Below are 139614 nucleotides of genomic sequence, written 5' to 3'. Positions count from 1 at the left end.
CCCCCAAAAGCCGGGTTTCACCCCAAACCTGAGGACCACGACATCGCACCATCCCTGCCACCGCCGGGAAAACGAACACGGGATGCTGTGTGCAGCAGGAAAGCACCCAGAAAATACCACTGGCTTCACGGAGCTGCTTTTGGTTTATTCACAGGCTTCCAAGAGAGAAGTTCGCGGTGGGTTTGAGTCAGTGCTGGGATGGAGCAAAATTCAACCCACAGCAGCAAAATCGCATCCCTGGACCCAGCCCCTCCTCATCCCGAGTGGATTAACCCCCTCTCCCTCCACCTGGGAGGTGCAGCACCCCGGGGACACGATGCTGCCAGCAAGGAGGGGGAGATCCTCCTTGCCCAGGGAATTTTCCTCTCTTTCCCCTTGACGGAGGATTTTTAAATGCGGCATCAGCGCTGTCTATTAGCCAGGCTTGCTCGGGCTGGGAAATGTGAGTCTCATCGATTTCACAGCAGCCAAACTCACGGACACCAGGCGTGCCCGGGGGACGAGCATCTCCTCGGGCACAGCCTGCCCTGGATTAATGATTTCTGCCAAAAACCAGAGGCTGTGGAGCCCTCCCTCGCTGCGCACAGCCCAGCCCGGCTTTGTCTTCTCCTGGTGGTACTTTTTTCCCATCATTACCAGTGCAATTTTATCGATGACCGTATTGCTGGCTATTTAATTATTCCCTTTTAATCCCTTCAAGCAGATGAGACATAAAAGCAAAGGCCATTAGTGACTCTGGAGCGGCATTAGCCTGGCGGGCAGAGCGAATCCCAGCCTGGATTGTGCCGCCCACCCACCACCCCTGTGCTGGACAACCGTGTGGGAAGAGATATGCCAGAGGGAACAGTGCTTTAAATAGACAACAAAGTGGGAAAAACAAGGAGGAAGGTGCCAAGGATGCCCCAGGGCCTGTTTCCACCCTCCCCAGAGCACCCCAGCCCGCAGTCACAGGCACTCCTTGCAAGAAGCAGACAAAGGCTGAGCATCCTCAGTGGGATTTTCTGGCCAGCCCATATTCACAGCACCCAAACCCTGCTGTCGTGAGGCTGTCACCCCCAGCACCCCGCAGGGGTGCCTGCCGTGTTCCTGCTAAGTTTCAGCTGACAAGCTCTGTTGGAAGGAAAGCAAAAGACATTTACTTCTTTTTTTAGACCTGAACGGAGAAGTTGTACAATTTCAGCGTATAAATAATTGAAGGGCTAATGTGATCTCAAACTGAGCACTTATTAAATGGAAACGTCCCTGTTGACAGATGAATTCCTGTAAATTTTCTTTGGTTGAGCTCAGATGCCCATTTTGTGCTTCGAAGCAGATGAGGTCACCCTGGCTGGACAGCACACGCTGTGCCTGGCAGGGACCTGGGCCTTTGGAAAGGAAAAAGGGATAGTAACAATAATAGTTGTAATAAAGGACTGAGATTTTACAGGCTGCAGGATGGTGCATTCAGCTCAGTGCACACATTTACTCTCCCCCTTCCTCAAAGACCCAAAGAGGGTTTCCTGGGATGTCCCCAGGCAGCTGGAGATGTCCCTGGCCGAGTCCCCGTGTGTCACCCCAGGGACCACGGTGCCTGCAGTGTGGGAGGGATGGAGGGGAAGGTCAGGACCCCTCCCAGACGGGCAGCACAGAGCTGCCCCCAGCGTGCCATCACCTCCCCCCATGCTGCCGCTGTGTTTGTGTTCTGCCTTCCTTCAATTATAATTAATAGCGGCTCATTATCAGGAGGGGACCGTTTATAAGATTCAATTAGAAGCCATTTATTTTAATGCTTTTGAACACAAAATGAGTTTGATCTCAGGAAACATTTCATTAGCATAATCTTCCCATAACAAGATCATCTCCTGAGCTTGACATATTTACACGCCGGCAGCAGGCGCAGGGACGGTGGGCGAGCGGCCCTTGGAGCGGTCAGCAGGGCACGGCCAGCACCCTGCAGCACCTCCCAGTGCTCAGGGAATGGCATCCTCAGGGAATGGCATCCTCAGGGAATGGCATCCTCAGGGAATGGCTCTGAATTTTGTGGGAGTTCAGCTCTCCCCACCCGTGGCTCTTGGAGCTCACCCCAGCGCAGCCAGAGGTGCCACAAAGGCAGCTCTGAGCCACCAGCAACGCTTTGCCCTTGGCCAAACCCAACCCAGGGGCTGATGGCAGTGCTCCCACTGACCCCTGCAGCTGGAACCCAGCCTGCTCCAGCAAACAGCTCTCAGCAAAGCTGTGCCATGGCACAGAGAAGGGAATGAGATCATTTTATTTGACTGTTCAGCTTAGGAAATTTAGTCATGAAGCAGGAATGAAAACTTGTGTCTACTCCAAGTCAAAATGCTCAATACAGCATGGCCATTTTTTTCCCCAGGGATAATCATCTCTGATTTGTTGCCCATATGGAAGATGTATTGGTTTTCCATACACCGGATGAGTTATACATTTCATAAGCTAAGCTGTCCATATATTCAAAGTAATATGATATTGTTCACTTACACTTAAGCTGCATAGCACACCACCACGTATTTTGGGTATAAAACTATGCCATGAACATATTATTAAATGCTTGGTCTTTATCAGAGCCCTGTCTGGAGCTATGGCCTTCCAGAGAACGATGCTCACGGTGTTCTGCCACATCAGCTGCAAAACAGCCAGATCAAACACCCCGAGCCTGCCTCAAGCACCAAGCTCTGGCAGTGCCTGTCCCTGGGGGCACAGTTTTGTCTCAGGGCACAGGGATATGGGGCTGCAGAGTGCAGGAAAGCCGTGCTTTGTTAGATGCAGAAGGAGGAGGATCTGCCTGACCCCAGGCTCAGACCCTTTCCCAGGCCTGGTGTTACCTCCCTGTTTAATGCAGGGGCAGGCACGTCACAAACAGACAGAAACTGAGGTCCCCAGATCATTGCAAATGGACAAAGGGTATAAAAAGAATATAATTATTATTATTAGAGCACTGGCACAGGACAGGAGGCAGAGGCAGTGCCTGCACTGCTGGCCCCTCTGCTGCCCAGCTCGGGCACTGGGCACGAAGCCAAACACTCCCTTCCCAGGATCGCGCTTTAAAGCTGCCTAAAACACCGGGAAATAACTTCTCCTCCAAAGAAATCTCTGGTGTCACAGCTCCAGATTATCTGCTAGTGCAGGAGGCAGTGCTCAAATATTTTAAATGTATGGGCCATACGTTCTGGGAAATATAACATACACAGCGAAAAAAAACATTGCCTCCCATATGGGCTTGGAGAAGCTGCGGATTACAGCGCGCCGAGCCAGATGGCCAATAACTCAATGCAGCTGAACAGAAATCTCTGGGCCAAATTCATCCCCACCACAAGCACCCTGAGCCCAAAAGGCTTACGACATTGCTCAGCTCCTCGCTAGGTGGGAGTTATCTGCCTGTGGCTGTGACAGCTGGAATCAGGGATCTGCAGCTGTTCTTCCCACCCTGGTATGGGTCTGTTCCCCCTCCCAGGGGTGCTGGAGCTCCCCTGGTTCTCTCACTCCCAGGCTGGGAATGGGAAAGTTTGGGGGAATTAGACAATAGGTTCAGAAACACTTCATGGCACCGAAGCATTTCGTACCCACCCTTTGGGCTGTCCCTTACTGGGGCGTTGGGTAGCTGGGATTTGGGGCTGACTGCATCACGTCACCCCCTCCTCGGTGCTGTGCCTCCAGCTCCGTGCTGCTGGACACCCCCCTGCACTCTGTCACTTTTCTCTAATGCTTTAGTCAGGATAAATGAACAGAAAAATCTATTTTTGTGCTTAATTTGCCGCAGAGCTTGGGCGGTGAACAATCCCTGAGCAGCCCTTGCAATGCCCACACCAGACCCACCCAGCCCCTGCCTGCTGGTGGTGCAGGGCTGCGGTGGGACCTGGGCAGTTCTGGCATGGCCAGGTCACCAAAACTGCTCCCTGAAAGTCCCAATTGTGCCCAAAAAACCTGGAGGGGCAAAGGAGCTCCTGCAGCCATGGGAGCAGCAGGCACCCCTGACAGCACCCACAGTGGAATAAAGCAGCACGCAGAGATGGAAACCCATGACCTTTCCCAAAAGGCGATTAAAACACTCCTTGATCCCACACCAGGTGTTACACTGTTGAATAACTGGCTCGGGAAGGAGCAAAAGCTGGAGCTCCCTGGGGCTGCCAAGGCCGCTGGGACAGGCTGAGCCTCTCTCCACCTTCCCAGCCCTGGTTTTTCCCCGGAGCGCCCGGCGTGCCGCATCCTGCCGTGACTCGCCCACCAGCCTCCCTCCCCGTGGAAGCAGCAATCCTGCTCCTCTCCCTCTGCTCCCCCTGGGTTACTGTCCTTATGAATCATTAGTCTGCAGCAGGGACACCAGATGCGCTCAAGATGAGTCATTTGAAGGAGGTGAAAGGAAAACCAGGCCTGCCCCATATTGAAACTCCCTGCAACAATAAAAGGACGGTGGACAGAAATCACTCTGTTTTGACTACAGTAATCAAGGAGGGGAGCAAGGGATTTTAGGGGGTTTTTTGGGAGTCCCACAAAGATCCCTGCAATCCTGGAGAAGGGGAGAGGGGATGAGCCCCTTGGTGCTCAGAGCTGTGCCAGCACAGGGCCCTGAGGATCCCAGCCTGGCAGTGCTGGCCACCACCATGGCTCTGCCAGCTCATCCTGAACTGTTCACATTCCTCCCCCAGCCTCCAGGCTGCCTGCAGTGCTCCTCTCAGGAGGAACCTCTTCCATCTCTGAGGAGCTGGGGCTGTTTTTTCCCTGCTCAAGGAGCTTTTGCAGCAGTCACAAGGAAAGCAGAGGATGGGACAGGCCTGGATTAGGGGCTCCAAAGTGATGAGGACAAAACCATCCTTGCTAAAGGGTAAAATCCCTCCTCCAGCTAACAAAAGCACTAAGTGGGAGCGATCTGCCTGTCCCAGACCCCAGAGCTGAGCAGACTGTGGGGCACTGCTGTTTGCACCCTCAGTAAACACCAAAGCCCTGCAGCCCTTGCCTGACTCCTGCAAGGAAAACTCTGGGAGCAGAGCCATTGCCAGCCTGCAGGGTGCCAGCATTTGTGTGTACCCAGTCTCCTACATGGGTAAGACAGAAAGGAAGAGGATTTTGAGCAGCAGAGAGAGGTACAGAGAGCTCTGAAATCCCTCTGGCTTCACTTCACCAAGGTCTATGTTTAACCAAGCCAGCTCCCTCCCTGCCAAATGCAAACATGATCCTCGGAGGAATAACAGAGCAAAGAATTTGGATGAAGAAGCTTTAAAAAAAAAAAAAAAAAAGGAAAAAAAAAAGAAAAAGGAAAGAAAAAGGAAGACATCCAATAAATACTTAAGGGAACAACTGAGGAATAGATTTCCAAAAATTCAGAAGCATGAGGGGTTGCTCTTAGGGGAAAGCCAGTTTGAGCACTTCCAGGAGCTGCTGTTCCAGAACTGTGCTGGTGCTCCCTGGGATGTCCCTGCCTGCCCCAGCAGCCTCCCATGCCCAGGAGGTTTGGCTTTATTTCTGACCATCCCCAGAGGTTACCCACCCACAGAAAAGTCAGAAACCACCTCAGGACATGTGCAGTGGTTAAAAAACCACTCAATCCATCTTGAAGAAATCTGGAGGTCCTTCACCATGTGGTCCTACCCTCCAGGCTGAGCAAACCACCAGAAATCCCCTGGTGCCCCTGTGGGATGGCCCAAGGCGAGTGCAAGCCCCTGGGGACAGCAGATAAGCCAGACTTAATTACCTCTCCATCTTCCTTTCTTAATTTTCCTCCCGGTCTGGTCCTGCTCCCCGTGGCAGTGGGATGTGGTGGTGCCCTGCTGATCACACCAGGGCCTTTGGAGCACCAACATCCACCCCCCAGGCTCATCCTCCATCCCCCCTGCTCCCACCACTGACAGAGACAGATGGACAGCAGCCTGGGGGGCTGAGCAAACGGGAGAGGCCGAGGCAAAGGGGGTCTGCCCTCGCTTCTATTTGCCTGGCAGTGGGGTCACACTGGGGGTTTGGGGCATTAACTCCGCACCAGGCCTGACTCTCTGGTGCCATCCAAGGTCCCCCCACAGCCCAGCATCCTCACTAAAGCCTCTGGAGCACGTGCATTACATCAATCACGCCGCTGCAGGATTGATTTAGCTGCGTGGTCCTGCGAGTGGAGCATTAACATCCTCTTAGAGGAAGGGGAAAAGCCTCTCCTTCCCCAGGCCAGGACGGATGGAGGAGCTGGGGAGAGGCAGCTCCGTGCCTGCTCCCTTTGGCAGGGCCAGCACTCGGGAGGATGGGAAGGGAAGTTTGTTGTCAAGACAGCTCCCTCCAGGTTCCTGGGTTTTCCAGATGGTTTGGCTGTCTGGGGATGCCTCTTGATGCCTTTCACAGAGCAGGCCCTCCCTGAAATATGGGAAACGGGAACTAATGCTCAAGTCAAAAAACAGATTGCAGGACACTGAGAACACAGATGTGTCAAGAAATCGAAGAGTGGCTTTTCCCCTTCGTCACTCTGGTTGTGGGACTCTTTATAGCCAGAATATTAATGTAAAACAAACCTTTCCCAAAACATCTGAGGTTCCCAAAACATCTGAGGTCAAGAGCTGCTTTCTGCAGCGGAAATTGCTAATTCAATGCAGGGTAGACCTATGTCCACAGGAAATGGGAGTCTGGAGGAAAACCAGGGAATTCCTGGGGAAGGCATCCCTGGATGAGCAGGGACCTGCAAAGGGATGTACTGCAGATGGTTGTCATCAGTCCCTTCCAACTGAACTCCCTTACCCTATTCTGCCCTGCTTCATCTGTCACCCCTGCAGCCACGAGTCCTCACAGGGACCTTATTTCACACCCCCAGCCCTTGGAAAATCTCCATTTCCTCGAGTTGTTTCCAGGGAGACTCTGCCACTCCAGCAGCAGCCCAGCAGGGAGGAGAAGGCACGCTCACTGCCTGCTTTAAACAAGAAAATCCATACATGGTAGGAAAGTTTGTAAAAGGCAGAATCATTTCGATCTCAGATAGACTCAGCACGTGATGGAAAGAATTTCCCTGTTGGCAGGGCAGGAGAATCAATTTAAGGTGTTTACACAATGCAAAGCTCACAGTGTATAATTATCATTTTATAGTCAATCAATTGTAATTCTGATCCAGAGCACAGCACAGGAAAATTAGCATTCAGGAGCACCTTTGATAAATTAGCGAGGATTACGGAGTCTGTGTTTGCAGAGATTTTGGCCTGGCACTAAGGGAGGATTTAAAAATGGCAAAGTTTTTGCCTCTGCAGCTGAATACACATGGGACTGAGGAATTTAAAGCTGTTTAGTTCTGGAAGAGAAGTAGGATTAAAGCTATGGAGAGGGCAGGGATCTATTCTGTATTTGATTAGGAGTTTTATGATGCAAAGAAGCTTTAGGGAACGCTTCAACTCTCCGTGCACAGGATTATACACATCACTGTATTAATTATTAGTATTAGAATAACACCTAAAAACCCCAGCAGCTTGCAGAGCCCTCCTGTTCCATATATTCTGTGTTTGAGCCAAGCCCAGCTGAAGCGACCCAGGATCTGAACTGATCCCTGGGGTAAATTACCTTGAATCACCCCAGTGCAGCCACAAATCTTTCCCAAAGGAAACCTCAGACAGGAGTTGATGAGCGTTTCCAAAAAAAGACCTTCCCTACAGACCTGACATCATCATCCTTCGCCCAGATTCCTGCAGCAGGTCCTGAGAGGGAATGCAGCATTCCTCCCTGCCCAAGTACCACTTAGCAAAAAGCCAGAGCATCCTCAGCAGGGGGGGAAAGGCAAAGCCCCAAAAGGTTTGGTGGGTCTGGAATCAGTCAGTGCTCGGTGACAGGGAAGGTGAGACAGACCTGGTGCAGATGGAGAGATGCTCCCAGGACCCCAGCGCTGCCTGCCTGCCTCACCAGATCTCAGGGATGAAATCACTCCCAGAAAACAGCAGAAAATCAATCCTGTGGAAAGAGATGTTTTTCCTGCCAGGGGAATGGCTGGCCCAGCTCACAGACTGCACATGGAAAAACAGTTTCCAAAACTGCTGAACTGCTGAAGCCGAGGGCTGGGGTGGCTCCTGGCAGGAGATGCCCAGGAACTGGCAACACCCCTCACACCCACTGCTCATCCACCTGCCCCTCCAAGCCTTTTCTTTGGGAAAAAGAGGGATTTGGAAGCCCCTGATCCCAGAGGAGCCAGGAAGTTACCAGGATTTCCTGGTCTGTCCCATCACAGGCCTTTTCCAAAAGAGCCTTTAAGCAGCACAATTAATAAAAATTGATGGGGAGGAGATAAAAACCCAGCAGCAAAAGGGGCCCAAGCAGCAGCTGGGAGCAGGGACTGTGTGACCAACACTCCCTGAGCAGCTCCATGCTTGGGGAAGCCTCTGGAGCCGGGATGCAGGGGAGGGAAGCTGCTCTGTATGCACGACCCACCCTTCATCTGCACCGGCTTTATCATGGTAATAGCGAGAGCCCAGTCTGGTGGCAATAATCTCCTCATTCTCTGCCATTTCCTCACGGGGGTAAAGATCATGGAGCATTAACACAACGGATGTGCACTTTGAACCAGAAGCTGTTCCCTGGGCTATAAATCAGTGCCTGCCACTGCAGCACAATAGCTCTGAAATTAATTACCCTGTCCTTTGCCAAAGGGAAATGCAGGCACCGGCAGGAACACAGCCCTGGGACAGCCCTGGGGTGCCTGGAGCCACAGTTTTGGCTACACATCTCCCTTGAAACCTCTCCGGCCATCTGATGTACCTGGCATGGTCTGGCCTGCTCCCTCCTCATCCCCAAGATGCTGCTGGAGCTTCAGGAGAGCAATAAAAATACCAGATTGGGCCACGGAGCCCAGGCATTCATCTTGGGGTAAATCCCAGGGGTTTTGTCCCTGTGCTGATCCAATCAGCTCTCCCAGACAAATCTGCTTTCCACAGGTTTGGGGATGGTCTGCAGTGTACAGGCCAGACTTACAGGGGGTGCAGACGTAAGGAACAAGCTGAGAGCCAAGAAGGGCAGAGAAGGAATGTGTTCTTTTTATTAAAACCTACAAAACACAAGACATTTCTAGCATTGCTCAGATTAAAGAGCCATCCACTCCTTTTACACCTTTCCCATTGTTTCTCAGAGGCAAAGGGAACAGGGAAGACTCACCAGATCTGAGATCTGGGTGTCTCTCAGCTCCCAATGACAGCAGGGCATCACCAGATCTGAGATCTGGGTGTCTCTCAGTTCTCAATGACAGCAGGACATCACCAGATCTGAGATCTGGGTGTCTCTCAGCTCCCAATGACAGCAGGACATCACCAGATCTGAGATCTGGGTGTCTCTCAGCTCCCAATGACAGCAGGACATCACCAGATCTGAGATCTGGGTGTCTCTCAGTTCTCAATGACAGCAGGACATCACCAGATCTGAGATCTGGGTGTCTCTCAGTTCTCAATGACAGCAGGACATCGTTTCCCCTGAGTTTGCCCCTCCACATTCTGTCTGGGGTGACAGAAAGCCTCCCACCACCATGGGATGGATTCCCCACACGTTTTCCCCTCTGACCCTTCTGGCTGAAGCTCTCTGCCAGCAGACACCCCCCAAATGACACACAGAGCCCCTGACCAGGGGGCACCTGCCAAACCCCATGCCCAGGAGCCCGAGGTGCTGCCGTGGATGTGCCAGCAGCAGGAGGTGGGAGAGGTGCCCAGCAGGAATTTGGCTGTGTGGAGCGGGGTTACCCTTGGGCTGCTCTCCCTCCACACCTCCTGCTGTCCCACGAGATGCTATTTATGAGAAACACAAACCTGCTTTCCCTTCCCCACAGCCAAGAAGGTCACATCAAGCGAGCGGTGAAGATTTCCAGCTCGAACAGACTGTTCGGGGGTTGTTTGCAGTAAATTTTCTGGTTGGTTTGTTGTTTTTCGGGGTTTTTTTTTTTACATCTTAAGAACTGGCACAGCAGAGCCTGTACACAAGACCTTGTCTCACATGAGACACAAGAAAGAAAAACGCAGTTGGTGCCCAGTCCATTCAGAGCATCTCCTGCCTGGCTTCCAGATCCTTTGAGCCACGGCAAACTCTCGCCCCAGCTCTTCCCACCTCGGCCTCAGTGCCAGGCTGGCAGTGCCACGTGTCCATCTGCACATCCCAGCAGGATGGCTGATCCTCCAGGACAGCAGCAGTGAGCAGGAGCCCAAAGCATCGCTGCTTTTGGGGGCCGGAACGGCAACATTTCTGTGAAAATGAGACCTAAAAACATCGGTGCTAATGGAAGGGAGAGGTTGTACAGCACAAATAAAAATAGGATCCAAGTGATGCAGAGTGAAATGGCAGCATCCATCAGCTCTGAGAAGTTTGCTTGCAAAGCAGAGGCTCTGGCTGTGAGTTTCACCAGCATCACAAAAGGGAAAAGGGGAATCACAGCACTTTTTCAGCCTGGCTTCCTCCCTGTCTGTGCCAAAAGGTGTAAAAGGGCAAAGAAAGATGAACCAACCAACCAAAAACACAGGTCAAAATGAAGCAAGTCCATTTATTGAGGAGATATTTGCATTTCAGAAAAGAAAACTAAAAGTATTCCAAAGGAGTACTGCATCTCCACTGCAGATTAATGAATAATACCCTGCATCCCTTTGCACCTGGATGAAACCTTGTTGGGCAATTTGGAACCACCAAGAAAAAAAAGTTTCCTTGGAAAATTAGAATAGGAAAGATGGAAAAGCCTGAGAATTCACCATGGCACAACCTGCCAGGACATGCCAGCACCAGCTCCTCCATCAAAACACATTTTCAGGGCAACTCCCCCAGAAAAAACCTCTCTCCCTATCATTTGCTATCACAGCATTAATTATTTCTATACTCCATAATTGGGACAGAACCCAAAGCATTTTGGACTCTTGCAGGAGAATCTCTAATAGCTGTTTATAGCTGATCTGGTGGAGTGAAAATAAAACCCCTGCGCTCAGCAAGGCGAGGAACATCTCGCCTCTCCCTTGCCATTTTTAGCTCCCCGAAGGTACACAGAGCCTGGGGAAGGGCCCACTCGTCATCCCTGGAGCAGCTGATCCTGCTGGAAGAGAGGAAGACAAAGCCCTACCAGTCCCTGGGGACCGTGGATGTTTAGCAGAGCATCTTCACCAAAAAAGACCTTTTGTTTAAACTAAACTTTGTTTTCTTTTTGCTCCAGGTCATCCTTTAGTGACCTGAGCTGATGTGGCCACTTTATGAATCGCTTTTTTTACTCTGAGGGTAAATGAGAGCCAAAAGGAAGAATCCTCTCTCACCACTGAGCTGCTCTCAAGGATGGTTCCAGGTCCCTGCCAGCTTGAGGTGTTCTATGGTTCTAGACGAGTTCTTGCTGCTGGAAACATTTTTGGGGCCCAGAGGAGCTGTTGCTTCCCAAAGTCCTGTCTCCCTCCCAGGTGGCACATCCAGGCTGGATTATCCCTGTGGACACCCCGTTCTGCACCTCAGAGCAGCTCCCAGACAGCCACAGCAGCAAAAGCACATTTTTAATTAAGTGATTTTGGCTGAAGTTTTTATAACCGAAAGGCCCCAGAACAAGAACAAAAGCTTCCTTTCAGGCAAAATAAATGTTTGATGAGGTATTTAATCAAAACCAGCCCAACTTTGAGGGGAGGGAAAAGGAAGTGTGCCAAGAGGGTGTATTGCTGCATTTTGGAGGACAGTAGGTCTCCCTGCTCAGGTCACTCAGGACAACATTCCCCTGTCTGTCCTGCAACTCCCACCCCTAAACAAGGGAGAAATGATCAAAACCTGGGCTCTCCTCACATCTCCACAGGAGAGCCAGAGCTGGTCCCAGGGAGGTCCCCACCAGCCCCTCACCTTCCCAATCCACGGCTGCTCCTTCCAAGTGCCAGCTGAGCAGATGAAAGTGACTGTGCTCAGAGGGACCTCACACCTCTTCAGCCACTGGAGAGGATGCTCTGAGCCCCTTATCCTCTTCAGCAAGTGACCCTTGCAAGCATCACCTCTCATCCTGCCCTCCCAAAACCCTGTATCAAAAACCTGCCTTGAATACATATATATATAACTATATATTACAATTTTTTTCTTCTAATAATAAAACATTTAGTTCTAGGTCACTAAGCAGAGGAGATGGAAGATGAGGGAGAGCTGCTCTGATCTCTTTTGCAGCTTTTTATAGAGGAATGTTCTGCTTAACTGCCTTGCTGAAAAAAATAACCTGCCCAGAGTAGAAATGGGGACTGGCCCTGAGCCAAGGCTGCCCAAGCTGCTGCTATCATCAGCTCTGGGGCTCACTGGTAGCCAAAGGTAAGTAATAATTTACAGGACTGGTGTAAAAGCCCGTTTTCCCTGGCTGGAAGAGCTGGATATTCACAGGAGAGCTGAGCCAGCCCCAGAACCATCCATCAGGGGCAGAGCCTGAGAGAGGAGATGGGGAGGGGGGAGCCCAGCTCCAGCTGGGGGGAGCCTGGACCCGCATCCTCCTCAGAGACACCAGAGCCAGCTCAGCCCTTCCCCAGCCCCAGTGCCCCGGGTCCATCCCAAAAACCAGCCCAGCTCCCCAAGGACACAACCCATCCCTTCTCACATCCGTTTCTAAGGTGGTAAAAGAGCTCCAGGATCACCAAGCCCATCACTAAACCATAACCCTAAGCACACACCTGTATGGCTTTGGAACACTTCCAGGGCTGGGCACCTTGCTTTGCTCCAAGTCTCAGTGTTATTTTGGGAATAACTCCGGAGGAATAAAGGGAAAGGGAGTACAAAGCCACTATTGGTATTTGGCTGGAGTAAACAGAATATGAATTTAAACTACTGGAAGTTCATACACCCCTATAGCAATATGCTATAAAGCTTTACACACATCAATTTAGGAAAAAAAGCAGTTTGCTTATTTTTTATTCAGCATTATGAACCAATAAGAGAGCAAAACCCAAGTCATTACTGAAAAGCCGGCGCTCACGTAAGCCTCACAGAAAATGTCTGTCTCGTGGCTTGATAGCCATAACAAAAATGATTAATAATCTGCTGCAGACACTTATAATTGCAATAGCTTCCTCTTGTGAATTTAAATAGCTTTCTTGAATTACTGCCTTTGACATAATCAATAAAGCTGAGTTATTGCTTTATCAGCCAGGTCTCTATGGCAGGGGAGAACCAGAAACCCAGGGAGACAAAATCCCTCCAAAAATTCAAAGCCAGGGGGTTTGTCCCCAGCAGGGCTGGGCCACTGTGAGCCCCTCCAGGATTATTTCTGTCCCTTTAAACAGGCCTGACAGCGAGCTGGAGACAGAATGGGGACCCACGGCAGCCCAGCAGCAAATATTTAATGACTACTTGTAAACCCAACAACATGTTTAACTTTTCTCATTCCCTATAAAAGGGCTCTTATTCAGCCTGAGAGGACTCTGAAGTTAAATTCAGGGTCTTGTGACATTCCAGGGTGTCAGGGGGACACGAGGAGGGTTTCCAGGCCAGGATTTCCATCCTCTCAATGTGGAATATGGTGTGTGTATGTCCCAGGGTAACCCATGCCAGCAGCACAGGGATGTGACTTTTCCCTGTCCCCTAAATTAAACTTTTCACCATAGCCAGCAGTAAGGACAAACAGCATGTTTTCACATTTCAGATAAAACCCAGAAATTTATAGATTTTTAAAAAAAATATTTATATTTTTTATATTTAATATTATATTTTTATAAATAGATTTCATATTTATAACAGTATATTATATATTAATATCGATATTATATATTCATATTTATTTTATTTATATATGATTGTATATTTCAATATATATGAAATATATATGTATTTTTATATTATATATTTATATATATACATCATTATATTTTCTATATAATTATAACTTTATTATATTCTAATTATAATATATATTATATTTACATTTTTATTATATGCATAAATTTATAGATTTTTTTTCCCCCCTCTCCTCTGAAGAAAATAATAATATTTCTTTCTAACAGGCACGAAAAAAAAAGCAAGAACTCTTTCCAAGCTCTCAGGAAACTGCACTGATTTGGCAAAACCCTGCTTACATTCAATACCCTTCCACAAGAGCTTCAAAGACTGAAGGAAAGCATTCCAAAGCCATCAGCTAAAGAACTTTGTGGCCAGAGCAGGAAGTCCCAAGGAGCTGCTGGAGTGGTCCAGCCCAGCCCCAGCTGCTCCCCTGCCTGCAGAGCCTCAGGGTGGCTTTGAGCAGCACCAAAGCTCCCCAGAGATGCTCTGGGGACAGATCTGCTGGGAAAGGAGCCCAAAAACCAGCTAAAAATAATCCCCCTGAGGTCAGCAGTGTCTTGGGGAGCGAGTGGAGTCGCAGAAGAGAGAGGTTTCCGTTTGTGAGGCCAAGCTAAATGTTGATTTTTTTATTAAATTGGGTGTTTTTTTTAGAGCTCTTATCTCTTTTCTTGACTGGGGATGGAAACAATCACGTTGGTGAGAGCCCAGTTTCAAACTTGGCTCCCCACCGCAGGCAGATAATGCATTGACAAGATTTTCTTGGTCATATAAAGGAGTTTTGCTTGTTTTCAAATTCATGCCTATGATAGATTCTTAGAAGGGCAAAATATTTCCTTTTAATAAAAGCTGCATCATATTAACATTAAACCACTTTTCTATGAGAATCCCCTGCTAGATCTGCCCAGAAAGCAAAAGAAAACACCCCCAAAATTAGGGGAAAAAAAAAAATTCCCCTGAGGTTAAGAAGGACTTCCCATAACTCACTGTGAGTCTCTGCCCTAATGGAGATGGATGAGCCACAGGTGGGGCTGCTCTGAGAAAATCACATTTTTCATTTTGATAGCACCTTTTAACAGGAGCTCTCAAAGTGCTTGAAAATCCTTTAGTGCTGCTTCCCAGGCGTGGGGCATGGATGGAAATTCCCCCTGAGAGAGTGGATGGAGGAAAACCTTTGGGTTTTGTTTTCCCCTCTGCAGCAGAACCCAGCCTGATGCCACGACAGCCTCGTGGGTGCAGGACAGGAGCTCACACCACGCTCTAACATCAGCATCCTGGACCAGTTTATTCCCCATGAATAAAGAAATCCCCAGGCTTTCCTGGGATCAAAAAAAAAAATACATAAAAAAAATAAATTTAAAATAAAAAAATCTCTACTGTTTTGCTTCATCTCTGCTCTCAGCACCGTGGAAGAGCCAGCACAACAAATATTTCCCACAGGATCATTTCTTTCTGAACAGATAAATGAACAAAATCTTGTTAAATTGAAGACCAGAGACAAGTATAAAGTGGGATTTTCCTGTCTAGGAAAAAAAAAAAAATAAAATGTTCCTTTTTCTTGACTAACCAAAGTGTGCAGCATCTTTTCTTGTCACCTTAATTCCCCAGTGTTGGGAAAAGCTTTGCACAGCAGGAGAGCACCCACCACGCTCCCCATCACATCTCTGGGGTGGGAAAAAGGGATTAACACACGGCATCAAATCCCAGTTTTAGTGGAAACCTTTCTTTAATTTAATCAGCACCACGGATATTACACTGGCGACACGTTAAGCCAATATACAGGCACGGCTCTGCTGGGGAATTGGGATGATTGAAAAGCAGGGGGGATGCAGTGGAATTGCTCGAGGAGAGGCCCAGCAGCTCTGTCTGGGTTTTGCAGCCCTGTGCCCACAGAAGGGACACGAGGATAAATTTAGGAGCATCATTTTGGGGAGAAGCGGATTCATTCTCTCACAGGTGACACAAAGATGGGGCATAAAAGAGTCACCAAATGCCAAATCCTGTGAGCTTTTGGCTCCATCAGGGGTGGGCATCATAGAATAGTTTGGAGTGGAAGGGGTCTTAAAGCTCATCCAGTCCCACCCCATCCATGGCAGGGACACCTTCCACTATCCCAACTTCTCCAAGCCCCATCCATCCTGGCCTTGGGCACTGCCAGGGATCCAGGGGCAGCCCCAGCTGCTCTGGGCACCTGTGCCAGGGCCTGCCCACCCTCTGAATAGGGAATTTCTTCTTAACATCTAATATAAATCTTCCCTTTTAATTTAAAACCACTCCCCATTACCCACCCATATATAAAATTGCTCTCCCTGTTTCTTACACGCAAATACCGAGAGGAGATGACCAGGCTTCAAAGCTGCCAAACCCCAAACACAGGCTTGGTTTGGTGAACACGACTGCCTGTGCCTCAAAGCAGCTCCTGCATTCCCAACACAGCCTCAGGAAATCTTGGGAAATTAGGAAAAATAAAAGAACCTCTCACAGCAGTATTGGCAGGTTCCTGCAGAAGGTGAGGTTCCTGCACCAACACCACAGCTATGACACCCTCCTCAAGGGCTAAATCAGAGATAAAGCTCCCATCCCCAGCCCAAATGATTGATGATGGCAAGGGAAGGCACAGCATCTGGGAAAAGGGAGAAAAGCAACCTGAAAATCCCTGGGAACGGGAGATGCTGTCTCAGAGGTGCTGTGCAGAGCCCGTGCCAGGCTGGATCCTGCTGGATCACCCCAGCTGGGAGCTTGAGCTGCTCCTCAGCCCCCTCATCCTGCTCCTGGTGTCCCCAGGGAGAGCTGCCCCTCTCCTTGGCCTCCTGGCACCAGCAGCCTCCCCTCTCTTCCTCCCCCCACACTGTACCTTGAGGGATTGTGTGTTTCCATTTCCACAGTAAAATGATTTAAAAAGCAGAGGGGCCAGCTCCTGCTCTCAACTGCACAAAGGAAATTCCTGTCTGTCTCTCTGGGGCTTTGCTTTATCCGTGCATCCGTACTGGAGCTGCTCCCACCACCACCTTTTAATCGTTTTTGACTCTTACTTCCTCCAGCTCCTCCTTCAATCACCAAATTTCATGATTTCCTGAGAGCAACAGCAACAAACAATCAAAAAAAATCTATTAATGCTGAAAAGAAACCTCTTTTGGGGCTGCAGCTACAGGACTCAGTGACACAGAGCAGCAGTGGGAGAGCCAGCAGAGCTCCTGGCCCAGGGAAAAAACCCTTTTGAGTCCTGGGCACATTGGCCAAAAATTGTAACCACAGAACTCGGAGAATGCCGTGAATTCTGTGGAAAGCAGGATTGGAGCAGCGATGATTTGTGCATCAGCCTGGATCCAGCTGGTGCTGCTCTGGGGTGGAGCCTGCAGCTGTGCCAGAGCCATGAAGGATGTTAAAATGATTGGTGCTGGTTTAAGTGATCCCTGCCTGCCTTTGAGCAGTGTGGTGTAAATAGGGGTAATTGGCTCTTTGGGGGAGTTTTTGCTCTGAATTCCTAAGAAAAACAACTGCCTCGGCATCCCACACGAGGTAAGGGTGTAAATAATCCTGAATGCACACTGGAGCATCCCAGGGACCACCAGGCACAGCCCCAGGGTTAAAGGTTTCTCTGAATAAGGGAAAAGCTTATGAAGGGGAAAGGAACTTGTGGGCTTTTAGGCACAGATCCAACAAAGGTGTGGTAAGGTGCAGACTGAAGCAGGAGCCCTCCAGCCTCACCCCCCCTCTCCCTTATCCAAATGGAGGGAAAAAACAGCGGTGAGAAGATTCCAGTGAGCTGGATTAGAGGATACCTCTGACCTCAGGCATTCCCCTAATAAAGACATCAGCTGAGGATGAGGGAGGAAGGCAGGGGCTGAGGCCAGGCCCTGGGGATGGTTAAGGAAACATTAGCGAGGGCTGGAAAAGCTCCAAGCGTGGCTCTGGATGGAAAATCTGGAGGTTGACACGTTAGGTTTGCTGTCGCTGCTTCACGCGCCTCCTGCTGCAATGCCATCATCTCTGGAACATTCCCATCTCCCAGGCTGCATCACACGTGTGCCAGGCAGGAACATTTTAAACAGCCCTGGCACCCAGGGGCAATCATACACGGAATTACGGGTGGAGGAAACGCGTGGAAGTGACGACCCACGGAGCGCTCGGCAGAGCCCAGCGCCAAAACGTTTCAAGGAGATACAAGCTGCAGGAAAGGGCTTTTTGTAGGGTAAGAGTTATCCTCTAAAACATCAGCACACATGGACAGGCAGGCAGAGCTCCCTGGGCAGCCCCTTTCCTGGGGCTGTCACCTCACAAGCTCCTCTCCGTTTATTAACGCTTAGAGACGTTTTTGCTCAAAGTTTTTATGCTCCCTTTAGTAGCAAAAATCTTAATGAAGGTCTGCAGGGTTTAACTGTGTGCCTCAGGAGGTGCTGCTGGGGCTGAGGCCTTTGTTTCACATCCCCCATGCCCCCTCTGTACCCACACAGGACCATCACGGGCTGTCACAGCTCCCAGCAGTCACCCAGGGGCTCTCTGCTCTCACAAACACACGTGGAAATCCTGGAAACAGCCAAAGGCCAGCCCTTTGGCTTCTGGGGACCCAACAGCTCAGTGCCCCTCTGGCTCAACCCCGACTCAGAGCCAGGAGACTTAAGGGGATGCCCAAAAAAGCAGCGTTTGGAAGGTGAGGTTCATTTTCTTAAACCTCCAATGATCCCAAGGCCTTTACCACAGCTTGGTGCCCTGAATACATCCTGGGGAAGAGGCACTTGCAGCCCGTGGAGGAGCTCTTGGAGAGCACATGGAGTGTCCCAGAGCTCCTGTCACCTGGCCAGGTGTGGGGGAAAGGAGAAGCAGCCTCTGCCTGGTGACTGCCATGGACACAACTGCAATGGGAGCAGCTCCTCCAGCAAATAGCCACAGAAGCCGGGCCACGCAATCAAAGGAACCCACTTAAAGGCAGCATCTCGTAAAACTGAGCTTCTTGACAAGAGCCAGTTTCTGTTTCTTGGCTCTTGCACTGAGCTTGTGAGGACACTGAAGATATCACCTGCTATATTAAGCATGATATGCAGCTTAATGGCCAGAACTCACATTTCTAGCCTTCAGCTGCCTCACCCCACCCATGCTCCCAGCTCTTAAATAATTTGCTCCCTTTAATGTCTTTATGTGAACAGGTTTTCAGGCATGACAGAAATCCACCGTGAGCAAGGAAAAGGAGACAGGGTGAACAGACACCTCTTCCCCAGGAAAACCTTGTTTGCAGGTCAAGATAAACAGGCACCACACAAACAAAGAGCCAAGTGATGAATCCCTGGCTTCCCACAGCTTTGGGATCTGCCCTGCTGCGAGGACAGGACTGGGGCCAGGCCCCTGACACCCCAAATCCACGCCAGTGCTGGGGAGCACATTAACCCTCTGCAGAAACACAGCTCTCGTGATACACCAAAAACCAGGCAAAAACCAAAAATAACAGCATGAAAAGCTTTTTGATTCCCTGGGAAAAGGAAGATCCAGAACGGCAGCCTCCCACCCTGTCCCAGGAGGGTGGGGAGCAGCCCCTGCCAGGGCTTACACCAATTAATGGGGAGTAGAAATACAAATTGTTTAAGCAGCAGCCGAGGTGCCGAGGGACAGGAGCGCCGTCCATCTCCCCCCAGCAGCTTCAGGCTGACAAGAGCTTAATTGCAGCTGGGGGGAGAGAGGAGCCCTGCATCCCCCGAGGCATCTTCCCCAGCTGCTTATTGAATAATCTGCCAGAGTCAGGCACGTTCCCAGGCCTAGGAATCACCTCTTCATTAAGGGGAGGGAAAGCAAGAGCTTTCCCAGCTCCCCAGCAGGGCTCCCACCAAAGCCCCTCACCTGAGCCAAGCCATGCAGAACATTTTCTCTCTCTCAGAGCATCTCTCAGCATTTCCCCATGGTGGAAATGAGCCAAGAGCATCAGTGCCACGTCCCACCAAGCATTTGGCTACATTGGGTCATCCCCCAAGATCTCTGGAAGCGCTCAGTGCTGGGTTGGACGGGGCTTTGAGCATCCTGGTCTAGTGGGTGCCATCCCTGCCCGTGGCAGGAGGTTGGAACTCGGTCTTTAGGGTCCAGAGCCACCCAGAGAATTTGGATTCCATGATCCCAGCCCTGCTCCCATTACCACAGGCATCCCCCCATTGCAGCTGCCACCCCCTGCACAGACAAGGAGGTGAAAGCAAGGGAATTAAGCCGTGCAAGATCCATTAGTGATTTACCAGGGGGAAGGAAAGGACTGCAGATAAACCTTAATGATATAAATGTAACCTATAATTAACAGTTAACATGCAGGGAAGATAGCCCTCAGATGGAGCCGTTGCTACCAAGGAGAAACGTGGTCATTTATATTCCATGTGGGTCCAGGAGCAGGCGAGGAAGCTCCCACACACACTGCCAGCACTTGCATGTGTAAATAACGGCTCCTTCAAATGAGGGAAAGAATTTACAGCAAACAACATTCTGTGTGCTTGCTCAAGTATCTTATGTTTAAATAATAGGAGCTAAGTGATGCATTTCTGCTCAGGCACTAATCACTTCCAGGGGCCCTCAGCTCCGTTAGGGAAATTGCCTTCTTCAATCATTTAGGACCATCTATGGCTTCTCTGGACCCAGAGCTGTTCATTATTTGCCTCAGTGCTTTTATTCATGCACAGATTTTTGGGGAGAAAAATCAGAACTGGGGATTTAAGAGCCCATGTGTGGGTTGCAGCCAGCCTGACAGCTCTGAGCATTCCCTGCCACAAGGCTGGGAGGGAGCAGACCCAGAGGAGACCCCATTCCCACCTCGTGTCACCCACCCCGAGCCCGGGCAGCACCACAGGGACTGTCAGGGTGGGCAGTGAGGGCTGCCCAGAGCAGAAATAAAGAGCAGAGCAGTTTCCAGCAAGCATCTCTCTCCCCTACAAGCACACTCAGAGATTCCCTTGCCAACCTAAACATTATTTTAACTCCAAAACCGAGCCCGTCATCCACAGCACGGCTGGAGACCTGCAGGTTTTTATAACCAAAGCTGGAAAACAAAAGGCCAACGCTTTGTTTTAATGCATCACAGCTTTGGCCCAAGCAGGTAGGAGAGGGAAATCCTTCCCCCAGGGCCCTGTGGATCACAGGAGGTGGCAGGTCCTGGAGCTACACCAGCCAGGGGTGGAGAGGACATGTAACCCATGCTATTAAGGCTGTTGTGCTTTTCCAAGTGCTAAAATTTCAAGCAGGCATTAAATATCTTATTGAGACTATCAGCACATACAATTTGTGGTCATTAAATGCATTTCCTTTATGTTTCCCTGAGGCTAGAACAAACCTTATTTTCAGCTCATTTGCAAGAAAACTCTCTGAAGACTATCATTTACCTGCTACCAACACCATAAATCTTTAAAATTAGTTACTTAACTGTTTGCTAATGACCATAGATGCGTTCACTAATACAGCTACTTTTCAATTAGCTCACAAGAAGAAATTCGAGCAGGGAGGAATGCTTGGATTTTTTTTTTTAAAATGTAGGTTAATGCTATCCCAAGATAACTGAGCACTCCAAACCCACAGTTTGGGGACAGTAACCCCATCCATAGCTGGATTCAGGCTCATTTCAGCATCCAGGGCTGGCAGCACACCCAGCTACACCAGAGCAGCAAACAACCCAATGGATGAAGGATGAAGCAGGATATCCCCACCATGGGCTGGCAGGTGGGAATGCAAACATCAGCTCGGGCCAGCAGCAGGAGGACACAGAGAGAGGCAATGGCACCAACAGAGAACCCCTGAGCTGTGCTCTCCCTGCATCCCTGCAGCATCCCCTCCCCTTCCCCCACTCCCTCCAGAGCTGGCTACACATTGCTACGCTCCCCTCCTGCACAGGGCAACGGTTCTGCCTGAATTCCCACATTTATTCTTAATTACCTCATGAAGAAGTCAGATATATTGACTGCCACCTGTTCAATACATAATTCATGTGCTAGGAGAAGCAATTTCCAAAAGTTCACCTTGCTGGATCCTTCCAGGGGAAGGGAAGGCAGGTTTTTTTTTCCTGGGTGTCAGCAATCACATGCTGTTAGCAGAGATGGATCCCTGCACGTGCTACAGGGGCAGTGGATTTCCAATCACTGCTGCAAAACACGGGGGCTACAAATATTGGCACTCGGAGGCATTTTGCAAGGCAGACATTTTAATTTAAATCGATGAGTTATTGATTCATTTTTCATGCGGGAAGGAGAGCTCAGTGTGTATTTCTGCCACTCCATCTGTACTTCTGATGACCTCAGGCATACAGTATAAACCTGATGTAAAATATTTCCTTTCCTAATAGGGAAGCTTTTATGGCCTTGGACCTGAGTGAGCAGAAAGTCATCTGGGAAAGGATGCCTGACTAGGAAACCATGGCAAGGAAGGTAATTAATGTTTAGCACATACTCTCAAATTAGCCTATCCCTGAATAGGAAGGAAATGAATCACGAGCTGAACTTTTATATAGCCTCAGGGTCTTCCCAGACACTTACAAAATTTCCTGGTGTACAGGAGCTGATAAAGGGCTCAGATCCCCACACCTACAGGCTTGGGAAGGAGAAGAATGAAGCCAGGGGAGGGAGACCCGTCTGCTTTTTGGAAGCTGCCCCATGCCCAGGGTTTGCTATAGGAACAGGGATTTTTTTAGGGGAGTATCTTCATTAGGAAGCTCAGGGACCACAAGGAAAGCTGGCTTTTGAGCTGTGACACCGGAGAGCACAATCCCTCTGCAATTAAAAACATTCCTGAGGTGTTATTGATCCTGGACTCTTCCTGCAGGGAACCAACCCCACACCCAGCAGGAGCACTGCCATGCTCAGCTGCACAGGGCAGGATGGGGAGCTGGCACCTTTCCCTGGCAATGCAGACAGGGAGAGAACTGTGGATACAACACTCTCTGCCTGCAGCAGGAACACTGCCCGGCTTCTGCAGGTAAAAACATCCCTTTTCCAGCCATTCCTCTCTGTTCTGAGGTGATTCCCCAGCAGTGGCTCTTTTGTCTCCCATAAGTTCAAGCTCTCCAGCCCTAAAGCCATCACCCAACTGTAATGTCACAGGGGGTGAGGATGGCCAGCCAAGGAACAATTAACCACAGTCACCAAAGACCTTGTCTGACTGACATCTCTCTCAGAAATCTGCAAATGCAATGAAAATAACAGAAGTGCAGCCTCACTGTGGAATGAGCTCTGAGGGGAAGTGGTTTTCCACAGATTTCCATGAGATACCAGCAGGTCTTCGCCCGGTCTGCGTAATTGCATTCTTTGAAGTCTGGCTCATAAACCAGCAACAACAAAAATCACTTTCATGTCTCTAATAAAGCAGAACTATAAAACCATGAGGCAGCTTCCAAGGAAAGCTGACCTGTGCGAGTCAGGACACGGGCTGGGATCGGGACTGCGTGGCTGGGGCTGAGGGGATGAGAGAGCAGCAGCCAAAACAAGCCTGAGTGGAGGGGCTGTGCTGGGGCCACACGAGCCCTGCCCCGAGGGATGTGCCACAGAAATCTCTGCAATGCCCCTTTTGAGAAACACTGTTGTTTAGCCCCAAAAGCGGCCCCCACATCCCACCTTTGGCTGTGAGGTGGGAAAAGCTGTGTGTGAATCAGCAGCCTCCTCCTGCCTGGTACCACAGCCCACAGCTGGGTCCTGGGGACCTCCAGCAGGAGCTGGGGACTCAGGATCAGCCCCTTCTGCTGCACCAGAGGGGTCTGAGCCAGGACAGCAGCCCAAGTGCCTTCTGCCCTCTCTCTGTGCCAGCCTTTGGGGACAGATTTGCTTTCCCCAAGTGCCCAGCAGCACCTCAGCACCCTCTGCAAGAACAAGCTGCCACCACTGTGACGAGCAAAGCTGAATATTCTCTGTTCCTGGGGGCTCAGCATCCCAGAGCCAGCCCCCTCGCACCATCCAGGAGTGCCCAGGCACCACAGTGCCCCTTGTTCACCCCCAAATCCTTTCTCCACAGAGAGGAATAAGGTCTGGGGAAACATTTTCCCCAGCTGCCTGATGAGAGATGCCAACAGCGCAGTCCTGAAAGAATCCCTAATGCAAAATCTTCTGCAAGAGCACACGGGCACAGGGAGCTGCTGCGCTCAGGCAGCCTCAGCCAGGTGTTAATCAGGGCTTTTTGGGGATGGAGATGTCGCATCAAGGGCAGTTTTTCTCCCCAGCACTACGGCAGAGCAGCAAACAGACACCAAGAGGTTTTTGCAGGTGAAAGGAAGAGCTACCAAACATTACCTGGGTAATCATTTCTGGGATGTTTGCAGAAGAAACCCTTCTGGTAATATTAAATGATAAATTATATGCCAATAAGTGCCTCAGCAGCGATCAGAAGGCATTTCAGAGACGAGCAGGAGATGGGGCCAGTCCTGACAGTGACAAATTGGAAGTGCCGGCAGACACACCGCCCTTCCCAACGAGACGGTGAGGAAATGCCATGTGTCAGCATTTACAAATGAAACCTGCCGCAGACACCGCCGGGGCACACAGCAAATCCTCTGAGTCACTCGGGTTCACAGGCGGCTCTCTCCGAAATTAGGCTGACTATGGGCTCGTTTGCAGAGGGAAATGCAAACGCCACATTTGTCATGCACCAGTGTCCCCAGCTGGCAGCAGGGCTCTGCTTTTAACCCTCTGCTCTCCTCTCCACAGAGCTTCCCAAGGGATCTGCTCTGGGAAACGCATCCTGACCGAGACCCTGAGGATTCCATGCTAAAGGACATTAAAAGATTTAGTGCTAAAAGAGGCATTTCAAGCCCAAAGCCCAGAACACTGCTCACACTGAAAGATGGTGAAGGATCAGCCCCAGGTCCCATCCCTGACAAAAAACAGGAGCACATCTCACTGCAGGCTCACTGTGGGAAACCTCAGGATTGTGGTTAGGCAAGGAAGAGCAAGAAGAGGATCCAAGCTGTGCCGCTGTCAGGGACAAAGGCTGCTCCAAAGACACCTGCACTTGCCAGCAGAGCAGAAGGACCTTGGCAGAGCCCGCAGAGTGCTCCAGAAGCAGAGCTACCTCGCCAGAACACGGATTCCGGAGCGAACAATGGCTCTTTGTACGGCTAAAGCACACCAGATGGCTGCTGGAGTGAGGATCCAAGTTTAAGGATGCACAAAGCCGCTGGAGAGGAGGAGCAGGGATGAGGAGCAGAGCAAGCCCAGGCTCAGCCAGAGCTCCGGGAGCCACAAGGAGCGAGGGCTGCGGAGATAACGGGGTGTAACATCCCCACCCTGCCCTGCACGGAAGCTCCCACACCTACAAACACATTCCAAGCCCCAAAAGTGGTCTCCAAAGAGACCCAGGCCAGAAGCAGGGCTGATTTACCAGGCTCCACAGGGGAACACCCCTCTCGTGTCCCACAAAAGCGGGGTGTAGGAGGAGTAAACAGGAGAAGAAGCAGCAAAGGCTGGTGCCTGGTGTGCTGCGAGGAAAACCCTGTCCCAGAGAAGTGCCCTGGGTGTGCTACCCCCTGCAATGCGTACAGCAAGGGGGAACCGTGCCAAAGCCAGCTGCCCAAAGGGAGGAGAGCACCAAGCTGTGAGTCAGAGGAAGAGATTTTGCCTATAGATGGTAGAAGCGCAGCAGAGAGCTGTGAAGGGGCAGATGGGAGTGGAAAAGGCCACAACCAGCAGATGAGGCGATGGAAGGAGCCACGAAACCAGAGCTGTAATGCAGGACGAGCCTGGGAGCTGGGCTGGAGATCTCTGCATTATGCAAGGCAGTAAAAGTACACCAGCCCAGCCAAACCCTGCATTCTGCAGCGCTGCTGTCATCGTCCCAGCAGGCTCCATAAACCACGGAGCGGCAGAGGGAAGGCACGGGCGGATGATGTGAGTAGTGGAAAACCAACAAGAAGTTATAACCAACCAAATTCATGAATAAAACGAGCCCAAAGCCAAAGCGAGTGGTTCCTACCAGGGAAAAACTAAAATTTGTGCCCGCAGCTGTTAAAAGCCAGGGAGATCAGCCCTCAGGTTGCCAGGGCATCGCTGGGAGGGATGGAGCATCCTCTGAGCACAAGTTTGTGCTGGAAAATGTGAAAGTGCAGCATCAGCTCTGAAGAGGGGTGGGTTGAACCCTCTGGGGACACCTGGCACCGAATGGAAGGGAAAACACACAGGAGGAGAGAACCAGCCTCTCCAAGCACAGCGACAGAACAGAAACACACTGTTTTCAACCTAAAAACAGGGGCAGAGCTCTGGGTCAGGGCACAGGAGCATCCCCAGCAGTGGGGTCTGGAGCACAGCCAGCCCCTGGCACCCAGCTGAGCTCACCCAAAGCAGCATCCCAGGAGCTCCACGCTTCCCTCAGCTGCCAAAAACCACACACGAGTTCACACCCTCAGCTGCTCCCAGCCTCCAAGGACAGCAGCACACCTGCTCCTTTCTGATAAGCCCCAAGCTGTTGTAAGCCACAAAACGCTGCTTTTCCTGGGAATCTGCACCATTTATCCCTCCCATCCGTGCTCCCTGCCCACAGCACGGAGCTGGAGCACCGAGGGTCCCCCACTGCTGGGATTGTCATGGGGCAACACAATAAATCTCCTGCAAACCCCTGATTTCCGCCTGTGCCTCACTTTCCACCCCCCAAATCATGCTGTGGCTTTTGCCAAGCTGGACTGTTAGGACAGAGGGGAAAAAAACCCTTCTGGGGATTTATTTCTTGACCCAAAGTGATCCCCTTTGGAGGAGGCCTTCCATGCCAAGTCCTAACTAAAAAAAAAATAAAATAAAATAAAACCACATTCATTAGTCAGCTCACTTGGCTGCATCTGTAATAAGAATGTAATAAACTTTCCATATGTCTCTGATAAACTAGACAGCTTAAGTTATGAGCAGGAAAAGGCATCAATTTTTAAAATGTCAAAATTTGCCATGAGACTTGGGCCAAGCACTTGTTCCTAACGAGATGGTGGAAAGAGTCAGATCCAAGCTTAGAGACAAAGGAGCTGGGGGAGGCCACGCCAGCTCAGCACTCCTGGCTCCTTTTAAAGCCCTTGTTTTCCACAGCAATGCCCATGGTGAGCTCCTTCCCCTGGTGCTGTCCCGAAGCAGGGGGTGTCCCCATCTCAGCAGGGATGGGAGGCACTGCTGGCCCTGCCAGCCCTCAGCAGCTCGGGGATGGAGGGTGCCCCCAGCACAGACACCCCTCTGCTGGGCAGGGGGATTGATGAAGAGACTTTGCATGCCCAGAGTGGGACTGTACACTTTGCCCTCCAGCCCCAGGGATTTGGTGCATTTCCAGTGAGACAATGACCCTTCAGGGTCATTACCCTGAGCTCAGCTCTGACGGAACCCAGCAGCCTGTACCAAACTCCTCTGGAAAAGGGTCTCGAGGAGTTCTCATACTCCTGGGTTTGACCCAAACTTCCTCTGCTGGTCAGAGTCACACACAGCCGCTCTGGGAGACTGTCCCCTGCCACATTCCTGACGCTGAGCCCTGTGGAGGAGCTGCTTGAGGGATGGGGACAAACCTTCAGTTTATCCCCTGAGGTCAAACCCCGGTTTGACCCACCATGGACAGCAGCACAAGGGACACAGTGGGACCGTGGGGTTTGTCTGTCACTCCAGGGTCCCCAGCCCCATTCAAGCTCTGGGATGGCAGCAGCAGGATGACAGCAGGCCGGGGCTGATCCAAAAATATTTTGCAACCTGTCCTCCTTGCAGGTGGGCACCGAGCTGGCCCTCACCCGGGGGTGAGGCTGAGCAAACCTCAGAGAGTGATGGTCTTTCAGCACTTTAATTACAAAGCAGTAGGCGAGAACAGCCTGCCTGATGTTCAGCAGGAAATTGAACTGCACCAACACAGCAGACATATTCCTGCACGGCTCCCCTAGCAACTCCGGGAAACTTTCCAAATTCCTGCACCATTAACATTTAAGGAATCGTCTCTGAACTCTGCTAGTTAAACAGCGAGGAGAAACAAGAGTCTGTAAATGGATTTGTTCGGTGTAGGTCAGTTACTGAAGGGGCTGTTTAAATCAGGGCTTGCTGCTTCACACTGACAGCAAAGGGCTGCCTCAAAGCACTTCATCACTTTAGGTTTTCCACCTATTCCTTTACTCTTTGCCCACTCAGGCCATGGCAGTGTCTCCTGGCCGTGCCCTCCCTCTGCACAGAGCCAAGGTGAGGGGACACAGAGCCTCAGCCGGGAGCAGCTGCTGCTCGTGCCCACCCTGAGCCCACAGAGAACCCACCAGGGCGAGCTGCCGGTCACATCCCAAACTCCTGGGGGCTCAGTGCCGAAGGGAAGGGGCTGCAGTGCCTGGTGGGGTGGCAGGAGCAGCCCTCATTCCCAGCACACATCCAAAATCACCGCCCGGCCCTGCCCGGGCTCCCCCTCACGCTGCAGCAGGAGACACCTCGATGCTGTGGGCAGGAAAATAACGCTGTGATTGATTTCCCCACGCACTGCAGCAGCTTGACATCTTCATTGGTGCCTGCAGCAGGCACAGCCCTTGGCACAGGAGCAGCTCTGCACACGCAGACCCTGACAGGCTCCTTCCGAGGCCAGCACAAGGTGCTGAGGCTGCCCTGAGCATCCCTCACTTGGCTTGAGTCAGTTCCTGCCTCAGTCACCATCTGGCCGTGCTGCAGGAGCTCCTTATGCTCCTTATCCCCCTGGGCAGCTACAGGGCAGGGCTTTCCCCTTCTGCCATTCCCCAGTGCCCACCTCACATCCGAGTTTAGCCTGTGCCCCCTCTCTGAGGGTGAGTAGGTGATAGAAATTGTTCCTCTGCAAACATCTGGAGCTCCCTGGCCTCAGAGTTTAACAGCCAGCCCAGAAGATGCAGTTTCTTTCTTCTTTTCATTAACCTGCCCAATGCTACACAAGTGTAATGATAGTTATAAGCTCCTGATTCAGTGCCCTCAGTCCCAGACAAAGAACTGGTTCTGCCTCCACCACCCTGTTGCAAATGCATAGATTTGGGGTTCTCAATTGAAGATTTTAATTTAATTTTTTTTTTTTTCTAAGGCTGGGTCTGTCCTGGTGCAAGCTGCTGGGCAGCACAATCCAGCCACGCTCCAAACCATTCCACCTCTTAAAAGAGAGAGTTTTCCATGGCCCCTGCCCCTTCCTACAGGCAGCAAATGAGAGAAAACAGTAAAAATCAGACAGAAATGTGCCCCTGAGCTGCCAGCAGGATGCACTGGCCCTGCCCAGCTCAGCTGAGGTGGTCAGACACATCTGGGAGTCATTGCAAGGGAGCAGCTCCTGCGCTCTGCAGGGACACTGGGACCACCCAGAGCTTCAAAAGGCAGAATTTGCACCCAAAAATCCACCTGCATCCCAGTCCCTGTCCTGAGCCAAGCTGCTGATGGCCTCTCAGTACAGAATGCTGCACTGAAGGATTCACAGCACCAGTGAATTGAGCAAATTGCTCGTTTGGACACAGCCTGCTTCCACAGGGCTCAGATCCCTTCAGAGTACTGCAATGAGCCCACGATTTCAAAGTACATAATTTTTAAGTTTACAGTAAGTTTAAGAGTGTATAATGAGTCAAAATCACCTCCAATTAGCTCTTCTGGGACCACCCCGTGTACAAAAGGGTTTTGCTCCAGCCTAATGGCTCTGCCTCCCCTGCCAAGGGCACAGAATTGTGGAGAGTGTGTTGGCAGAGGGGACTGTCCCCTCCCAGACCTGGCTGTGCTCCTGCCAACAGGAGACACCAGCACTGCCTCACAAAAACAGATTTGGCATTTGGAGACAGCACAAAGCACTCGTGTTCCTCTGCAGCCCAAATGTTTGCTGGATGTGTAATTCTCTCCGCTGACAAATCCAGCAGGAGAAAAAATAAAAAAAAATTAAAAAAAAAAAAATCCTGAAAGAGTTTATGCACACCCTCCCGGGACTTTGCTTCAAGTCTAATTGCCACTTACACGTATCCAGTTTCAAGTGCTGACCTCACAGTTTCTCCCAATGCAAACGGAGGATGGGAGAGCAGCAGGAATTGCAGCGGGTGCTCTGCAGACAGCAGAGGCTTCCCCAGCCCTTTGTGGGTGCCAGGGATGGGGCTGAGGCTGCCCCAGCCCCTGCTGAAGGATCTGGGTCCACAAACACTCCCCATGTGTCTGAGGGGGTTGTGTTTATACTCAGCAGTACTTCAATGAGTGCACAAAGCTGCCCCATGTTCAAAAGGGGATCCCCAAACCCTCTAAAGCCGTGTGAAACTGGCTCCGAGATGAGCCCTGCGTGGTAAATGAACAAGCAGCAAGCCCCAAAACACAGCCTGGCCAGGCAGAGCCAGCCCACACACAGCCCTGCTCACCTTTGGAAGGGAAAATGCCACTCCCTGATGCTCACTGAGCCAGCCCAGCACTCCTGGATTCACTGGTATCTATTCCAACAAGCCCAAATGCCCCTGGTCACTGCAGCTGGCAGGAGAGCCCATGGCTCAGCAGCCCTGGCTCTCAGGCACGATGATGCACTGGCATCAGTCACCAGGCACAGGAGAAATAAAAGCACTGGAATATTGTTGTTCCAGGATTAATGCCTCTTGCTGTGAAAACAAACGTCCCAGACTTGCCTCAGCATTCATTTGTGATAAATTATTTGGCTTCACCTTGACGCTCCTGTGGCAGCGGGAGACCATTATCCTGAGACAATGTTTTATTCTATTGACATTATCTCTTAATTATAATGTGAGGGATATCAAAGAGAGCAGGAGCCCACCAATTCCTCAGACAGTTTCTGCAGTTTCTCCTGTCAGGATATCTGGGAGAGGTTTATTATTTCAATGATCTGCTGGAGTCCAGCCTGCAGAGGGGACCCTGACCCACCTCTGTTACAGACAGGGAAGCTGTGCCCCTTCACACCACCCCAAAATATACATTTTTATCCAGAAGCAAGACACTGCAGGTCTAGTTTCTTTCTTTTTTTTTTAAATTTCCAGAAGCAGAGAGCTTTTCAGAAAGACAGAAAGGTCGCTTGCATATTTTAAACTGAGATTTTTAGCAAGATTCAAAAGGGATTTGGCATTTACTATACGTCACTTAACATTCAGATGCAATTTTTGGAAGGGATCACAAACCTTATGCTTCAGGCATCCTGCCAGTTGCTAACTGCTGGCAGGAGGCTGACGAGGTGAGTTATGTGCTCACCTGTGCTATTTTGGGGTTATTCTTCCCCCACGAGCAGGCACAGCCCAGACACCCAGAGCTCAGCCCGTGCCCCAGGGGCTGGGCTGTCAGCGACTCTGATTGGCATTAATTGTTCAAAAGACTTTGTTTTGCAAAACCCTCGTTGAATAAACGAGAAGGTGGGGAACCAAAGCACTGCCTCCCATCCCTGAACCACAGCGAGCATCCCCTGCTCCTGCCTGAGAGCCCTGCAGAGCACACAAAAAATTACAACTAACCCAGCAAACAGCATTTTTAATATTTAAACCGAGCTCAATTGATTAACTCTCAAGAAAAAGCAGCAGGGTGGTTTGCAGCAGGATGAGGTTTCTCTCCAGCAGGCAGGTGGGCTGGAAAAATCACCTGGGCCACGTTCATGGAGCAGGAGGATGAGGCTGATGGTGACATCTTCATCCACAGCCATCCTTGAGTGCCCCAGCCTCGGGCAGAGCCATCAGCGGTGCCAAGAGGGGCAGGGAGGGGCTGAGGGCAGGTGAGGACAGCCGCAGGTAACCCGGGCTCCACCGGGGACAGAGCCTGCCCCAGCCCCGCAGCAGCTGGAAACCAGAGAGGGAAGCTCTCCACAGGGAGCATGTGTTGATTTGTTTCACGATTTCCATTAATTACCAGGTAAATGAGATCCCTGCACACTCCTTGGGCACCTCGCCTCATCTGTTTGGGCTTTGACAGCTGCTGGAGCAGTAAGGATGTTTTCATCACAGCGCATCCTCTCCTCGCTCTGACCTCCAGAATCATCCCATCTGCTTTATTTCAGCATCCTCCCCTGGAATTTGTTCTCAGCAGCTAAAAATCCATCCCAGTGCTGTCACTGAGCCCCTGAGGCTTCAATTAGCAGGGGAAAAGGACCTTGGAGCCCAGAGGCTGGCTGCAGTTTTTGGGAAAATGACACCCAGATTGCTGAATTTGGGGCCTGGCACAGGCTGAGCTACTGTACACAAGGAACCAAGCAGATCAATCGCTGGTGCCTTCAGCTTTCCCCGTGAAACCTTTCCTGGAAAGCCAATTAACAGCACCTAGTGCCTGCTCGGCTGCTCTTAATTTGTAATTAAAGTCAGGCCACAGCTGAGCAATAGCAACCTTTGAGGGGAGGCGATGGGGAAGCGAATAATCTTTGATTTATTACAAGGGAGAGAGCCATAGCCTGGCTGCAAGAGGGACTTGTGAAATCACACAGGTTCAATGGTTTAAAGCCCTATTGACCAGCAGGGGCTGGGGGGAGGCACAGATCCTTCTCTGTCCCAGGAAATTCCAGGGATTGAAAGCAAACTGAGCAGGGAGTGCAGAAGATGCCACAGGGCAGCCCCAGCTGATGGGTGGCTCAGGGAGGTTCTGGGGGACACAAGCAGGGCTGAGCTGGGAGCACCCAGGAGACACCAAACGCATCCCCAAACTCCCCTAGGGAGCTGCCCCTCGAGGTGAGCATCCTGCTCCAGTCCCACATGGAAACACGTGGGGGGACCAGGCAAATTCCCACCCCGTGGTGGTCCCAAGCCAGCAAGCTGCAGCTCTGATTTAACCAGGATGATTTTTCTGGGGCAGGGGGAGGTTTTGGATCCCATGAAGGGGTGGACCACACTCTCACCCCGCTCATTTACAGCCTGTGACATGCCCCAGTGATTTACAGGCACGAAGAGGGCCTGCAGCCCACTGGGCTTTCAAGGATTACTTAACACAGGATGAAGTAGATCAAATGCAAATGGGTGGATGGTATGTGAACCACTCCAGCCAGGCAGGGCTGCTAAGCCCTCTGGTTTCTTTCACAAGGCTTTGAAATGGGGAAATGTAGCTTCAGATAATTTATTTGCTAGGGGCACTGAGGAGGGCAGGGAAGTATTTATGAGCTGAAGAAAATCCACGAGGTATGTCTCCAGGGCTGCACCCGCCAGGACGCCGAGTGCTGCAGGTGGGGAGGGGGAATCTGATCCCTGCCCTCAGCTCTGGCTGCCAGGGAGAGGGGTCACCTCCTCCAGAGCCCCCAAACTATTCCCTATTCCCATCAGGGCATGCAAATTAACCTCATAAACAGAGCATCTTCTGGAGAGGGGGGAAGCACCACCATGAGCTGTCTGGCAGCTCTGCAGGCAGGCAGGCACTGCCCCTTGGTCTCTGGGGGCAGAGAAGCTGTTTGGTCACCCACAGGGCACCCCTCAGGATGCTCAGCACATCTGGACCTGGGGCAACCCTGCCAGGAGGGAGGGGACTGAGTTAGCAGCACCAGAAATCGCTGTTTGCTAAAGCAGTGCTCAAAAAAAAACCCCTAATCCCCATTTATTTGTGTCACTGGAGATGGTTTTACTGCTTCTCAAGGCACCCAGAGCTCTGGAAACACAGTGCTCCCAAGGGAGACAGGGAGAGGGGCTCAGTGTCAGAGCTGGGGACACTTAATGCAGATAAGAACCTGGAAAACACCAACTTCCAGCCCCGGATGTTCCCATGGATCTGCTCTGCTCCAGTTACTACAAAAATGGCCCCAAGCCAGAGACTTACTTGGAAAAGCAGAGGAAGCCTGCAGCAAGGGGGAGAGGGTAATTCCTTGAAATGCTGTCTTTGGGGATGGATCTGCAGTTGCTGGAAATTCCTTCCCTGGAAGCTCAGCTGCAAAGCTCAGCTCTGGGCACCAGGAGAAGCCTCCTGTCTGCAGCACTGGCTGCTGAGGGGCAGCTTCCTACAGGAACCAGCATCAAATCTGAAGCCAGCTCATATCTGGGAAAATTAGGAACTTACAAAAGGAGGAAAATAATAAACTTTTTTAAAAAATAAATTCCTCTAAAATAGCATTCTGTGCCTCTGTCCTACCACCCAGGAACCACAGGCTGAGGGATCAAACCTTGCTCCTCAAGGGACTGATAGTACCATTTGGTATCAATTTTCCATCTGACTGCTCCTTTTTAGGAATTGTTTCTCTTGCTCCAGAAAACTCCTGTTCCCAGGGAGCCACCAAACACAGGGAGCACAGATCTGAGGGGGCTGCACATCACCCCTCTGAGCCCCACAGGCCTGGATTTCAGGGGGAAATCCCTGCTGCACACATGCCTGTGGATGCACACAGCACGGGGAAGGGAAACAGGGACCCCACGTGGGGCTGTGCTCTGGTTTAACCCAACAGAGCCGAGGTTTGGCACATCACAGCCGTGAGAAGGTGGCACAAGGGTGATCGAGGCCCACAGCAGCAGCAAGGACGGAGCACCCCAAAGCGATGCTCTGCACGATGGGCTGAGCCTGTGGCTCTCACTGCCAGGACACAGACGCACCTCAGTAAAAACAACAGCTCACAGCAAGAAGAACAGAGGGTTTTGTTTCCCATTTTGAAGGGCAGGAGGATTTCTGGCAGCCCTGGGTGGCGGAGCTTGTGCACAGACAGGTTTATTCCCAGAAATGGCCCAGCCCTCACTCTGGTGACTGGCAAGGCAATAAAATCGAGCTCCTGTGTCCTCAGGAGCAGGAGGTGGAAGGACATTTAGTCTCACTCCTCCAGTGAGGCATTAAGCACCACAAAGTTTAGCACCAACATCCAACACACCCCCGAGGCTTCACTGCAGAGCCTGCACTTGCTCTCTGCCACAATCACACACCCGCTGTGGGACTGCACACACATTTCCACACCCAGGGCAGGGCTGCTGGGCACTGCCCGTGCCAGCACTGCAGCACCCTGAGAAAGGGACTGAACCAGCACAGAGCCTGGGGAGCAGGGCCCAGGCTGAGCCCCGAGGTGCACACAGGAGGGTGATGGGTTTAAGCTATGTGTACCCACCCCAAGTCCTGCCCAAGCCAGGATCAAACCAAACCAGCACAGAGCACAGACAAACCCTGCAGTGCCCAGGCACAGCCCAGGCTCTCCTCCAAAGCCACATCAGCTGCTTGTCTTCCCTCCAGCTATTTTCTTCCAGACAAGAAATATTTCATTGTGGCCAAATACAAGAGAAACCGGGTACCACAAGTCACTCTACCTCCTCCAAACATCTCTTGCCTGGATTTTGGGTCCTGCAGTCCCACACTGCAGGGACACAAAGCTTCCAGGAAGAAAAACACTTGCCCATCAAACACCACCATACCACCCCTGTAACTGCAGCAGCTTCACATTGCTCTGTTTGGTTCTTAGGAGTTTTTTTTAAGCAACAAGAACCAAAGCTCTGCCCCAAGAGACACATCTGCCCAAAACCACCCCAGCACCAACCTTGGTCATTGCTGGAGGAGCCTTGCATGCAGGGGAACCAGAGCCACCGCTCAGGAAGGGAGCTGGATGGGACGAGGAGAAGCAAACACACACCAGAGCAGAGCCTTGCTGGAACAAAAAGCACAACCTTCTCTGCCCAAGAGGGTTTTAGCCCAGCACAGCTAATGATGAACACCTGGGAGCAATGAGGCACAGGTGAAGGGGATAACACAGAGATTGCTCCTGGTGTAGGAGGGTCTGAACCGCCTCCTCACCCCTGCAGCCCCACAGGATGGCCAGCCTGGGGGTGTTTTAGGAAAGGGAGGTAGAGGTGGATACAGGGAATGGGAAAAGCCCCTGTGCTGCATTTATAAAAACAACCTGCCCCAGTGTGGATGGACAGGGCTGTGTTATCTCTTTTCTCTCTTTTCCAGAGGAGACAGTGGAGTCTCTGTCACATCGAGGGGGAAGTGGACACCAAGCCCTGCCAGTGCCCCCTGGTAATGAAGCACCTCGTGGATGGAGATGACTCGTGCGTTTCCCATGGCTGTGCCAGGTGAAAGGCGGCTCCCACAGTAAATCGAGGTTGTTGCAATGATAACTGAGCCTGTGGGGCCAATTAAAATCCTTGGGAGGGGGTGAATGATTTCAACCTGGCCTGGCACAAGGGAGGGAGGCTGTAGCACCAGGGGCGCTCGGGCTGTGACAGCCCTGAACGCCTTGTACAAAGGGAATTGGCAAGGGAGAGTGAGTCAGGGCCAGGGGAGGACTCGGGGTTGTGAGAAGCATTTTAAAATGAGCTGGAAAATTCACAAGCAGCCGACAAGGTGACTGAAGTACAGGGGGAAAGCAAGCGGAGCGCTGCGTGTGGATGGACGGACACACGGCGGGGGCTCGGGCCAGGGATCAGTGCCGAACATCTCTGACTGTGCCCTGCTGCCCTCTGTCCCCAGGATCAGAGCCCTGTCCCTCTCCCCAGCATCAGAGCCTTGTCCCCAGGATCAGAGGCCTGTCCCCCAGGAGCTGATCCCTGTCCCTCTGTCCCCAGGATCAGAGCTCTGTCCCCAGGATCTGAGCCCCTGTCCCTCTGTCCCCAGGACCAGAGCCCCTGTCCCTCTGCCCTCCAGTATCAGAGCCTCTGTCCCCTCTGTTCCTCTGTCCCCCTGGGGCTCTCTGTCGCTTCTATTCCTCTGTCCCCCTGCTCTGTCCCCCTGCTCTGTCCCCCTGCTCTGTCCCCCTGCTCTGTCCCCCTGCTCTGTCCCCCTGCTCTGTCCCCCCTGTCCCCCTGTCCCGCCGTGTCCGCAGCCCCACAGCGCCCTCGGGCGGTGTCGGTGCCGCACTGCAGCCCGGGGCGCTCCCGCTCGCGTTCCCGGCAGAGACGGCCGCGGATCCCCGGCCAGCCCCGTGCTCAGAGCTGCGCTCCCGCTTTCGCTTCTGCTCGCTCGGCCGGCTGCAGTCAGCACCGCAATGTCGATAAAGCCGCTCGCAGGGAGCCCACGCGTGCTTCCTGACACCAGAACCTGCAAGACTCACTCCAAGTGTGCAGGGGAGTTCAGCCCCTGGACCGAAGTGCCACCTCTCCCTGCTGTGACCTGGGCTCTGTCACTGCTGTTTCCACGCTCAGGCAGCCTGGGACATGGCCAGCAAGGCATGCACTGGCCCAAGAACCATTGGGTTTGGGTGCTGTGCCCTTCCTGCCCGGTAAGAGGAATGGAGGTGTAAGAGAAGAGTGTTGCTTAGTCACAGGGCTGTCTGGACAAAGGTTTCCAGACCCCATGAGTATCCATGTCACACACAGTGCAACAAGTCCTCTGCTCCAAGCCAGAGCAGAGATTCTCTGTCCCATCCTTGCCAGATGCTCCAGCACCGGCCTCTTTGGTTTTCCCAAGCTCCTGGATGGAATTGGGCAAGGCAGGTGTGATAGACAACTACAGACTAGTAATTTTCCAAAAATATTCCTGGGCTTTGGGGTTCCTTCCCACGGAAGTGTGACCCAAGACCACCCACCCCCAGGTGCCATCCAGCCCCAACACACCACTTCAGAAATCTGCAATACTTTAATCAAATTCTGCTTAAGGCCATCGTTACTTTCATGTTTGCACACATCCCTCCTCAAAAGCACAAATATCTTCATTAACACAAGGACAGGGTCAAGCCTCCCCCTTCCTGTGGTCAGGCAGTGTGACCAGAGCCACTGATGGCCTCCCAGTGCCAATGGCCATGGCCAGAAGAGCTGATCCTCTGGCTGAGCAGGGACAACTGCCAGGAGCTGAGTGACAGCTCAGATGTGCCACCGAGCTCCTGCCAAGGCTCCCCTTGTCACCTCCAGCCAGGAGAGATCAGGTAACAGGGCTGTGAGCTGGAATCGCTGTGGAGCACAAGGTCACAGCACAGAACTGGGGCTTTAAAAGTCACCAATACTCTCCAACGCATGCAAAGGCTGGAGCAACCCCAGGCAGGCTCCAGCTACTGTGGGAAGAGACATCACTGAAGTGACAGCACCCAGAAATGATTTGCAGTGTAGTCCAGTTACATCAAGTGGCAATAAAACTGTGAGTGGCTCCAGGACAGCGTGCCCCATTTGGTGAAATGAACAGTGGCTTTTAAAAAGATCACTAAATCCCATCACTGCTACCTATACAAACCTCATTTATTTTAAAGGCTCTCATTAAAGTGCCTTTTATCCCTAGCAATAGGCAGTTTAAATTGCAAATAACTTCTCAGATCAGTCAGCAACCATCTTCATTCCACCGGAGAGAAGGGCTGTGGCTCAGGCAGGCCCTTGGGGACAAGAGTTGAGGTTTCTGGATGAGCAGGAATGCTGAGCAGCAGGATTATCCCATGGCTTTGCCGTGCTGTGCAGGCTCTCTGCCGAGCTGTCCAGGGCTTCACCTTCCAGAGAGCTCTGGGGATCCGAAGCAGGTGTCACCTGCAGCGTGGCTGTGTCCCAGTGGGCAGCGTGTCCCAGTGGGAAATGAGTCCCAGTGGGAAATGAGTCCCAGTGGGAAGCATGTCCCAGTGCAGGGCGAGGCTCAGGCCATGACACCATCCTGGCTCAGGGTGTCGGTGTCATGCAGGAGCGGCGTGGTCTCGGAGGAGAGAGGCTTGCTCTGCGTGGCGAGGGGCCGGGGGCTCTTCTCCGCGGTGCTTCTCTGCAGGGGAGGGACAGAGGTCACAGCCTGGCCACACCAGCGGTGCCACCACGTCCCCACCCCGGGCATGCCCACCCCAAGCCTCTCTCAGCTGCCAAGGGCCCTTTTCTTAAATGGAAGATTTTTGTACCTCCTTTTTGTACCTCTCGCCCCACCAAAAGGAGATAATTCCCATTCCTGCACCCGTGACACCACCCAAACATCCAGCCTGAGGAGCGGTGTGGAGGAGCTGTGGGACAGTGCACAGCATCCCAGATGGAAGGGAGAGGGACAGGAGGGCTTGGAGACCCCCAGGCACCAGCTGCAGCACACACAGGCAGCACTCATTCCTGGGATAACGCTAGGTGCAGCCTCTGGGGAAGGATGGAAGCTGGTGCCCCCTGGCTCCAATACAGCTCCTCCTCGCCTGAACTCTTACACTGACACCTACAAAACAGGTTCACCACCCTCAAAGTTGAGCAGGAGCCAGATATGCCTTCAAACAGACCACGTGGGCCCTGACCCTAACTGATGCAAGCACCTCAGGAGGAAGCAGCAGGTGACAGGAGCGGGTCCCTTTCTGCTGCTGGGGACAGAGACACCAACCTGCCCCTCACCCAAAGCCTTCTGCTCACTGGGGACGTGGACTGGGGTGTGGTGGAGGAACAGTGAGGCTTGTCTAAGCCTTGGACTGTTGCCCATTGCTGCTCCAGTGTGGGCACCAGTGACACCAGCAGGAACACCTGGAGACTCTTTGGGCATGGTGGTATTTGGGTGAAGTTTGGACTTGAAGATCTTGGAGGAATTTTCAGCCTTAATGTGTTTATGATTCTAAAAGTGTCTACAGGCCTCAGGTGAGAAGATAAAGTCAGGACAAAAAAGGATGGTTAATATTCAAAGGACACCTCCTCCAAGTTCAAGAACAGTCCACCCTAACAAGCATCCCAAGCCAGGAAAAAAATGCCAGCAGGGCAACACGGATGAACCAGGAGCTCCAAACACAAATGCAGAAAGGAGATGTATGGAAGGTGGGAGCAGGGACATGTAACCTGGCAGGAACACAGGGAAACTCTCCCAGCATGCAGGGATGAAGACAGGAAAGCCAAAACCCAGCTGGAACTGCATCCAGCCAAGGATGTCAGAGACAAGAAAGGCTTCTCTAAGTACCCAGGTGACAAAAGAAAGAAGAGGGAACCATGAGGGCCTGGGGCTGAATGAGGCAGGGGACCCCAGAAACCAGGGAAAATCCAGAGCAAGGAAGATGCACCCTTGGTGGAAGAGGATGAGGTCAGAGAATACTTAAGGAACCTAGACATGCACAAATCCACAGACCAAGATGGGATGAGTGGGCTCATGTCACAGCAAGGCCATTCCCTGTTGTCTTTGACCAGTCCTGGCCCAAAGACTGAAGGAAAGCAAATGTTACTTCGATCTTGAAAAAAGATCAAGGAGGAAGACCTCAGGAGCTACAGACCAGTCAGTCTCCCTTCATCCTGGAGAAAGTGATGCAGCAGCACTTCCAGGCACATGAAGGACAATTAAATCATCAAGTGCAGACCCTGGGCTTCATCAAGGGGAAACTGTGCTTGATCACTGATGATGAAATGACTGGCTTGGTAGATCAGGGGAGAACAGTGCATGTTGTCCACCTGGACTCCAGGCTTTTGATGCCACCTCCCCTGAAAACCTTACAGGGAAGCTGATGAAGTAGGGACTGGATGAGCAGGCAGTGAGGGGGACTGAAAACTGGCTGAACAGCCAGGCCCAGAGTTGGGCTGGAGGCCAGTAACCATCAGTGTACACCAGGGGTCAATATGGGTCCAGGCCTGTTAAACATCTTTATTAATGAGCTGCAAAAACTGGGGGAGTGGCTGGTACACCAGAGGGACCTCAGCAGGCTGAGGAAGGGACTGGAAGGACCTCATGAGGTTCAACAAGAGGATGTGCAAGGTCTTTCACTCAGGATGAACAACCCCACACACCAGTGCACACTAAAGGTCACCCAGCTCTGCAGCAGATTGGCAGAAAGGGACTTCAGGGGCTTGGGGACACCGAGCTGCAGGTGAGCCAGCAGCGTGGCCGGGTAGCAAAGGCAGCCAGCTGATTCCTGGGCTGCACTGGGAGTGTTGCCAGCAGGTCCTGGAGTGATCCTTCCCCTCTGCTCAGCACTGGAGAGGCCATACACGGAGTACTGCGCTCAGTTCTGCGCCTCCCAGGACAAGAGAGATGCAGCTACTGGGAGGAGTCCAGCAAAGAACCACCAAAGTGATTTTGGGGCTGGATTGTCTCTTATGTGAGCAGAGGCTGAGAGAACTGGGACAGTTCAGCCTCAAGAAGAGAAGGCTCAGGGGGATCTTACCACTGAAAACAAGGCTCTGAAGGAAGGGTGTAACTACAGAGCCAGGCTCTTCTTGGTGGTGTCCAGGGACAGGACAAGAGCAAAGGGACACTTGAACACAGGGGATTCCACCTGGACATTAAGAAGTATTTTTTTTTTTTCTTTTTCTTTTTCTTTCCTGTAAAAATGGGAACAGGTTGCCCTGGGGAATCTCCATTCCTGAAGACATTAAGAGACATCTGGACATGGTGCTGAGCTAGGTGACTCTGCCTGAGCAGAGGGATTGGGATAGATGAGCTCCAGAGGTGCCTTCAACCTCAACGACTCAGTGATTTTGATTTTGTGCTCCTGTAATACAAACCCAGATATTTTATACATCAGAAATTCCCTCCTGAAAGCCTCTCTGCTGAGGCAGAGGAGCAGGGGAGGGGTGACACCCACCAGTGGACTGATCTCCGTTACCCCACAAGTTTTTATCCATTCAAAAAACTTACCTCTGGAACTCAAACACTCCGAGACGGGGGGAAAAACAGGCAAAAAAAGTATTTCTTCACACCAATCCTACTTTTCCCCAGATCCCTGCTGACATTATTACCTACTGATCAGGTACACCAGGAGAAACAACAAGAGCACGTGCTTGCAACCTGGTTAAGTGCATTAAGACACATAAATTGCCCCAAATAAAGCCATGGGACGACACCGTTGCAGCAAAGCTTGCCAGGAGGGCATGTCTGGGAGATGTGGACAGCAAACATTTAATTTGATTGGTTTTAAGTGAAGTTTAATCAAATCAGGATGAGAGAAAAGCGTGTTACCTTGACTGGGTACCCACCTACAGTCTGGCTTCCTGCATCACCGTGCCCTTAATCGGAGGCAGATTTTTGGCAGAGATGGCCTTGTTTGCCTTATAACTGTCTGAGTTCTTTTTATTGCTACTCCAAAATAAAGAGCATTTTTCCTAGAAGACAATCAGTCTAGTTTATGGTGCACTTGGACATGAATTTCACCAGGGCTCCAATTTTCGGAGGAGATTCGAAAAAAAAAATCACTGTTTAACTAGAATCTAGTTATAAATGAAGATTCTGAAATTTAGAGTAAACTAAGTCCTATTTAAGATTTTGTTCAGTGTCAAGCCAGTTTGAAAATGGTCTGTTTGCCTTTTGAAAGTGCCACCACACAGGCTTTAGGCCACAATTGCAGAGAGCTACAAGGGTATTTCACACCTGTACAGACGATGCATTTCTTAGAGCTGTGAGTCCAACAGATGCATTTCAAACTGGCTGCACTATAATCTAGACTAAGATTGAAGTGTTTCACACTACCTCATCTGTGCTGGCTACAGAGCACACTGCTCCCTCCAGAAGCACACCAGACATCTGAGGAAGGAGCTGGGTTCAGGGAGACCTTCACGCTGGCAGACACGTGAAGGTGTGGACAATGTCCCTGCTCAGGGTCCCCTCTGACATCGCCTGTGACTTCGGGAGGCAGAACTGTGCACGATTAAGCAATCAGGGCTTGATCAGCAACACTTCAATCAAATGAGGAACACACCTTGGCTGCAAATCGCTGTCTTCCAGTTTACAACCTCTTATCTACTCATTAGGTGGAGACATTCATGGGTTGTTGTATAGCTTTCTTAGAGATTTGTAAGGTCATTGAGGCATTTTAATCACTTTCCAGGTAGTCAGGCACTTCCTGCCGTTGGTTTTTAGTCCTAACCCTTCATGACTCTTTTGGCTGAGCACAGAAGTACAGCTGGCTTATGCCTGGGTTTGGGATATTCCACAAGCAGATATTCAGTTGGCTTGAAAGAGTTGAAAATCCAGCTTTTTTTCCCTGACCCTTTCTAGCATGGTTAAATCTCTTTGATATCAGGAATTAAGACTTGCACAAAGAGGAAATGCCAGCTCAGGGCTGCCTAAGAGGTTAGAAATAGCTGCCCAGCCATTTTTCAGAGCCCCTGGGGTCATGTAGCAGAGTGCAGCCTGTCTGCAAGCAACCACTCACATGTGCTGAAGGGAGCAGTTCACCCCAGGACCATCCTGGGAGCACAGGAAGGGTTTGGTGGGGAGCTCTGAGCTCCATGCTGGGCCCTAGCATCACTCCCACCCTGCAGGGAAGTGCGTGGAGGAACAAGGGGATTTGGGATCATGTGTTTAAGTCACTTAAGTAATTGCAGACTTGATTAAAATCCAATTACGTGGTACTCTGAGAACCCTGGCACCATTTAAGGTGGGGGATTCAGGAAGGGCAGGAACCTGCTGAGCAAAGGCAGCCCCTCACACAGGCTTCCCCTCAGTCTGCTCTCATCCCAAGCAATGCCTTTTATCCCCACAAGCAGCCTCTTCACCTCTGCAGCTTTAGAGCCAGCCTAAGCCACCTGACTGCAGTGCAAAGCTAAACCAGCCTCCTTTGATCCAGGGTTAGGGTAGGAAGTTAGATCTCTACTTCCAGAACTAAGCTTGTAGAGAGTTTAGTGTTCACCAGATCACCGTGGAGCCAGAGCCACACATCTCCACTGAGTGTTTTGGCTGTTTTATATTCAGTCCTGACAGCTCAGCTCAGCCTCACCCCACTGCCTGCCCCACAACCCTGCTACCAACTCCCAAGCAGCCTTCAAAGGTCTTCACTTCTCAGTAAACCCAGATCCACAAAGGCTCTGAGGGTTTCACTTCCAGAGCCCTCTGGAGCAGCTGGCACAGAAATCAAGTGTGTTTCAAGGAAACAGAATCTGTGCTGGGCTGAGGCAGCCACAGTGGCTGTGTCCCTGCTGCAAGAACACAGCAACTGCATTCCACTTAACAGGCTGTGTTCAGATAGCTCCATCCTCTGGAGAAGGCTCTGTGCTGACTGGAAAAATGCTGGGAGCCTGCAGAGATGCAGATCTGTGCAATGGCACAGAGCTGCTGCTGCCTTCTATGGAGGCTGGGTTGATAAACTAGGATTGGTTCTTCACTAGCTGGGTGAGCTGAGAAATACCTCCTCCTCCTCCAGGAAGCCACTTTCATCACTGCTGTGCACCAAAAAAGCCAGGAATGCTTCATGTTATCTCTTTGCAGCCCAATTTCTAGATGGCTAAGGAAGTCCTGCTGCTACCTGCTGGCACCTGGCACCATTAGGAGATTGTTGGTGGCATCAGCCAATGTTTCCTCAGACACATTAGATTGTCAGCCCAAACTACATCTGATTGAGTCTGATTTGACTGACAGCGCTTCCCACCAGGCATCTGCGGATTCTTACCTTACTCATTGCCATGAGCACAGCTGCTGCAGTAATGAGTGGGACACTCAGCCCAAGGAAGATGTACTGCAGGTAGTCCAGCACCGATGGGAGCAGCACCAGGTTGGTGTAAAACTGCTTCAGGACTGAGCCTTCGATGGATCCGCTCTGCTCGAAAAAGCAGAGTTGTCAGTGGCATTTCCCTCCCGTCCAGGGCTGAGACAGACCAGCTGAATGATTCCTTTCCCACCACCTCCCAGTGTAAATTAGGGAATTTATGGAAGATTCAGTCAGGCTAAAAGCTTTTACTAAACAGTGGGAGGCAGCTGGACATGCACCCACAGCTGGAGACTGCACTCCCTGGCCCACATGAGGACAGGGATGCTGGCAGCTCTGCCCAGGGCCCTATTTAACCCCACATCTAGGGCAGAGCCAGAGATTTACCAAGTATAGTGCAGGGTTTGTTCAGCTCAGAGGGATTAATGGCATAGCCAAGTATTGAAAAGCCCTCTGTTGGTGCTTAATTAGTCTGGCTGGCTTAAAGCTTTATCCCAAGTGGAGTTTCCCCAGCAGTGGGTGATGGGGAAGCAGGAGAAGCTCTGCAGAATCAGGCTGAGGAAGGCAGCTCACCTCTGCAAACCACAGCAGCGGCAGGACCACTGGCTTAATCTTCCCTGTTTGACTGGGGAGAAGAAAATTAAAAAAGAAGCACACACTTAGGTTTATGGTTGATCAGGTCACAATTAGCACCATAATTCTTCCTAAGGGGACATGTCTGACAGACTGACAGCTGCCAGGAAAGCAGCATAAGGAGGTGGCAATCCCTGCTGCTCCAGTGAGCTGCTCCCACCTTGGAGGACCAGGTGCTTTTCATGCAAGAGCAGAGCTCGTGCTGCCATGGGGGCTTAACTGCCTGAGGACAGCAGTAAGTGCCATCCCAAACCTGGGCTCCAGGGATGGGAAATTCAGTAAACCAGAATGGTAAAGCTCATGTTTCATTCACCTGGACGGCACCCTGGGGGCTGTCTGCAGACATCTGCCCCTCAGCCCAAGCAGCAAGAGCACACTCCCACCCTTGCTGGTATTTAGAGATCTCCTGTTTGCTTCCATGGAGCTGGAAGTGTCTTTTGGACACAGGCTGCACTCTCTGCCCCGCAGGCAGAGCGGGTTTTGCCTCTCCATGTTGCAGGTAACTCCTGAGAGGCAGCACAGTGTAGATGAGCAGCTCCTCAGGGACACTGCCTGAGCTGAGCAAACAGGCAGTCACTCTAAAGGATGGAACTTGTGGTCACTGGAATGGCTGATGTTTCAACCAGCTGGCTCCAGCAATAGGACAACTGGTCACAGTAAAGCTGCTTTGTCTTTGGGGAGAGTAAACTCTGCAGCAACCTCAGCATCAGCAGAGCTCCCTGCTCAGGGAAGGCAGATGGACATCTCTAGGAGTCCTAGTCCATTTCTATAACTTACATTATATTAGACACCTCCTTTATGTACAGGTTCAGCTGGAGCTTGATGGAGCAATTCATGGGGATGCCTGTCATCTGCAGAGGAAGAGAACAACCAGTTCATCAGTAACTTCCAAGTGACTCCGTGGGGACCAACAGACTCTGCCAGGCAACATTCCAAGATCACCAAAACATCACACTTCAAAGCTGGTCTTGTTGACACCCATTAAGACATTGGTTTCTCATGACTCTGCAGTTTTGCCACACATTTTTACAAGCAGAGAATTTTTGTTGGACCATCCCCTGTTTGTAGTCAGCAGCCTGCAGCTAGATAAGAGTATAACTGTACTGTTATCAGTAGATGTTTGATACTGTAATAAACTTAATTAGATTTTCATAACTGCGATAAGAAAAGCAGTCATAACCCAATGTCTAGATAAGACACAGTTTACCTTACCTCAAGAGAGAAATGGGTTTTTTGCTTGAGCAAACATCACTGAACATTTGGAAAAACTGACCATGCACAACACGCAGGCTGCAGGTGGAAAATCCCAAAGTCCCTTTCCCAACAGCAGCTGGGACAATGATACCTCAGCACACCCCAAATCACCTCCTCTGGAGTGGTGACTTCACCCCCACGCTGCAGGTACGTGACGGGTATAACACAGCAGCAGCCCAGTGCAAAAGCAGTCAGCTCCAGATGGGCAGGTTGACAGAGTGGAAGAAGCCAGCCCAAAAATGGAGGTGCCAGCTTGAACCACAGCATGGTCTTCAGATTTTGCCAGGCAGTTCTCATGGCAATGTGCATTTGCAGATTTGGGGCATAGCTGGGCTGCTGCCAGATACACCTCCTGGTGTTATAGGCCTGAGTCAGTGGAAAGAACTTCACCATGCTTATCAAAACAATTATGTTTATAATTAGTTCTGCAATTCTCTAGAAGCCAGGCTAATTATTCAATTAGTTTATGGCTTTGATAGTTTTATCTGCACATGTCCTCGCCAGTCTTTGCACTATGGAACCTGCTCGAATCAGCGCCACGAGAGCAGAGCAGTGCCACCACTCAGCTGATGGCAGGGTCCCCCCATCCTGGGCTGGTCCCTGGGGCGAGGGGAGGCCCTGGTGGGCTCACTCACGGGGTGCACATCGAGGAAAAGCCCGTGCTGCTCCTTGCTGGGGTGCAGGCCTTCCACTGCGCTCACCAGGGATGGGTCAGCGTTGTAGAAGTGAGGGTGGGAAATGAACATCGGTGCATCTGCATGAGATGAAAGACATCTTAAGCTCCTCCACCCACATACCCAAGAGCTTTTTTTGAGGCTTTTAAGCCCTTGTGGTACTTGTTCTGAACAGCTTTTCTGTTTTCTCCTCCCAACCAGCAGCCTCCTTCCCCTCCCTCGCTGCAGGGTTGTTCCAGTGACTGGGGAGGGTTAAGACTCTTTCCCAGCACACCATGGTGTGGCAGCTCCCTGCTCCCAGACATGAATTGGGACACTGTCACTCCTGTATGATGCACACTGGGTGTCCAAAGCAGCTTTAACATTCAACATTTAACTTGGCAGCTGTGGGGGCTGCCTGTCCCCTGCTCCCACCACCAGCCCAGGGTTTGTAATGATCCCACTGCATCCCTGGGCATTCCCACAAATGCCAGCCTCTCATAGGGCTGGGCACTGAAGGAACTTCAGGCACAAGGGTTTTCCCTCTTTCCCTCATTGCAGACAGAGCCCACCAGTACTTTTCAGCATCCCAGCAGGCACAAGAGCAGGTTTTATGCACAGCCAAGCTTGTACTGCATCTCAGATTTAATACTGGTCCATTATGGAGAGCCAGGGGGAAAAGGACTTACTGAGCCTACAGGAGCTGACGTTCTGGATGCCAGACTGCATGCAGGGGCAGAAGCCCTCGTTGGGTGGATAGTCTGTGCCGTTGGCAAAGAGGGTTTTCGGCGCCACAAAGCGATAGGTGGGCACACCCTTGAACTCCCCAGACTGCTCGTACACCAGTGTCATGGATCTGGAATGGTTTCGGTGGAGAAGGATCAGGATTAGCCAACAGGTTCCCAGGCCAGAAGTGGGTTCTTATCTTGGTTGGATAAGATGAAGTTGCAATGTAACTTAGACTTTGAGATGAAGATAAACCCTCAGAGCAGTGCTTCAGGGAATGGGGAGTGAGTATTTAGGCCTTTTGCTTTCCATGTTTTAAGTACATCTAAAGGGTTGGTCAGGACTAGTTAGGGAGAGAAACCACAGGCTTATAGGTCTGTTTGCTATATCCAGTTGAGATTTGTTTAAAGGCATGTAGTAATCCCCAGGGCTGCTCTCCAAGAGATAATACCCACTTTATGCAAGCCTTGGCTCTGAGGTGCTCTGTTACAGGGCATGGACTGGATAAATTCACAAGCCAACTCCAGCAACAGACTGCCAAGGCAGTGGAAAATTTCCCTATGTGACACAGCAACATTTTTTTCTTGCTACCAGAGGTTATTGATGTTGGGCTGCAATATTGCTGGCCAGGTTTAATGCAAGTTTCCAGGACAAAAATTTTCTCCCTTCACACTTGAGTGAGGTTTGAAGGGATCAGAGAATCACAGAATGGGTAAGAGGGTCACAGTGGGCTGCCAGGACAGCCTGGGCAGGCCAAGGGGCTGCTCATTCCTACAGAGGCCTTCTGATGCTGGCACCAAGGATGGGGGATTCGGGGCATGTTCAGCAGTTTCACACGTGCCCCTTGGTTCTGCTCACCTTGCTGCAACAAGGCAGAGGTTGCTGTAGCACATCAGCAGGATAAAACCTTGCTATCTGCCTCTCAGCATCAGCTACACTTCACATGCACAGAGCACAGGAGACGGGCCCTGCCTGCCCTGCAGAAAGGCAGCTATGCTCTCAGCCTACCAGCTGATGTTTGTGACTGTGTGAACACTGGCAGAGGTCTGGGGAGAAGACAGAGCTGCCTGAGAAGCTGAGCCACTTCCCCACAGTTCTGTGTGGCAGGAACCTCCTGTGCCAATGAGAAACCAAGCTTGGTTTCCTCCACTTCACTGGAAGCCTTGTCTGGAAGCATGTTCTGTTCCAGAGGTTTCTGTAGTTTTACAGGAACAGGTATGTGTTTAAACTTCCCTGTAAATTCCTGGCTCCGGGTCATTTTGGTGTTTGCTGCTGTCCCTTGTGCAGAGGAATCCCTGTGCTATTGCTTGGCTCAGCTGTCTGTTTGTTCACTGAAGAGGTCATTGCTCTCGATTCAAAATGAGCACTTGCTTGTTTTGCAGCACTATCTACAAAGGCAGAATTATCATTATCTTCCCCAAGCTACAAACAGGGGATTTGTGCCTGCTTCCCCTCCTTCCAGCCTCAGGCACAGGCACACAGGCTGCTCTGTAGGGTATTTTAAGCCCTGTGTGATCAGCTAAGGTCAGGGTGTCTTACTAAAGCAGGAGAAAAAAAAAAGAAAAAAGAAGAAGAAAGAGCCTGGAAATGGTGGCACGAATATCCCCCCTGACATAATGTTTCCAAGAGTTTAGTCAGCTGAAAGAGTCCTGCAGTTACAGTTGCATTTCCCTCTGAGAATCCTTACTTCTCTTTCTAACTGCCCACATGTTATCTCCATTAGATAACCGCATCTGGCTATTTTGTACTGATTAAACGTGGGTAAGATTGACTTCTCCAGTGATCTGGAAGGTATTTATGGACACCACAATATCCTGACAATGAGACAATTACGCTGTTTGCAAAGCTCAGATAATGCAGACCCAAACTGCAGCTGAACTTTAACTACAGGAACAAATCCTGAGCCCTGCACGTCACTGCACGCGTGTGCAGGATGGCTGCAGCGTGTCCTGCCACCTGTGTGGGGACAGGCTGGCAGCTCTGGCCTCACCTGCAGGCATCAGGGCTGTAGAACTCCAGGGAGGTGGGGGACATGAACGGTGGCCACATCTCCCCCGCTGTCCCATTGATCATGTTGCACTGGCTGCTGCGCCAGTAGTTCACCTGTGGGACAAGTGTAGAGAGAAGAACTCAGTAGGATGAGCTTGCTGGAGTCAGCTTTCACCCCTGCAAGGAATGTCCACCACCCCACAGTGCTTCCATAGCAGCACGGAAGATCTTTCCTGTCTTGAGCATATTTTCCATCCTTCATGATTCTGTGAGCCAAACATCCACCCAATTAATCGACAAGAACCACCAGCCCCCAGGGGTTGGTCTCTGTGTTCAGCTGATTTTAGCCAGGAGCAGAATTCCACAAGGGAAGAGAGTAAAGCATCCTTTAACAAGAGTATTTAACACCTTCAGCACAGGCCACAGGAGCCTGAGACTTCAACCATTAGAGGCACCCAGCTCCAACAACACTGCAAGGGAGTGCCAGTGAAACCCATGAGGGGATGAATTTCATGCAATCACAAGATGGAAAGCATTTTGCCACGTGGCTGCCTCCTGGCAGCCTTCTGCTAGAGCAGAAATTGCAGCACTTGAAGCACATGAACAAGTTTCCTGTGGAAACTTGTCTTCAAACCTGAGCCCCACACAACAGTACCCAGAGCCTTCAGCCTACCCTGCTTTAAATCAGGCATTCCCCATTATTCAAGGTTTGCTGCCAGACACTCACCTTCTTTAGCCCATTCCACGAATCCACCATGTGAACTTGACTGATGTTCTTCATGCCTGTGTTTACTGTGAACAGTCCTGAATTGGAGTTGTTGAACTGCAGAGAGAATAAAAGATTGTTTAATCTACTGCTCACAGCAAGGCTGCAAAACGTTCCTGACTCTGGGTGCCCCATCAGCTCTGGGGGTGCCCCCCACACTGTCAGCTACTCAGCTTCTCCTCAGCTGAGAGTCTGAGCTGTCCCCAGGATCAATACTGCTGGGATTTTAGCATTCCCAACCAAGACTTACATCTATGAATAGTCCAAACTTCCCCTTGAAAGGCATCAGGCCAGGAACAATCGTATTTATTGCGTTTATGAGGGGGTCTTCATACCCCCACATGATCTCCCCCACCGTCCGGTTCATGAATGCCTTCTGTTTCAGGCCAGCCAGGGCTCCACTCAGTAAAATCTTAAAAATATTTGGCAGTTTTTCCATCATCACAGCTGCTCCCTGAGAAAGGAAACAAACCCCTGGGATGAGAGCCCCACCCTTACGAAAGATGAAGCATTTTTGCTGCTAACCAAAATCATTCTGCTGCTCCCATCCATTGCCCCAGAGGAATCCTCTGGACAGACTGACATTCTTAATTTATTCTCAGTTGGGGAAGAAAGCAGTTGAGGGCTCACAGGCTTGATTTCCCCACAGGATGCTCAGATGAGGTTGCAGACTCAAGACCAGCTGCTCTGCACACTGTGGTTCTGGAACAGTAGCAGCCTAACAGAGCAATTAACACCCAGAAAGCAGAAAATTACATTATATAAGCTTAACCACCTCATTGCTTGATCAGCCTTAAGCCCTGTGATTCAGTAATTCAGTGCTGGATATCACCACCCTCCCTGCAAGCTCAGAAGGTGGAACCCGTCCAGGCAAGAAGCACTTACCATCATCAGAATGTTTGGCACAACAATGTACTCGTCTTCTGTGCCATTGGACAAGTGTGGCTGGAAGAAAAGGTTCCGGTACTCCAGGTAGGAAACGGTATCGTTGTCATTGAATGTGATATTTGTTTTACTCCTGTACTCCCTGCAAAGAGATGGGAGATGATGGGAACCATCCCTAGGCAGAGCCTAGGGGCTGCACAGGCCTGAGCTTGCTGCTGGGGGAGGCAGTGTGGGAACAAATATAAACCTCCCACCCCAAGCAGGGTTAGGGTCTGGCAGGAGGAGAGGGCAGCCCAGGAGCCAGGCATCCCTGGCAGACTGGACTCCTGCAGACACACAGTGTTTCTTCCTAACTCAGTACCCAAGAAATGTAAAACAAAAGCACAAGTCTCCTCTGTTGCTTCACCTACAGCCACTGGAGAGCCCAGCCACCTCAGAGAGCTGCTCAGACATGCAGAGCCACAGCAACTCCCACACCAGAACAACCTGCAAACAGGAGAGGACCAGCCAAGATGCCACATGTTCTGCCAGTGAGCCCACACTGATTTGCTCCCCAGTGTCTCCTGGGTTCAGGGCAGCCTGACCCTCCACACAGCCTCGTGGCCCTCCTGCTCCTCAGGCCTTCAGGCCATCCACATCCTGCACACTGCCCAGTGCTGCTGGACTTCAGCCCCTGCCCCACGGGGGCTGCAGTGCTCTGCAGCCATCACAAGCCTGTTACTGCTCCTGGAGGAATTGAAGCTCAGCTCACCAGCAAAAACAAAGTCCTTCACTGTGGAGCCTGTGTTTTACAGCCCACATTAGGGAAGGGCACTAATCTTGCTCAGCAGGAACACAAGGACACTAATAAGCTTTGCCCCTTTGTTTATTCTCATTTACAGTAAGTGAAGCTTTTCCCCAAGCCAGGAGAGCAATGTGATGGCAACATACAGAAACCACACAGGGGGACCTGCTGAGGCCAGGGGAAACGAGGGCACACACAAACTGCAGGCTCCCCCTGCACTCCGCTCAGCTTTGGATTAACCAGTAATCTTTCCACATGAGCTTGCTTAGGCTGCTGATTCAACCTCACCACATTACTGTAGGCACTAATATATTGAAGATCACTGCTTATGTGGAAGTTCACATGTTCAACTCAACACCAATCACCGCTTCCTCTTTCAGGTGCTGAGAAGCACCTGGGGATTCAGCCACCATCCTCAGCCATGGCACACACTGAGCCCTGCTGTGTGGGGTTGACCCAGTGCTAGTGCTCCATACTTGTTCTCCATGCTGGCTCCCATGACCAGGGCGCTCACTTTTAGGCACATTTTGGGTCTCAGGTTAGATGAGGACTTAGGCTGACCCATGAAGTTTGATATTGAGGTGGCTCCAGCTCAAGAGCTGGGCTCTTAAATGCACAATGAAGATAAAAGAAGAGCACTCTGAAGGCAGGATCACCTACCACCACCACTGATACCCATGTTTGGACCACATCAGCCCAGCTCTGCCTGCCCAACAGGCCCCAGAAAAAGACTGAGCTCCACAACTCAGTGAAGCACCCACCAATCTCGCTGTCTCAGTGACCAGAGATCCTTTGTGTGTCTTAGCAAGATCAGAGCAACTAGAGCCCATTTGGGTCACTTCAAAATCCAGTGTCCCTGGGCTCCCACCAAACCTGCTGATGCCATGTCCTGCTGCCAGAGGAGCCAGCCAGCAGCCTGGCAGGCAGCACAGTGGGCAGGCTCATGCCAAGCTGCACCACAGCTGGTACCTGACCTGTACACGTAGGGTCCACGCTGGCTCAGCACCGGCTTTGCTCCCTGGAGGACCTGCTGGGGGTTCAGCACTTCGAAGAAATGCACTGTCAAGTAGAAAGGAACAGGGATGTCTTTCCACATTTGGAAGGAGATGCTGCTGGGGTCGATCCTGACGTTCTGTAAGGAAAGAAAAAAAGGAGGCACAACTTTTGGGCTCTGTGGCTGCAGATGAACACATCCATCCTCAGCTCAACAAGGTGCCAGCTACAACAGAAGCTGTCCAGAGGATCCAGGTGTATGAGGATCAGGCAGACTGAAATCCAGCTAGATCTACAGTAAAAACTCCTGTGTGTGCAGAAGCATCAGGTTTATGCCACAGGATGTCTACTAGCTTATTTATTCAGGCTTAACTTTTCTAATCCTACCCAGAGGGTTTCCTTGTGTTTTGATGAGACTTGGCTCTGAATTATTCACTACTCTGTTTTACTTGTCTGGCAGAAACAACCCTGTCCCAAAGGCCTTTGTTCACTGGTTTGGCAGCTCCACACAGCTAAAAGCAAGCACAGAGAAGTGGCACAGCTATCCACACAACTGTTTGGGTACCAGCAGGGAGAACCCACTAGATTCCCAAAAAAAAAAGATGAACTGCGATGGCAACCCAGCTGTGTCCCAACAGCACAGCACAGGACACCTCTGCCTCCTCTCAGCTGCCAACCTGCATTGACTCACGGCAGATCATGAGGCAGGTCAAAGGCAAGGCACAATCATGTTCCCATATCACTGTCCTGTGTGCTGGGAAATGCCTGCAGGAGCTCCAAGACAACTTAAGCTCTCCTCAGCTCAGGACCTGGCACATGGGCACATCTGCCTCTGCTCCCTCCCTGCCTCCAGGGCGCTGTAGTAGGGGCGAGAGCTTGTTCCTTCTTGAACATTTACTTTGGATGTGTTCCACCATAATCATTTTTTCTGCAAGCACAAATCCTTCTCCCTGCTTAGGTAACCCAGCCAGCTTATGGAAGTGGGGTTGATCCACCAACAGGAGGAGGGATGTGGGCTTTATGCTGGTGCAGCTCAGCAGCCCCAAAGTTCCTGCCCTGGAGCAGCTCACTCTGACTGGGCACATATTTGCTGACACAGGGAGTTGAGGTGCCAGAGGTTTCCCCCTGCAACACCTCATCTTTCTTGAGGCATTTCATGGCAAGGCTGAGCTACCTGTGAGCAGCAGGCTTCTGCAAGCCCCTCATCCAAGCCCTAGCCCTGGAAAGACATCTCCACAGTGCTGTGTAACCCATCTAACCTAGCAAACCCTTCCCACCACCACTTCCATGCCCACACGCTGCTCTAATTTTGCCAGCCTCAAGGATTTCATGGCAAAAAAACAGTAATAGGACAACTTTTTATTTAGTCTCTTTTAGAACTCTGATTCCCAAGTGTCGATTTGACTGTGATCAAGAACATTTTGTTTCCCTTTAATTGCTTGTTCTGTACTACACTTGCTTGATCACTTGTTGCATATGCATTTATTTTTATAATAAGTACCCAGTCAGATGGAGCTACATCCCAGCTCCCTTTCCCAGCTCCCTCCCACATGGGCACAGCAGCTCAAGGTACTCCACAGCTGTTACTAAGATCCCCACAAAAGGGTAGGCTTAAAATTAAACTACTTTTAGGTAAAAACAAACATGGTCATACGTCTGAAATAAAAATATTTGTCAACTAGATGGGTTTCAAAGGGTCATTGAGATGTTTGACCCCTCATGACCAGACTGATCTTTGCTCCCGAGGAACTGAAAGGAACTGGTTACTGCCCATCAGCTCCAGATGGGGCCAAAGAGCAGCAGTTCCACCACAGCATCCAGATCCTGCTTCTCCAGGAGGGAGGCACCCTGCTCAGGAAAACCGAGAGCTGAGGTTTCCCCTGCAGACTGGGAGGAGCAGTTAAGCCAGGTGTCAGTCAGACCTCACCCTCCACATCCTCTCAGCAGCCTCCTCCTCACCCTGCTACATCAGCAAGGAGGCTGCTGTCACCTGCTCCCAGCTCCTGCCACCCAGGGCAGCATCGCAGGTCCCAAGTGGAGCAGCCAGGGGTGGCAGAGGGATGAGCTGATGCAGCCTCACTGTGTGCAAGCTCATACCTTCGGCAGCAAGGTCTGTGGCATTCCAGATGCTTGCAGAAAAGCAATGTTCCCCAGGTTTTGCAGAGCCAACCCCACAGGCAGCCCTGTGCAGATGGGGCGGGAGACAGGCTCCAAGCTCCCTGCTTCCCGTGTCTTTCCCTGCAGACTTCACCCAAAGACATCCCTGGAACAACCACCTCTCTGCAACTGAGTGCTTTTCCATCAGGATACACCGTCCTGACAGCTCAGGATGGGCAAACCAGCCTTTGCCTGCCCAACCCCAACCCTTCAAGCTCCTCTTACCCACACTACTCTGAAGACCAACCCAGGAGTTTCAGTAAGGGCCTCAAGGTTTCTCATCACCCATTATCACTCAGTTATTAGGCTTAATGTGAAATGGAAACAATATGAGCTCAGGGCAATTTTGTGTCATGCTGAAGATGGGGCTTGAGGTGAAGGGAGAAAAAACAAAGGTTTTCCTCATCTTCTGTTCTCATTGTAAATTACTAGGACTTAATTAATTAGGTTGAAAGAATCAGGATTAGCTAAAAAGAAGACAGAAATGTCATTTCTGTTCTGCAGGGGCCATTCAGCCTCTTACCTACAGGTACCAGTTCCTGATGTCCTGAAACAGATCAAAGATTTTCTACTGTTTAATCTACAGGACTGTCTGGCTCTGCCCAGACAGCAGCACTTCCAAGGGGGATGTTTAAGTAGGTCATTTTCGGCAGAGACTTTGCGCCACACGCAGCACCAGCCATTGGCTATGAGCTGTTTGTTCACCTCTTTCATCAGAAGCAAATTTTCAGGGGCTGACCTGGGTAGGTGGAAGCTTGGAGAAAGGCCAAGGCTCATCTGCCTTGGACAGGGAGAAAAAGGTTTGGCTAAATGTGGGGATGAGCTCTACATTACAGCAGGATAACTGGTGTCCCAGCAGCAGGGACAGGAGTGCTGGTTCATGAAACTGCACAGCATTTACTGAACAGACCAACAACTCCATCCACAGCCCCACATTTTGGGGACAAACCCTCTTCAGCTTCGGGACCTCTCCTGTGGATAAAAACAGGTCTTCAGAGAAGCGACTCTTCAGGCTTTCAGTCTAGGAGACAGGATAACTTGGAGGCTGCTCCATGCACGAGGCTTCTCTGGAGTGCTCCTGCACATCATCCTGTTTCCCAACATCAGGTTGTTGGGAAAGCATCTCACCGGAGCACGTGTCAGCCCGGTAGTCTGCTCTTCTATTTATAAAAGGAATAGCTGGTGCTTCAAGTAGAGGCAGGAGGGAACGGAGGAAGCATCAGTGCTTCGGGTGATGCTCTGCCCAGCACTGCATGCAATTCCAGTGATGCAAAGAGCCCTCGTTAACCAGCGGTGGTTAACCTGCTCACTCCGGGCAAATTTACTATCGCCAAAGGCGGAACACCCCAAGGCCGCATTTCCCCAGAGTTAGGAGCCCGAGGCTGCTCGGAGCTGCAGCAGCGACGCTGCCACCTCCAGCTCTGGGCTCTGCGGACAGCACTGCACAAAGCAAACACGCACCGGCACCGGCTCCAGCCCCGGCCCGCACCGCCCCGGTACCGGCTCCAGCCCCGGCCCGCACCCTGCACCGGCACCGGCTCCAGCCCCGGCCCGCACCGCCCCGGTACCGGCTCCAGCCCGGGCCCGCACCCTGCACCGGCACCGGCTCCAGCCCCGGCCCGCACCCTGCACCGGCACCGGCTCCAGCCCCGGCCCGCACCGCCCCGGCACCGGCTCCAGCCCCTCCCCCGACCCCACACGGCCGGCATCCCACCCCGCTCCTCACGGCCGCCGAGCCCGCACCGAGCGGGCCCCTCCCGCCCCGCTGACCTTGATGACCTGCTGCCGGATGATGACGGGCCCCAGGAGCAGCAAGCAGCCCCCCAGGAGCGCGCAGGCCACCCCGGCCAGCCCCAGCCCCACGGACAGCTTGCGCCGGGCCACGGCCATGGCGGGGCGGAGCCGGGAGCGAAGCGGGACCGGGAGCGGCTCCCGCCGCCGCTTTATGGCCCCGCGGCCCGGCCCGGCCCGGCCCGGCCCGGCCCGGCACAGGGGGCGGGGCCAAGGCAGCACGGGGCGGGGCTTGCTCCGGGAGGCTCCGCCCCCCGCCCCGCCCCCCGCGGCACCACGGGAAAGGGAGCCCGAGCGAGGCGTGGATGTGAGCACGTGTGTCCGCGGAAAAACGGGAAAACTGCTAAAATACGGACAGCGGGAAAATGTGGACATCGGTAAAATATCGCTCAGTCGTGCAGTTGTAGAATGGAATGGGTTTGCGTTGGAGGGGGTCTTAAAGATCATCTCGTCCCACCCCCTGCCATGGGCAGGGACACCTTCCAGTATCCCTGGTTGTTCCAAGCCACATCCAACCTGCCCTTGGACACTGCCAGGGATGGGACAGCCACAGCTTCTCTGGGAAAGCTGTTCCTGTGCCTCACCATCCTCACAGTAAAGATTTTTTTTCCCAATATCTAATTTAAATCTATTTTATTTTTCAGTTTGAAGGCATTTCTTCTTCTGTCATTACACGCTAGACAAAGATTACATAAACGTGTTTGTATTCATGTGGACATACATACAGATGTATATATCTTGCCTGAGGAGTGAACATCCATCACCCTTTAACCTGCCTCTGATTTTCCTTTTAACCCAAATCTGCTTTTCCAAGGAACTGGGTCTTTTGTCTATCTTGTGATAGAACATGGCCCTGAGCAAAAGCCTTGTTGAGACTCACCCCCAGAAGCATCTGGAAAGCAGGAGAAAATAAAGAGTCCCGCCTGTGACAGCCTGTTTTAAATCAATCACGTGCAACATCCCATTGTCCCAGCTGAGCTAACACATCTGGAAGCTGGAGTGCTTCCACCTGCCACACACAAGATGAGAGGAGGCACAATCTCAAGGCTGCCACCAGGCAGGGCCCAGCACAGCACAGGATTTGCCTCTTGTCAGGGCCCCCACCTCAGTGGAGCATTTGAATTTGTATCTTTACACTTAATTGTGGGTTTTTTTCCCCCCTTCTAAACCTCTTACCCTGATAGTTGTCTCTGTTTAATGACCAGATCAATTAACCAATGTCTCTGTTCAATCCTGGCCGGTCTCCGCTGTGGGATGGGTCCCCTCTCCCAGCAGCAATGCCTTCAGAACAGCACAAAGTAGGCGTTGTGTTTTCTTTTACTTTTTAAATCATTTTTTTCAAAAAAATGCTGTGAAAGGAATTTTTCTTCAAATCCCAATAAACCCCAGTAAAATCCAGGAGATTCCCTGAGGCGCTGTGGAACAATGCAACCGTGAGAAGATCTTGGGAACAGCATGTTCTGCTACGGTTAGAACAAAAGACAACCTTAAAGTTTTCGACATGCTTTGCTGTTCTCATCAAATTCTGCTGTTCTGTGGTCTATCCCACCCCAGCTGTGGTCTGTGCTCACGGGTGCCGCCTCTGAAGCGTTGGCACTGCGAGCCTTGAGGTTCCTCAAACCCGGCAAAGCGACCCACAGAGGTCACAGAACCCTAGAATGTCCTGGGCTGGAAGGGACCCACTAGGATCAAGTCAAAAACTTGCACAGAACAGCTCCAAAATCCCACCATGGGCCTGAGAGTGTTGCCCAAACTCATCTTGAACCGTGGAAGGTTTGGTGCTGTGACCACTGCCCCAGGATGCCTGTTCAGCCCACCCTTTGTGGGAAGAACTTTTTCCTAATACGCATTCTAACCCTCCTGACACAACCTGATGCCATTCCCTTTGTGGTCAGCAGAGGCTGACCCAGCTCACGAGACCACAGCACAGGATTCTCCTCCACGCTTCCCGCAGCCCGCTCCAGCCCATTACGGATGTGCCCAGCACCGTGGTTTTTAAAGATGCCACTGCAAAGGTTTTTTACTGAGACATCAAAAAGGATTTCTTAAAACACAGCTCTGCAGTCATTTGTGGAGGCTTTTGACATTCATCCAACACCCCGTGTCCTCCTGCAGTTCTCCCCTGATGGCAGTCAGGCTGCCTTCGAATCAGAACCACATGCAGTTGTGCTCCCTGCATTGCAGTGACACCCTCCCCTGGCTGAGCAGGCACCTGTGTTTAAGGAGCTCTGCTGAAGAGATGCTCACTTTGTGATTTCTGATGTCCCAAGAGGACAGAAAGCCCATGCAATGGCAAACTGTTCTTGGCAGCTGTTGGGGTTCAGCTCAGGAGCCAGGGCAGCGTGGGCAGAGCCCAGGGCACTCCTCTGGGGGAGGACAGGATGTCCAGGATGGCACAGCACCAGCTCCCACCCACACAGGATTTAGCTCTTTAATATTCAAATGCTTTCTCCTCCACAGACCTGAGTGCTCCAAACTTGCTCCTTAGAGGCCACACTACTAAAAGCAACCAGGGTTACCCGAGTCACACCCTGCTATCCCACCCAGGCCGTGCTAGATCCCTTTGGGGCCCCCCTGAAGCCAGACACCAGCTGAGACCATTATCCAGCTCCCACCTATCCCCTTCCAGGTGAGTCCATGTCCCCCTTCCTGGAAAGTGCATTCCTGTTTTACTCTCCCTTTTCCCTCTCCACACCCCCAGCACAGCCATGGTTAACTCATCAGTCCCTCCTGCAACAAATACTTCCATGAGAACTTCCCTTTTGCCAGGGCTTCTACAGCACACAGGAACTGCTCTGGGACAGCTCAGCTCAGCAGCATTTCCACTTGGGGCACAGCTGGAATGAAGCACATTCAGATTTCCAGCAAGTACATCTGAAATTACTGCATGCCTCATGTCATTAAGCTCGACAAAAAAACAAGTCCACCCTGTAACTGATGAGATCTACAATTCCCACCCCACTTTTCAAGGGCTGCAGGACCAGCAGTCACATCCTGTTACCCTAGGCTGTGACAGAGCTGCAGGATCACCCTTCTGCTGTTTCTCCACTAATGCCAAAATAAGGGCAGTTGCTGGGCAAACAGGAGCTGTTTCAAAGCCTTCCGACTCCGGCATATCTACAGCTTCCCATTGCATATCCTGGCTTACACAATGCCCACAGCTGCACAACATCTGCAGGCGGGCACTGAGCTCCAGCCAGGTATCAGAACACTTACACAACCCCAGGAAAACCATGGCTAAGGGATTAGCTACAATCACCAGGCATGTGGAAGCCTTGCATAAGGCAGTTTTGCAACTCCTTTGTCTGTGGAAACTACATAATTATTGTTTATTAGAGAGCTGGAGTCAGGCAATATCATGAATGACTGTTCATGTAACTTGGGACACAAACTTTCACAGATGCAACAGCTTTATTGGAATGAACAAGTGCAGAGAACCTTTTATTTGGAAGCAACAACCTGCTGGTTCAGTTACCACCCCGCAGGCGCAGGACAAGGTGCAGAGTTGACTCCTTCTGAATGTTGTAGTCAGACAGGGTACGGCCATCTTCCAGCTGCTTGCCAGCAAAGATCAGCCTCTGCTGGTCAGGAGGGATGCCTTCCTTATCCTGGATCTTGGCCTTGACGTTCTCAATGGTGTCACTGGGCTCGACTTCCAGAGTGATAGTCTTGCCAGTCAGGGTCTTGACAAAGATCTGCATCCCACCTCTGAGGCGCAGCACAAGATGCAGGGTAGATTCCTTCTGGATGTTGTAGTCAGACAGGGTACGGCCATCTTCCAGCTGCTTGCCAGCGAAAATCAGCCTCTGCTGGTCAGGAGGGATGCCTTCCTTATCCTGGATCTTGGCCTTGACGTTCTCAATGGTGTCACTGGGCTCGACCTCAAGGGTGATGGTCTTGCCAGTCAGGGTCTTGACAAAGATCTGCATTCCACCCCGCAGGCGCAGGACAAGGTGCAGAGTGGATTCTTTCTGGATGTTGTAGTCAGACAGGGTACGGCCATCTTCCAGCTGCTTGCCAGCAAAGATCAGCCTCTGCTGGTCAGGAGGGATGCCTTCCTTATCCTGGATCTTGGCCTTGACATTCTCGATGGTGTCACTGGGCTCGACCTCAAGGGTGATGGTCTTGCCCGTCAGGGTCTTCACGAAGATCTGCATTTTTCCCTGGAAGAAGGAAAACCCGCTGTGCTTTAGTGATGTTCCTCCTCCTCGTACCCAGGGCCGCGCCCCCATCCGTGACATCACAGCGAGCCCCCGACCACACCCACGGAGGGGCGGGGCCTCCACCCACTTCCCCTTCCCGCCCGAGGCGCGCGCCCGCCACCATCTTGAAGCACCCCTGCGCCTGCGCCACCGCCATTTTGCCAGCGGCCCCTCGCCGTGCCCCGCCACCGCCTCGCGGTGCTGCCGTTAAAGAGGGAAGGCAACGTCCCAGCCCTCCCCCCGCCATCACCGTCCGCCCTCGCCCCCTGCCGCAGCTCCTCAGCGCACACACCCCTCCTTCCCGCCCAGCCCGCGTCTAGGCCCTTTCCCCGCCGAGCTCTCACCGCGGCGCTGCTCGGCCACAGCGACACCACAAACCTCAGCTAGCGCCAACTGCGCCACGCATCCCCCCCGGCTCGGTGCTTATATGGCGCCCGGCGCCCCGCCCCGCCTTCGAATCACTCCGCTGCGCACTATTTCCCTCGCGCCGCGCGCCTCCGATCTCCTGCGTGGGTGAGAGGGCGGCGCGGAAGGATCGGCGCCTCGCGAGGGTTCGCTGAGGCTGGCGCGCGCGGGCTCGCGAGCGGCGGGAAAACCCGGCCTGGAGCTTTCGGAGAGGGGCCGCGGCTGGGCCGTGTCAGTGACCCCAAGTCGGAGCCATAAAAGTTTCTGTCGGAGTCTTTCGTTGTGCTCAGGGGTTTAAACCCCGCAGTTGCGCCCCTGATTGAAAAAACACTTCCGTGGCTTCCACCCCTGGGCCAGGGCGAGGGGTCGGCTCTGCCCGCGGCCACACCGTGAGGGGGCTCCTGAGGGAAGGAGTTCGTTCTTTATCCCTAGGGACGCCTCGAGTGTTATTTCTGTGTGAGAGGCCTCTGCTTGTGGTGGGGCAGGGTGGTGTCTGTCACCCACCCGGGCACAACCCCGCTGGGACAGGTTTATGCCAGATCCCCGGTGCCATCGCTCCTGTGGGACAAGGGACAGGCCAGAGGAGGTGTCTGGCTGCCCTGGTGATGCTGGGGCACCCACCGAGCTTGGAGCAGCCTGAAACCACCCCAGGAAAGGGCGGCTGCAGGGGGATGGAGATCAGGGAGAGGGGACGTGAGGGACAAAGAAAGGCTGATGGATAAAGAGATCAAGTCCTGCATGTGGTGTGCCTGAGAGATAATCAATGAGAGTGTGTATGTTTGTGTGCACATAAAGTGGAGTATGCATCTGAGCTGTAATGGAATTTATAACTCGTTAAAATCACGTTAAAATTAGAAATAATGGTAATAATAATGCCTATTTCTTATTCTGTTCTCAAAGAGCACCTTCTCATAGACCTCTGCTGCACTCTGAGAGCTCCCGCACCATCCTACTCAAACTGCACAGTAATTCCAGGCAGCAGCTGGGAACAGAATGGAGCTTTGTCTGCACGATCCAGGCAGTGCCAGTCGGCTCGATCTGCCTGCAAAATCCTTCATTTGGCAGCGCCCAAGAAAATGGAAAGGACACTAATAACAGCCAGGGTTGCTCACCAGCAGGAAAGGAGCAGAGGTTCAGCAACAGCTTTGTGTTTTGAGGAAAAGTGTCTATGTCTGCCTGACACATGGAGCCATTACAAGAGGAGAATGCTCTGGGGAGCTCTTTGGCCTCTGCTGCTTTGTGTCTGTATTCACGCTCACCACAGCTGTAGTGATAATAATCTCAAACACTTGGGTCATTTAGATGGGAAAAAAAAAGCCACAGAAGTCTTTTGGTTACTTCTCAGTGCTCAGTGGCTGACACTGTGTGCATTGGGAGTGCATAAACATTAAAAACTGGAGAAGCTTTCCAGGTTTAGGCCTTTCCTCAGCAGGAAGTGAATAATAATGTTAAGCTGCTTCTTTTAGTTACAAGGTGAGCACTTAAGACTGGTAAGAAAATCATCAGAAAGGCACATGGGGAGGTATTTTATGACAAAAAGTCTGTTATTACAAACTGTCTCTTACTTTCACATGCAGGGCACATTCCAGATGTACAGCTGCCAGGGAGATCCAGGGAGTAATTTATAACAAGGCATCTTCACACTTAGCAGTGCTGCAGCCAAACATTGGCTCAAAATAACAACTGGAAGTAAGATGAGTAAATAAATAGCATGAGGAGATTTTCAGCCACTGTGGCAGGAAATGTCACTTTGCATTTGTCAGCGGTCAGCTCCTGCTGCTGTTGGTAGCCAGGCAGTGAGGCAGAACAGCTGCCACCGAGCTGGGTAGAACAAAGCTGTCTCGGGCTCTGCGTGGGCCTTGTTCTCTCTGGACCAAACCTCTCAGCCCTCCCAGCCCCACTGAATTTCCCCAGCCAACCCAAGCAGATCAAAGCAGGGCGTTTTTCCCCGAGAGCTCTTCCCAAGGCGCTCATGCTGCCAAGGGGCTGAGCAGGACAGCAGAGGGGGAGTGGGCACTGCAGAGCCAGAGAGTGCAGTCAGCTGTGCTGTCCTGGCTTCTGTCCTTCCCCTCGGCTCTGGGAATGTGGAGCAGAGCCCCTGAGCTGTGTGGCTGCAGGGCTGCTGGTGCCAGGCTGGGATGAGTGGCCACTGTCCCCCTGCATTTCAGGGTTTGGTGTTTTGTATTTCTTTTAAGGCCTCCTGTGTCCCTTAGAGCACAGATGAGACACCCAGTAGGACACAAAAGCCGTGTGTGTTCACACAGGCCTGAGAAGAACAAAATGCGGAAAAAACCCAGCACTTTACTCCGCTGGGAAGTGCTACTGTGGGCTCATTTCGGCTGCACGCTCAGTTTGCTGCTGCTTACCGGGACGCGGTGACTTTAACGGGGCACAACATCCGCAAAAAAGCAGGAAAAAGAGCAGCACCCACGTGGAGATGCCGGGGATTGAACCCGGGACCTCATACATGCAAAGCATGCGCTCTACCGCTGAGCTACATCCCCCTGCCCGCGCTGCTGCCTCTGCCCGCCGGCCATGTCCGGGCTGCTTCGACCCCGCTGAGGAGCGAGGCAGCATCGAGCTTCCGCCAGGGCTGCGGGAACTGCTGTGCACAGAGCCGGCTGCGATGCAGGGGCAGCCCTCGGAAAGACAGGAAAGCGCTGGTGCGCACACTGAAAACTGAATGGTTTTGCTCCGTCGGAAATCGGAGAAATCATGCGTAAAGAAAAAAAAAAACAAGCAAGAAGAATACAAGCAACCTCCCCGTCGGGGAATCGAACCCCGGTCTCCCGCGTGACAGGCGGGGATACTTACCACTATACTAACGAGGACGGTTGGGGAGTGTTTCCCCGCGGGCCGAGTCAAGCCCGAGCGGCGGCCGCGGGATCCATCGCCACCGCACTTCGGGAAGCGCTTCCTGACACAAAAGCCCCACACGCGGGAGCGCCTGGGTTGGTACCGGCTCAGCCGCCCGAAGCACGGACAGCAGCTCCCGCCCTCTCCGCTCGGCGGCAAAAGGAACCGCTTTGATGGTAAAAGAAAAAAAAAAATAAAAATAAAAACTCTCTGCCGAAACCCGGGATCGAACCAGGGACCTTTAGATCTTCAGTCTAACGCTCTCCCAACTGAGCTATTTCGGCGGGCAAGAACGCCATCGCTGGCCGTGGATACGACCCCGCCCTGCGCCCCCCCGTGCCCGTCCTCCGGTCCGGGAAACCCAGGGATTCATCCACACCTTCCCGCCAGGGACCCGCCGGGCCCGGCAGTGCCGGGGGGGTTCCGCACACAGCCTGGGCTGCACGGCGGACCCGCTCCCCGCCCGTGGCACAAAACGCGGCTCTGCCGCCTCTGTCCCCCGCTTCGGCGAGGGCTCCGCGGCAGCGTCACAGGCAAACCCTGCGCGGGGCCGGCCACAAAAAATGGCGCCCCGGGACAAAATTTATAGCACCTCCCCGTCGGGGAATCGAACCCCGGTCTCCCGCGTGACAGGCGGGGATACTCACCACTATACTAACGAGGACGGGCACACTAACGGGGTTTTTACATTGCTCTATGAGGGTGCGGCCCGGCCCGGGTGGAGCGGCCGCTGTCCCGCTGCGCTCCCACGGGCGCTGCCGCTGCCGGGGCCCGGAGCGGGGTGCAGGGGGCACCGCACTGTCACCGCACTGTCACCACATTATCACTACATTGTCACCGCCGGGCCCAGCGCGCGGCTGCTGCTGTTGCTGTATACACCGTGCGCAGACCGACCACGTACGAGGGGATGTAGCTCAGTGGTAGAGCGCATGCTTTGCATGTATGAGGCCCCGGGTTCAATCCCCGGCATCTCCACTTTTCGCCCCCGCCGTAACAGGTGGTTTTTGCTTTTTTCTGCCCCGTTTTCGAGAGGATCCGAAATTTCCCCAAACACTCGATATCTGCCTGTTGTTTTTCTTCCCCTCCCCTTAGCAAAGATTGCAGACTCGTGCTGCAATTCTTGTTAAAGGAAGGAGCCCTGCCAGGACCCTCCAGGGCCATCCCAAACCCAGCGCTGCTGCAGTTCCACTGTAAAACCACACTGCAAGGGGCTGCTTTCCTTCTGCCTCCAACCCTAACGCTGCTGTTCCTGCAGCTTTACATGTTTTTAATGCTTACCTGTGTCCTGGCCTCGCCCCTGAAGCGCATGGGAGCAGTGGGAATTATGGACACACATCCAGGCAGTGGGGCTGTGCCAGGTTCCTTCAGAAATTGGGGACAGGAGGGTCCCTGTCCAGGCTTTCTCCTGCAGCAATGTCACAATGTCACAGCAGCACTGGGGGCATCAGCTGAAGGTAAACTCAAGCTTCTTCCCTTCACTAATTAAACTGATAGTAAAAGATTTTAAAATCATAGAAAATTCAGGGAGTTACAAAGAAAGTTAGGCTTGGCAAGCCCTGGGAAAAGTGTTAAAAGTAGCCCCTGGGATCTGTTAGGCCTTGTGCTTGCTAAGATCAGGTGAAACTGCACCTGTGTAATCAATATATGATAAATGATACAATTGTTAGATGTGAGTAGATATAATTATTGTTTAAAGAACATGAGAGACGATGTTAAGGGTTTGGGGATCACAAGAAATCCATGCTCGGGTAAAATCAACGCATACAATAGAACAGTGTAAGTTTAATAATGAATATGTGAGTTATATAATGATAGAGTATAAAACATGTTCAGCTCAAAACAAAGCCAGGTCAGAGTTTAGCTCTTAATAAAGCACCTTCATATAATCATTCCGTGATTCTGTGTTCCTGAGCACTAACAAAACCATTCCTATCTCAACCCATGAGTTCCCTCATTTTTGTGCTCCCTGTCCTGAGCTGGCACCCCTGAGGATGTGCCTGCACAGCTCTGATGTTCTGCTCACTGCAGCATCCCACACAGAAAACATTTCTCCCATCCACACCGAGAACTTTACATATTTATTACAGTTCATATGACTAATATAGTCCAAAGAGAAACTTCAGGTAAAAAAAAAAAAAAAAGAAAATCCATAACATACAATGGATAAAATTATCCAAACATTAATATTATGAACTACCAGCTGAACAGCTGGCAGGACTTCTGGGAAAACAGAACATCTGGTTTATTTACAAAAAGGTATTGCTACAGCTGGTGAGTCCATCTGTCTCAGATTTCCAAGGAAACCCTTGGAAAGCTCTCAAAACACCTGGGAGACGAGTCCAGGAGTCACAGGGCTACAGGTGGCCACTTGAGAGCCAGCTCCTGGTGCATGGCCTCGGGGAGCCACTGGCGATAGGCTGCGAGCAGATCTGCAAGGGAAGAGGAGCAGTTACAGAATTTGGCTGGAAAAATCATCTCCTGTGGGCTCAGCCTGCACCAGCATCCCTCTGCTTCCATGCACAGGAATTTCTGTGAGCCATCACTGCAGCACTTTGCTGCCGCTTCTGTGAAGGAATTCTTATAATCTGGTACCCAATCCTGAAAAAAATTCATTTTACCAGGAAAAATTTCAGTATCTCCAGGGACAGTACTGCCACAGTCTAATACATTTTAACTGTGGTTGTATCTACAGAAAAAAAAGTGAATCTTATAACATGACTAAATGTTGCTTTCTGAAGTGTTTTCTGTCATTTTTCACAAGAACCAAACACAGGGCATTACTGCTTCTGGTAAGAAAACAGGAAATATTTGGAGCTTAACAAGTGAAACAGTCCATTTTTTGAAGTTATAACCTTAATAGTGCTCGAGGTACTCCGCTGATGTGACTGATAATTAGGCAAGCAGAACACTTACATTTAGGGTTTTTCTTCCATGCAGCCAGCAAAGCGTTACGATTATCACAATTTTCTTTAACTAGAGCCTGCAGGAGGGCTTCTGTCCTGGGCTGAAGTCTGAATCAAGGAAATGGTGCAATAAAACAATGTTCATTAGCACAGCTCAGCACAGCTGGAGCGTCCAGCTTACCTTTTGGAACTTTACATCTTTTGAAAAGGCTAAACACACAAGCTCTGCACACAGAAATGTGCCACTGGCTGAAGAAAATTCACTACAAGAGGTTTCTTCCCCTCACCACAATTTCTTGTGGTTAAAAGCAGCAGCAGGTTGCTCTCATGTCTCCTCAAAGTAAAGCAGAAAGGAGTCCCCAGGGGCCGTGCTGAGCCCTGAACTGACCCAAGCAGGAAAACCTTGGGCATTGTAGAACCCTCAGATAACATCTGTGACTCTTCACAACGCCCTCCCAAATCCCTGTGCCTGTCAGCTCCAGGAAAAGTCAGAGCAGACTCTGGGAAAGTTCATTTTGGTAAATGAGAGAACCAGGGGAGAGGAAGGGAGTGACAGCTGACAGCCTTTGGAGGGTCACAGGCCTATAAATGTCATCCCAAACCCCACTGTCCGTTGGAAAGGTGTTTTTGAAAGGAAATAAAGGCAGAGTAATCGGCCAAATTCCAAAACAAAGCACAGAGGGCAGCAGTGCTCACCTGTCACTGCTCAGCAGTGGCCAGAAGTGACCAGAAGTGACCAGAAGTGACCAGCAGAGCCCAGCAGTGGCCAGAAGTGGCCAGAAGTGACCAGAAGTGACCAGAAGTGACCAGCAGTAGTGGCCAGCAGTGGCCAGCAGAGCCCAGCAGTGGCCAGAAGTGACCAGAAGTGACCAGAAGTGACCAGCAGAGCCCAGCAGAGCCCAGCAGTGGCCAGAAGTGACCAGAAGTGACCAGAAGTGACCAGAAGTGACCAGAAGTGACCAGAAGTGACCAGAAGTGACCAGCAGTGGCCAGCAGTGGCCAGCAGGGACCAGCAGGGACCAGCAGAGCCCAGCAGAGCCCAGCAGTGGCCAGCAGTGGCCAGCAGTGGCCAGCAGGGACCAGCAGGGACCAGCAGGGACCAGCAGGGACCAGCAGGGACCAGCAGGCTGCATGTCCTGCGCTGCCCTCACCACCACCAGCTCTCCTGGGACACAACTTTTCTTGGTGAGAAAACTCATTGTCCTCTCCCTGCAGCTACAGCCAAGATCTCAATCTCCAACACTCTTCTCAGCATTGAAATTTTTAAATTTAGAAAGGAAGGGAAAAGTGTTTGGTGGAGACAACGACCTGAAGGTTTTTTTTAACAACTTACTTGGACCACGTCTTCAGCATTATGAGGGGACTGGACAGCAGGCACTTGCTGTAAGAACCCAGCTTTTTAATGACCTGGAAGATTTGTTACAACAATTATATAATGAATAAGGTAAATTAATTGTTAAATGATATATGAACCATCAATGAACTTGTGCTACTACAGATTTCCACATCAAATTCTCCATCCCCATCTTCCTCCTATCCATGTGTCCCTAAGTCTTGTCCTGACTGGCTTGTTGGACAATTCTTCTGACTCAGGGTGGACAAAGACATGGGCTATTAGCTTTTTTGACTTTGCAAAAACAGGACTCAAATTTGGGGGTGTCTTTCACTGAAATACTGATTTTTCATGCTTTTTTTGTGTTTTAAAGATATCTTCCCCCACCTCATCAACCACAACAAACTCTTCCATCCACCAGCAAGTGATGAGGGACGGGAAGACACAAAAAAATGAAGCCATAAAGCTCATCCCCCTCCAAAAAATTGGGCTAAAAACATCAGGGAAACGATGCAGCTGGAACACACTCACCTTTCCTTCCAGCAGGAACCTGGCAAAGTGTTTGTAGCGATCAATTCCTGCGGGGTAATCAACTTCCACAGCAGGCAGCTGCCAGCCCACACGGTCTGGAAACAAAGAGCAGCCCAGGTCTCCTCAGGGCTCCAGGAGGTGGGACAGGACAGGAGCCAAGAGAAGTGGGGAGGACACTGCCAGCCCCACCCAGCCTTCCCAAGGGGCTCCACCAAGCGCCCATTTCAATGGGAAATGCCAAAATTTCAGTGTTACAAACCCCAGGGAGGAGCTCAGAGCGCTGCTGGGCTCTCTGGACAGCCCTGCAGGAGTTTCAGAGCAGCTCCTGGGGGACACTCACAGAAGACACTGGGTCTGTGACAGCGGACTCGGCCTGTTCCAGGGCAGTAGGAGGGAGGAGGATTTTCCAGAGGTTTCCCAAAGTGGCAGTAAGGTGGCAGCAGGGCAGGGATCCACTCGGGTTCCACTGCAGACACACCTGAGGAGGGAAAACACGACTGAATGCAGGTTTGCTGGCCAAGGGCCACAGCTCACTGGCAGCCCCACGGTCAGGATCTCATCTCCACACATTTATTTGTCCATTTTTCAAGTCAAACTTCTTATGCCACAAAAAAAAAATCTGTTCAGAGGCTCAGCAGCAGGCAGCTGTGGTTGGCAGGGCTGGGACAAAGCAGACATTTCAGAAGCTGAGCTTTGCTCCAGCCAATTCTGTCAGATAAATAAAAAAAAGGCCAATTTATCTCCTGATCCTGATCTAGGATCTAAACCCCAGGAGTCACAACCACTCAGTAAGGAGAGCACTCAGCCAGCACAGGGGGGAAACACTGCCAAGGCATTGCTGAGCTCCTCACCTGGCCCACAGCACTCACCTTTCATGTACAGCTTTGTGGTCTCAACAATCTCCTGATACACCACAAACTCCGGGAGCTCTTTGAAGAGGACTGAGCTCGGGTGGATGAACACTGGGTCCTCCAGGAGGGCAGTCTGCAAGGAGGCACAAAGATTGAAGCAGAGTTAAGACCAGTTAGTGACAGTTCAATTTCTTCACTGCATCTCATTTCAGTCTCTCAGATGTACATTTGTCACCAGATCACATCAGAGGTACCCATTTTCTGCTCCACCTTCCCTGGAGACACCAAGCACTTTACAAGATGAACTAATGGTACTCCTTAGCTCTTTTATAACGTTTCCTACGTGAACACCAGGAAATGGCAGCACTGCAAACTTAAATTCCACAGAGAGAAGTTGCAGGAAACCAGCACAGGCATCCTCAGTGCTGCACCCAGCCAGAAACCCTGGGCTTTGCACAGGAGAATCTTTCTGCCACCCAGGGAAGGAGAGGCTGAGCCCAGACCAGCTGTTCACCTTGTAGGCATTCTTCCACTTGTCATCCAGCAGCTCCTCTGCCTGAACCCTTCGGGCAAGGTGATCCCCCAGCCCTGCCAGCACAATCTGCCTCAGGTAGGTCACTTGAGCTTCTGTTGGGGGCTTCATCTTTGGGTCAACGTAGAGCCCAGCATCCGAGCAGACGGCGTTCACTGCGGGGAAAACGAGGTGAGGGAAGGTGCAACAGGAAAAAAATCAGCTCTGTGGATGTGCCATCCCCCCCAAAGAGAACAAACACAGCAATTCCTCCCAGCCCCTCTCACCTGCTGTGGTCAGCTGCCCTCTCAAGCGCCGGATTTCCAGCATGGCTTTGTAGCGGAGCCCGTTCTCCTCGCAGAACTTTCGGGTGCACCCGGCATATTCGCAGGCCCCCACTGCTCCTGGGAGTGGACAGACAGCAGCTGATCACTTCTCCTGAGTAAACCCAGGCTGGGACAGGACTGTCCCAGGCAATGTGTGCATTTCAGAGCTTCCTCTCGGCACTGGGAAAGCGGAGGCTGCCCAGAGAGCAGCCTGGGAAACACTGCTGAACTCAGTCCTGCAGCAGCAGGGAGCCTCTGCTGTGCCAGGCTGAGGGCTCAGGGTGACAGCAGGAGGGCAGAATGAAGGGAATCAGGGTCTGTACCTAACAGCACCATCAGGTCCCCCAGCTTCTGCATCGGGCCCTGCCCAGCCCAGACCTTCTGCATCTGTAAAAACCTGGCTCTCTTCCCCTTCAGCTGGGCTGCCTCCTCCTCACTCACAGCCGGCCTGCAAGAGGCACAGAAAGCAGCTGTGAGTGCTGTGCTCACAGGCAGGGACACGGCTGGGACAGGGACACACAGCTGGGACAGGGACACAGCTGGGACAGGGACAGGGACACAGCTGGGACAGGGACACAGCTGGGACAGGGACACAGCTGGGACAGGGACACACAGCTGGGACAGGGACACACAGCTGGGACAGGGACAGGGACACAGCTGGGACAGGGACAGGGACACAGCTGGGACAGGGACAGGGACACAGCTGGGACAGGGACACAGCTGGGACAGGGACACAGCTGGGACAGGGACACAGCTGGGACAGGGACACACAGCTGGGACAGGGACACGGCCCCCAGCAGCAGCCACTCACCTGTCAAACTCCTCAAAGAGCTCCCTGACAGTCATGGCAGACACGATGGTGATGCTGTAGGGCAGGCACTCCTGCTGCCTGCTCAATGCCAGCATCTTGGAATAGCGGGGGGCCACGGGAAAAGTGGCCATCACTCTGCCCAGGGGACTGATGGGGCAGCTCAGCTTGGCTGCCAGCTGCTGCTTCAGCCTGGGGAACAGGAAAGAGAGCTCATGTAGTGAAGTGGCTCTGAATCAGAACAAGTTTGTGTCCCTGGTTCTGGCAGCCCAATTAATTTGATTAATAAACTAATTTAATGGGTTAGTTTTCTCGGGTTTTGTTATGTGATGGTCCCAAAGGCTGGGGGAAAGATTCCTGTTCCTAACACAGCTCCCAGCAGCCCTGCATGGGGCTCCCAGCACAGTGCTTCCCTCCCAAACACACCCAGGGCCAGAGAAACGAGGAGGGGAACCAGAGACGGAGCTGATGGCAGCTTCTGTGCCAAAGGACATGCCAGGATGTGGGGTGGAGGAGGAGGCAGCAGGACAGCAGAGCCCACGGGCTCAGCAGGGCAGGGAAGCGCAGGAATTACCTTCCTGTCATAGGGGGCTCCTTCAAGGCACCCAGGGCTATCAGCAACTCCTCAGCTGCTGCCAGTGCTTCCGTGGGAGGTGGTGTGGGGAATGGGAAGTTGATTACCTGGGGAAACAAGAGGAAAGCCCCTCAGTGCATCACTGACACAGGCTGGGAAACAGCCTGGACGCAGCAAGGAGCTCTGCAAGGGAGGGAGATCCTCCCCTCTGCTCACGTGTGCCAAAGAAAAACATTCAGGATGTTTGCCAGGAGAGAAAGGAAAGGACACAAAATGGCAGGAAATGCTTGGAACAAAAACATGAGGAAACAGGAACACCAGAATCACCCTCAGCTGCCACTGACTGCAGGCACCGCCTAGGGCAGGCTGCCTCCAGGTCTAAATTTAAGTGTTGTGCTTTCTGGAAGTGCTCCAGTATCTCCAAAACAGGGGTTTTAAAACCCTGCTTAAAAAACAGGGTCAGACAGAGGGTTTTTTCAACCTCTAAGAATATAAGAAAGCATTTTCTACTTGAACAAACAAGTCTGTTAAGGCCTAGTGGAACTCAGAGCAGCTTCTGCAATGTGCAGAACCAAAATGGACTCACGGGATCTTCATTTCTACCACAAGGCACAACTGCAAGAAATGCCAATAAAATACATTTCTGTTTGTTTCTGGCTCCTAAGGGCAACCACTTTAATGGGTGCTGCAGTACAAAACCCTTTCCATCTCACCTTTTCTATGTTTAATGCCTTCATTTGCAGAATCAAGTCTTCTACAGGTCGCTTCATTATTTCTGGAGCAGAAAATTTCTCAAAGTCCATGAAGACTGCTGAAGAGTATAACCTAGTGGGCCAGAAGTGTTATTCAGATTCTTAAAAGAAATCTTAACACAAAAGATACTCAGGAAAAAAATTAGCAAGGGATCAAAAAACCCAGAAAAAGGCAGCTGTGGATAGTTTTTACATAATATCATCATTTACAGGTTGGGGCATTCGCCTTTTTCACAAGAAGTTAACTCAGCTCAGGCTTCAATCCATCTGGCCATGGTGAAATCTCATCTGGCCATGGTGAAATCTCATCTGGCCATGGTGAAATCTCATCTGGCCATGGTGAAATCCAATCCAGCCATGAAAATAAAGAGTTTTCAGAGAGAGAAGCCAAACTCAAACCAACACCACCGGTGACAGCTCACGTTTGGCTTCACCTCTCCCACTGACACAACCCCAAAACATCCCGACAGCAGTGGAAGGGGCAGTGGGATGTGGGATGATGCCAAATTCCCCCAGAGAGCCCTGGGGCTGTGTCTGCTCATCCCCAGCAGGGCTGACCTGTAGCAGTGGCCGGGCTCGGTGCGGCCGGCCCTGCCAGCCCGCTGGTTTGCCGAGGCCTGCGAGATCCAGGTGACCCTGAAGGACGAGACCCCCGTGATCCTGTCGTAGAAACGCTTCTTCACCTTCCCGCAGTCCACCACGTACTTGATGCCTGGGATGGTGAGGGATGTCTCAGCCACGTTGGTGGCCACCACGCAGAGCCTGGTGCCAGGAGGAGGAGCCCTGAACACCTGCAAGGGACAGGAGGGCGTGAGAGGCAGTGCCAGCAGCGGGGAGGGACAGGGGAGGGACAGGGGAGGGACAGGGGAGGGACAGGGGAGGGACAGGGGGTCATCTTGGGTGGGCTGCAAAGGGATGGCAGCACATACAGCACTGCAAGGGGAAGCCAGAGAGACCCAACCCCATGTCTCCAGCTCTGAAGCTCTTTGTCCAGCTCGGTTAAGCCTCAGAAATGAGCACAGGGGCTCCAGGTGGAGCACACTGCAGCACTGAGCGGTGTTCCTGCACTGCTGCTGCCTCCAGAGACAGGAGGGAACACAGGAATCTCTGCAAGCTGCCTGTTGGCAGCAGCATCTCGATGTGCCCAGGGCCAGGATGGATTCAGAGATCCTGCAGGGATCATCTCTCCCACCCTGCTCAAGTGGCACTTTAGGGACACCACAGCCCAAGCCAGCCTGCCCCATTCCCATCCCAACCTGCCCACTGGGCAATTCGAGCTGGCAGATAGTCCAAGGTGGGAATTTTAGCTCACACAGATCTGTCAGACCTTCTGCTCATTAAATAAATCCTTTACCTTTGCCTGTTTCTCTGGTGCCAGCAAGGAATAGAGTGGGAGCACATACAGGGGCAGGGACGAATCACATTTCTCATCTGTGGGGAAACAAACCAACACTGCTCAACCCCAGCAACACCTGCACAAAAACCACATCATTAAAACCAGCAAAGTGATTGGTACTGCAGCTGGAAAAGCTTAGCAGCTTGCCCATGGCACGGGGCTGCTCAGGTGCCACAGCAGCTCAGCACAGCCAACTCATGTCACTCATCCCACAGGTGACATGAGACAGGGATTCTTTCTTTCCTATGTGCCAAACCTTCTTCTGAGTCTCCATCTCCTAAATCCAGGTCAAGATCAGAGCCTGCAGCATCATCATCACTGCCAATGTCTCTGTCTTCATCTCCTTCATCCACTGGTACCACAGAGTAATTGTTCAGATCAATTTTGGGGAGTGTCTGAAAGGAAAGATGGAAATAAGACATTAAGAGGGGGGCACAAACAGTACTTTGCATTGCTTTGGAAGCAAAGCTGAGCACTGACTGCAAAGATCTGTTGACCTGAAGGTGACAGAGGGGTGTGTAAAACATCAGTGTATGTGTAACATCTCCTGCCAACAAAGTGCACCGGCACAATCCAAACACCCTCCTTGGTAAGAGATAACCCAGTCCAAATTCTGCACAACAAGTGGTGAGAGGAGGAGCAGCCCTGGTGCCAGCAAGTCTGGAGCTTCCTTCCATTAGAGTTTTAGTGGTCAGTACTCAATCTAATCCAATCTCCTGCCCATAACATCCCGAGTTTCAGCGCTCTGCAGCACTGTGGGCAGCACTGCTGGGACTCTTAGGGGATCTGTGTGGGCTCCAGGCAAGTCTGGAAGAGCTGGTGAGAGGCACAACTGCACAAGAGTGCTGTTTGCAGGGAGGCACCTGCTCCCTCCTGCCTCTTGGAGCAATTCCACCCATCACACATTACCAGAACTTTCCTCCTCTTCCTCGATTTCTTAAATTTCCTGATTTCTTCCACCGAGTCTTCTTTGTCATCCTCTCCTCCTACAAGAACAGCCAGTGGAAAAGCTGTTAGCTGAGCATGATTTCCTCTTGGAAAAGGTACTGGGAGGAGTCTGGTCCCACTCCCAACCTTTCTGGGCATGCAGTGTGGAAGAAATAAAAGGATCACACTGAAGGCAGAGGGGAACTGGAAGGGATCTTTTCCCAAACTCAAACCAGCCCAAAATCTATCATCAGTCATGACAATGATCCACAACGAGCCCTTTCCCCAAACCTTGTGTTTTGTGGTTTTAAAATGAAAATTCACGTTTTTAGATGCAAAGCTCACTTCTCAGCGGGATGAATTTCAAGTTTAACAGTTTCTGCAGCATTACCTGCAGTGCTGTTTTTCTGGTATGGGAATGCTTTCCTTAATCTTCTACAGAGAGAGTGAACTTCTGCCTGGCCTGTTAAAAACACCAAAATCCCACCTGCAGGAGGTAAAAAAAAAAAAAATAAGATAAAAAAACCCAAAAAAACCACCAAAACAAAACAAAACAGCAAAAAACCAACACTAAAACTTTAGATTTGCTCAGTATGAGGAATTCAGAGGCTCTCAGCAGTGAAGTTCTCTCACCTGCAGGCAGCATCCGATGGATTTTACACACCTTCCTGAAGCACTCCCCACTGTAGTCATCCAGGGGGGTTTTCTTGTTAAAATGAACAGTTACAGGGAATTGCCTTGCATCTACCTGGAGAGGAAATACCAATAAAGGTATTTATTGATTATAAAACCATTACAGCGTTCATGGGACAGCTAGGAAAGCTCACCCTGTATTTCTGTTCACCTCTTGGGTTTGGTACCCCACAAAAGAGCAAGCCCACAGAAATTACTGGTGTTGTCTGCTCTGAACACCACAAAACCATGCTAGAAGCCAAAGCTTTTCTCCTTCTCACATCACCAACTCAGAGTGAGGCTTTCTAGTTCTCCTGAACCATAATGTAGGAGTTTTTCAAGATAATCAGATCCTGCCAGGGCGGTTTTCTGATAAAAGTGGAAAGAAAAACACCAAGTCCCACAAGAAACAATAGCCTAAACAAAATGACTGTTTTTAAATCGGTATCTGAAAGATTTCAGCACCAACTGGAAAGATTAGAGAGCCCCTGTTTTGTAGCTGTTTAAATAAAGGCTGCCCTTCATTTCAGCTCCCAGGGGAGGGGAACAGTACCTGGATGACAGGAGGTTTAACAGAGAACAGCCTGGTGTTGTCAGTGAAATCCTCCACTCGCAGGGTCGCCGACATGATGATGAGCTTCAGGGGCAGCCCCTTCTGCAGGGACACAAATCTGTCACCCCAAGGGCTCCTCCTGAGCCCTGCTGCTGCCAGGGCAGCAATCAACACCTTGCTTTCTCCCAGGCTGCAGAATTCCATTATCCACACGTGTCCTGTGGCACTGCAAGTCTCAAACGAACTGGATTTTGCCTGAAAAGTCATCTCTAGGTATGACACGTGCTGTTTCCCCCTTGGTGTAGGCTCTGTGCTTCTTCAGTCGTACAGAAACACAAATACATTCACACTGAGCGCTTTTTCTGTCAGATTTCCACGGAATTCCACATCACAGGGAGCCAGTCCCCCCTCAGAGATGTGTGACATCCCCTCCCTGGCACATCCAGAGCAGGAGCCCTGCCCCTCTCACCTTCTGACGGAGGGGCACGATGCGAGACAAGAGGCCAATCAAGATATCCGTGTACATGCTCCTCTCGTGGGCCTCATCAATGATGATGACTTTGTACTTTGAAAGCAGAAAGTCCTGAGGAGAGAGATGGATTTCACCACAGGATGCTGGAGTCTGAGGCACAGAGTGTGCCCTTGCCTCTGATGTCCAAGAAAACACTGAATTTCATGTAACAGCATGAAAACAATTGTTAAAGTTAAATAGAAAAGCTAAAAGTGTGTGTAGATTAGAGAGTTTTCTTAAGTCATTGGGTGAAAAAAGAGTATAAACTAGTTTAGTAAACAGAAGACAAGATGGAGGATTTAGGGTGCTGTCTCTTTTCCTTCTTCTTCCTCTTCTTCTAGAGGTTTTTGGGTAGTAATTGTGATCGGATAGAGAATGCCACAGTGCAGCACACAGGTCACTGGGTCACTAAGAAAAATAATTTACGTGTCTAAAGTTAATTGGGTAAAAATAAGTATAAGGATAAAAGAATTGCATATTTCAGGGCCATTTTGTGCTATTAAAGCCAACTTGAGCCAGGCTAGGGGGGCTGAACTTGTGCAGAAAGTCCAGGGAGGACTGCCAAGTCTTTTGATTATATATTAATAAACACAAGAAACAAGAAGCAAACGAGGCTTTGGAGAATCTTTCCTGAAACAGAACTGAGATAAGGGAGACTCCCCATGAGGGAGTATCCCAGAGAAAACACAGCCCTGAAAAGAAACCAAAATCCCACAGCAACAAGTAGCAGTAGAAACACAATACAGGAGGCCTCAGCCAGGGATATCTGAGTCAGGACACAGCTACACAAGCACATCCACAATATAAAATACACAAATCATCCACAGCTGGATTTCTCACACACTTTAATGCACTCACCCTACACAAAGCAGCCTGGTTCCCAAGTCTCTTGCTCTCATTTTACCCAGCAAGATCATCTTTAGGTTATTTTAGGTTAGTTTAGGGACCTGGGTAGGAATCTCAAGGGTAGAGATGAAATTAATCTCTGGTGCTGAAAGGGATTCTGATTTCAAAGACTGGCAGCAAATCCACACTGGCCTCTCCTCCCAGAAATAAATCCAGAAATAAAAAGATTTCCCTTTTTACAACACTGAGGATAGCAATTTACCTTCTGAATCTCTTTGAGCAGCACACCATCCGTCATGAACTTGATCTGTGTTTCATCTGTAACGTTCCCTTCGTATCGGATTTGATAGGAAACCACTCTGTGGGGAAACACCAGGGCAGCCACAGCAAGAAGCGTGGGGAGAAGCAGAAAATCCGTGTCACTCACACCTCAGTGCCACCTCCCAGCAAGGTCTGGTGGCTTTTTGAAGCTCACCTGTGTGACAGGTTCATCTCCTTGGCGACTCTCTGGGACATGGACACCGCAGCCACGCGCCGAGGCTCCGTGATCCCGATGGCGCCGTCGGAACTAACGGGGGGGAAGAGAAAAGGATTAAACCTAAATTCAATTAAACACAGCCCAAAAAATGACAACAGGATTTCTCACTAATGGCTTAGAGTAAGTGGCATCAGCCACACAGCCTCACTCCCAGTCACAGCTGGAATAAAAACACAGACAGGAAGCTTTGGGATTCCCTTCTGTCTGTAGATGCATGGATTACAGCAAAGCTTTTCCCAAAATGTTGTCTCTGCAATTCCATTTGCTGCATATAAAATCCAGTTCCTACCTGGCATATCCAGCTTCATACAGGAACTGAGGCACTTGGGTGGTTTTGCCGCTCCCAGTCTCTCCACATATGATCACAATGGGATTCTCGTTAATGGCTTCCATGACCACTTGCTCTTCAGCAAGGATTGGGAGCTTTAGCCTTGCTTCCTAAACATTGTAAAACACACCTTTTAGCTGTGTTGTTTCTCACTCCTTTTTTGTTTTCCTCAGGATTGGAAGCTGTTATCTTCCCCAGACCATAAAACCCCCAAAAAGCTCTGCAGGCCTGGGACTGGGAAAGCTCTAAACCAGTTAATACCACACGAGCATGTCTGAGCACCAGAGTCACCAGAGCAGCTTCCCAGAAAGCAGAGGGCAAGCCCTGCACTTGAACTGGTGAAACTTCAGAGTCCCTTGAGTTTCTTAATGTAGCACTTCAAGGGAAAACTCATTTCACAACTGTCTCATCTGCTAAGACTCATGCAGAGCTTTTCCTGTTTCTACACGGTGCCCTACCCACAATAAATGGGGCAAACCCATCCTACATAAGATACAGAATAATTGAGAGCTGAAAGGGACTTCAGAAGATTTTCCAGCAAAGGACAATAAAGGACTGTTAATAGATTCTGTACGTAAAACTAAAGATAAATGCTTATACCCTAAAACAAACAGAGTTTTCCTGCTGCTGGACCAGACAGGATTAAAGCTCAGACCTGCACCAGAACAAGGACCCTGAGTGCACCCAGCTGCTGGAACACACCATCCTCTCCAGCCCCTTTGGCAAGCAGGGTGCTGTTCAGAGCCTCACCTGGATCTCAGGTGTCCTGTCCACAGGGACAAACACTGCAGGCTTGCACGGTGCCTTGCTGGGGGCTGCCTGGGGAGCCGGGCTGCTGGGACCAGCTGGAGGCTGCTCAGCCCCTGCCTTCCCCACTCCTCCCTCTGCCTTTTCAGCAGCATTCACAGCATTGCCTGAGGACTTCTCACTGTCTAGTTTCTGCTCTTCCTCCTCCTCAGAGCTGCTGGGCTCTTCCTCAGGCTCTGATTCTGAAGCTGAGCTGTGCCTTCTCTTGTTTGCACCGCTGATGCTCCTGATCTTTTCAGGGACATCGGTCCTTGGCTCCTGTGTCACCCTGGAAACAACATCCGCATGTCAACTGTGTTTTGGCACCCCAAACCAGACACAACCTCCCTAAAAACCAGGATCTCCACTCCTGGAGGTTTTCACAACTCTGCCAGTTGTGAAATCTTGGCTGATCTGATTGAGGGATTTGTACCTAACTTTCTGTCCTGGAGTTCATTAATTTCTCCTGAAGGCATCTCTGTAGTTGAATCTATAAATGCAGCTCCTGATAAATCCATCTCTTGATAAATCTAGCAACTACGGTCAACATCAGTAGATGTCTTCCAGTACAAGAAAACAAGTAAATGTTTATCCACCAATTCTGTAGTTTAGCATCATTTCTAAAAGCCTGCAGTTTGTGTCACCCACCTCACCCTCTATGAAAGACCAAGATCTTTCATCCTCTCATACAAGAAAATAACTATAACATCATGAGATATAAATAGCAAATTATTTAACTCCATCCATCCTGAGGAACCTGTTTGCACCAAGAAGAAGAAAAATCAAGGGAAAGCTCAGAATATGTTGCTGTTCAAATACAGTGATGAAATGTAAGGGTTCTACCCAAAAACCACTTTACCTTTTAGGTTGATACATGCGCTCCCCAATCCCCAGTTTGGAAGTGGTGTACAGGAGTTTCATTTCTGCCTCAGAAGCCTGGACCTCATTCAGCTTGCACAGCAGCTCAGCTCGCTGTTTGGGGAAAACAACCAAAATCACCGCTTGTTTTGACCAGGAAATAATTTCTTTTCCAGATTTGCACCTGAGCATTAAAAGGTGTGCTCTGGCAAATGCTGCTGTGCAGTCGTAAAACCTTCCTGCTGCTCCAGGGTCAGCCCTCCCTGGTGAAGGTTTCAACCCTGTACCAGAGCAAAAATAGAAATGGGGACTTGACATCAGTGCAATGAGCAGCTCAGCTGCACCCTAAGAACAGCAGCAAAGAAAATAGATTTGAACTAAAGCACTGGAATGAGGCCTGGAGCAACGGGAGCCTCCCCTCTAATCCCTCACGTGGGATATGGCACTGGCAGGAGGTCAGGCAGCCAGTCCTAAACTGCCTCCAAAACCAGAGCTCCCTTGTGAAAAACATTATTCAGACACTAACAGGACCGGGAACTTTGCCTGGGAAAGTTTTACAAAGACAGAAAAGCTCTTATTTCCACACTGAAGATGCACAAGAAGCGTTTCAGGAGCACTGACAGTGTTAGGTTTGCTGCTCACCCTGACCCACAGAGCTTTTAAAATGCAACCACATCACTGACTGCCAGTGGTGTACTGCACAACACTTGGTCAGAACAGGAACTTGGAGCCAGAAACGAAGAGTTCCTGCAGCACTGAGAGGGCAGGGAATGCCTTCCCCACTGGAGCTGCTCTCAGGAGCCCGTGGGTGATGCGTTTTTGCCGCACTGCCCAGCAAAGGGGGGCTGGAACAGCACCTGCACACCCCTGAGACATCACAAAGGGACAGGTCACATCCCTCACCAGCCCCTCATCATCACCCACCCTCCCCACACACCAATGTCAAACCATCATTTTAGAACAAGAGCCCAAACTGCTGTTGCCACAAACAGCAACATACCTGTTTTTTCTTTTCCTTCTGCTCCAAAACTTTCTGCAGGATTTTCTTCTGTTTCTTGCTCAGGGGTTTCTTCTGCTGTTGCACAACACACGACACTTTTTTCTTCTTGGCTTTTTTCGCTGGCAGGACCAGGGCATTGCTCTGATCAATTCCCTTCAGCGCTGCTCCATCTGAAGGCAAGGCTTTCATTATTCACTGCTGCCAGGTGGATTATTTTCAGCACACTGCTTAGCAGGTTTAGCAAGCACTAAGCCAGATTTAGCTGTTTCAAACAAACACAACCCTCATGCCCAGCCAAAAAAAATCCTGCAACATCAGCAAGAGCAAAAGACCTCGAAACGGGGGATTCAATGAACCCTGAGCTTTCTATAGGCCTGAGGGTGATTTTCAGTGATTTATGTAACAACATTATGCAATTTTTGCCTTTTTACTCAATTCCCCAGGGTCAGGACACGGTGTGCTCTGGGGTGTCTCCCCAGCCTCCTGCTGCAGTGACTTTTTAATATCAAAAAACTGCATTACTAAATTCTGAATAGTAGGAATGGAATAACAAACGCCATTTTTTAAAAGTAACATTCGAGAAAGCGAATGTTTAACATAAGAAATGTGTTCAGCTGTTGCTTTAATAGGTAATGGAACCACTGAGTGTCGTGATTCGGAGTCCACGAGTCCAGAACTCCCGGGAGGCAATAAATGCTGTAACAGAGCAAAAAGCGAGAGCACAGAATGAGGCTGGAGAAGACCTCCGAGACCATCGAGCCCAACCTGTGACCCAACACCAGCCTGCCCCGCATGGCACCGAGCGCCACAGCCAGGGACGGAACCACCGCCTGCCTGGGGAGCTTTAAAAACAACAACAGCGCTTGCGAGAGAAACGTAATCAGTATATATAGCAAGGACGTGCCAGAAATCTGGCATAATCTAAGATAGCCGATCCTAGCGGCTCTGCGGTCCCTTTTAGCCCGAGTTCTCAGTAATGAACAGAGCCCGCGGGAAGAGCCGCGCCGGTCCCGCCGCACCTCCCAGCTCCAGCGGCAGCTCCAGCGGCCCTGCGGCGGGCGGCGGCGCGGAGCCCTGCGGCAGCCGCGCCTTCCAGTTGTGGCGGCGGCGCGCTCGGCCCATGGCGGGGACGGGAACGGGAGAACGGGAACGGGGACACGGCACCACCGGGCCCGGCACCACGTGCGGCCCCCGCCACTTCCGGGAAAGCGCGGTCTCGCGAGAAGAGGGGCGGGAAGTGGGCGGAGAAATGGGCGGGAAAGGGGGCGGGGAAATGGGCGGGAAAAGGGGGGAAGGGCGGGAAAGGGGGCGGGGAAATGGGCGGGAAAAGGGGGAAGGGCGGGAAAGGGGGCGGGGAAATGAGCGGGAAATGGGGGGAAGGGCGGGAAAGGGGGCGGGGAAATGGGCGGGCGGATGCGCGGGGCGGCCCCGCGGGATCGGGACCCCCCCAAGCCATACCGGGACCCCCGATCCCAACCCATCCCATCCCATCATCCCATCCCACCCAAACCCTCCCACCTCATCCCATGGATCCCATCCCACCCCTCACAGCCTCAGCAGGCACTCGCAGCTCAGTGCAAAGTCTCAGTAAACATTTATTCGAAGCTTTGCCACAATACCTTAAGTTGATTTGTGAAACTGGTCTACAAATTCTGAACTACAGAGTACATGGTTTGGATGGTCCGATAAAAGAATAAATAAAGGCATGTAAAGCTCTGTAAAAAATAAGTCTGGTACAGTTGTAACTACTTAACAGTATTACCAGTAGGATCTTGTCTAGGATCAGAAGTGAATACACAGCATCTCTTCAGACCAAATCATTTTTACATAAACAATTGTACAAACTCAAACACCGTAATCATGAAACCTGATGTACAAAACAGGATGTGAAATCACTACCATCAGTGCCAACAACAAGTGCTACCACAGCAAATATAACTTCTGAATAAAAGGAAAAGGTCGTTTTTTACATGTGCTGTCATCACAGGTCGATGGAATTATCCAAAAAGTTTAAAATACATGCGGATACAATAAAACCTTTTATTTTCCAACCCAGACAAAGAGAACTCATGGTCACTTAACGCCATTAGCTGCCAAATACGGATCAGTATGTGAGGCAAACCACACTTAAACACTTCTACACCACCGAAGAGCTAAGGTTGATACTGGTCTATTTTCCACACCGACGATGCAACGAGTCTTGAGAAGCAAATCACGAAGTGAAGGACGCGCCAAAAGTACAGCACTGAGCTACACCAGGTTTGTACACACCCAAAACCACTGGGAAAGCGCCACATTCCACAGGACACATCGGTTATCTACAGGCGTGTGCGTCCGGAGGAGCCGCTCTGCCACAACGGGACAAACGCTGCGCCAGTTCCAAAGGCTGGCTCCCAAAGCAGGCAGGTGAAAAGCTTGGGAAGAGCAGGGAGCTCCCGATCCCGGGCAGCCAAAGCCCGTCCTCGGGGCTTGTGCCAGCTGCTCACGCAGAGATGGTTTCTCCGGCGGCTGTAGGAAGGTCTGGGAGCGGGATCCATACCGTGGGAGCAGCCAGGGAGCTGTCCCTGTGTCACCTATCCCTGTGTCACCTATCCCTGTGTCACCTATCCCTGTGTCACCTGTCCCTGTGTCACCTATCCCTGTGTCACCTATCCCTGTGTCACCTGTCCCTGTGTCACCTATCCCTGTGTCACCTATCCCTGTGTCACCTATCCCTGTGTCACCTATCCCCGTGTCACCTATCCCCGTGTCACCTATCCCTGTGTCACCTATCCCTGTGTCACCTATCCCTGTGTCACCTGTCCCCGTGTCACCTATCCCTGTGTCACCTATCCCTGTGTCACCTGTCCCCGTGTCACCTATCCCTGTGTCACCTATCCCTGTGTCACCTGTCCCTGCGTCACCTGTCCCTGTGTCACCTGTCCCTGTGTCACCTGTCCCTGTGTCACCTATCCCTGTGTCACCTGTCCCTGTGTCACCTATCCCTGTGTCACCTGTGCCAGTGTCACCTATCCCTGTGTCACCTGTGCCAGTGTCACCTGTGCCCCAGCGGTGGCAGAGCTGCTCCCCTGCTCCGTGAAATCACGGCAAGAAGCGGGAGCGATGAGTGCTGTCCCGTGCCATCCCTGCCCCGGGCAGTGTCACCTGCTGAGGGTGGTCCCGTGCCACCCCCAGGTGTCACCCGTTTGTCCCCAGGTGCCACAGAGCCCTGCCCGTCTCTGGGGGATACAAAAGCAGCGCAGCCACTGGCACGGGTTTCTAAAAAACAGCAAAAACCTCCATGGATAAACTAGATGGCCCAGTATGGAAAACACTTGTAAAAGGTATTTACAAAAGTTGAAAGAGATTAAATACAATACCACATTCATGTCCCCAAAAGCGCTTTCACTACAGTGCATGTTTAAAAATACACAGCATTTTTAAAGTATATATTTATATATATATATTTATATATATATATATATATTGAAGATTAGATTGTGCTTTAAAAAAATTGTTACTTCTGAATTTGACTAACGTGAAAACTGAGTGCTGGGAAAAATACTGATTAAAAATACCCAATTTTATATATACTGCTTTTCACATAACATTTTGCTATACATGGGATGCAAGTAAATATAAAAATACCATTCTTCAAGCAGCAGGGTGATCGAAATGAAGAGCAATAATATAAGGAGGGCTGATTTTACAAAACTAAGTTAAATGATTAGAGCGAGACAGGGAGAAACTATAATCCAAATTAACTTTTATGTAATACTTTTAAAGAAATCTTTATCATAGACAACTCTTAATATATAAATGACTCAGTATTTTTAACTTCAATGTTAAATATGGACTACACAAAATACAATCTATGCAAACTGACTCATGCACATTGTCCTAAGAGGGCGATGGAGCCGCTCACACGAGCAAGGTTTGCAAACTTTGGTCCTCAGGTCTCAAATTTGACAAAACACATCAAGACCTGACAAGCTTTACTAGTCAATTCCTAATTTCCAGGTTGGTGTTTTAGCCCAGTCCTCTCTGCACAACAGCAGGGAGACTGAGTTTACAGGGAAGACTCTGTAATACTGTGGAAAATTAGCTGGAAAAAGGAATTTACTGTAATTTACATTTTCAGCTTGACAAAGTCGACTATTTGTTGCCATAGTCCCTATCTGTTCACCAGAAAGATTTCAAGTTGTGATAACCAGTTATTTAACAACTCTAAACCATGTACTTGTTAATAAATGGGGTGCAGGGGGATTTACAGGTGACATAAAAAATTAAAATGCATTCCAACTGTGCCAAGTGCATATGAACTTCAACCGTGTTGAACCAAAGTGATCACCAGGAGTAAAGGCCATTAACATGGATTTAAAAATAACCTCCATGGAAATGTCACACGCAGACCCAAAGAGGTTAGGCAAGTAACACACACATTTCAAGAAGAACATTAAACTTCAGCAGAAAGAGAAAAATAAATTCGCCCCACAGTTACATTCAGTTAAGCATCACATCCAACAAAAGCTTCGCCCAGTGGAAGAGCAAGCTGTGCTCAGCTGCCCCAGCCTGTCCCACCGGAGCTGGCACTGGCAGGCACACCTGGGGAACCTCCTCCTCCTCCTCATTCCTTTGCTTTGTAGCCAGGCCCCATCACAGACCAATTTTTGTTGCGCTTTTTGATGTAGTTGTTCGTTTGGACCCTATGGAGTGCTTCAGCTGTGCTCCATCCTACCCCTCGGGGTATCTGAACTGTGCTCATCACTAGGGGGTAGATGCTTCCCCTCCCTCCACACACATCTGTGTCCTTGGATGCTGCTGTTTCCAAGTGAAACCACATTCCAGACTTCCTTCCCTGAGGTTACCTTTGTTTCACTGCGTTTCAGTAAACCAGCACAGCCAGTGATACCCTACCAAGCTCGTTAGCTCTAAGAAATACAGAAATCCTGCAAAATAAAATTGCTCCAAAGCTCCACCGCTTTGAAAGAGAACCGTTTCCTAAACCTCCTCTTAAAGGTGACTCGCTTTTCCCAAAACCTAATGAGGACACAGACTCCAAGCAAAAAGCTCCTATAAAACTATTATAATTTTAGAAAAAAATCCAGATCTTCCTGAAGATAATTTATTGCCGCTTATTGGTCCTGAGAAAGCTTTAAGCAACAATACATTTGCACGTGTTTTAACTGCTGCCTTTTCTGAGAAAGTACGTGGGTCCTGAGATTAAAAATCATGTTTTAGTCTATGCAATTAAGCTTGGAAAATGCTTCAATATGCAGGTCGAATATGAATTACAATTTGTCACGCTACATGTTCCTCCTGTGCCAATTTATTAAACCAGATTTCCTTCCAGACACTAAAAAATTAAAGTTCTCGGGATGAAATGCAATGAAAAAACTCCACACGTGCGCTTCCTCACACTGGACTGGCATTTCAGGACTTCAGATCTTCCTTCTCCCTCATTCCCACCTCCTGTTAAAAGCTATGGTATGAATTTTTTGGCCTGGATACCAGAAAATTCCTCATCTGATACTCTGTGAAAGGCAACTTCAAGGCAATGAAATAAGCCAACAAAAACAGAAAAAACATTCACAACCCTGAAGAAAAAATATGGACCCACAGCAGTTACTTCTCAATGGAAGTGCTTGGTAGCTTGAGATTTTTTTTTCTTTTTAACTGTTAAAGTGTCAAATTTGCATATGTTTAACTCAACTTCAATATCTGAAAGACTACTCAATTTGCTTTTATAAAAACTTTACAAAAGATGTTTTTAAATGCTTGTAAAAGTAAGCGTTTATCTACTGAGAAAATTCTAGTACTGGATAAAACTCTGAATATACAGCTGAATTTTGTAAATGTTTTTTTCTCTCTCCTAGAAGTCTAACAGCTGAGTGTTTAACCTAGATAAATTAGTCTTAGACATGATGAAAAGTTATAACTTTGCACACTTTTTACCATGTGATGTTTTGTTGCTTTTTAACTTCGGATGAGACAGTGCTTAGGAATTTTCCGGAGCTGGTGTACAGTGGTCAGGAGGGGCCGGCTCATTGCTCGCTGCCCCTGTCCAGGTTCTCGATCACCCTGGAAAGGCGGATGTTCAGCAGTCTGATCTGACTATCCAGGTGGTCCATCTTCTCCTCCAGGCTGCTGTTGCTGTTTCTTCTCCAGTAAAATCCAACGGGGCCCGTCATGAAGTAGACGGCCACGACGAAGCAGAGCGGCAGCACGGCGTGCTCCGGGTCGCCCTCGTACTTCTGCAGGATGTACACGCAGGACAGGGTGAACAGGGCCACCCTGGCGATCCAGAAGAAGCGGCCAAACAGCATGTGCAGGAGATAGAAGAAGAATCCAAGGAAGAGAGATAAAAACCAATAGGCCAGTAAAATGGCACCGATCAGCAGGAGGGCGCGGGTCGGGTTGTTGGCAATCGCTGCTGGGCTGAAATAATGAGTCAGGTTGGAGGCTGAAAAACAAAGGAAAATGTACAGGATGTTAATGAGCGTGGGCTGAAGGCGGCACCGGGCAAAAACACGAGCACAGCTCCAAAGGGTCAAAGCCCCACAGCAGTGGGGTCACGGCTGTGTTTTCTAAAGTAAGGGATAAAGCTGGTTTCACCTATTTCTGGATGAACCTTCTTCAAATCACTGGCTCAGCTCCAGTGATTCGACTGAATTCATTCCAGGAAAGGTCCTAAGGGCTCTTTAAAGACAAACCACTGTAGAGCCTGAGGTCAAAATTCATACTGGGGCTACAGATCCTGCTTTGTACAAGCCACATTCTAAAGGCTCTCAACTGCATCTTTCCTTTCTCTAGTGCTCATTGATTTCCCTGCACTGTTCCTGGCTGTGTAAATCCGTTTAATGATGAACCAAGTGTGACTTGTCATTCGTTCTACACACATCCTGTAGATACACATACTGAAATGGAATGGTGGGGTTCAGTCTTCTTGTTTGAAGATACTAACAGGAAAATCAAAGCCATGTGAAGCAGAGAGAGAGACACCACTGATGGATGTTTAAGCAGCATGATAAAATGTAATTGTTTTCCCATTTGCTTGTAAACACTGATACAGGCTGAGACAGTTCAAGGGTGAGCAGGCATCACACTTACCATCAATTCCAAGAACATCTAACAAATCAGTCCATATTCTCCAGAATGTGTCCATTAATACATCCACCCCATTCACAAACCTCTCTGTCAACCTTGAGAAAAACTGAGAAATAAAATTGAAAATTAAAAAAATCCTCAATTCCTAAAGTAACACTTTGAGACTTATTTGTCGTGAGTAGAATTATAATTCATTAAGCAAGAATTGCAGATTATTTCCTAGTCCCCACAGGAAAGATTGTAAATCTGATTTTTTTTTTAACTCTGTGATGAATTTATGTGTTGCAATTATCGTTATTGTAGGTATCTTGGCATGTAAATGTATACGTTGGCAGGACTTAAAAATGCACTTTATTGGCTTTACTATCGTTTTGAAGTTCAGAGAAAACACTATTACCCACAATTGGTAAAGCAAACCAAAGAATTAGTTTTATCAAGCAACTGAGAGATGTCCCCAGCATCACACGCAAATATCTCAGGTGTACTCAAAGGTTAATTCAATAAAAATTATTATTTCTTCCTACTGCCTGAGGAAAGCAGGATCAGAGGAATGTACAGCTCCCTCACGCCTGCTTTCCTGCAAGTTCCGATGGCCCTACAAGCACAGGATGCTCTGCTGATGCAGACAGACCGGATTTCAGCAGGAGGGCTCCTCACCGCCAGCGAGCGGCCCTGGCCGTCTCCCCCACCTAAAACCACCTTTATTTAAGCTTTGAGCTGCTATTTTTCCCCAGCGTGCCGCAAGCCTGGCCTCCCGCTTTCCTCCCCAAAGCAGCGCTCCGGCCGCCCCGCACCGGGACGAGGCCACGGCCGCTCCGGCAGCGATCCCGCACCGGGGGGCGACGGGGGCACGGCCCGAGAGCGGCCCGTTCACCGCCGGAGCACCGAGGAGGAGGGAGAAGCAGCGAAGGAAGCGCGGGAGAGGGAAGGGAGGATGGGGCGGGGGGGGGCGAGCAGCAACTGGCGCCTCACCTTCTGCAGGGCCCGCACGTTGTCCTCGCCGAAGAGGCCGCTGACGCCCTGGTAGAGGCCGCTGGCGGCGCGGCGGAGGCTGTTCTGGCGGTCGGCACCGCGGCCCCGTGCGGCCCGAACGCCGGGCCCCGCCGCGCCGAGCAGGAGCAGCAGCAGCAGCAGCAGCAGCCCCCGGAGCTGCACCCGCCGCGCCGCCGCCATGGCCGCCCCGCCGAGCCCGCCGCCGCCGCAGCGCCCCCCGCCGGCCGCGACCCGCAACGCCGCCCTCACGGGCGGGGCTCCCGAGCGCCCGGGGAAATCACGGGAAAAGCGCCCGGAGCTCGGGAAAGGCCGCGGGGGGAACCGCCGGGACAGCGGGTCCTGCCCCTCTGCTCCGCCCTGGAGAGGGGAAAAGCGCCCGGAGCTCGGGAAAGGCCGCGGGGGGAACCGCCGGGACAGCGGGTCCTGCCCCTCTGCTCCGCCCTGGAGAGGCCGCGGCTGCAGTGCTGTGCCCAGCTCGGGGCTCCGGGGTACGAGATAAAGCTGCTGGACAAGGTCCAGCACGGGCCACAAAGATGATTTGGGGTTTGGAGTATCTCTTATGAGGAGAGACTGCCGCAGCTGATTTAATAGTCCATTGATGTTTAAACCGTGTGGCTCAGCCTAAGCCTGGTAGCTGAGTATATGTTTAGAATATAGACACTTCTGCTATGGCCTTTTTCCCAGTTTTAGTCTGGCCAAAGCACTTATTTTCATATTTAGCAGAATGGCCTAGACCTTTCAGCATTGTTTTCTGTTTGGCCCTGGAAGGGTTGGGCCCACATCCAGGAAGGTACTTAGGATTCGACTTCAGTGGGATATAGATGCTTTATATATTTATAAAGGGTGCTTTCATTTAAGATTTGCTGATCTCTTGATACCTGTGTACACTCTGAAGCCTCATCCTCTTCCAGAACAGGATGGTAACTGATGACAGGTATTTTTGAGGTTCTTACGAGGTTTCTGCTTATACGCCCTCAATTCCACCTTCTGCTTATGCTCTGAGCACACACTAAATGTCAGCTTCTGGGGCATTTTTTGCATGTAAAGAGCCTCATGATACAAAAAAAACCTTGGTGATAATTAACAGTCATGAGACTGCCATGTTTCTGTGCCTGGTATAATTCCTTGATTTACTCCCAGTTCTCACAGCCTTCTCTGTGCCCCCTTGTGCTGTTTATAGTTCAGTGGGTCTTGTTTGTGCAAATTTGGGAACGTTCCTGTTTCTCTGTGTGAATTTCCGTGGTGGAATCCCTTCAAAATCCCTTCTTTAAAGTGCCTGTTGTTTCTTCCCATCTGTTCTTCACAGAGTTCTGGAGCTCGTGGCAGTGGCTTCCTTTGAGGGCCTGCGCTCTGGGCTTTGCACAAGATCAGGATAATTTGGGAAACTTTCCTGATGTTTAACTGATGTCCTGACCTGTCTCAACGAATCTATTTCAGGTACTTTTATCTCTCCCAATGCTCAGCTCTTATGAAATGACGTGGTATTTCACCCTCTTCGTTTAAATAAACGAAATAGCGTCCGCTCAAAGAATACATTGCGTCATGGCATGAAATACAGATCTCAGGCACGCTGAGCTTCTTGGTGAGGAGAGCTGGGAGGTTTCTAGAAAGGTCCTCTGGTGAGGGTCTCACTGTACAGAAGAAGCATGAATGTGCTTCTCTGTTTCCTCGTATGCGCTAAAAACTGGGGAAGTTGTCTTACTCAGAGATAGGGATTTAACAACAATTTGAACAGTGTTTGGAGAAAAACTGGGGGCTTCTAGGTGTCTGAGTTTGAGCAGATCGCAGGGTTCTCTCTTTGAAAGTCACCATTATGCTCAAAAAAGTGGCATGGCCTTAAAGAAAGCCAGTTGATGTTACTGTGGACTAGTTTTTAACCTCACTCACTGTTATATTCCCATCTTTACTTCATCTCATAGCCTCAGTCTGTCATCTTCATGACCATTTGTCATTTTAGACCTTTTTTCCTTAATGTCCTCCCCATGAGATTTTTCTTGCAATGTGTTTCTTTTCTTCTTTTTATTTTTTTCCCCCTTTTTCCTTCTTCTTTTCCTTTTATTTCTTTTTCTGCAAACACCTTTGATTTTGATTCTGGTTACTTGTACTCCTAACACCATATAGAGGTTGCAGAGATCATGTTCATCAAATGAGTCAGAAGTTTATTATTCTTATCCAGACTCATTAACCCGCTGGCTGATGCTCTGAATATAGGATTAACAAAAAACTTTCCAAAATCTTTAGATTTCCTAATCCAGCTGGTTCAATGGATCATGGTCAGGCCTCGGCATATTGCAGAGATCGCCCTGAGGTATTATTACAAAACTTTTATGTCATAGATCCAGGCATTTCACCAGTCAATTTAGTCTTACAGGTGACTCCAGGTTACCTCAGAGCCCACAACGGGATATCAGCAGCATTATTGCTGCTCATCAGCTCTGAAGCATCTTTTGAACAGCCCCTAATCTAATCTGAGGCAGAAAACATGATTTCATTTGTACCCTATTATTACTATTAGCAGGCATAAGGCAAGGCTTAAAAAGATTTGAAAATGGACAGTTCCAGTTAATCTCATTCAGGCTATTTTCCTCTGGCTATCCTAATCTAGTCTCCAAACTAATTGCAATAGTCACTGCAGTCCTCTTAATGCCCATTATCTCATTAAAGGTTTGCTTAATTTTCCTCTTTTTACTTCCCGTTTTTCCAAAGTCACTTTTGAAAGAGGGAAAAACTGCTTTGGATAAGGGAAAACTGGAATGAAGGCAGGGAACAATGATGCATAACCTGCTCTTAAGTGAGGATATGATAATAAAACTGCTGCTAATAAGTGAGAAAGTGCTATCAGGCCTTCCTGAAAGCCCAATTTTATCAGCAAATCCATCATACCCCTTCCTCCCTGAGCTGTAACTGGGTCAGTCCTTTCCAAATTACACCTTTTTCAGCTCAGCAAGAGGGTTTTTGGGTCCCTTCTCAGATGATACAGCTGCTCATTTTCTTTTTAGGACTAGAGGTTGCTTTGGGTGGCAGAAAGCGGCAGTTTCGGTGCTGCTTTTAGGAGGAAACGCTTTGCAGAAAGGGTGTTTTAGACATTAGAATGGCCTGCTCAGGAAGGGGGTGGAATGACCGGCCCTGGAGGTGTTTAAGGAAAGGTTGCATGAGGCGCTCAGTGCCATGGTGTGGTTGATAGGGTGGTGGTGAGTCACAGGCTGGAATCGATGGCTTCAGACGTCTTTTCCAGCCGAACTGATTCAGTGATTCTGTGCTTTTTTATCCTAAACCGGGCAATTTCGGCATCGCTGAGGGGAGCCACGGAGGGACCCCCGCCCCTCCCGCCGAGCGGCATGAGAGCGCTCCTCTGATTGGGCACACCTCCCCCTGAGCCGGCCGCTCATTGGCCGGCAGGGAGAGGGGCTTGAGAAACCTCTGCGCCGATTGGTCCCTGCTGGCGTCGGCTCTTCCCCCGTCGGCCCGGCCGCGAGGAGAGCGGGCTCTGGGCTGATGTGGGGCCAGGCGCGCCGCAGCCAATCAGACGCGGCGGCGTCACGGCCGCCGTGCCCGCGCGGGATCCGTCCGCAGCGCGGGCCCGCCCGGCCCTGAGGGGCGCGGTGGCGGCGGGCGGGGCACGGAGCCACCGAGTCACCGAGTCACGGCATCGCTCCGGTGGGAGAGGCTGCTGCGGCCATCGGGGCCAGCCTGCCACCCAACACCGCCTTGTCAGCCAGACCTGAGTCCTCGGTGCCGTGTCAAACCTTTCCTTAAACACCGCCAGGGACGGGGATTCCACCATCTCGCTGGGAAGTACATCCTAGTATCTAAATATTGTTTCTGGGAAGAAATTCTTCTTAATGTCCAACCTAAACATGTTTCCTGGGACAGCCTGAGGCCGTTCCCTCTGCTGTCCCTGTTCCATGGCAGCAGAGCCCGATCCCCCGGCTGTCCCCGCCTGTCAGGGAGCTGTACAGAGCCACAAGGGCCCCCTGAGCCTCCTTTTCTCCAGGCTGAGCCCCTTTCCCAGCTCCCTCAGCCCCTCCTGGGGCTCCAGCCCCTTCCCCAGCTCCCATCCTGTCCTTCCTGGACTGAGAGGCCCAGAACTGGGCACAGGACAGGGGTCAGTAGGTGGCCTCACCTTCCTGAGCTGCGGCCCCCTCTGTACATGGGGTGGTCTCAGTAAAAATGAGAAATTACAGCTTTGCTTCCAGTCCTGGAAAGGAGCACCACAACCATAGATAGCATCATCCACCAGGTGTAATTCTTGACCTGTCCCACAGCCGGCCCTCAGCTCACCCCAGAGCAGGGCAGGCTGTTCATCGCCGGGGGTAAATGGTGCAGAGGGGCTGCCCAGAGGTTTGAGGTCTGTGCTGGTGTGGGAGGCAAAACCCTCCTGCCACTTTTGGGTTGTGAAGGTGTTTATGACACTACCAGAGCGTTAACCTGTGTAGGGACATCCACTGGTACACGACACGCAGACAACCAACATCAGTTATCTCTTCTGCAGGTCGCAGGAAGATGGATTCTTCAGGCACTTTCCCCACCACAGGCTGCGGATCCCAAGGCCATTGAACCCTCTGGGACCTGGACACTGCAGCTCCCGTCCTGCCTTCTCCCTTATCTCTGTGTTTGGCAGGTGTCTGGCCATGGATTTCACACTTCCACTGACCTCTGAGCGCTGCCAAGGCAAGGGAGGCACATTGGGCAGATAACATATCCCCGTTCCACCTCCACCTCCCCGAGGCCCTTAAGCTCTGGGGAGACTTATTTAAAAATATGCCAGATTTAAGGTCTGTCTCGAGGCAAATAAAAACTGTGGATTGTTTAAATCATGTTTCCACGGCCCTCAGATTTAATACAGGAGTTGTATTCTGGTAGCACAAAAATTCAAATTACGCGTAGAGCAAGCATGCAATCTACAACACGTATTTTGCTTTCATATACAGTACGCCTGCATAATTCCCCATCAAATTCTCACTTTTGAGGTTTCCGTGAATTAGAAGCAAAACCATGACCTTGAAAATAAGTTACATAAGCAGCATGGATACACCGTGAATCGTGGAGTCGTTTAGGTTCTAAAAGACCCTTAAAGATCATGCACATTGTTGAGCGCTTTATTACCACCAATTCCCAGCTGAAATCATTTGCTGCAAAATCCCGATGGTGACCAGCAGAGCCCTCATTTAGAAAGCAGGGAAGCAAGAATAAATTTTAATCCGAGGGGGAAGCTGTGTAGGCTGAGGGTGTTACACAAACGCAGGTTGAATGGCGAGGCCACGGAGAAACGCGTTTCTTGCCTCATTTTTGGGTCAAAGACACTTGTTGGTACTTCTTCAGGCCTCCTTGGGGAACAAATAAATAACCAGAGCGGCGGTGATTTTGCGGAGATCCGGTGAAAAGCGCAAAGCGATGGTTCCTCCCGGTGCCGACGCGGTGTCTGGTGACCTTTAGAGGTGACAGGGACGGCGCGGCCTCTCTCCCATTCATCCCGCAGCGCCCGCGCCCTCCCCGCGCTCCCGGGGCCGCCGGCTCGGCTGACCCCGCGCTCCCGGGGCCGTCCCCTCCCCGCCCAGCCCCGGTCCCCGGTCCCCCGTGTCCCCACCGCCCCCTCGGCTGCCGGGGCGGGGCGCACCGCCCCGCACTTTTCTCTGCAGCGGAAGGCTACGGAGTGATACGACCGGCAGCGCCTTTAAAAGCGTGCGCGCGGAGGAGGGGCCGCAGTCAGCGCCGGGGCACGGTGAAGGCTGTGCGGGTTTGGGCTGTGCGGGTTTGGGCTGTGCGGGTTTGGGCTGTGCGGGACGGACGGTGCTCGCCTCGCTCTGCTGCCGCAGCCATGTCCCGGGAGCCCGAGATCATGGAGTCGCAGGTGATGTGGGAGCCTGACACGAAGCGCAACACCCATATGGACCGGTTCCGCGCCGCCGTGGCTAGCAGCTGTGGGCTCCGCCTGGGTGAGCGCTAGGCGGGGGCAGGCGGGCGCTTCCCGGGGCCGTGCTCGGGCTGTGGGGGCTGGCAGGCGCTGCCTCCCTGGGATGGTTTCAGGGTGGGCCCGCGGCAGGTGTGAGGTTCATCCGTGTGCCGCTCGGGTCTCAGTCGTCCTGCGTGCCCGGACACCCCCTGGGGCAGTGGGCACAGAGCTGCGGGTGGGATGCTCTGCTTGAGCCTCGGCCAGAGGCCTCCGGGGCGGCTTCCGCTGGTGTGAAGCTATGTACAGATGGGAAAGGCAAACAGCCTTATCTGTGCCCGCTGCTGCGGCTGGATGTCAGCCCAGGCAGCGCTACCTGCCCGGGCTCCCGGTGTGCGGGGAGGTCTGGGAGCGGCGCTGGAGTGACTTGGTGTTTTAAAGGGATGGGGGAAGGCGGGGATCAGTGTCGCCATGGCTGGGGTCACTGTGAGCCTTAGCCTGATACTTCAGCAGCGGAGGCGTGTGAGAGTGGAGTTATGGTCGTGCTCGTGTTTCATTATGAAGAGTATGTGTTTTGTAATGTTCAGGTACACTGGCAGGTGAATGATGGTGATGCATGAACTTGTTCAGTGGTGGAAGGGAAGGAGGTTTTGCTGTGCATCTGCCACAGCCCTTGAACTGCAATCCCTACTTTGTGCTTGTTCAGAATTACCTGTGTGGCTGTGAAGAGGTGTGTGGTTCTTTGACTTGGGAACAACCTGTTGTCTCGGAAATGAGACCTGCTTTAAGCAGGGGTTTGGTGTCCAGAGGTGTTTCAACTCAGAGTGTTGTTTTTTCCATACCTGCTGCCTGTAGGTTTCCATGATTCCAGGCTTTTGGGAGTCAGTGGTGCTCAGCTACATCGTGGACAGGGTAAACCGCAGTGCATGTGGAGGTCAAACCCTTCAGTTCTGATTAATTCATTTGAAATCGTTCTCACTAAGTATTTGGGGCCCAAGTTGCTTGTGTAGCTTTGCTGTAATCATTTATCTGATGGAGGGTGAAAGGAGTAGTTTTGGCAAGTGGCTTGGAAGTTTGTCAGTCCACTATTGGTGTCAGTGGTATGAGCAGACACGTTCTGGAGTGGTGGCAGTGTCAATAGTGCTTCTGGCAGCTTATGTCTAGGAAACAATTACTCACCTTGATTACTGTGTGGATAAGCCTGGTCATTATTTTTGACTACTGGTGATTTCCCATTGAAATCCAGGTGTGTAGTGTCTGAACTCTCCTGCTGGATGAGAAGAAAGTTAATCCAGAGTTTTAGGCAACTCCTGAGTGGAATGATGTAACTGGTACCCATATGATCAAGAGCAGGTGCAATTTCAGATGGGCTGCCTGTGTTTATGGCTGAAACAACTAGAACTCTCTTCATCCCACTTGGCAGTGTCTTTCTCTATTGGAAGGTGGATTCCTGTGTATGTCTAGAAGCTGTTGTCAGCTTCCATTAGGTTTGTGCTGGTGCTCATTGGCGTGAGTGCTGTTCACAACAAAGAATGGATGCTTTCTGTAGCATTAAGATGTGACCTCTCTGAGGAGAGCTGAGGGCAGTACAGTCCCTTAGACAATGGGCTCTGCTGTGCCCTGGAAATGTAGTAACAAAATGCAGTGTTTGACTGCTGCCTGTGCCCTGAAGGACTTGCATGCTGAAGCTTATTTGGAACAAACTGTATGGACAAACCAGAACAAACTGTTCATGCTGTAAGAAGCTAAATTAGTTAGAAAAATTAGAAACCTGTAGCTTCTTGCACGTATCAAATGATGTGGAGCAGGTAGCCCAATTGGGTTTTGAAGGAGGAGGTGGAAACTTGAATTCTTCTTGTGTCAAGTCTTACCTCTGTGTAGCTGATGTGATGAGTAACCTTGGAGTGTAAAAAGGGTGTGTAGAGGCTGGGATTTAGGCCATGTGTAGATAAAATCTGTGTTATGGTGATGAGTCTTTGCCTATCAATAATACTTAGAGGATAATCTAATTTTGATGGAGAGGATTGATGTGGGAGTAAGATGTGGAAGGGACAGACTGGGTAGGGAAACAGTTAAGTAGTGGCTAAGTGTGAGTAACAGTGCAGAGGTGGTTTTGAATGCTTTTCTTTTAGAAAGCTGGAAGATGTCCTTGTAGAAGAGGGGTTGCAAAGATGACTTTTGCAGCAATTGGCTGGATAATAGGCTGAAAAACCAGAGATAATTGGTGAAAATGCCTTTGGTTTAGCTGAAAGCATTGAAAAGGGAGCAGTTGGCAGAGCAGGAAACTTAGTGATGGCAGAAATGTTTAATTGGTTGCTGGCACAGCTTCAGGTACTGTGGACCTGATGAGGAAATGTAACTTCCAAGCTTGTGATGAGGAATTTACTTCAGTTATTCATACCTAGAACTGTTCTACACTGAATTTCAGCATTTAGTTTGAATTGTGCAGTCTGTTATGCATGCTTCAGGTTGCTTCATGTGTCTCACTGTCAGGTAAGACTTAAACTGCTAATTTCCATGTTTTTAATGACAGGTCGTGGGTTTACTATCTAGCTAGTAAACATCTTGTTTGACTTCATTCATGCTGTTTCAGCATGAAAAAGTGAGCTGCAGTCTGTCAGACTTCATATTCACTGAAAATTAGCTGTGCTTCTGTGACAGTGATGTTGATTCCACAGCTGGATAACAAGCGCTTCTAATCTCTGTGTCACTGAGCTCTCAGAGGCCTTTGGCCCCAGACTGGGACCTTACAGCAAATGTCCCTTGTCAGGAAGCGTTGTTTATCTTTTGCTGTGTGAAAGTATCGTGTTGATAGATAGGAAGTGTCAACAAGCAGGACTTGTTTAATCTTCAGTTGCACTGATGGCAGGGGAGTGTGTGTAGATATTGCATGGAGTTACTAGAAAAGGTCACTGTCTCTGGGGTGGAAAATGGCTCATAACACAGTCAGGTGAGGTGATGCCATCTGTTCAGGTGTCCAGGTAGGCTCTCTGTTGGCTCTATAGTCACTTGCTTTGAGCAGAAGTGATCTAATCTGTGGTCAGATTTATCTTCCTCATTGTTTTAACCACAGACTTCCTTTATCCAGGATATCCCTAATTGTAGTTTGTGTAGATCCCTGTAATTCTTTGCATAATGCTGACACATATCTATTACTTCCAGCCAACTATGATGATTTATACCAGTGGTCAGTGGAGTCCTACTCAGACTTTTGGGCAGAATTCTGGAAGTACAGTAACATCGTCTGCTCTCACCTCTATGACGAGGTAAGTTCAGTGCTTATCTTACAGCAAGTGCAACACAAAGGGGAAATAAACTGATGTTAGAATCAATCTTTTGACCTCTTATCTTTGACTCTGGCAAGTGATATGAGGAATCAGCCTAGCCCTGAATTTCCTGGTGTGCTGGGTGTTCTGTTGCTGGTACACTTCACGACAGTGAAGCTCTTGGGTTTCTGCTGTAGTGTCCTTGTGGCCATGTGCTCTTGCACACCTTGTCATTCCTGTGATTCCTGTGACTTGCTGCTCATGGGGAGTCTGCCACTGCACTGCCTTCAGATCATGCTGGTGGAATATCACCCTGGTTTTGTAAATGCTGGCATTCTGTCAAGTTCATGTTTACCTTCCTGAGTCAGCTTACCTGATAAGCACACCTGTTACACTCTGGCTTTCTAGAACTGGTTACGGAAGCTCTGCAGTCAGGTGTAGGCTTGAAATATCTCTGAGGGAACGGTGGTGGTTGAACACAGGCACAGGTGGAACACCAGACGGAGTTCCTTTGGAAGAAAGGTGACTCTGCAGATCTTGCAAATGGAGCCCTTATATAGTTCTGGTGTAGGATGTCAACATCACCCTGTGGTTTTCCATCTGAGGAGGATGTTGGGCTAGTTACTCAAACAGCTCGATGCAGTGGAACCTTCCTGGGATTTAGTAGGGAAGAGTGTACTTGTCTTAATGCCTGGAGTCCCTCTGTTCCAGACTTCTGAGTTCTGGCAGTCCTGCAGAGGGGACTGCTAAGTTTTTGACTTTGCTGTTTTACTGATTTCTGTACTGATATGATAGATCAGGTGGTTTATTCCTGCCATGGGACTGTGTGCTCGGGTGTCTTATTTAATGTGACCCACCCTTCAGAAGAGTGAATGCAGCAAGAGTGTAAAGTTAGCCTGCTTTGAAGTGTGTGGTCTGAGCATTATAGGCACTTAAACTTTACATTTTCTGTAGATGCTAGCTCAAACTCTGGGAACTGTCAGAGTAACTGAGCTGGTCTGTGGTAGCTAGAGGGCTGAAAAGTTTGATTTGAAGTGTCTTACAGCTTAATCCTGGCTGTCTGCTGGAAGTAAACATTATGTTTTGAGGTAAATAAATTTTTTTATGGAACAGAGTTGACTCTTGTTCCCAAGCAGTGAACCAGCTTCTACTTCCACAGGTCATTCTAAGAAAAACAATAAAAGCTTGTGTACATAGAATAAAACCAGCCAGGATTTTATTTAATCCTAGTAAAGGCTTTAAGTATGTGATGTAGAAGTGCTGGTGTCGCTCTGTAGCAGTTGACATCTGTCACTTGTGAAATGAACAGAGGCACTTCAGTGTGCAGAGCTGTGCTGGCAGGGCAGCCCTGGCATTGGAATGTCAACTTACAGGCAGCTGTTTTTAAATGCAGGATGTGTCTGAATTTCCCCTTTTGCTATGAGAAGCACCTGACACCTGTTGGTCCTGTGGAGGGGCCTCTAAGGGAGGGATCAGGTTGTTCATCTAACAAAGTACCTCTGCCAAAGATTGAGCTTAACCTGGACTCCCAGGTGTTACCTGGGGAGAAAATACTGGAGTATGAGTCCAGCTCCTTGTGCTGGTGGAGCTCTTAGAACCTCTGTGAACGTTTTTTTCCACTACAGAAAAAAACAGTTATGTTGGATCTTGTCCTGGAAAATGTTGAAAACATTCTGCTCACTTTTCTTCAAGTTGAGGAAGTCAGAAATGAGTCAGTTTTAAGAGCAGCTTCTAATTGCTGCAGTAATGCATGTTAGTATAAAAATAATTTGTGCAGCCTGAGTTGATAAAATATGAATGTTATAACGCAGTTCTTGCCAGTTGTTAGGAGCAAAGAAATCCAAGTTGCCATTTTTAGAAAATATATTTGAAATAAAATAATGCAGTAGTGCACTTGCACATGAGTTTTAAGTTAAAAGTTCATTTTAAGATTGCCTCCAGTAATACGTACACTGCTCTCAAAGCCCAAAACCATTGGGTTTTCTGGAATGGGATATGTTTTGAGGCTTGCTTGGCTTTCAGAAGAGCCTTTCACTTGAGCTGAAGAAATGCTGTTTCTGTAATGTATGTGCAATCCACGAGAGAGAACCTGAGGGTATAAGCTGAAGCTTTCAAAAACACAGCTATAAAATAAAGTTTCTATTTAAAGATTTCCAAATAAATGTGCTGCTGAGCAGCTGAATCACTAAGCAGAGGGACATATTGGAAGGAATTTAGGCCTCTGGCTAATGCTAAGGGGCTCTTTACCTATCAGCATTATTAAAGTTTGTCTAAACTATGACTTACGATGGGATATTTTAATACTTTGAGGCTTATTTAGTTGAAGATGGGGGAAGTTGTTTCAGCTGACTCTATTTTTGATGAGTTTTCATTGCATTTTTCAATTCTTTGCATGTCTTAGTCCTAAGTGAGGAGTTATTTAATACACGTTTATTAGGTTGTTGGAGCCTGTTAATCCTGAAAAAGTTGAGAACCTGAATAAAAAGCTGGAACTTCTCCAGTTACATTTGACCATACAATTAATTATTTTGAATTACCACTGTGTGAGTTCCTGCTGTTGGTCTCTGTCACTTGTGGTGGGGAAGAGAGGATGCTCGCACCTTCCAAAGAGGGAGGCTGGGCTGGCACAGAGTTGTGCTGGTGCTCAGTCCCTGTTTGGGGTGTTCCTGAGGTCTGTGTGGCTCTCCTGCTCTGGGTGTAGTCACAATGGTTTGTTTTACTTGGGTATTAAAGGCTGGTCCAAAGGTAGAACTGCCAGGAAGGAACTTTCCCTGGTTTTGTTGTAATGACGTGTTTGCTTGTGACAGTTGACAAATAATTAAACTTTCCAGGCCTCTCCTTGCAGGATCAGTGTCTGTAAGCTGGGAGAAGTGTTTCTTGCCTAACAGAGTCTGCAGAGAGCTCAGAACTGATGAGCTGACTTCTGTAGAGCGCAGTGAAAAAGCAATTCTATTACAGTTCTGATGTATTTCTTTCAGGTGGTGGATACATCCAAAAGTATCGCAGATGTCCCGGAGTGGTTCAGGGGCAGCCGACTGAACTATGCAGAGAATCTCCTGAAGCACAAGGACAATGACAAGGTTGCACTGTATGCAGCAAGTAAGGACAATTAATGCCTTGTGTTTATTTGCTGTTCTCAGGACTGGGCCTTATTTATCATTCCATGGTGAAAATGGAAATAAACTGGTTTGGATGAGGAGAGAAAAAAGGGTAATAAAGTCAGTAATGCTGCACAATCTGTGATACAGCTCTGAGAAAAACCCCAAAAACCAAGCAAAACGTGCTCTGGGAATATAGATACAGGAAATCCTTGGCAAGCTAAATGGAGTTTTTTTAGAATGTGTTCAGCTGCATTAAGGTAGTGAGGTCATGCTGTGTTTAACATCACTTGGTATTTGAGATACTATTTCACATTTGTCATAGACACTCACCTACTGCTTGCCTTCAGGAAGTATTTTGGCACTCTATCTTGATAATGTCCTTCCCACCCTCTTCCTATGCCTTTTATTTTAGGAATACTGAGAACTACAGAGGGTTTTGGCAGAAATTAGCTCTGCTTTTGGCACCACAGAAACAAGTTATGTGCCTGGAAGACTTGGAATTTTACTTCTCTGGAGCGCTAAATCTCAGTCTTAATTTTTGTTACGCTGAGGATTTGAGTCTAGTAAAATCTGTATATGCTCATAAGGATGGTCATGATAAGACACAGAAAAGGGACTTTTTTTTTTTGTCTGCTGACTTTGGTAACTTTGAAAACCAGCTCTGATCTCTGTAGGGTGGGATTAGCTTCTGTGCAGGTGTGTGAGGGAGCTGCATTCGGGGCTTCTCTTCTGCTGGGCCTAATCCTTATCATGAGACTGACCAAGCAGTGATGCTTCTTCATATCTCATCAATGAAGCCTTGCAGCTCCTCAGTAGAGAAAACAGTGCAGAAATCTGCATTGATTGTGTAGATGTTAAAAATCAGCAACGTGGGATTCCGTTTTTGAGTTACAAATAAACTGTTTTTAAACAGCTGTGTGAGGCAATCACCTGCAAGCTTATTGCTGGAGAAATACCAGTTGCATTTCACGGGTTAGAGGTACTGAAACCTGATCTCATGTATGTTAAAATCAACTACCAGTTCAAAGAGGATGGTGAAATCTGTGACCCAGTTTTGGTGGAGTAAGAATTGATCTGGTAAAGTCTGATGGAAATGAGGCTTGTAACCAAAAGCTGGCTTTAAAGTAATTGGAGTCATCACTTTCAGAGTTTGAGATAATTTCTTATGTATTATTTAGTGGAGGAAAAAAATTCAGTGTAGTTGAGTGCATCTGGTACCTGAATGCCAGACATTGATTAATAAGTCAACTCTAAATGTATGGAGAATTGATGTGATGGATTTGTTAGTGTTAAAAGCTAAACATGTGACTTGAGAAAGTGGAATTAAATATTGTCACTTCAGATTATCACAGGAATTATTATCAATTCAGTGAATTGCTTGGTTTGACATGGGATTACATTGTTCTGTAGGTCTTTTTGTTAGGAAGTCATGGGTGTATCAGAGACTGCTTTGTCACACATTCACTGGCGGTGATAGCAAAAGGAACAAAATTATTTCCTAGTTGATTATTGTAAGAATGCTGGAATGAACAGTTGTCTCCTCTGTGGTGAGCAGACTTCCACCTGCATTTCTTTTGTGACCTTCTGCTGTGTTTAATCTTCTTAAGACCTCTTAAGTCAGAGTATTTTTTGATAACTCCCTGCTGCAAGGTCAGAGTGGTGGTTTGGGGGCCTGGGTCAGGTTTGTGTTCACTGGGGATGATTCTGTGGGAGCCTTGTGGATGTCACAGGGCATAGGAATGTAAATGTAACTTTCCTAAACAGTTTCACTTGTTGTGGGCTCCCAGGGTGAATATTTTTTTGTGATTCCCTTCTCCTTGGGCTTTAATCATGGAGCAAGATCATTGTCTCATTTCCTGTTGCTCTGTGGGAACCCAGGCTCTGTTGGCAGTCCCTGCTCAGCTTCTGAGCTACATGTAAAAAGGACTTGGGTTATTTTATATCATGACCTGCTCCCTTGCTCTGTGCAAGTCCAGATTTATCGGTGTGAAGGTCTAAGAAGGCAGAAGAGTAAAAAATACCATTCCCTGCTGAAGGCAGTCGGACTGAGGGCAGCTGTTCTGAAAGGAGCAGGCGTGCACTCACCTTTCCTGTGGCATCCTTGGCATGTGTGTCCTCATGAGAAGTGCTGGACACTGGAAATAGGACAGGCCACACATTTGCAGCAGTCACACTGAGCAAATGCAGGAAGGGACTTGAAGGGGACAGATTTTTGCTTTCATAACATTTAGGTTGGTTTGTTTGTTTTGTTTCACGAGTGATTTATTAACAGCTTATATAACACCTGACTTTCTATACAATAGGGAAAACACCCTGCAGATCCTGTCAGAGGTGAATTGAGTCCAGTTCAGTTTGTTTGTTTTCTGCTACGTTGGCAAAGGCAGATGTTCCAAAAGCACATCAGAAGTCAGGCCTGGACGTGAATGATTTCCTAGTCACTGACTTGCTGTAATAAAACCTGAACTTGGAAGCTGGTGCTGCTTCCTAGACCCGAGGAGAAAACTGAGCAAAAAGGGAAAATGAGGTTCTTACCATGTTAGAAATTAGCCTTTGTGAGTGCAATCTGTTTACCACAAATCCTCCTTGAGAGCTCACCTTTCTCCAGTGAATAGTTTGTGTTTCTGCAGATGTGTTTATCTTTATAAATGCCCTCATGCCTTTTGAATAAATACCACTGGTTAATATTCTATTCCCATTAAAAAGAAGAGGTCTTGGTGCAGCATAAGAGGAACTTCAAAAGCAAAAATATAAATATTAGTAGAAGCTGTTCTCTCAGAACTGCTTTCTGTCCTTCTAGGATTAGTTGTTTGTACTAGACTCTTGTTGCAATGCCTGTTTTTTGACAGATTGCTGTCATTTTCTTTCCTCAGGGGAAGGCAAAGAAGAAATCCTGAAAGTTACTTTTGAAGAACTGAGACAAGCTGTAGCTTTGTATGCTGCAGCCATGAGGAAGATGGGAATAAAAGTAGGAGACAGAGTTGTGGGTGAGTAATTTTTTCAAGGGACAGGAGGTGGGATTTTTTTTTCTGAAACGTGCGAGTGAGTAGTCAGAATTACAGGGACATGACTGTGAAACAGTGTTTCACAGAAAAATTCACATAAACATTCTAAAGAGAAGGCTCTTGTGCTGCTGTATTTACACTTGTAGGAAATGCATTTCTAGAGGGAAGGAACCTGGATTAACCTGCAGGTTCTCTAGCACTGAAAGGGGAAGGAAAATGCTTTATTCACCAAGGTGTGCTTCAGAAATTCTGTGGCAGCAGAGGTGATGGAGACTGTGCCTCTAGCTGAGCCTTGAGTCACAAGGTCTGGGAGATTGATGTGGGACACTCTGGAAATGGTAGTCCAAGGCTGGTTGTCCTGGTGGCACTGGCAGCTGCTGACCCTGTGGCCCCAGGTAAGCCAGCTCTGAGCTGCAGGTGTGCAGGAGAGAACTTGTCCTGCCACCAGAATGTGCCAGTGAGCAGCTGCTGGGCAGTAACTCTTCAAGTCAGCAGTGCAGAGATTGGAGTTAGAACCCTGTGATCCTTTCAGCAGCTTACCACATCTGCGGCAGTATTTCCTGTCAAGAGACTGTCATGTGTGTTTTTCTGTATAAACAGGTTTTTGTCCTGTGAACAGCTTGTCCAGTGTGCAGTCCAGGCTTGGAAAGGAGTTTCATATATTTTTAAATTGCTGGGTTTGATCTTCCAGCTGAGCTGCTTCACCTCTGTTTTGTGCTCTGTGATATTCTTTAATTTGTCAGAGTAGTGCAAGTCAGACCTGCAATATCCTGGAAACTCCTTGGCTCCTACCTGGCAGTTCTGGTGTTTGTATCATTGTACTGCTGGAATCCCATGTTCTTTGAGCAACACTTGGCCATTATCCTAAATAAGTGTGTGTAAATTCTTACATGATGCAAACCCACAGTGATGAAACTCTTGATGTGTTTTCTGCATGCTACAAACTTAAACCTGTGTCTCAAAAACCAAATTTTAAACCCACAACTATGACCTGGAAATGTAAATCTACTCAGTAGAGCTCATTTCTTGCTTATGGTATGAGTATGCTCTGGAACTGGCAGCCAAACATGAAATTATCACAGCTGGTGGCTTGGTTTTTAACACAGAATTAAAGCTAAATCCTTAATTAGGTATGAACCATGCAGTGAAGTTGAGAAGGTTTGTCTGAATGAAGATGCTCTAATTTTATCTCAGTTTTCAATCTTAATGCTGTCATATTCGTACCTGATTGTTTCTTGAGCAGCAACAGCGGGGAAAAATGTACTCTGTGGCTGGAGGAAACATGGTCTTGAAATATGTACAGCTGTAGCCTGTGCTGCTAATAATGCAATTACAATTTTAGTAACAATTCCTTTTAGTTAATGACTGTCTTGTTTAGCACTGCAGGCTGGCTGATTTTCGAATGTTTCTTGTTTTGGTGGCTGGCTTACCTCTCATTTAAATTAAAAAGCATAGTTGATAGTTTTTTAAGGTATTAATAAAGTCCCTTTAGTTACTTCTATGGGGTCTTCTTTCCTCTGTTTCTCTGCTATGCCTGGGGATATTGGCAGTCGTTGGAAGAACTCAACTGTAACGTTGCAGTCAGGGGCTGGAGCTTCCCAAATTGAGTTGGGGAAGAGACATGAAGTGTTGGGTGGGGAAGCTGGAGTCTTGCACCCACTCATGGTATCAAAAATCAGGCTATCCAAAACTTGCCGGAATCCCCAGGGATGTAATTTGTTCCAGAATTTTGAGCAGATGGCAGAGGGAAAGGTAATTCCCACTGTGGTTCATAGTGGTAGCACAGGGCATGCTTCTACTGCTTCTGAAAAATCAGTTTTTAAATAGAAAGGAGATATTCTATGAACTTCATTACGGCTGCCTAACGTGTAGTCAGCCTGTCAGGTTCTGACACCCTTTGTTGACACTTTCTCTTAAAATTTGAGCTGTTAGAATTACACATGAGACTATTACCGTTGTTTTCCTGTGAATTTCATCTCCATGCTTTGCTGCCTCTAAGACAAGACTGTTTTAACTTCTCATTATACTTAACATACCCCCTAGTTTGTTCAATACAATTCATGGTTGCATCATGACAGTAATAGTATGTTGAAGCTGGAGGTGGGTGAGCGTGGGTGGACAGGCAGTGGTGTCATCACTTTTCCAGCTTGATTTCATTCCAGTCTTCCCTTTCCATCACTGAGAGCACTTAATAGTGAGCATAATTGAAGCAGATGTGTTGTGAAACATCTTTCTTCCTCTGAAGATGTCTTGCAGTACTGTCAGTGGTGCTTGAACAGTTGGGTGAGGCACAGAACACCTACTGCAAGCTGCCCACATCCACACGTGATGTACTCCTGGTCTCCCACTGCCCTTCTGTTTGGCAAACAACAATGTCTAAAATAAGAATAAAATACAACTGAGATGATGGTTCTCCTCTCTGGATAGGTTGCTTCTATCCTATCCCAGTAGCCAGCTTTGCTCTGTTACAAGTCAGCAGTTAAAGGCAATCTGATCTTCCCCATGCATTCACACAAAAACATCCTCAACAGAACATCCATGAACTCCATTGTCTAAAGCTGCTATTTTATCTATAGCAACTGTATTAGCCCTGGTTGCTTACGTGGGTTTTAAAGCTAGCTTTGTAAGAAGATTAGTGGGGCACTAATAGTTTCAGGCCACAGTCGTGTTAGGCAGGGTGGCCGCTTGCAAGTCCTGCAGGAGTATGAAAGGCTGGAAAGGGAAAATGGGAGTCTGGTCTTGGAATTCTGTTCAGTTTGAGAATGGTGTAGTTCAATAATATGACATTGAGAAGATATTTTAGTTGCTGCTACCTATTTTCCCTCCTCCTGATGTGTTCTTTCAAGGGTCAAAAAAAACCCTTTGATGCAGGGTCCCAGTTCAATTGTTGATTTTTTTAATTTTTTTTTTCCTCCAAACTGAATGTTTGGGTGCCTCTCTTTCCAAGAGGAAACCTTTATTAAACTTGATGAAGGCATTAGGTGTTTGCATAAAACATGTTCTCAGCACTCTGAGAAATCAGACTTTTGCCACAGTTTCCAGCATAATTATATCCAATTTTTGGACTACATTTTTTACCTATTTTGTTGCTAAAGTGCTGCAGCGTAAATGAACACATGTAAGTGTAATCTTGGTGTGTGCTAGATTAAGCAAATAACAACTGACAGAAAATGCTGAGGCACTTAGTCCTGAGCAGATCAGGCTGTAAGTGCCTCTTAAAAAAAAAAAAAATCCAGACAGTGTTTTTAAAATGCCACTTGGCACAATGACAACAGGTTTTATGTCAGGTAAAACTTCCATTTCTCTGTTTTTATGGAGACTGTATACATTTTTATAAGTCAGGAGGAGTGCTGCTGGGACCCTTGTGTGTCATACTGTGGTATTCCTGCTTGATGTGTTCCCAGCTCTTGTTTTGAGCCCTTTATTCACTTGCTTTCTAGGTTGTCCAAAGCAGGAAAAACTTTCCTTTCTGGTGACAGAAGGTAGTTTCCACCTTAGCACCTTCAAGAGAGGGGTAAAGGGAAGATGCAGAGTTTAATACCTTCTGTAGCCTTCCCCATGCTGACAAATCCTAGTTCTGATCCGTAGCTGAAATATTAAGGATCATGGAGGCTCTAGTTAAATGCATGAGCAAACATGATAAATATTTAAATCAGCAATACCATTATTCCTCCATAATACAGAGCTTTTGTACACAAGCTCTATGACTCCTGCCTGATGTTAATCCAGCTAAAGAAGTTGCCTTTTTCATCCTCTTTGTCAGCAACATTCCTGTTTTTCCAGTTTTAGACCCCGGGGACCTGTGTCAGCCCACTGAGCACCCTGAGGAGTGTGCTGGTATCTCGAGGGGCACAGTCAAATGCAGGGAGCTTTACAGACATGGCAGTTGTTGTGATCAGCCTGAGAATCTCAGATGTGGGCGGAAGAAAAAAATAATTTTACTTATTTCTAAATGAGAATCCAGTTTTAATCCGATAGACTGGCAGGAGAAGTAGTTTGTGTCATTCAGCTGTTGAGAGAAAAGGAACATGAGCCCTTACTCTGTTGTTTGGAGAGCCAGAGCAGACCCATATTTTTACTTGTGGTGCTTTTGGGACAAATCTGTGAGATCCCAGAGAGCAGCAAGGCTTCTGGGTTTTGTACCTCTGGGCACTTTTGTCTGGTATCCTCCAAAACTCAACCACCACCTCAAAGCCAGCTGACAAATGAAAGTAATGATTTAATTGTCTGGCTCACAGTAATCAGCAGAGACCTGTGATCTTGCCTTGAGGGCTTTTGTGTGCAGTGGTGAAATGGAGAATGCTTAGAACTTTAACAATTGCTCCAGAGCATGGGGAGAGATCTCTGTGTTCTTTGCTCTCTGGCCCCCTGATGATCACATCCAAGAAGCACTCAGTGGAAATATTTGGCATTGAAGAACTGCTTTCGTCACACAAAATGATATTTTGGTCTGTTCTGGTTCATATATTTCAAGTTATTTAGGGAGGAATATTTATCTTACAAGAAAAATCACTGAGATTTTGGGATACTGTGCCTTGTATAAGCCTTGACCCCAAAGGAAAAATAGCAAAATAAATAATGGTTTTATGGGCACGAGCTTTTGCTGCACTTTGTGCTTAAGAACTTCATGGAACAAACCACTATAAGCTGTAGGCAGTTCTAGGGAGTAATTTATATCTTAACATGGCATGAGGCTTTTATTCACAGCTGTTTGTTTTCCAGACATTGTTGGACTTAAGTCATAATGCTGTTTTAAAAAGTTACTACTCCCAAAAGTACAGCAGCTTTCAGTAACTGCAGTGGCACTGCTGGCTTAAAAAACTGATTTCACTCATTTTTGAATGAGGAAGAATCTCAGTTTAAGACTTAATTTTAAAGTTCACCTTATAAAAAGTTGAAAAAGGATGGAATTCTTTTCCAAGCAATGTAGCAAAAACCTCACAAAAATCCATCTTGGTATCTTTTTACTTGGTAATACTAAGATAGAAGAAATTGCTGTTAAGATGTGTGATCTTAGTTGCTGTCCTGAAATGTCCATCCATAAATATCCCTCTTTGAGAAGAAGTGCCTGGCACTGGTGAGTGTTTGCTGTCTGTAGATCCTCGGGGTGTACCTGCAGTCCAAAGTCTCAGTGCCCACCACTGCTGTTGAACAGCTTGGACAGCATTTTTATTGCCATTTAAGTTTTGCTTCCAAATGTAGAATTCTAATTAAATGTCAGAGTACTGCAACTAGACCCATCCTGTGCTTTTTTAAAGTACTTGGACAGCTTTTTGGTTGCTTAAGAAAGGTGATCTGAAACTCCTGATCCACCTCAGTGTAGTTTGTGAATTCCAGTTGCATGTTTTCATTTGTGGGCCGGATTCTGAGCAGTGCAGAGTCAGACTCAACAGCACCTTCTGCAGAGCTGCTGAAATTGAGCTCACTGAAACTAAAATCTGACTTTCTTGACATTAATTTATTCTATATGTCGTGATAAATTGAATTTAAATCTTGAAATCTTGCTGCAAGCTAATGAGAGGAACCTGAAGAGCCACATTTGTGTGGGAATGTTCCAGGGCTTGTCCCACTCTGTTACTCCCTTATCAGCTGAGACACTGGTTTTGCTTGTTTGTGTTTGAGATTCTGGCACTGTCTACCAGACAACATTTAGCTTTGTGAAGCTGAATATCTGCTCTTGAGCTATTTATAATCTTTCCTTACAGATACTGGTTCTTTCTCTAATGGCTGTTCCTACAGTCTTGTTCTATTTCCCTGAATGCTGCTGGTATTCTTAGTCTGTGTACCCTAATCAGTTCATTAATTTTCTCTCCCAAGTTACTCTTCTCAGTGTGCTGCCCTCTTATCCTGAAAGGCTTATTAATTAAGCAGGAACACTTGTAAATTGGGAGCAATATTGTAGATAAAAACCCTGATACAAATTATTTTTGTAAATGCATTTATTACTAATTCCTTGTGTAACTGATTTGGCTTCAAGGTACGACATTGATTATGTGGAAAACTTGTAAAGTTTTCATTCTAGGATTTTGCATTTTTAAAACCTGTTTACTGTATGCATTACATAGATTTTTTTTTAGTGCTGTTCCATCTGTAACCATTCCACCTCTGCCCTAGGTTATTTGCCCAACGGCATCCACGCGGTGGAAGCGATGCTGGCCGCTGCGAGCATCGGTGCCATCTGGAGCTCCACATCCCCAGACTTCGGCATTAACGTGAGTAACCTCAGTGCCTGTGCAGAGCAGCCTCTCTGTGTCCCAGACCAAGGTGAGGGTGATGAATTCAGGTGCCAGATGGGTTCTGTTCCCTCCAGGCTCGCTGCCACCTCCTGGCACAGCCCTGGCGCTCCGGAGCTTTTCCAGCTGCCGCGAGCTGCGCAAACCCGCTCGCTTTCGGTTGTCGCTGCTGATTAGCAGCTTGGTGGTTTGAGTGGCTTTAGCTGCTCACTGTTGGGATATTTTCAGATGGACTCCATGGTCTTGGTGAACTTTTATTATATTAAATATGCAAATGAGCAGCAGTGCAACAGAGTTGTCTGAGGCTTGGCTCTTCTTCCCAAATCCCGCCCCAGGCTGCTTAGCCACACTCTGCTTTCCACACTCCAATTTCCTTGCCTAAGTAGTCCCATCCTTGGCCTCCTGTCAGGGTGAACTCAGCACCACCCTGCTTGGTCTTTTCCACAAGGCTTTATTTGCCAACAGTGAGGAATTTCATTCTAATATCACTAACCTGATTAACTCTTTTTAGTGTAGAAAGAAATAAACGCTGCGTGTGAGATATCGACATCTGAACGGGTGTGACCTGGAAGCTTTGGGAATATATTCTGCTTTGTTTGGAAAGTTTTTTGCATACATCAACAACAGATCTAAGTAACTTCTAGGGGGGTAGTGAGCCTTTCTTCTATCTAAAAGCTTATATATGAAAAATATAGGTTATTTTTTTAATTGCACAGTGTGGAGAACAAAGTTTTTAAATAAAACCCTCGGTTTTGGTGTTAAATCCCAGTGGCTGGGAAAATGTATGGAATAATCATTCCTGGATTAGCACTAGAGGGCAGCAGCAGTCCATGCTCTTACACTTGAGAGTGTATCATTGGGAAAAAAATGATTAAAAAAATCATTACAGCATGTAATGATCAATCTGTTCTACAAATATTTTCTGCTTGCTCAGAAAATGATGGTATGGAGTATTTTCTGTGCAATGTGATTCAATTTCTTATCTGGGGGAAAATTGTTCACTTAACTTGTATTACAAAGGACTGGTATGTTTTCTGTCCTTGTTGGTGTGCTGTTGTTTGCAGTGCCCAGCTTTTAGTTTTTTGTGATAGCTTTTTAATGATAGCTCAGCCTTGGAGCTGCAGTGCCATCAATATCATTTATTTTCCTTTGGCAGCATGTGTTGGCACGAATTAAAATCCTAAAATTCTGAGGGAGATCAGCAGAGGCCTTCAGAGACAGTGGCTTCTACCCTGAGGAAAAGCTATTCCTCCTTTTTGTGAAGTTGCATTAGTCCTGTTAATACAAACGAGGATTTTTGTGCTTGGAGAAATCGCGTAGCATTTTCAACATTTGAAGTCCAATAGTGTGTATGTGCTTTGTGAAGCTCAGAAATGTCACTCCTCAGAGCTGCCTACACACTGCAGGCTCTGAATGCCATCCCTCCAAAGGCTTCAAGCGTTGAGGAAGTCTGCTGTCAGAGAACCACTGAGCTGCCTCCCACGCACAACGCCACTCTTGGCAGCTGCTGCTTCATCTCTCTACTCCCCGTTATCCATTTCCATAAATTAATGGGAAACTGGTGGCCTGTGCATGAGAAATAGTTGGATTTCTAAGTTTATAGAGAAGCTCTGCTCCCAGAACTGGCTGAGGAGCCTTTGGTGAGCTCAGTGCAGCTCCATCTGTGGGGCCCTGCACAATTTTTTGGACTGAACTGGAGCCTCGTGGACTAGAATGAGCCATATCTGCTACACCTGAGCTTTTTGTGGAAGGAATTCCTTGCTGAGCTGTCTGGTTGGATTAAAGCTGCAGTGTAGCAATTACATGTTCCATCTGTTTGTATTGCCTTTGTATCATATCAGAATGCCCTGTGGGATTTGATCCTGCCAGTGCTAATGAATCTAACTGGGTGTGTTAGCAAATTTGGTAGGACTCTGAGAAATGGAGCCCATCTCTGCTTCTGATTCACACTTCAGATTTGATTCTTCTCTTTTTAGAGTATCCTTAGTGCTCATTGATCTTAATATTTAAACATCAGGCAGCATGGAACTGGGATGTGTGTGCTCTGCACTCAGCATGAGGGTGTGTACACACATATAAATGTACCCAGCACGTGTCTGCCTGCTTGGTCTGCTCCTGGGAAATGCCACAAAGGAGGAGGTATGAGAGTATACCAAAGCAGCAGGAAAGCTGACTTCATTTTACCCTCCCTTAGAGAATAACTGTAATGTATTAATTAAATCTCCATTTCTGAGTTTGTTAGGTAACACACTAGAGCCTTCTTGAAAACTTCTTCTGTTACCAGAACAGATTCTGGTGATTTTTTGTTTTAAAGTAATTGGTAGATGTGCATGTCAGTGCATTGTCACTGTATTTTCCTACAATGTGAGCAAGGAAAAGGAAATATAGGAGGGAAAGTGACATTCTCAGCTAATACATTTATGTTCAGCCATATCCCTATACCTTACCTGAAGGGACAGCATGGAGAAATTGCCAGGACTGGACTCCTGTCCTTTTGTAGCAGTTTTTTTTTCAGTGCTGAGCAGCCCAGCTTGGAAAGGAGTGTAACAGAGATGAGCTGATTGTGATGTTTTTGCTCTCATCTACTGATTTGGTAATAATTTGTTTCTCATTTTGGCTGCAATGTAGAGGGCAAAATAGAAAACAGAAGAATAAAGAATGCTGGGAAGAATAAGCAGATGACTCAAGTCTGGTTTCTGCAACATGATTTAGGAGATTGTTCTTGAACACTTAGCTGACAATTTACAGTATTGTGTAATCTTGTAGTTCTTAATGCTTCAAGTAATGGAGCTGGAGAGGTTTGAACATCAGTGTGCTGAGAGCTTTTATTGAAAGGATTTGCTTCTTGCTGTTGAATACAAAAAGATCCATTTCTGGTAGGCTGCTGCATGCAGTGTACATGGAAAAAAGTAAATGCCAGAAGGGTTTTAATCTCAAATAGGATGATAGCTATGGTAAATTCCTGAACACAGTGTAAACTGGAGGAGACACCTGAAAATTTAGCGTTTGAATGTGCTGTGCTATGGAGATTCTAAAGGAGCTGTGGTATCTTTTGTTGGTAGTCTGTGTGTGTTCAACATCAATTTATTTTGCTAAAAACCTTTGTTAGTGGTGGCAGAACAAAGCTGCCAGTTCAAGTGGGGGCCACCTCACCACATAAATGCTTCTCCCCCAAGACTGCTGCTTGTTCCCCCAGCCCTGGTGCTCTGTCACAGCAGCTTGGGGCATGTGGGGCTCCTTCCTGCAGGACATGATGCTGTGCACCTTCATGGACATCAGGTGCCCAGTTCCTGCTCACATCACAGCTGCTTGTCCTCTTTACATAAATCTCATCTGCCTTGTAAGGTGATTTTTTTTTAGCTGTTTAGAGCTTTGTGAGCTTGGCCCTTCCATAAAGGGAGTTCTGTGATCTGGGGGGGTTTTATCATTGGTTGATGTGTTTGGGGGTGATAAAAAATTGTTACAAACCTGTTGTGCTTCAGAGATCTTGAGTGAGTGAAAGACAAGCAGGCAGTCTTTTAACAACTCTCCTGTTAATTCTTGTCCTTAATCCTTGCTTGTTTTGAAATTTGAAATTTCTTACTGGAGCAGTCAATTTCACATTTTGAACACATTTTTCTCTTTCTCTTTAGGGTGTACTGGACAGATTTTCCCAAATTCAGCCTAAGCTCATCTTCTCTGTCGAAGCTGTTATATACAATGGCAAAGAGCACAACCACTTGGAAAAGCTGCTGAGGGTGGTAAAAGGTATTTCACTGCATCCCACCTGTGGTTCTGTGAGCGCTCAGAGCCTGCACTGCCACTTCTTGTTGCTGTCCTTCCTTCTTTACAGCTACTTCTTTACAGCTTACTTCTCTGCAGGCCACTGAGGTTTTCAGAAGAGATTTGGGTAAAAGCTGAATGGTCTTTTCTATAATTTTAACTGTCTTCTTCTTGCTTAACTTTAATAGATCATCAGAAATTAGCCAACAGTAGAAGCAGGGGAACAGGGGCTGATGAGGGTGTTTTTAAGCTCAAGCAAAGTGCTGAAGACAAGTGGGGGGAGGTATTACAGCACTAGAGCTTGCACATAAAAGGCTAGCAGCATTGAGAAAATTATATCTTGGGTAACAATTCAGTCCTCTGGGGTTTCAATACTCAGCGCATCAGAATTATTTGTGTTACTTAGTGCATTGCACTGTATGATTCAATCAGGCAGAAAAGCTTGCTTATGTAACTGAATGTAGGAAATAATTGTGCTCTTCCTTCTTCCAGGGCTTCCAGACCTAAAAAAAGTGGTGGTGATTCCATATGTATCTTCAAGAGAATCCATAGATATTTCTAAGATTCCAAACAGGTAATGGGAACACTGCTGGGTACAGAGGTGATCTTACAGATGGGCTGGGGTAATGCTTTCAGAAAGTTTTGAAATGGTCCTTTTTTTTTTTCCCCTCCTTCTTACGCAGTGTCTTTTTAGAAGACTTCCTTGCCACTGGGAAAGGAGACCAGCCTCCCCAGCTGGAGTTTGAGCAGCTGCCTTTCAACCATCCTCTCTTTATCATGTATTCCTCAGGCACCACAGGGGCACCAAAATGCATGGTTCACTCAGCAGGGGTATGTCCTCCCTCCTGGAGCTGCACTGGCTGTGCTTAACTGCTTGCCTTACATTTTTCCTTTAACAGCATCACACTGTGATATGTTTTAAGGAAGAATTGATTGCTGACAGTTTCTCAGTAACTTGGCAGTGAACCTTTTTATTTGTTAGTGGCTATTTGAAAGCAAGTGTGGAGGATGGGTAAGGATATAAAATGCTTTGGTTTAGAAGTCAGTGTGGAGACCTTTTAGATTTCAGGGGTTTCCTGGGAGCAAGTGTCATTCACAAAAGCAGCAGTTGAAGTGGTCTGACTGATAATTGAAGAAGAGCCAAAGAACTTGAATTGGGTGTTTGCGACTGATTTTTGGACGTTGTTAGCTCGAGGCCCATAGGGAGCTTGCAGTTCTTATCTGGATAATTTTTGACCTTGAACATTGCTTCATGTTTATCAGTTTAGAGTATGTCATCCTCATCAATCCTTTAAGGAAGTAAGCCAGAGGTTGGAATCTCCTTGAGTGGAGGTTTTGCATTGTATTGCTTGAGGCAGTGTCTTGTTATAGCTAAAGATAATATCTGATACTGGTGCCAGAATGACCCTTGCCTTCATGCTTTCCACTTGCTGCTGATGTTCTAAAGCTCTTAAAATAGAGGAAGTGACTGCAGCATTGTTAAAACTTTAATTTTGCTGTAATCCTTAATAGAAGGCAGTTTTTTCCCCCCATTTAAGGCAGGCGGGATGTGTTGGCATTTGTACCAATGTGTACAAATGGAACTGCACAGCTTTTAGCCAGTCTCTCATTTCTGCTGTTAGCTCTTGGAGTCAGGAGGAGCATCCTGCAGGGCTGGCTGGCCTGAGGGCAGGATCCTTTGATGCTGTGCCCCCAGTGTGTGTGTTCTTGCCTCTCTTTGATGGCAGGGACTGGAGGATTTGCCCACAGACAAATCCCTTGCTGCCTGTAAACACTCTGCTTTATATCTTCTCAATCAGTAGGAGAACTTCCCAGGTAGCACATGAGGTAAAAAATGGTTCCTTTGGGACACAAATCCAATGTTTGTGAAGAAGAAAGGAGATGGGTTTTGAAGTTTGACAGCTGTTTTGAAGCTGTGCTGGCTTTAGACTGGTTAAATACTTGCAGAGGTGGATTAGCAAAAACAGGACAGGTGTTTTGTTCAGTGATGGATGATAAACAGTAGAGATGAAAAATTGCTGTAGATCAGACAATAGAATTTTTCTTTTGCAAAGTTCTTTCTTTTCCCATGTTACCTGTGTTAGCTTGCCCTGAATCATGGCTCTGCTCTCCAGCTGAAACATGTGCAGAGCTACCTTAGAGTTCAGGTCCAGACCACTCATCCTTGCTGGGGAGGAGAGCAGGTGATGGATGGATGGATGAATAAGATCTGTTGTTTGTGATGATTCTGTTCCCACTGAGCAGCTCTGTAGTTGTGATGCAGGATGATTTCTCTTCTGGTGCAAACACATCTGGCTGAAAAGCAAATGGTTACATTAGGGACCTCAGTGTTTGAATAGGGCCTATAAAGTCCATGCAAAATAAATTCTTAGATGTCTTTTACACACTTTATTGGGTTTGTCTGTTTGTTCTAGGCTTAATCTTGTTTCCAGTGGAATTAATAGGATGACTTGCATTGATTTGATTTTAAAAAAAGCAGAATTAGCCTCCTGTCTTTGTTTTATTTTCCAGCCTTAGTTTAAACCAAATGGCAGTGAAAACAGCAAGAAAAGATGACATTTTGGAGAAGACATTTCAATTATTGCTTATTTATAGTATGCTCCAATGCTGGTTTGCTACAGTTCTGATTTTAGATGCCAATAGCAGCTTACTTTAAATTCACAACTCAGTTTATCTAGTTCTACAGTATTCATCTGGTCTGTCTTCTTGCTACACAGTGAAATGACACACAAAGAAAATTAAGCCAGGTCATGGGAGATGATTTTAAAAATGGTGACTCAGAGGAGTAGGCTTTTTTTTGATCTTGGAAGAAAAGCTATGTGATCTTGACCAGTTGGGTGTGCTGCAGAAAGACAATGGTAATTGTTATGCTTTAGTCCTAAAAACATTGGTTCTTCTTGTCTCATTGATATCAAGCCCCTTTCCAGTTATTCCACCTATCTAAAGAGAGAGAATTTTGAGATAAAATCCTCTTCAGCTCATGTCTGTCCATCTCAAGGACTTGCAAGGCTTGGGCTTAAACCTCTGCACCGCTGCAGATTCCTGGTGTAGCTGCAGGCAAATCCCTCTGAGGCTGTTCCATGCTCAGACTCTGCTGAACACCACTGGAGAGCAGTGCTGCTCTGAGCCCAGCCCTGAGGAGCTGCTCAGCTTCTCTCAGGTGTGAAAGTGCTGTGCTGGGGCTGCTCCTCGTGCTGCTCCCCAGCAGAACTGAGAGCTTCATCAGCTGCCAGGTCTGCTGTGAAGTGAGAAATTCTTGGGGTTTATCTTGGGGCTTGTAAAAGTCCTCGAAGTAAATGAGTCCTATAAATTAATTCAAGAGAGCATTTTGGGCTATGAGTTTAGAACAGCTCTGCCTTCTCCCAGAGTCCTTTTGTTTCCAGCCCGAGATGTACCAGGTTTTGCAGGGAAATTGTTCATAGCCTATACCTAAAACCACTGTTAAAAATCCCCTTTGGGTCCCAAAACTGTGAAGTAGTGAAAACTAAATGAAGGAAAGAGAAAACTGGTATTTATTTTAATTGAATATGACTTTTAATTTTGCTACTTCGTGTGGCTCTTTCAGAATCTCCTGCAGGGACAATGTGCTTTCTTTTATAAATGCAGTAATTATGTAAACACCTGCAATTCTTTTGGCAACCTCACCAATTCAGTTTGACACAGTGTTTCTAAATCCCAGTTTTTTTGGGTGATTTTCAGCTGTAGAAGATGGCAGCTGTAGCTAGATGGCAGCGTTGTGACAGCTGAGGGTGTTCAGACAGCAGTAGATGAATTCAGACCTGGTTCCTTTGAGCAGCAAAGTGAAAATAAGATTTACTCCTTTATTTTTATTTAATGTTTTTCTGCTTTTTCTCCTGAAGCATGTGCCAGTTTTATGACTCTTTTTTCATTTCGAATATTTATCTGTAATCCGTCTTCTTTCAGTGTAAATCTTGTTTCATGCTTATGAGGCTGTTAATAGTTTCACTGTGACTCCTTGCATAAATGCAAAAACCATTTTTTATTTTAACATTGGCTACATTAATTTGTCACCACAGTGAAGTGACTTAATGAAGTAGTCTGTAGATTTATTTATCCTAGCAAGTTTTGCTTTAATGATGATCAGGAAGGTGGTTTAGCAGCATTTCCAACAAAAGGAAGTAATACATTCCAGGACATTATTAATATTGATGCTCTGAGCAGTGAGACATTTCACATTTCTAGCCACTCCAGTGTTTACAAGAGATCTGTACTGTCAGGTCTTTTGCCTCCTAGATGTTAATAGATAAGATAATTTGGGCACATGGTGCTAATGTTCAGCAGCTGCTGCAGTTTATGGCAGCTCTCAGTCCTTCACTCCTCCCATTGCCCAAATACACTGAAAATGAAACTGTCAAAGGGCTTCCCTTGGAAAATCTGACTGCTGAAAGCCTGCTGTTAAAATTAGGGTCTGCATGGAGTACTCTGCAACTCTGATGGCTGTGTGGAGCTGGAAGGGAAGGGAGTTGTTTATTCCATGGATTAAAAGTGATGTGCAGTGGGAATTGCTGAGGTCTAATGAGGGAGGCTGAAAAGTTATGTGAGAAAATGGAGAATGCAATTGCTGCTGCTGTTAGGTGGGCTCTGGGATTTACTTCAGTTGTAGTTAAAGGAAATACTTGCTTTAATCTTGGAGTACAGCCTGCAAGCTATTGAGTGTGTTAGTGGTTTTTAAGTCTTAATGTGCTGTCAGAGTCTTGCTTTTCATTTCTGTGATCTTGTGTTTTCCTTTCCCTCTTTTTGCAGGGTACCTTAATACAGCACCTGAAGGAACACATTCTTCATGGCAACATGGGCAGCAATGATGTGATCATGTACTACACAACGGCAAGTGGGGCTTGAGGCCTTTCTAAAAACACTGTAATGTCCTTTTTCCTGTAAAGATGGGACAGCTTTTCATACAAATCCACAAGTACACTTCTTTGTGTGTTAAATTTTTTTATTGCAAGGGATTGTCCGACCTGAGTTAAAAAAAAAAAAAAAATCAGGTGAAATAATAAAATGCAACAGGGACCTTTCTGATGAAAGGTCAAACCCATGTTAAATGTTTCTGACCTACCTGGTGAGGAAAATGGATTGATTTTTAGTCTCTTAGGTTTATTGATCAAGCTGCCTCATCAATATCGCCTCCAAATCAGATTCCACCTTCCTTCAGGGCTAGGTCATACTGAAGATGAGAATTTATGTCTGTGTTTTGGAGGAAAGAAGCTGCCCAGCTCTGAGCTTGATAAAGGGAAGGGGGTAAACCTCACCTGTGTGGAGTTATGTGGTGGGGGGTGTTTTTTCTAATGCTGTGATTAAAAAAAAAATTATTCCTAAGCCTTCTGTGACTGTGGCAGTTAGAAAAGGCTGATGTCTTTCCTCATGAGTTCCCTTCTGAACTTTAACATGACTAGTCAGTTTGCAATATCTCCATGGAGGGATCATGGTAATTGCCTTGTCTCAGAGTTGTCCTGTCTCCTGACTCACGCTTTGGAGCTGTGTGTGCAGGGAGCTGTGGAATCCCCACCTCATTAGGTGTTTGTAAGGATCACTTAGATGAGCATCCAGCAGGAACATGCAGCTGATGCAGGCCTGGGACAGGTGAGGGGGTGAGCAGAGCTTCAGCCCTGCTTGCTGATGTGATCAGACAAAATCAGTGGTGTGGGTTTAACAGCAGGACAACTTCAGGTAAGGGGAGGGGAAGGTGGCAGCTCTTGTATGAGGGCAGGGATCATGCTCTGGTCCAGTTTCTGCCCAGATCTGCACCAGTGCATCCTTCAAGAGTTGCCTGTAGCTCCTGTTTTTCCTGTGAAGATGGGACAACTTTTCATACAATCTACAAATCTACAAATACACTTTGAGTGTTATTTTTTTTTACTGCAAGGGATTGTCCCATCTGAGTTAAAAAAGGCTATAAATCGGGTGAAATGTCTGTGCCAGCAGACAGCAGTGCTGGGGCTGCCAGGACTGCAGGCAGTGACAAACTCATGGGAGTTCCTTGTCTCCTCCAGATTGGCTGGATGATGTGGAATTGGCTGGTGTCTGCACTTGCTACAGGAGCTTCAGTGGTCCTGTATGATGGATCTCCTCTAGTTCCTTCACCAAATGTGCTCTGGGACCTGACTGACAGACTAGGGTATGTATCCAGGGTTGGATAAAGGGTGGTGGCACTGGCTCCTGCCACAACCTCACTGAAGGTGGAGTTCTCTTGGTCAGGAACTCGTGCACAGCGTGACACAGTTTATCTTCTGGCTCAGCCTTGGGTGGAACTGCTTTTAAAAATTTGTACTAAAACATTTTCTGAGAGAGGAGGAGAGACAAAGAGCTGATTGTTTCAAATTGGAGTCAGGTATTAGAATTCCAGGCAAACAAAGACTTTTGGTTCAATAGTTGTCAAGAGCAGCCTTTTCAAAAGGCAGTAATTGGGAGCAATCTGAAGAGCAATTTCTCAGCACACTCCGAACTTTAGTAAATAAGAGTTCTTTTTTTCAAGCAGCTCAACCTAAGATTTTAATATAGAACTTTGACTTAAAGACATAAATTGACTGGAAAGGCTCAGCAGGGCTGCTTATATTTTCATATTTTGCTTTTTTATCTATAATGCCTAATTCCTGCTGATAAGCTGTTCAGTAATTGTTTTATGCCATTTTTTTTGTGCCTGAAAATGCTCACAGCACCCTTTCTTGAAGCTTAGAGAAATGGCAGGTAGCAGATAACCAGCTGTAAGACCTTGTGACTGCATTTAGCTTTGTACACTTTGTTAAACTTTGATTTTTTTTTTAAAGTTTATTTTGTAACTTTCCTGTTTTGCCAGCTGCATGTAAGGAGTAAATTTGAATTTTATTACCAGTGAAAGGAGTGTCATTTTTAATTGATAATTAAAATTGTTTGTGGTGGAAAGTGGATGACAAAAGATTCGCTTTCTGACTCTGCATGATTAATAATTTAAACTTGACTGTCTTTTGTGACATGTAATATTTAAAGACTGACATTTTGTCTCTGGCTATTATAACTGAAGCTTAATACCAAGTCAAAATGCTTCCAGTAAAAAAAAAACAAACAAACCACAAAAGAAACCCACAAACTTCAGCCATGCTTTACCCCCTAAAGAAACCTCGGTAGAACAACAGGCAAAAAAAAAAAAAAAGAGAATTGAGAAACAACCCAGCTTATTTTTAAGCATTGTTTCCACATGCCAAAAGCAAGTGAAGATAAATGTGTCTGCATGTCTCACTTTTGTAATCTGGCGCTAAAAGCGGTGGCCATCTGGGTGGTACTTCATCATGCAGTCTGTTCCCAGCTCACTCATATGTTAAATATGTTAAAAAAAAAAAAGGCTCCAACATGTGAAGATTACCTTATTCTGTGAAGATGCACCACACTTTCCTTTCAGAGAGCATATTCTCAGGGTATCATCAGGATATCTCATCCTGTGTGGCAAGAATGACTCAAGTGGACATCCATTAATGATCTGTGCAAGGGAATTGGTGGATGGTGACTAAATGCAGTTATGTAGCATTTGGAAGGAAATAAAGGGAGATTTGGCTCTACATGTGCTGTAGAGGAAGTGTCAAAGAGCTTAAAATAGAGAAGCATTTTGTATTCTAATGTAAAATAAGCACTGGTTTGAGGCATGGAAGGAAAGTGAGATGTTACACAAGAATAAAAATAGTCCACTTGATTGGGGTTCAGGGTAACTGAGGAGCACTGGGCTGGGGGCTCTCATGGTGGGAGGTTCCCTGCTCATGGCAGGGGCTGGAACTGGATGGTCTTAAAGGTTCCTTCCAGTCCAAACCACTCTGTGCCTTGCTGGTGCCCTTCCCACGTGCCTGATAAATTGCTCTGTGCACTGTGTTTGTGCAAGGAGCCTGTTCCTACCTGAGGGGAGTCTTCCACCAGCATGGCAGAGATCCCTTTTGGGAGTGTTGAAATATCCCCCTCTCCTTGCCTGGAACAGTGTCCTACCTCCCATCCTGCCTTTGGAGGAAAACCCAACCTAGCAGCATCTTATTTAAGCTGTGTTGGTGTTGCCCATGCTCTGTGCACTTGGGCTGTGTCCCTTATCCTCATCCCTCTCTGCATTTCCTTCAGTTTATTGCTGAAATGTAAAATGAATCAGCAGAAGCCAGGTAAGAGGATTTCCTCAATGTCAGCAGGAGCATTAAACTGGCACTTCCACTGACAGATGGAAGAAACACAGCCTTTGTTTCAAGTTTTAATTCTGTTGTATTGAAGGGCTCTAAATACACTTTGCAAGGGCAGGATTGAATTGTTCATTTGGGCTGAGTTTCCTGTTCATTTAGGCATGGGCAGCTCAAGCTTTCACCACTGCAAACTGAGCAGGTCTCTTCAGAAAATAACTGGTTGCTGTCCCAGAGTAAAATAATTTTTGTCAAACTTTGCCTTGACATGGCAAAGATTTTTCTGTGTAAGACTGTACCAAGGCACTCATGGAAAACTATGGCCCATTAATAAAGTAAGCTTTATAAGATTTTGTGATGTCTTTGGAGTGTTCTGCAGTTACAAATTCCTGTAAATGTAAGTGAATGTCTTTGTGAGATGGGAAAGTTTTGCTTAATATTTAAAGATGGAGTTAAAAGTTTCAGAGCTGCAGAGATGACATTTGATCTGACTGATTTTGATAGTTTAAAAGGTTGTGCCTTGCACTTGGAAAGCTCTAAGAGGCTGCATTGTTTGCCTAATCCACGTACAGAGTGTGTAACAGCCTCTGCTCACTGCAGTGGGAATTGCAGGTCTTTAGAATCTTAGCATATTTAAATATGCAAAACATGTAAACTTCTTTTCCCCTCTAGGATCACCATCCTTGGAACGGGTGCAAAGTGGCTGGCTGTGCTAGAAGAGAAAAATTTAAAACCATGTAAGCTTGAAAAAGCTGGTGAATCCCTTCTGTCCTCCCTCCCACCTTTCCTCTCCTGGTTCTGGCTCCCTATGCTGTCACAGTCCTTTATGCAATTATTCTGGGTTGTAGTGACAAATAGTTCCAAACACTTGGAAAAAAATCTGCCTTAACCTGTGTTGTTGTTTTCCTTTTTAAGGTGAAACCCACAATCTCCAAACACTCCACACCATCCTGTCCACAGGATCACCTCTCAAATCTCAGAGCTATGAGTATGTCTACAAACACATAAAAAGCAGTGTCCTCCTGGGATCCATTTCAGGTGAGGCTTTTATGCTGCAGCATCTCAGTAATTCTCTGGTTGCCTGTGCAGTTCCTTCCTGCTTGTTTGGGAAGCTTCAGCCCTTGGATCATTTGGGATTGGTTATAGTTAAACTGGAATGAACTGTCTTTTCAGTGCAGAGGTTTTTCTGCATAATTCACTGTGCCATAATGAAACTCAGGCACTCCAAAGTGTCTTTGGTGGATGGTTTGGGTTTTAAGTATGATCATTTATTTTGACTGGCTGTCCTTAGGGGTGGCAGGGTGAAATCAAGCAAAGAGTCTATTAACCTACAGAACATACTGTTCTGCATATAGCTGACTTTAGCAGAAAATACCTCTTGGAGAGTTCCCATTTCAGTTCTTTTGTGCCAAGTAATTGGCACTGCAGACGGATTTTTTTTTTGTGGATTATATAATTGGAGAAATATCAAGCCCCTATGCTGTGCAGTTTGTTGTGAGCAGTGCTGGCTGAGGCAACTTCTGTTCACATAAGGTCCACCACAGCACTCCTCATGTTGCTTTGTAACAAGAACTGACTTTTTCAAAGGGCTTTTTAACTCAGTTTGATTTTTAAAATATAACTATTCTGCTACTGAAGTTATCTCAGACTCTGGGCTCAGTAAGAGTAGTGCTGAATCTAGAACTTGCTACTACAGACATGAATAGACTCAAATGCAGAAGCTTATTTTTGAAAAAAGCTAACATGATTGATTTGTGTCTTCATTCTCTTCCATGAAGTCCTAGAAAGACTATAAATATTCCAGTTAAGTAAGCACTTTGACAGTATCTATTTTTCTTAAGCTAACTGTTCATCCTGAAGGCCTGGCTCCCTTCCTCCCTTGCTGATAAAGTGTAAAAGCTAAGTAAATGTTCAGTGGAATAGCTTGACTGGTTACTTTAAACTAATGAAAACAAACAAGAAAACATTTCTAAGTAATTCTGTAAATATCTCGAGTCTGTAAAGTAGGGTCTGTTTATTTTCTCTCTCCTGTAAATGGAAATTTCCTTAAATGAGATTAAAGAGACTGTTGAAAGGAGAAAAGTTATGCCTTAAGGGACAGTTCTGCATGAAAGGCATACACATATAACAAGATATATAAAGTAAGGAAGAAGACCTCTTAATAAAAGTCACAACATCCTAGATCATGCTGTTTGTTCTCTGCTGCTTAGTGTGCATCAGAAGCCTTTGGCAAAGGTTGTTCCAGAGTTCCTATGTAGTTTTTAGGTTGGCATTTTCCAAAAAAATATTGTATATTCTAAATGGATTTCTTTTATTGTAGGTGGTACAGATATAATTTCATGTTTCATGGGTCACAATGTTACAGTTCCTGTTTACAAAGGAGAAATTCAGGCCAGAAATCTTGGAATGGCTGTAGAAGCATGGAATGATGAAGGTAACTATGATCCGAAATACTGTGGAAATGCAGTAGCTAGATGATTTTAACTTTAACAAGCAATAATTGTAGATGATCTTTGCTTTGTTACTCTGTTATTTACAGAAAGAAAGTGTGGAAAATACCTATTTTTTTTTTTTGTCAACAGGAAAACCAGTTTGGGGTGAAAGTGGGGAGCTGGTTTGCATCAAGCCCATTCCCTGTCAGCCCACACACTTTTGGAACGATGAGAATGGAAGCAAATACAGAAAGGCTTATTTTTCCAAATTCCCAGGTGTGTAATGGAGGCCTTTGGATGCTGCGGACTGTAAGGAAGATTTATTTACTGCTTTATTTACTGTCACTGCCCAGTGACAGCCACATGTGCAGCTTTGAGTCCCAATTTCCAGGGGGAGAACTCCACGGTGTTTCATAATACCTCACTCTGTTTTCTCATGCTGCTTTGAGCAGAGATCCAAATAAGAGCAGTAAGGATCTGTGCAAAGCTCTAATCCAGTTTTGGGGCTGCTCTCCTGAGGCAGATCTGCCTGTCCCAGTCTGCAGTGCAGGCACAGACTGCTTGGCCCAGGTGTGAGCTGTGCTGAACAGGTCAGGTAGCAATCAGCTATTGAGTGCTGCTGCACTTCTGCCAGGCCTGCTAGCCCATTAACATGAGGATTAAATATCTATTAAATATCTATTAAATACATTCTGCCTCAGACATGCATCCTCTGCATCCTTAACCTTCCACAGAATAAACTAACAGGCACCTGTGGACCAGAGGCTTTTCTTAGTAATTGTGGAGGGCTCTGCTCATCCAGGGCTTCTCCTGATGTGGCACAGCAGTGCCAAAATCCCTGGTGCCTCTGGAGCAGGGTTTTTTTAGGAGCAGAATCTCCAGCTGCTGTTTTTTTGCAAGTGGAAACTTTTTTTTTTTTAATAAAGAGCAACAACAGAGTGGATTCACAAGAAAAGTCAGGGTGTGCAGCAGTAGATAATCATACAGGAAAACTGAGGAATGTGATTTGCAGTCTGCATGTAAGCCTGACAGGAGTAAATAGAAATAAAAAAAAAAATATATCTATGTGACAGTTTTAAGACTGAAATCACTGAGATTCTGTCTGGATCCTTTTTCTTTCTTCCCTTTTAAATGGGTTTGAGATGGTAACAGTTAAGTTGAAAAATGGTCTTATGTGCAAATAATTGAGGTTGGTATTTTTCCTCAGAAAAAAACTTGAGTAGAATTTGGGTTGTACTTCTGGTTTTGGCAGGCTGCTGTGGCAGTATCAATCTTAAATAATAATGAAAAGTCCAACCTGATTTTGCATTAAGATAAATCAAGAACCGTAAGCACAAAAGCTCCCTCAAGAATTGTTGATACCTATTGCACAAGCCCAGAAAGCTTCTTGTACAGAATTGTACATAATAAAAAAATGGATCAAGAAAGACAGGAATCAAGGTGGGAATGTTGTTACTTTTGTGGAAGATGCTTCCAGTAATTCAAAATGAGGTGTTCAGAGCAGCTATTCCCTGGTTTTTTAAGGAATGCCGTGTAGTCATGCAGACAAGCAATCAGATGATAACCTGGGGTTTGATCCTAATTTCTGAGCTGCTCTGGGTGTGCTGGTTCTTGCCAGTAAATGTGGTGTGGGTTGTTTGTGCAGCTCAGTGCTGTTACCCTGGCTGGGGGCAGCTCTCAGAGCGCATCAGTTGTAATTCTGTGTATCTCACTCAGTTAATGCCAGCTGAGTTACACAATGTACCAATCCTGCTGTGCCTGGATGAAGAAATCAGCTGCTTTAACCTTTGCCATTCCCCACCAGGTGTTTGGGCCCACGGTGATTACTGCAAAATTAACCCCAAGACTGGAGGAATTGTCATGCTGGGTCGCAGGTACAGTGTTCTGGTGCGAGTGTTGGGAGGAAACAAGTGTTCAGATTTGCAGTCTTCACCTAAGAGTAAAATGCACGTGATTCTGTCACCCTTCTTAGCTTTACATTAATTTTATTGAGTCCCATATTGTGGATTTCAACCCTTAAATTAATCAGAGCAGCTGGATTTGAGGGAAGGGAGCTCTTTTTGGGGTTCTACCCCACTTTTGTATTTATGAACAAAAGACTGTACTGGACTTGGTTTTGTGTTCCATGGTTCCTAATGGTCACAGGAGTTTGGATTGAGCGTGCAGCACATCCAGGGTGAATTGGAGAACTTGTTTTGTGACCTTGCTTTGCCACCACCTTTTTTTTCAGCAAAACTCCCTTACAGAAGGTCAGGTATTAAGTTGTGCCTGTGTCAGTGATCACAGATGTTCAGGATCACAATTGAGGCTGAATTTACTGTTTGCATTTCAAAGTTGTTGTTAGAAATAAAGTTGAGTGAACTAATAATGTTGCTGTTCTCTGTACAGATTCATTCTAATGAGTTAAAATGTCTTTTTGACTCAAATTCTCTTAAAATTCTGTTTCTAATGTGGTTTTGCTTTCACTAGAGAGACTTGGTTAATTGCATCAATTTTTCCTCTTGATCAAGCTGTAATCACACTTTAATGTTTCTTTGTTTTCTTTGTGATTTTTCAGTGATGGTACATTAAATCCAAATGGAGTAAGATTTGGAAGCTCTGAAATCTATAACATAGGTATGAAATCACCTTTCTACCTCTTCCAGCTATGACATTGTTGCCTTAAATCTGAAACTTAAGCATTACAAAGCTGTTTAGAAAGATTAAGTAAGAAAAAAACTTGCTGTTTTTCAAGTGCGGCAGTACAGAGTATGTTAGTATTGGTAAAATTTGATTTTAAAACTGGTTGTTTTCCTGAAGTGTTTGTAGGGTGGGAGGTGACTTGTTGGGATATACAAAAGCAACATTTTATGGGCAGTTTTTTTCTGTTTTCCCAAATCTGTCAGGCGTTTTTTCTTCCCCTAAAGGCAAGCTCTTGACACTGTTTTTATTGTACCTTTCCTGATAATTAGAAGTAGCTCTTGAGCTTGTGCTTTGTGTTTCAAAGACTGTGTTGTGACAGGTGGGGAAACTGTCCCTGCAGAGGTGCTAATCTGAGACTCGAGGACCTGTTGCCTCCTTGTTCTTGTCTCAGCAGGACTTTGTGTCCTGTGTGTGCTGCAGTGGGGAAAGCCAGAGAAAATGGCTTTGTGTAGAACCTCATCTGTCCCAAAAGTAATAGCAAATTCTTGTTGTGGACCTGAATGGTCCTTAAAAACCTGGGTTTTCACATGAGAGCTAACACCCCAGAGCAGGCAGAGTGGAGCTCAGTGCAGGATGAGCCGGGCAGAGGGTGCCTGTTTGCCCACGATTGCTCCGTTCGACACGACCGCAAAAACCGCGCGTCCAAAGCCGAGCTCTAACGAGGATTCCACTTGCAGTGGAAGCCTTTGAGGAGGTGTCTGACAGCCTCTGCGTCCCTCAGTACAACAAGGACGGCGAGGAGAGGGTGATCCTGTTCCTGAAGATGGCCTCCAGCCACGCCTTCAGCCGCAGCCTGGTGAAGCGCATCCAGGACGCGATCCGCCTGGCGCTCTCCGCCAGGCACGTCCCCAGCCTCATCCTGGAAACCAAAGGCATCCCGGTATGTCAGGGAAAAGGCTGCCTGCTGTTTTCTTTGTCACCTTGAATAGTAATTAAGGAGCAGTTGTCACTGCTCTTCAAACCCACATACGTGGAAATTTTAGCATCTCAAAAGTGTATTCGAGCTTTATAAATAGTTTGTCTATGTTGCCTAGCAACATCTTTTCATCTCCTCTTCAGCTAAGCGTTGTTTTTTAAATGGGTTGCATTTTCTCAGTAATATGTACTTAAACCTCTTAAAAGAAAATATTAAAAAGGTAATTTAGCTTTTCAGGCTATCCATAAGCATATTTTGTTTGTTTTCCTGTTACGAGTGACATTCTTAGGAAAGCTGAGAGCACTCGGCGAATTCAGAAGATCATTTTGTAAACCATTTCACTTTTACATCTGTTGAGCAAACGTAGCTCTATCACTGTCTTAACTGTAACAAGATTTAAAGTGAAATTGTTGTGCTTGTTCAGGGGGAGAAATGTGTGTAGCTGAAGGTTCTGCGTGCTCAGTTTGAAGCGGTTCTGCTCGAGCTCTTTGTGTGAATTCTTTGGTTGGAATGTCTGTTTTACAGCCCTCTCAGATGTTACAGTCTCCTCAATGACTCTGAGCAGTAGAATGGAGGTGCAGAGTGTGTTTTTTTTTCCCCCAAGTCCACTTGCACATGGACTTGAGAGAGAAAAAGAGAGACTTGAGAGCCATCATTTGATACTGGTACCCCTTTCCTGCCAGTGCAGGTTCCCACGTGGAAGTGCTGTAGGGTTCAGGAATACTCTGTGCTCCACTGAGGGATCTGGTCCTGATCTCCTGAGTTAATTTTGTTTCAGGATGCTGTTGGCACATAGTCCTTGGCTCAAACTGTCTTTTCATGAGTGTAAAATTCCCTGAAGCTCCCATTTTTCTGGGCTGCAGCTCAGCTTCTGTGTGCAGTGTTGAACTTGTGAACTGTGTGAATCACCTGAATGTGCAGCAGGGAGGTGTTTGGGATGGGCTGCCCCTCAGGAGAGCCTGCTTAGATCATTAATTAGTTCACACATTGGCTGAATTGAGTGAATTTTAATTACCTTTCAGATAAATCTGACAGTGGTGAAGTGATCAAAGCTGTCTCACATCTTTCTTTAAAAGTTTTGCTTGGAAGGGAAACTGCCTATTTCCTGCTACTTTTGGAAGTGTGTTTGAATCCTCACATGAAAATACAATCTGATCCTGACACTGTATTCTGGTAGAAACAGTACAGCTGTGCTGAGGTGATTTAGTAACACAAAGCATGGTTTTAGTAGGATATTCAGTATTTAAAACGTAGTGTGAATGTCTAGTTCTGTCCTAACCAGATAAACATTCTGGTCATCATCCACAGGATTTACTGATTAAAGTGAACTCATCTACTTTGAGCGGCTTTATCTTTTTTTAAAGGGGGCAGTTCCCTTGCACACCACTGAGCTGAGTTGTGGTTTCTGGGCACCTGTGAGAATTAGGTTGTTGATTATTGAGGAGAGAGATGAAAGTAGCTCAGGAGGGTGGGGTTACTCATGACTTCAGCAGATCTAGTAAGGGAAAGTTTGATTATTTTTTTTTTTTTTGCACTGAGACAATATTGCAGGAGTTTACTGAGGATTATTTCACCTGGCTCTGAAAGATCTCCAGTGGTAAATGGTGGTGCCTGGAGCTCAGGAGGTTCAGAGGCTTGGGGAGGCCAGGACCAGTCTGGCCAGTAGATGGAGAAGGAAAGCAGGTGGGCTCCTGTTCCCAGAGCAGGCAGAAACACTCAGGAGGGATTTATTTGTGTGTCAGCTCTCCAAAGCTGCCACCTCAAAGTGTCTGAGTGGTACCAACACCAGGCAGGAGCTCGGAAAGCCTTGGTGCCTCTGAAAACAGAGATCACCCAGGATGGGCCACGGCTGCTCCTGTTCACACTGGAGCACATCCTCCTTGCTGGGTCAGAAATGACAGTGCTGTGATCCTAAGAGAAGAATTAGAGTGTTTTTCTGCAGGGTCCTTACTTTGAGTCACACAATGTAATAGAATTTGTGTGATTCATAAGTGGAGGTGAAGCTGCTGTTGGTTACAGTTTTATTTTATTTGTTACGGTTGGTTTTGAAACATTTAACTGTAGAGGACCATTTAAGCTCAGAGTTTCACCTCACCCTTTTAGAAAAAACTGTCCATTTCAGATAAGAAAATCATGGTTTTCTTCTTCCAGAGCCCAGTGCAGCTGGGCTTTGTTTTTTGAGCCCACCCTTAAAAAAATTAAAAATGGTTTGAACATTGGATGTGTCAGAACATAAAACCCAAATATTCTTAGTGTTTATACCATGATTCTGGTTTGGTTTTGTTGTTTTATATTGGAGCTTGATCGTGTTCTCACAGAATTGCCAGTAGGAGTAATAAACTGACACAAACTCTTTGAATTCTACCTACTCTTCAAGTGATTTTCAGAAGAAAGTGCTTCAAGTGTAACAGAAGAGAAGGCATTCTGCTAAATTTTGATAGAGTTCTGGAATTGGTGGGGGGGTTTCATGAATATTCTCATAAAGCCACTACATGAAAAAAATAAAAAGTAATTTTATCTTTGCTGGTTTTGTTTTTCAGTATACGGTAAATGGGAAGAAAGTGGAAGTAGCTGTGAAGCAAATAATTGCAGGGAAAGAAGTTGAGCAGCGGGGAGCTTTCTCAAACCCAGAGGCTTTGGACCTGTACCAAAATATTCCTGAGCTTCAAGACTATTAAAGTCACTTGTTTGGGGTTTTTTTTTGGGTCTTTTTTGTGTCTGTCTTTGTTCTGTATTTGTTTTGTATATACCAATACTGTATGTAAAGAAAAAGCTCTATTTAATACCAGTGGTTCTTTTAAAAGGAAAAAAATATTTCATGAAGTGCATTATGAAAGGCTTGGGTAAAGCTTAGCTCCCTTTTATTGGTTAAATATGCCATATATTTTGGAGTTTTTTCCAGCCTGGAAGGAGAAACCTGCCTGTTTTGATTTATATATATATGAGTGCATCTTTTCTGGTTAGATTTACATCAGCAGCCCATCAAATGGTAGCATCCAATAGTTACAGATAGAAGAATATTTCTTTCATTAAATGTTTGCTTTTTTTTTTTTTATTTACTGGATTTTTAGCAACCTTTTTTCATCCCTGTGTTTGTCCCCTGTAAGGGGTACACAGTGATTTTAACCCCTTGTCCCTGAACCATGCAAGTGTTCTCTGTGTGTAGTGTGCATTAAGATGTTTTTATGAAGCCAAATCATAATGCACTAAACCCTGATCTGACTTGACTCAGAATCATTTCAGTCTTGAAATATCTCATGGTACCTTTGAGGGTAATTGCTGCTTCATTTTGTGCTGTAGCCTTCTCATTGTTTCAAGCTGTTGGCTGAGAGACTTCTGGGGGCTCAGAAGGTGAAGGGAGCATTTGCCCCCTCCTCATTCCTGGGGTAACTCCAGGTTCTTTCCATGGAATTTACTGTCCTTACTGTGGATTAACACAGTTATGGTTGAAGAAGACATTTTGCTTCCTTGGTTGAAGTCCTCTATTGGCTCAAAGGTTAGCTGAGGAATTCCAGGGTGTTCCTTTATTAAAAGCTGATGGGTTTTGTAACTTTTTTTACTAAATGTCATGTTGAAAGTGAGAGACCCCTTTTCTAGGTCTGTAACCCTCCAGTTTATAAAGGGAAAAATACTGTAATTAAAATGAGCTTACTGGAACAGTGAAATGGAAGCACTAAAGTGTTTTGTTTTTCATAAAATACAGTTGCAGTAGTTGTACCAGCCCTCTGGCATTCAGTGTCTCCTGCACTATTTGAATTTTGTGGGTGAAATATTATTGTACTTAAAATTGTGTTGAATGCATTCAGCGTTGATAAAGAATTAATTAAAAGGAATCAATTCTTTATATATAATAATTATATATTACATCTCTCAGCTGTTGCTGTCTTTTTCTTTTGTCATGCAATAATATTTTAGCTTTGTTTGTTACTGATTGTAATGGGTTTAATCCAAGTCCAACTTAGTCCAAAACTTCCTGTGCTGGTACTTTCTCTGCTCTACTAAGTCAAGCCATGCTGGTGTGATAATAAAAATACCAAGCACCCATTAGAAAAGTATAAAAAGGAGCTATCAAACTGCCAATAACTTAAGATTAAAAGTACTTTTAAATTCCTTCCCCCTCTGGCTTGCTATATATAAATTTTACATTAACTGTGACTTTGTATTCATTAAAACTTCATTATATTGTTCTTTAATTCATGCAAAATGCGAGGTTTACAAAGCCCACGGACCCTTATTAATAAGTAATTTTGGGTTATTTCATTAATTAAAGATAGTTTAGAAGCACAGATACATTAAGACCATATACAATGCCTGGAGGCTGCTTTTTCTAATTCTTTATCATGTTGAAAACGCTGGAGAAAGTTAAATTAATGGATATAATTTGATCTCCTGTAATTGTCAGATGTTGCAAAGCTTTTCCCAGACATCAGTTACAAAGAAAAATAGAGATTTCCTTCTGTATTGCCCTGAAAATTACAGTTTTTCTCAGGTTTTCCCCAGAAACACAGGATGGAGATGCCTTAGGGCTGCTGGGATGTAGCTGTTGTACCTTGAGTGCACAGCCCTCTTCCTTTTTTTTTTTTCCTTCTGCCTATTTATAATTTGAGGTTCAGAGTGTTTTGCCTGGAAAGCTCCATGTGTGGATTTCAGTGGGATGTGTGGCATGCAAATAGAGCTGGCTCTGGAAGTGGCTTTAAGCTCTGACTTCAACAGCAAAGCAATTAGAGCAGAGGAGCTCCGTGCATTTCTCACTCAATCCTCTGCAAATTTGAGAGTGACTCTTGAATTATGTGATGGAATCAGCCCATTTGCCCTTGGGAGCTGTGGTTTTATCACTCCCCTCTTGCAAAAGTGCTTTTGTCAGCTCCTGTTAGAGCAGGTACTCCCCTCTCCCACTGCCTTATGATTTCAATTAATTTCCCTGCTTCGTGGTGGTTCTCAATGAAATAAAATGAGCTGGTACCCAGCAGCCCGAGCAGGGCACAGCTGATAAAATGTTTTATTGTTATGTGCAAGAGAAATGGGTTGTGTGGATTACTTATCCAGTGATTTTAAAAACACAGGTAATTGCCTGATGGAATGCAACTTCCCCGGGGCCATTATTGTCTTCCAGTTTAGTGCATACATATTTTAAAGTATTTCATTTAGGAGCTGAGCAGTCACTCACACAGGCAAATGGGCATTAAAATTAGGTTTAAAATGCAGTAGGGAGGAGTGGCAGGGTCTGAGACTTCTTGAGCCAGAGCTGTAGGGTTTGGGGGAAACTGGAGTGTGTAGGGAACCTTTGAGATCAGAGATGTTGCAGTAGAGAAAGGCTTTGCTCTTCCTGCTCCTTCTGGAGTTCTGCACTGAGCAATTTCTCCATTGAAAGTGTTCACCTTGTGAGCGTTTCCTGAGGTGCCAGTCTGCTGCCTTGCAAAACAGGAGAAATCCAAGATCACTTGGTTAATTCTCCTTTCAAGAGGGAGATTTTTTAGCTCATTTGTATTTTTAGCTCGTTCATTACCGGGGCTTGGAGAGCAACGAGCTGTAACTTAATTTTCTTCTACTATTTTTTTTTTGTAGCAAGAGGAAGCTCCATGTCCTAACCTCTGTTCTCCCAGAAATCCAAGCAGGGTGGGAGCTGAGAGGAGCACACACATTTTCCTTGCTGGGACTTCGGGACCTCTTTGGAGTCAAATAATGAGCTCATCAACATCAGCCTGAGCATTTTGCTGTGCATGATCTGTGTGCAGATGGGAGAGGCTGTCACAGGGAGGAGAGGGAAGCAGCTCTGGAATGCTGTCAGGGAGTCTCAGTTCCAGTGAGATGTCCCAAAGGATTAATGCTGAGGATCCAGCTAGCCACGCTCCATCTGAGGACCAGGGGAATTCTCCCAACCCAGCAGCTGGAGATGAACCCAAGTGAGGAACCAGCTCTGCTGGGGGTGGGAAAATCCTCAGCACACCAACTGGGCTGTGCAGCACATTAGTGAGAGCTTAATTGGGCCTTGTACTTCTTAATTAGAAGGCCTTAACGAATTCTCGTCCTACTGCTTTTGACAAGTGGTTTTGCAAAGTTCAAGAGGCTTATCAGCATTCAGCCTGAGATTCCAGCTGAAAGGATAATGTTCCTTGGGAAAAAACCATCATCTCCAGGATCAGTAATTAGTTTACAATTGGATATTAAAGTGTACATCACTAATGTGAGAAGGTTCACATCGCTAATGAGGAATCTACTGAAGAAAGAAAAGTCCCTTTTCCAGTTTTGTTCCCTCTTCTGGAGATTTAAAGGGAGTTAAGTTTTGGCTGCTGCAGGATAGCCACTGGTGGGGATATTTTGTAGAATCAAGGAATGGTTTGGGTTGGGATGGGCCTTCCAAGATCACCCAGTTCCTCTGCCCTAATCCCTTTTTGTTTTACAAAGGCATTGATTGCTTTTAGCATTCCCAGTCTATTGATCTGCAGCCTGTGTTTTGACAAGGATCAGGAGAATATTTATCTTCACCTTCTATTAGCTACAAAGAGGTTAAAGCTAAATGGAAATAAATGGTGAAGAAAATGGAAGGAAAACGTTGAGAATTTGTGCTGGTTTAACTGACTTGGTTTGAAAGGTGAGCTGAGTTTAAAGCAGTGTCACTTCACTGAAGGAGGTGGCCTTGAGTGATACTCAGCTGAGAATTTTAATTTGTCTGGTTCTCATTTATAATAAAATATGCTAGATACATGACACTTCATGAATTAATGCAGGAGTATAAAGCATGGGAGAGATTCCTGTACAGGATTTGTTCTTATAATGCAAATGCCAAGCAAGGCTTTAAACGGCCCTGGCTATCCGGAATCCTGGAGCCTATTTCACGCTTCACTTCAGGGTTTGTTCCCATTTCCTCAACCTTTTTGTAACTGGTCGAGGCCGAGGGGAACCTGCAGGGGTGGGAGCTTTTATGGGGGAAGGAGGGGGAGATCTCAGCCTGGCAGCCCCTGCCCTCTGTCCTCAGCTGGGGCTGGGGAGAGGCATTTGAAACCCTGCAAGGGCTGTGCCAGCAGCTCCAGGCTGGCAGGTGAACAAACACCTGCAAAGAAAACCCAAACCCAGGCTGATGGAAAGGTGATGGAACGTGGAGAGCGTCAGACAGCTACAACCTCCCACTGCTACCAGGATATGATCACTCCCCTGCTGAAACCTGTAATTACATTAAGAGGACAGCTGGTTCTAATGGCGTAAAAATATTGAGACATGACTGCAGAAACAGAGGTTTTCTCCTAATGCAGCTCAAATTAAAACAGGGGAGGGGAGCAGAGATTTTGATAGCTCATAAAAATGATTTTTTATTTTTTCCTGAGTCAGTGTATTATCTTAATCCTTGTGAAAGTAAAGCAGCTCTGTGAATGGGAAGAAGAACATTACCCTTGCTGGGATTATGGTGGTTACAGGCAGAGAGTGGGATCAGTGCTGAGTGTTTTTGTATCTCCAGGGCTGATTCTCCTCCTCTCCCACCCTTTGCTCTTCATGTGTTTCATCCCTGCCCTGTGCACGTAGCCCTTGGCACCACGGGCTCCTGCTGAAAACCAGAACTTGCTTTTGGTGTGCCAGAACCACGGGGCTCCTCCAGATATCCAGGAGAAAAGGCTGAACACGTTTCCTCCCTCATTTAATGGCTTCTGCCTTTATTCCCTGATGCAAAACCTCAGTTAGCACTGAGTTCTGTATGGACTAATTACTGTCATGTACAAACAGGAAGAAGAGAAGTTTTTTAGCAGTGCAGAGTCTGATGTGACAATTCTATTAGGTTTTGGTGGGTACCTGCTTGACCTGTAAATTGAAACTCCAAAAAGTCACTCTGTGACTTATCATGGTATTTAATTTTCTGTGCTTCAGCAGCAGAGGGTGAAAAGGGGCTGGAATGGGTTTATTCAAATATGAGACAAAAATCATTATTTTTAAAAAATGGCTCTAGCCAGGCAGAGAGCATTTTTCTTTCTGTTCTTCCCCCTTCAGCCTCCCTGGCTCCTGTAGCAGGTTTCTGTGTTGACAGATCAGCTTGCCAGGGTGTGTGAACTCCTCTCCACACGCTTGTTTTTCACTTTCAGGATTACAAACCCATCCTTAATGAAGACCTTGGCTTGTAAAGGTGGAGTTGGGGATGTCACATAATGGCCACTCTGAGCTGCCTCGTTAACAGGCTGATTTAGGGTCCCTGGAAATGCCATCTATGCACATTAAAGGCATTAAGGTAATTAATAATAAAGAAAATGCCACATTGATATGGTTTGGGAACAGGTAATACACCGAGAACTTGGGAAGAAGGATTTTGGTGGGAGAGAGTGACATAATTTACTGCCCCCCTCCCAAACCTCCCACACATTCATTATGCCTTAAATATTCTCACGCTGAGTTTTTTCCAATGGTCTAATTATAAACTTCATTATAATTGTTCATTAGTTTTATTTTGTTCAATTAGCTTAACAAGTTGCCAAATGAAATACAAGGCTGGCAATTAGCTGGATCTAATCATAATGAGCCACTCAAAGTGGGTCACCAAATATGTTCGTTTATAGCACTTTTTTTTTTCTTTTTCCAATTGGTGAACAATAACATAAATATTCAGAGCATCTCCTGATCCAAGGAGTGGAAATTTCCCACTCATTTATTAGAATAGGAAAAAAAATAAATTGAAAAAATCAATGGTTCTGCTCCTGGCAGTTCAGCAAGGTGCAGCCTTGGCTCACCCAGAGCGGGGCCAGCAGTCCCTGCCCTGCACAAATCACTTCAGCTGCCAGGAGAGAGGTCAGCTCTGACCTAAGGTCAGTTTATCTCCTCAGAATTCCATGTTATAGTGGTTGCTGGCAGGAGGAGCCTTGAGGAATCCCTAGATCCCACCTGGGCAGTGCTCCAAGCCCTCGTAGAAGCTGAGGGGTTAAAGCTGTGTTGAACCCAAGAACTCAGTCTGAGCCAGTCTGATGGCCAAGTTCAGCCCTGCCCAGCAGCTGGTTTTGCTGTGGGTTTTTGGATAACCCTGAGTTTCCCTTTTTTTTGGCCAGATTTCCCTTTTGCCATTCAGAGCTTGGATCTGCTCCTCTTAAGGAACTGCTCAGCAGCAGCTCCTGGCTCATACGGTCCAGTGGATTTTCAGCCACCTTTTTTTGGGAGCTAATTTGGTCAGGAGCGATTATTTGGGATGAATAATTCCCCCTGCACATCGTGTGCATCACACCCAAATCTCACGGAGGAGTGGGCACAGGGGTGGCTCCTTAGCAAACTGAAGTGGTGGCACCAACAGAGTCAGCCCCGGATTTGGATTTCTCTGGGACCTGCATCTGGATGGAAACAGGATAAAATATTAAACCAGCCCAGAGACTAGAAATCCCTGTAAGTAATTAATAAAACACCGCTGTGAGGGCGAGCTGGTGGAGCCACGTGCCAGTCCCGATGTGAACACCCAGCAAACCCAAGGTGAATTTGGTGACCTGTTGACACAAGCTCAGCATTTCATCCTCCCGGCGTCAGGAGAGGGCTGCGCTTCAAAAAATCCTGCAAAGAGCATCGCTGCTCCTCAGTCACTCTGCTCACTTGATATTAGTTTTATTCCTGCTGGCTTTAAATCAGGCGGGGGCAGATGTAAACAGGCTGGTAATAAGCTGTGGAAATCGCAAAAGGGCTGCGTGATACGTGGCTTTGCATTTGATTCGAGTGGTTATAGTCATAATATCCATTAATTTTTGTAGTGCTCCTGGGTGCGAAAGTCCCTCCTTTTCATTAGAGAGACCCGGATTTCCAAATATCCCGGTGTTCCACACAGCCTGCTTGGCACTCATGCTGTGAAAAAAATCCCTTTATTTACACGGCTGATGGCCTGGGTGGGGACTGTCCCGGCACCGGGGCCACCTCCCCTGCCTTTTATTTATTTTAGGTTCTGTAATACTTCTGCTCCTCCCAGAGCTCCGCTGAGAGGCGAAGGGTGGGCGGAACGGCTTAGGAAAAAAAAGGGGGAAAAAAAGGAAAAAAAAAAAAAAAAAGGTCCAAAACCCACATATATTCCAGGCAAAAAAAAAAAAAAATAAAAATTCTCAGTATAAATGTTGAAGCGGAGCGGCGTCACAGATGACAGGTCTTCAAAGCAGGAGCTCGGGGAGGGAGGGAAGCAGGCAGATCCCTCTGCCTTGATTAGCGAGGCTTTCCAGCGCCGGCTCGCTCCCTTTCTGTCTCCGGGCTGCCTTTGAAACAACCCCTTTGACGGCTCCAGGCATTTCTTAGTTTAGCTGAGAATGAGAGAAGGAATCTGCAAGAGTGGCAGGGCCTGTGTGCGTCTTTCATATGCATTTCTGGAGCACAAAGGCTGTTTTAATGAGCAGGCAGGCACGGAGCTCGGTGTGACTCCTGGTTTTAGCAGCTCTGCGGTGCTGGAGCTACCTGAGAAGTCTCCCGGCTGTGACCCGCATGGAAGACGCTCGGTGTTTTGGGTTGATTTTGATTTCTCTGCCCGCCGGAGGAGCGCATCAGCTGGTCCCAATGGTGCTGGGGGCTGAGCCTTCCTCATCCTCCTCCGGGGCGGCTCGGCTGTGTCCCTCCCATCCCCGTGTCCCCGCCGTGTCCCTGGGCAGCAGGGCACAGCGCTGGGGGCTGCTTTTGGCACTTTTGGAAGGGTGGGATGTGAGGGGCTTGGTGCACCTGGCCAAGGGCAGAACCCCCCTCCGCTGCGTGGGGCTGAGAGCCCCAGGCACCAACTGCAATTTCTCCTTCTGCTCGGTTTTTAGGGTTTTTGTCCTGTTTATCCCCCGGGCTGAGCAGCTCCGGTGAGCTCTCGGTGACTTGGTGCAAGCGGGGTTTTCATGCGCCATCCTTTGAGCCTGTCCGGCTGCAGCCTGAGGGAGGATGGACACGCTTCCCCCGGCACTTCTGTGTGTCCCCCGGCACTTCTGTGTGTCCCCCGGAACTTTCGTGTGTCCCCCGGCCTGGGTGTGCGCTCCTGCTCCCCCAGCACCCTCCTGGTCCCCGGCACAGCTCTCCTGCGCTCCCTCCGGGCTCAGAGAGCCACAGGAGCACAGCCCTTTCCTTGCCACAAGCACTTAACCCATTTCTCTGGCTCTGAGCGCATCTTCTCCCTCTCCGGCGCTTCCCAAGCAGAGGAAGAGACACGGGAACGGGGCACAAACCCCCCCTGGCCTGTGCCGGTGGCCCAGGGCTGGTACCCAGAGCTGTGAGCAGCATCCCCAGCACACGGATCCTGCCGGGCATCCCCCGCCTTCCCCACACAGGGAGAAATCAGCCAGTCTCCTCTCAGACCTGCCTTAAACCAATTTAATTAAATACAGGTGAAGAAGGAAACAGA

At 48.4% G+C, this 139614-nt stretch overlaps 5 protein-coding genes and 5 non-coding genes across 15 annotated transcripts; 2 read left to right on the top strand and 8 right to left on the bottom strand.

The window, feature by feature from the left end:
* Positions 1–37591: 37591 nt before the first annotated feature.
* On the bottom strand, positions 37592–56507 carry SCARB1 (scavenger receptor class B member 1). 3 transcript variants are annotated; one of them, XM_014253764.2, is made up of 12 exons: positions 56315–56506; positions 52369–52526; positions 50611–50752; positions 49976–50179; positions 49687–49782; positions 48961–49073; positions 46934–47100; positions 46227–46345; positions 45115–45188; positions 44278–44329; positions 43669–43815; positions 37592–38111 (listed from the first exon to the last, which is right to left on the bottom strand). In XM_014253764.2, the coding sequence occupies exons 1-12, from the start codon at positions 56432–56434 to the stop codon at positions 37992–37994; spliced, it is 1512 nt and encodes a 503-aa protein (XP_014109239.1). In that variant the 5' UTR covers positions 56435–56506; the 3' UTR covers positions 37592–37991. The 3 variants fall into 3 exon arrangements, with proteins under 3 accessions (XP_014109239.1, XP_087920924.1, XP_087920923.1); XM_088064798.1 differs by lacking the exon at positions 37592–38111 and adding an exon at positions 39644–40776 and having other exon boundaries at positions 56315–56507; XM_088064797.1 differs by lacking the exon at positions 37592–38111 and adding an exon at positions 41243–41386 and having other exon boundaries at positions 56315–56507.
* Positions 56508–59727: 3220 nt separating this feature from the next.
* LOC102106241 (polyubiquitin-B) lies at positions 59728–61071 on the bottom strand. 2 transcript variants are annotated; one of them, XM_014253763.2, is made up of 2 exons: positions 60916–61071; positions 59728–60498 (listed from the first exon to the last, which is right to left on the bottom strand). In XM_014253763.2, exon 2 carries the CDS (start codon positions 60490–60492, stop codon positions 59803–59805), a length of 690 nt encoding a protein of 229 aa, XP_014109238.1. In that variant the 5' UTR covers positions 60493–60498; positions 60916–61071; the 3' UTR covers positions 59728–59802. The 2 variants fall into 2 exon arrangements, with proteins under 2 accessions (XP_014109238.1, XP_005524279.1); XM_005524222.3 differs by having other exon boundaries at positions 60882–61066.
* Positions 61072–63374: 2303 nt separating this feature from the next.
* Positions 63375–63446, bottom strand: TRNAA-UGC (transfer RNA alanine (anticodon UGC)). Its single transcript has one exon. It is a non-coding gene; the product is annotated as a tRNA-Ala (tRNA).
* Positions 63447–63701: 255 nt separating this feature from the next.
* Positions 63702–63773, bottom strand: TRNAD-GUC (transfer RNA aspartic acid (anticodon GUC)). The gene has a single exon. It is a non-coding gene; the product is annotated as a tRNA-Asp (tRNA).
* Positions 63774–64009: 236 nt separating this feature from the next.
* TRNAF-GAA (transfer RNA phenylalanine (anticodon GAA)) lies at positions 64010–64082 on the bottom strand. Its single transcript has one exon. It is a non-coding gene; the product is annotated as a tRNA-Phe (tRNA).
* A 308-nt stretch (positions 64083–64390) lies between these two features.
* Positions 64391–64462, bottom strand: TRNAD-GUC (transfer RNA aspartic acid (anticodon GUC)). Its single transcript has one exon. It is a non-coding gene; the product is annotated as a tRNA-Asp (tRNA).
* Positions 64463–64701: 239 nt separating this feature from the next.
* TRNAA-UGC (transfer RNA alanine (anticodon UGC)) lies at positions 64702–64773 on the top strand. The gene has a single exon. It is a non-coding gene; the product is annotated as a tRNA-Ala (tRNA).
* Positions 64774–65863: 1090 nt separating this feature from the next.
* DHX37 (DEAH-box helicase 37) lies at positions 65864–81999 on the bottom strand. The gene is made up of 27 exons (XM_014253697.2): positions 81822–81999; positions 80803–80972; positions 79804–79916; positions 78909–79233; positions 78120–78268; positions 77768–77860; positions 77555–77651; positions 76405–76518; positions 75936–76037; positions 75344–75458; positions 75102–75197; positions 74693–74769; positions 74040–74178; positions 73742–73818; positions 72946–73178; positions 72349–72460; positions 71636–71742; positions 71065–71253; positions 70577–70701; positions 70215–70331; positions 69931–70103; positions 69435–69549; positions 68906–69043; positions 68566–68660; positions 68035–68108; positions 66712–66809; positions 65864–66227 (listed from the first exon to the last, which is right to left on the bottom strand). The coding sequence occupies exons 1-27, from the start codon at positions 81922–81924 to the stop codon at positions 66145–66147; spliced, it is 3429 nt and encodes a 1142-aa protein (XP_014109172.2). The 5' UTR covers positions 81925–81999; the 3' UTR covers positions 65864–66144.
* A 374-nt stretch (positions 82000–82373) lies between these two features.
* Positions 82374–89068, bottom strand: BRI3BP (BRI3 binding protein). Of its 2 annotated transcripts, XR_015774234.1 has the most exons (4): positions 88861–89068; positions 87892–87994; positions 83736–87244; positions 82374–83690 (listed from the first exon to the last, which is right to left on the bottom strand). XR_015774234.1 is itself a non-coding variant. In XM_005524221.3 (3 exons), exons 1-3 carry the CDS (start codon positions 89059–89061, stop codon positions 86826–86828), a joined length of 723 nt encoding a protein of 240 aa, XP_005524278.1. In that variant the 5' UTR covers positions 89062–89068; the 3' UTR covers positions 82374–86825. The 2 variants fall into 2 exon arrangements, 1 of the variants encoding a protein (XP_005524278.1); XM_005524221.3 differs by having other exon boundaries at positions 82374–87244.
* A 5462-nt stretch (positions 89069–94530) lies between these two features.
* On the top strand, positions 94531–132179 carry AACS (acetoacetyl-CoA synthetase). Of its 2 annotated transcripts, XM_088065205.1 has the most exons (19): positions 94531–94634; positions 94665–94817; positions 97934–98037; positions 101016–101136; positions 104009–104122; positions 110255–110352; positions 114006–114120; positions 114628–114709; positions 114819–114966; positions 118900–118980; positions 120147–120271; positions 122949–123013; positions 123192–123314; positions 124597–124710; positions 124859–124984; positions 126513–126582; positions 127266–127324; positions 128068–128270; positions 130847–132179. In XM_088065205.1, exons 2-19 carry the CDS (start codon positions 94700–94702, stop codon positions 130982–130984), a joined length of 2004 nt encoding a protein of 667 aa, XP_087921331.1. In that variant the 5' UTR covers positions 94531–94634; positions 94665–94699; the 3' UTR covers positions 130985–132179. The 2 variants fall into 2 exon arrangements, with proteins under 2 accessions (XP_087921331.1, XP_005524277.1); XM_005524220.3 differs by having other exon boundaries at positions 94598–94817.
* The last annotated feature ends 7435 nt before the right edge of the window (positions 132180–139614 follow it).

Source organism: Pseudopodoces humilis, chromosome 20, assembly GCF_049639895.1.
Source record: "Pseudopodoces humilis isolate 2021_Gansu_Grassland_sample_001 chromosome 20, ASM4963989v1, whole genome shotgun sequence".
In the NCBI taxonomy this organism is placed as follows: domain Eukaryota; kingdom Metazoa; phylum Chordata; class Aves; order Passeriformes; family Paridae; genus Pseudopodoces; species Pseudopodoces humilis.
Note: the sequence above shows the minus strand (reverse complement) of the source record. Positions and strands in the feature narration are given on the sequence as shown.

Bases quoted from the DNA above. Each gene is read 5' to 3' on its own strand.
- LOC102106241 (XM_014253763.2), bottom strand. From the start codon at position 60,492: ATGCAGATCTTCGTGAAGACCCTGACGGGCAAGACCATCACCCTTGAG.
- BRI3BP (XM_005524221.3), bottom strand. From the start codon at position 89,061: ATGGCGGCGGCGCGGCGGGTGCAGCTCCGGGGGCTGCTGCTGCTGCTG. The intron at 87,995-88,860 runs GTGAGGCGCCAG...TTTATTTCTCAG, and splicing joins ACGTGCGGGCCCTGCAGAAG to TTTTTCTCAAGGTTGACAGA. The intron at 87,245-87,891 runs GTAAGTGTGATG...TTTGTTTTTCAG, and splicing joins AGATGTTCTTGGAATTGATG to CCTCCAACCTGACTCATTAT.
- DHX37 (XM_014253697.2), bottom strand. From the start codon at position 81,924: ATGGGCCGAGCGCGCCGCCGCCACAACTGGAAGGCGCGGCTGCCGCAG. The intron at 78,269-78,908 runs GTGAGGCTCTGA...TACAATGTTTAG, and splicing joins ACAGGACACCTGAGATCCAG to GAAGCAAGGCTAAAGCTCCC. The intron at 66,810-68,034 runs GTAAGTTGTTAA...TCCTTGATTCAG, and splicing joins ATGCTGAAGACGTGGTCCAA to ACTTCAGCCCAGGACAGAAG.
- AACS (XM_088065205.1), top strand. From the start codon at position 94,700: ATGTCCCGGGAGCCCGAGATCATGGAGTCGCAGGTGATGTGGGAGCCT. The intron at 114,967-118,899 runs GTATGTCCTCCC...CTCTTTTTGCAG, and splicing joins GCATGGTTCACTCAGCAGGG to GGTACCTTAATACAGCACCT. The intron at 128,271-130,846 runs GTATGTCAGGGA...TTTGTTTTTCAG, and splicing joins TGGAAACCAAAGGCATCCCG to TATACGGTAAATGGGAAGAA.
- SCARB1 (XM_088064797.1), bottom strand. From the start codon at position 56,434: ATGGCCGTGGCCCGGCGCAAGCTGTCCGTGGGGCTGGGGCTGGCCGGG. The intron at 50,753-52,368 runs GTCAGGTACCAG...ATCTCTTTGCAG, and splicing joins CGTGGACCCTACGTGTACAG to GGAGTACAGGAGTAAAACAA. The intron at 47,101-48,960 runs GTGAGGCCAGAG...AAACCATTCCAG, and splicing joins TACAGCCCTGATGCCTGCAG to ATCCATGACACTGGTGTACG.